This window comes from Gambusia affinis, linkage group LG04, assembly GCF_019740435.1.
Source record: "Gambusia affinis linkage group LG04, SWU_Gaff_1.0, whole genome shotgun sequence".
Classification (NCBI taxonomy): domain Eukaryota; kingdom Metazoa; phylum Chordata; class Actinopteri; order Cyprinodontiformes; family Poeciliidae; genus Gambusia; species Gambusia affinis.
The window spans coordinates 11554397-11695337 of NC_057871.1; the positions used below are offsets into that span (position 1 = coordinate 11554397).

The window sequence follows — 140941 nt, forward strand, 5'->3', positions numbered from 1 at the left end:
GCCCAGTTTGAGAGAAGTTAAGCGGTTCTTTAAAACCGTTTGCTGCATTTTAAACTTTAACAGACATATTTACTTTGCTTACATGCATTATCTTTGATTCACTGTTTCTTAGCTAATTTTATGCGTTCCTTAAAGGCAGAAATGTGGCAGCAATTTAGCATTATTGATGATTTATTTTACCTATATTTTAAGGCGAGCTTACACTAAAACTTGCATTAGCTTGAACTGATAGGGAATTGTCTCTACCTCCCACTCAGTCAAAATTATACACACAAGGTTATAAACGTTAAAGTTTGTAACCTTTGGATCAATGGGGGTAAAGATGTTAACCCCATTAATGTCTTTACTGCATAATTTGATTATCCATCAACAAGTTTCTGGCATAATTCTGGCTGGATATTTGATTTCTTTTCCAGACATAAATGGTAGTTTGTTTCATTTTTGTAGCATTTGGACTGTCAATAAATTTCAATAGAGCTCAGGTCAGAGACCATGGTAGTTTTAAATATGTGCCATTGAAGCAGATCAAAATAGATTAAAAGTACACAGATTTAGAGTTTTTCTCAGAGCTCCCTACTGCAGCTTTAAGTATGGCTACATTCACACAGTAGGCAAATACGACTCATCTGAATTTTTCATGGGAGTCTGTTTTACACAATTCCGATCTTTTCACCCCAAAAAAAATCAAATTTGTGCCACTTCCGTATGTGGTACTAAATCAAAACATCTACAGTCTGTACGGTCATGTTGCATTTTATTTGACTTTTGTGTCGTTCACGTGAGACATGCATCATAATCTTGTAGCAGAAGAAACTAGACACGGTAAATCTGGATGTAAACAATGGCTGAGCAGTGCCAACACTTTGAATGGAGCTAATAAGTGGAACGTTTCCTTCGTCTTTTTATAGTCTTGTGAGACATTATAAAAAGTGTCTCACTTTGCTAATTTAAAATTGATCCTTATGCGGCTCCATCCATTATTACTTACATAAACAGTGTGCTGCTGTGTGACATTAACAGTCTTCTTCTGCACATGTGGGTTGTTTTGAGAATGAAAACTGTTAACATAAAGTCTGATTGCAGTCACATATAATAAGTAGTATGACCGACCACACACAAAAAATCTGATTTCAGCAAAATATCAGAACTGATCATTAAGACCTGCTGTGTGAACGTAGCCAATTATGTGACAGTTTGGGGGGGTTTTTTCCCAAAGGATGAATGACCTCGCTGAGTGGACTCCATGTTACATTTATTTTGGGTGAACCCCTTTCAATCTAGGATTCAGTGACAGAATCAGCAGCATTCGTGTCATAGCTGTTGGGTCTGTCGGTTTTGTATTACTCTACTATACCTTCTATCAAATTATTAGCTCATCCATTCTTGAGAACAAAACTGCATATTAGGGATGCACTGATCCACTTTTTCCCTTACGACATTGATACCGATATCTCAGGTTTAGTATGAGAAGATACCAACCCAATACAGAAAAACAGTGCTGAATTGACTTCAGATCTTTCTTTTTTAAAACATAGACATAAATGTACTGAATTTTCAAATTTATTTGATAACTCTGCCCCCAGAATAGCACACTTAAATACACCAGTTGCTTCACAAGCTTAGTTAAACTAGTAAAAACCACACAACTTTAACTCAAGTTAGTGCAATAATGAGTATAACAGCCAATAAAAAATAAATAATAAAGAAACTGAAACTGACAAAAACAAGCACATAAAAGTTAACTGTAACAAACCTTCTTTCAAATCAATAAGGAAGTACAATTAAATTCCAAATATAATCTAAAATAAATAATAAAACATGACATAGCTCAGAACACAAAGCACAGAATTAGACTGAACAGACCTGCCATTACGGATTGGGCACATTGTCACAGATACCCAATCTAAAATATCTTCTCAATATCAGGACCGAAACAAATATTACCAATAATATCGCAACTGCAGATATATATATACATATATGTGTTGATTGAACAGCTCAGATGTGGGTTTCAATGTGGCTATGTCAGACCAGTCTTATTTGCACAAATACCTCTTTGAAGTATTTTTTTTTTTTTACCAATTAGACAGAACTCTTTAGTTTCCATGGAAACTTTATTTTCTTCTCTCTCACACACAAATCTGCTCTGTCTCTCCATGAAGTTTATTTTTAAAACCCCTTTCTATCTAGCAGCATGAAACAACAGGTGGGTGTTGTGTTGCGTTGGTGGGGTGTTGGACAGCAGCCATATTGGACCGAGAAGTGTGGGCATAGATCAGAGGTCAGGGGATTAATGAAGTCGGCACAAAGCCTGAGCAAGAAGGCTGAACAAACACTGCTTGCTTTATTTGCTGAGTCTGAAGACAACAAAAGTCGTTGCTTCTGTGTTTGCTACTTTTGTCCATTTGATGATTAATGTGAACAAAGTTTTACAATCAAACTCAGGGTCATTCTGACACTTGGGAAACAGTTTTTGGAGATAAAAGAGCTAATAAGTAAACTGAGGTGGTAAAAAAATAAGCATTAAAACATCAAGTGCTTCAAATGTCTCAATCTGCTATTAGAAAATTCTCAAAGCAGCAGCATCAAGATTGGAGGCTAAGTGGGGTTAGTGGAAGCTGTTCTTCCTGCCAATATAACCATCTGTGTATGGAAATAGCTCTGATCAAAATGGCAGTGAGGCAATCTTAGTAGCATATTTTGCTCCTCATTCTGCTTTTCTGTTTTTCCAAGATCCAAACACACTTTTGCTCCTTATACTCGCAGAAGCACTGACACATATTTCCACAAAAAGCTTCACCGAGTGGGTCAATGATGGAAAATCAGCACCAAAAGCCCTCAACAGAGTTATAATAACTCTTCCCTTTAGTCCTCTTTAAATTTGATGTGCAGCTGATGGGAGCTATTTTTTGTGGTGTTGGCCTTCCTCGTGGGCCTGTGTGATGACTCCCTTCAAATGCCATGAGAGCCAATTTACTTGGAAGCAGGCAGCTGGCTCATTTCTCACTTTCAGAGCTCATTCAGGTCAACACGTTTTTAGAAAAACAGGACGATGGAGATAGGAGGGGGCAAAATAACAGAAGCTCCTCTCAGGAGATTGCAGTGCAGTTCCAAATGTTTCTGATTCTGGTGTGCTGTTATCTAAAGCTCCTCATATATGCTGTAAAAACAGCAACAAAGTATGCTACTAGGAGATGGTTTGACATAATGACAGTCTAGTTAAGTAGCTACTGAGCTTTGCTGTTATGTCTGGCCTTTGCATGACTAGTGCTGTGTGAAAAGATATAGAATTTCATAAGTTGGCCATTTTTTCAGCAAATTTAAATGTTTCAAATTATCAAAGAAAAAGTTAATGTCAAACAAAGAATATTGTCAGGCAATTTGAAATAACTACTTAAATTATTAGGATTTATGAGCAAGAAGATGACCAGATGTGAATGTAGCTGGAGTGTTATTGCATGCTGCACCTGTAGGTTATCTGTGGAAACTGGTTCTTCCTCCGACCTAAAAACTCCATGTTGAAATAGCAACTGAGTGTATTTCTGAAATGGCCCATCTGTGACTGCAACCCTGAGCAGGGAAATTAAACGGGTACAGAAAATTTTGAAACTAATAGCTGACTCACTGAATGTTATACATTTCATCTGTTTCCTGTAGCTGCCTCATCCACATTCTGGTTAACCAGCCCAGCAGACCTGGCAGCAGCAGCAAAGAGTTATTGGGTTCAGAGAGCTGTAAACAAGAGTGCTGAACATGATCAATATTTCCTTTGAGCTGCATCAGGGTGCACAGAGCTTAAGCATTTACTTTCTTCTTTACTGAAGTGATTGTCTCTTGAGCTTTACTTAATCTTTAAAAGTGATAAAACACGTGTTTTCTTTGTGTTCTTCTTTTTTTTTTCCCGTTTGGATGTCCTTTCTGGACAGTTTTGTCCCAGTAAGCAAAGTGGTGGCGAGAGGAACAATCAATTACACGTGAAAGTATTTGTAACTGTGACGTAAAACCCTCCATTCTCAAAGCTGTGGACTCTAGAAGGCCATTGGGTTTTCTGTGAATGTAAGATCTATCATCTGTTCTGATTAACCAAAAACTAACTGGTACGTTTGCAAATTTTGCACTAAAAATGTTAAAAAGCTATAAACCTTTCTGAAAAGATATCAGCTCATGAAAATGACACACAAACAATGTTTACAGCTTAAAAAAAAAAAACGTTTGAATGTTATTTTGCTTAGTCTAAAAATGCACATCCCAAAGAATTACTTGCACTTTTTCTCTTTTGAGCATCACACAAGCTGAATAGTCTTGATTAAATATTACAAATTGAGTTAATGCACTGAACAGAGAGTCAAATAGATTTGTAATTCAGTACATTTATGACTGAGTTTAAAACAATAAAATGAGCTGCAACAATTTTACAATTTAGTTAAACAAACTTTCTAAATGGCTGGTTTAGAAAGTTACTGCATATGATCTTAATGAATATGGAATGTTAACTGGGATGAAAAAAACAGTAACAAGCTTCCACAGGTGGGATTGAAAACATCCTCCAGTTCTGACATGACCCATAAATCATTCATATATCCAACACTGGAGTTTAAAAAGAGAAATATGAACATACCACTCATCCTACTTATTGTGCGGAGGCTAGTGAAACAGTAAACATCTGATTTACTTCTAATCTTTGTGTCTGCGTGGGAGGAACAATTTAATTCTGAGTTGTTTATGAGGGGAAAAAAAGGATTAAGTAGCTTTAACAGTCATTAAATGGTCTGAATTACAGTTAGTTTTAAGGAGCATGAGTTTAACTTTTCTGACTGCATCTCCATGGATACCAGCTCCACTTTCTCATTACAGCAACTTCTGCCAGAGCGGCTGACTGTAGCAACAGAATGTGTCACACCGACGGCAGAGGACAAGAATATCTCTCCTTAATTGTCATTTCATGTGCCAGAATGTTTAATTATACTTCTGTGTCTTAGCTCTGCTTGACAAAATGTAGGCTTCTAAAACTGTAATTAAACACCACACACTGCTGCCACGCTCTAGAGATTAACCATGCAATGTGAAGTGGGACAAAGTGTTTACTTGATAGGACTTACACTAAAACAGATGCAGGCCAGATAGTCCACTTAACAATATATACATATACAATACACTGCAAAAGTATTCACACCCCACAAGCTTTTCCTAATGTTGCGCAACCTTTGAAGGTTTGTAAAGGATAAGCCAAACAAGTCATATATGGTTGAGAAATGAAAGGAAAAAGACGTGTATAAATCTAAAAAGTGTGGCGTGTATTTGTATTAAATCTGCTCCAGAAAAACTCATTTCTGTAAGTCCTTTGGGTAACATTTACCAGGTATAGAGACTGACAGTTCTTGGTTCTACAATTTTGATCAGCTCTGGACTTTGGCAGGGTCATTCCAACATGGGATTTATTTGATCTAAACCAGAGGTCTTCAACCCTGGTCTTCATGTTTCAACGTCCACCTGATATTTCTGTAACAATACTCATTATTCTGATAATAAGTGAATTACTTCTTCAAGATAGAAGTTATTGTTGGCATTATTCTTTATACCATTACTACAGTAAGACTGGTAAGTGGTGGACCTGTCTGTCCTCTTGTTTTGATGCATTCTGACCTGTCAGAGGACCATCTGTGGAGCAGCCCCGTCCGTAAGACACCTGCTCAAAAGAGCTGGTACCATGTTTCAGTTTTCTCAGGAGGAAGTCATCTGATATGCCACTGAGTTTTGAGCCCATGTGAGAAACAATGAAGGTTTGTGGGGGGTTTTCCATTAAAAGATCCAACCCCTGCAACACTTCCACAGTCAAACCAGGGCATTTTCCCGTTAGAGACCTCCCAAATAAGGATAGCTCTGTGGAAATATACCATGCTGAAGTTGTATTTTTAATCCTGGATCACTTGGCTCACCCTGCAGGTAACAATATTTGTTCTCATCAAATATTTTCATGTGCAATTAATTACTAAAAATAATTTATTTTAAGATCACCTTTGCTGTTTTGACAGGGGCAGTTTATTTTGACATTTTGCTGTGTTTTTGCAACCAATCATAGTTTTGTTTTTGTTTTTTTTACTCCATGTATTTATGTCTGACATAAATACATCTGAATAGTTATCTTTAAATCTCTTAAGCCTAATTGTAGATGATAAGGATTCAGCTGTTTTGATTACATTTGTTATTATATAATGGTAATGAACTGTGCTTACAGACTAAGAGTCTCCTGGGAAATAACACCACACCAGTTCTACTGAAACAAGTCAATCAGAAGCTATTTTAGTTCTGATGTCCCAGAGAATCGCTAGCAACATCAACATGGCGCCCCCTGCTGAAGACTATTACTGCCGCCAGTTCCTGCCCAACACCTTTGACCCCTCCCGCTGCAGGTCCTGCCTGCGACCCAATCACATGCACCTCAGTAAATCGACTGCAGAATATGCAGATGCTGCAGCTTTGGACATTCCACATGAGCTGGTACGTGCATTACAGTTGTGAAATCAGCTTAGTTTGCATTTTAGCAAACCAAGGTTAGGCATAAAAAAACAAAGAAATCACTTGAGGAAAAGTAAGAAATGACGACCATTTATCAAACCCAATTACTGTAAAGTGTAAATTTTGGGGGCAATTCTAAAGCTGTGAGAGAATTTACTGATTCCTTCCCTGCTGCATCACTATTGAGGTTTTCTTCTCATTTAGTACTTCATGAAAGTATTCACACCCCTTCCACAGTTTATTTTTCTACTACAAATATTTTATGCATTTTAATGTGATTTTATTTGATAGACAACACAATTTTATGGAAGGAAAACAGTACATGGGCTCTCAACAATTTGCATTTGTATTCAGCATGTCTCTTTTGGGGCATCACTCTTACCAGTTTGTGCCTTCTTCTTTGCAAAATACCTCAAGTCCAGCTAGATTGAATGGAAAGCCAGTGTGATGCTCAATTTTCAAGTCTTCCCCCCAGAAAAATCACACTTTGATCCAGGTGTGGGCCATTCAAGAACATGAACATACTTTGATCTACTCTAGCAACTCTTTAGGTCTCTTGTCCTTCCAGCTGAACCTCCACCTCAGTCTCAAGTGTTTTACAGCATTTAATAGGTTTTCTTCCAGGACTTTCCTATACTTAGCTTTATTTATGTTCTCATCCACTCTGAAGACCTTCCTCTTTCCTCATGTCATGATCCTTATGCACCACTATATTTTATGTAATTTATGACTTTCTTTCATCAGAGTCTTTCTACTTGCTTTCTACTTTCATAAAGACAAATTTTCCTAAGAGTTGAATACAAACGCATGCCAAACTTTTCAGATATGAAATTTTTAAAAAGGATGTATTATTTTATTTCCACTTCAGAATTATGTAACAGTTTGTATTAGTCTATCACAATAAATCCCATTAAGTTTCCAACTTTATTGCAAAAAAAATTTGAGCAAGTGAATGCAGAATGCTATTTTTGCAATGTACCATTAGTTTAAAATCTGAATAAGTCGACCAATGCAGGTGTCTTAGACTTTCTATTGGCTGGTTTCTCAGAAATGAACCTGACCTTAGACAGTTTCCTGTGGTTACTACTTTATCCATCTTTTATTAATTAGTACTGGGTACTTTTCAGTGACGTTACTTTTGTTATACATGCACATGTTCTTTGTAGCTGTGGTTTCTCAGTTCTCTGGGCGGTAGGAGGGCTTCGCTGTTTCTGAAAGTGTGAAAGCTCTTCTCTTCTCTTCTCCCTTTTCAATTTCTCTTCTCGTAAGTCCTTCTTTCCCTTTAAACTTTTTACCCCATCTCTCTACCTTTTTTTATTTTCCTATTTCTTTGCCATCTGCCGTCTATTGCATTCAAAGTGCACCCAAAGCATTTTCTAATAAAGTTTTTTAGATGTATTAAGATACATGACGCTGAAAGCCATTACACAACACTTGTGAAAATAAATCTGCTGGGTTTCCTTGGCACTCAGACAACAATTGTGAGTGCCACACTGCCAGACAGATCACATAAATAAAACATTTTTGTGGTTTTGGCTACGCTAAATATATATTACTTGGTTCTATTTGATATCAAATTCTATTTTAGAGTATAGATCCAATTTAACAAGCATTTTAAAGTAGTTTCAATATGCACTTGTTGGCAGGTCCGATACTTGCCCATTTGAGGCTTCAAGTTTTGTACAAAAATATTTTTGCAGCATCTATATGCTCCTGAGAAAATAAAGCATAATGCATATGCCTTGCTGGCAACTGTCAAAACTGCTGTCTCTTATAGCTGATGCTTTTGACCGTAATTCAACTGTTACAAGCTAAACTGTAAAATTATTCCATTGAACCAAACATTAACTTCCTCTTTAAGAACTGCCACTCACTGATCTTATAAACTTTATAAGAATCTTGGAGCTCTTTTAGAACTCTTGAGTTTTTTTTCTTTATTTTTTGCTCTATGTGATCTTACTGTTTACTGTAACTCGAGCTAATGCTAAAAATATGTTGACTTTGGTGTTGTGTTTTAATATGAATTTTTGAAATCGGAACATTGTAAGTGGTTGAAGCTTCTCAAAAAAAAAGTGTCAGGCATTCATTGTGATATACAATAAATATGTGCACAATTTGCATGTTTCAGAGTTAATATCAAGTAAAATCAAATAAATTCCAAGGAAATGTGAGACGCAATGTTCTATCATTTGTGTTGTAGTAAGATGATTATGCCAGTCAATGAAGTAAAACCTAACATGGAGGTGACAGGCAGACGGCACATCAATGTGGCATTTGATTCTTTTATCATTAATTAATGAAAGCTTGCTGCAGTCCTCGGGGAATGGGTGGAAATTTGATAGGCACTGTCACAAACACCCTGCAGTAGCACAACTCCACTGGTTGAAATAACCTGTAGAGTAGAACATGCCAAGGAATCCCATAGTGACAACATTTACATTAAATTAGGCTTTATTGTGTTTTAAGAAAGATAAGAGATTGGGTCTGACATTCATCCACCTGCATCTAATTTGGAGACCATCTAAAGGACAAATAAAGTGTATTATCTGTGTTAATGATGGGTAGAACTTATGATTGGGATCAAGAAAAAGCCAAAAGGTGTTCCAAATGGGTGGCGCTGGTAATGCAAAGGCACTAGAGCAATGAAATAATGATGAGCATGAACACAGACTAGCTTGAGTTACGTCCTGTAGCTATAGTGAATGAAGAGGTGAAGGTAGAAGGAGCTGAACAGCAGAATCTTGACAGCAGATTTCACAAAAGGATCTTTCCAGTCACGGTGAGTGAAAGATTTCTTGATAGACTTTACTTATAATTTCCTACAGAGATATGTGTGTTGAGTTTACTTTTAAGGGCTTGTTCTTTGAAGACGGCAGCTTTTTAATTTAGTCACATGGTGCAGGATTCATGTAAAATTGACAAAATAGCCAAATAAAAATATCATTTTTATTTCTAATTTTAAAAAGCCTACTTACATTACAGCTCACATTGTTTCAATCAGGTTATGTGTCTCACACTATTGGCGTAATCCAAGTCTTTGTTTGATTTAACCTTTGACTCAGTCATTTTGCAAATAATCCAGATGCTTAAATTTAATATTTTGTTCCTTTCGTCTACAAACCAGGACGTAGGTGACACTAATGATGATGATGAGGATGATTATGAGGATCTAGTGCTGTCTGAGGTGACGACATGTGCCAGCAGTGATGACGCCAGTGGTTGTTGGACATTTGAGTGGAATCTTGAACGCAGCCTGAGTCCTGAGTGGGAACTTGAGAATTGTGAAACTGACATTCAACCTAGGTGACCCAGATCATTCATTTTAATGCCCTATTTTTAAATATTCAACTGAAGAATATATCACTTCATGAAAAAAGGGGGGAAATCGATGAAATATCTAGTTGAATTAGTGTGCACACCTTGAAACTAATATGTCATAGAACCACTTTCTGGTTGAATTTTGGCATCCAGTCTCCTTCAGCCTGAATCTATTAGTGTCCAAAATCTTGGCTTGAAAACATTTTTCCTCTCTAACTTAAAAAAGTTAATCATACCTCTCAGATGGCATCTCTTGTGAATAGCCTTCTTTCGATAAACTCACACATTTTCAGTCTTACTTAGTCTTGGACTCTGGCTAAGCCATTTTAAAGCTTTACTCTTCCTTTCCTAATGCTACTCTCTAGTTTATATGATTGGACTAACCAAGGTGCTAAAGAAAAACGAAGGAGGTCAGTTTTACAGCAGACACTAAAAGTTTTGGGTCCATCCTGTATGGTTTTACATGGGATTTTAACCAGACCTGCATCTTTTTGTCGGAAGAAAAGGTATTCATCTTATAACCCTGCTCCTTAGTCCAGTCAAGAAAATGTTGTGTAATGTAAACCATAACCGTATGTCTTGGAAAGTCCTCCAGTGTTACTGTTTGCCTCTTGTCTTGATTCATTTGAGGAGAATATCCAATTTCTGTCCCTGTCTTATAGCTATTCAAATCAGTGGGAGTGTTCAGAGAGGAGCACATCCCTCAGCCCACAGAGCCCTCCTGCAGGCCAAACAGAAATGACCAGACTGGACCCATCTCCCCCAAAAGACACTGAAAACTCCTGGATGGATGAAAGGAGGGGAAGAGACATGTCCCGCCGGGCTTCAGGTCTGTCACACAGTACATCCCGTCATACAAAACATCTTTATCTTGAACTTAGTCACAATATTTTGACACACATTCATTTTTCTTGCTAAACTGTTCTTTGCTAATTAAATAATAAGACGGTGATGACAGGGACATATGACTTTCAGAGTCCAGAGGAGGCAGGGAGAAAGAAAGTGGCTACTTTTCCCCTGACAGAAGAGGTGACGGTATGCAGCAGATGGATGAGGACAACAAGCGTACCCATCGCTATTATGAGAGGGGACATCCCCTGCCAAGCAACTATGTGCCAGAGCCCAAAGCCTGTGTCCCCTACAGGAATGTCAGCCTTGGACTGCCATCCCAAAGAAGAAACCCAGAGACTTATATGCAGGCAACTTGGAGAAGTGAGTCCCCACAGAGGTACACATACCACTCAAACTTCAGAAGAGGTACAGACTCTGAGAGGAATTCCCCAACACGTCACAGCTCTTTGAGTCCAGATCGCTACAGGTTACCTGAGTCTGCCATGGGACCTCAGAGAGGGAGCTCCCTCTGTAGGAGTCAGGCTCGGTCTCATGCCTCATTGCAGGGCTCTCTCCAAATTCAGTCCAACGGTGCTTCACACCACACATCTGGCAGGTCCAGTCCTTCATGTAGAAGGGATTCCCCAGCTTCTCATAATGCCTTAGCACACAGACGGGGAGACTCATTTCCGTTACACAGTGCTGGCTATGAAGACCTTAAGATGTCCAGCCAAGAGTCAAGGAGTCCATCACAAGCTTCAAATAAACACAGTTTGGATTCAGAGAAACTCTACAGAAATCTTGAATCTATATCTCGACGTAGTCCTTCTGCAGTCAGGCAGAACTCATACGAAGCGTCTCCTCGAAGCAGAACAGCTATCAGCAGTTTGGCCAACACTTTGTCCCACAACAGCCGTGAAATGTCACCATCCAGGAATGGCTACAGTCCACAGAGTCACGCCTCATTAAGAGAGCCTGATTCAAGAGACAGCAGGATGAGTAGATCTCAAAGTTCCTGGCAGGGGTCTTCACACTCTTTACTCAATCTCCCACCATCACATGATTCCTCTTCATTGAGACAGGAAGGGGCAGGCTCCCAGATTCTAGTTGGGTCGCCCTCAAACATTGCAGTCACAGACGGTAATGATGGGGTTGCTTCTTGGCAGGGGTCTTCACACTCTTTACTCAGCCGCCCCCCATCACAAGCTTCCTCTTTATCGAGACAGAGAGCAGACTCTCGGGGTCTTGGAGGATCACCCTCACCATTTGCAGTCACACACTCTGATAAGGTTAATGAGGGATTCAGCTCCTCACATGGGTCTTCACCCTCTTTACTCAGTCGCCCTCCATCACAAGGCTCCAATTCATTGAGACAGGCAACAGACCTTCAGATTGGTGGATCACCTTTGCAAGCTGTGGCAACAGATGCTGCAAATGCTAATAATGGTGTAACTAAAGTAAGCTCTGACAGAAGTAAGAGCACTGTGAGGAGAGGAATGGATGCTCTGTTGCTTTCCGAACCCCAAAAAGCTGTCGTAGAACCCGAAGAGGTACATACATCAAGATTTTTTTCATCATTTTGGTAAAATCCTTGTCAACAAATGCTAAATCTGCACAAATGATTATGAATCCAAGGTTGGGATGACCATAGATGACTACATCATGCTGGCTGTTATACCCAAGATTCAGGTGGAATCAGAAGAAGATTTTCCAGGGCTGAGACGGAGAAATGAGAGTCCTAGTCCCTGCAGAAACCAGAGACAAAGATCATACAGGTGTGTGAGATAATTTTAGTTTTATTCAACCGTAGAAAGGGCTTAACACGACGAAAGTGTTTAACATGGAACAGCCAATGACTGTAGGGGTCATTTGATGGCTCATGACATAGAAACAGCAGAATAATGCTTCACAAGTTTTTGCAGAGTTGCAGTCATGGTGTGACTTTATGTGATAGACTGAAAAAACTTTGGTGAACATTTATATTCACCACCACCTTTCCCTGCTATTGCAGCCGCAAGTTAAATTGGGTATTCAACAGTTTTTAACCTCTTGAGTCTGAAAGTGTTAGTTCATTCATCATTACAAAATAGGTCAAGCTCAGGTAGATTGTACATAACGCATTGGTAAACACCTATTGTCAAATACCAAAGATTCAGCAACTTTGACTGTGTTTAGAATCATTGTCCTGCTGGAAGGTAACCCTTCACTCCAGACTTTTACATCCTCCAATTGGTTTTGCACCTTTATTTAGCTCTTTTCTTCTTCTCATCAACTCTGTACTTCTCTCTTAAGTTCTGTTTCTCATTTTAAAACTATAGGAGTTAGGTCCTTTAGAGCTTTAGCTCCTAGAATATGGAATGCATTACCTCCATCTTGGCACTGTCGGGACTGTTTATTCTTTTTTTCCTTGTCAGCTAATGACTTGTTTGTTCATATTGGCTTTTTGATAGCTTTATGCTACCTGATATTTTATGTGTTCGATTTTACTCTCCTTAAAATCTTTCCCCTTAAATTATTTCCAAAATGTTTTGTGGTTGCGTCACTGTGAAGCGCGTTGTGGTTTTATTCTATGAAAGGTGCTATATAAATAATTCTAGCATGAAAAAGTATGTATTAATCTTCTGAAGGTATCAAGATGAAACAGACACGTATAGTTCAAGGATAGAGCCAGACGAGAGGAAGAGGGGCAGAGAGAGAGGGAGAGACAGACGAGAAAAATGTCGGGACCTTGAAACTGGACGATTGTCTCGGAGACAATCTGCCATTTCTCTTCATACACAGGTAAGATCTCGCAACTGCCCAGGTCTTCATGAAAAATTTTGAAACAGCCAATGAAATCCCAGTTTGTTCTTCTTCCACTTAAGACATCAAATCTAAGTGAAAAACACAGATCTTTGAGAATGAAGGACCGAGCGCACCCTGAGCGCTCGCAGACACAGGTGAGCAGTTTCAGTACTTCCAGAAACTCTAAAGCACACGTGTTCAGAGGAAAATGGGTCATTTTTGCTTCTGTTTTCATGCATCATGTTGATGTTTATTCCATCTGTTTTATCTGAGTCTGCCGTCTCACTGAAACTCATTGTAGGAAAAAAAAAAAATTACTCAGCAGTCTGTTTTAAGGGAGCATGCTCATGTGATTAATCATCTTTATTAATGGATTCAAGAATAGTTTTGCAACAGGAGTTGTTTCTACAGGAGTTTTTCTTTCCCTAGAGAAGTGAAGTAAAAAGTTGTTGTTTTTTTTTGCACTTTTCAAAACTGCTGAATAAGTGTATAATTAATGGATATAAAATGCTGTGACCATATTTCTATTGTACTGCAGAGAATGTTAAATTGGGTCACAAGACTTCATTGTGGCAGTCTAAAATGCAAAGAGAAATGGCATGACCACACTTTTGTGGCTTCCGCTTCCTTCTGCATACCTTGCAGTACTTCTCTCTTAAGTCCTGTTTCTCTGTCATCACTTCATGCAACTTGGACCCAACATCTTGCTTGGTGAGTGTTTTAAGGTGTCCTAACTACCTTTGACAGCATCTGCTTGCCTTTTAGAGTGATTCTGAAAACGTTTTACAAGTTCCTCTTTCTCCTCCAACAGTACTGATCATGATTCACAGAAACTACAGATCTTCCTGTTTAATTTCCTCATTTTTCAAGATCGTTGTTACTTGTGAAGAGATAGCTGTCTTTGTCACCTTTTTTCAGACTACTGTAGCAATATCAACTGGACCGTTTTGTCTGCTTGACAGTTTCCGCTTCCTTTAGTTTCACAATCAAAAATGAGACACGAGCCACAGCAGACTGCTTTCCAACCATTTGGCTCTAATGCTTCAATTGCAGATGGTGTTTTCTAAAGGGCTGGATGTCCAGGCTGGATGAGCAAGGCAAAGTAAGTACCTGTTTTTACATTTGTTCATCAAGCTAGATTTTTGCTATAACCATCAGTAAAGAACCTGGCAGACAGTTTGAACCCAGAAAGTACAAGAGCCTGTTTCTAATGTACCTGACTCAACCAGCAGACTCTGATGATTGTCTGGGCTGTGTTAAGTGTGGTTTTGATATGATTTAAGCAGTGTTTAAAAATAAAATTCTGGTCTAAATGGAAACATTATCGGTGCACGTCACATTCATTTTGGGATTTTTATCATCCATTTCAACCATTTTTCTCTTAACCTGCTTAAAGATCAAACCATCTCAAAGTTTAAACCGTCTACTTTAGTAGCTGATTTAAAATACAGTTAAAAATATTATGCTGGCCCTCACTTTTTATTATCCCACAAACAGCTTACAGTTGTAAAGGCTTACTGTTATTAACACAACCACGCAATACCGAGCTGCTACCACCATGCTTAACCGTCCTGTTGTCCTTGGGTCCTTCACATGTCCTTTTTGTGACTGTGGTCAAATTAAACTTTGTCTTTTTTTACCATTAAAGCTGTACCTCAGAAGACCTCAGTCTGCACTGATGTTAAACAGGCTGAGCTGTAGAAAGTGACTGGTGTTCCACCACCTTCTACTTTTTGATTGTCTTAAGCATAATGATTCCTGAATTGGAAGAGCAAGCCAAGAGACAATTTGGATCAGATAGATGAAGTACAGATGTTACTGGATAATCCATCACAGTAAAAAGGGCATTTAACTAAATATTACTACAGTTGCATGTTTATATTATTTCATTTTGTATGTTTAATTTTGACCCTGTGACAAATTAAAACAAATTTCAAAAACTTTTTTTTTTTTAAAAACCTTAAGTGTGATGATAATGTTGCCAAGTAATATTTAGATGCCCTTATCTGTTAATTTCCAACAGTGGATGAAGCACTGGTTTGTTCTTGGTGACACTTCACTGAGGTACTACAGAGACTCGGAGGCTGAGGAGGTAGGAACAGATGTGTCTCAATGACACTTACAGTGCCTTGCAACATTTTATCCCATCAAAACCACAAAGTTTAAGGTTTTAGTGGTATGTTTTAATAAATAACACAAAGTAGAACATATTTGTGAAGAGGAAAGAAAAGATCAGTGGTTTATGAGCTTGTTATGAAAAAGTTATTGTTGGAGGAAAAGCCATAAGATGCTCTGTTTGCAGTTTTTTACCAGCCATAGAGAGGACACTGTAAACATGTGGAAGATGGTTTTCTAGTCTCATGAGTCCAAAATGGTTGAAAAACTAAGACTGCACATCACCCTGAACAAATTATAAATATTTATATTTATAATTCTAACAAATAAATTATATTTATTTGTTAGAATGTTAGAATGTAGGTAGTCCCAACCTACATTTATTTTAGAATCTGTGGCAAGACCTGGAAATTGATGTTTACAGATGCTTCTCATTCAATCTGACTGAAACTGAGTTATTTTGAAAAGAAGAGTGGGCAAAACATTCAGCCCTTACATGTTCAGTTCTGGAGTGGTGGCGTATAAGAACAGCAGCTGTAATCGCAATAAAAGCTAGTTCTGGAAAACATTTTTACAAGGGAGGTTTGAAACAGTTTAAGGCAAGTGTACAAAGTGTACCAAACTGTACAAATGTGGGTAAAATATTTCACAAGCACATAACTGACACTATGGATCATTGTACATCTATACCAGTTATGTCTTTAATGTGTTATGTGTTAAAAATCCAAACAAAATGAAGTTAATTAAACATAATCTCTTTTCTTATGAAGTCGGATGATTTGGATGGAGAGATTGATCTGACATCCTGTGTGAATGTGTCAGACTGTGATGTAGAGAAGAACTATGGACTTCAAATTCAGGTACGCAATTTTTAGTGCATCACTACTATCCTCATGTTTTAAAGCATTTTTCCAGGTCAGTGGACGGTCATTAAGATGCCCCACTTCTTGTGCGTTTCTCTCTTCTTCAGACAAAAAGAGCTGTGTTCACTCTCTCTGCTACAACATCCAGAATTCGTCGGAACTGGGTGAAGTTACTGACACAGGCCATCCAGAACAACTCACAGTGAGTTCCACGTTGTAATTGGTCTCATTATGGGATGAATTAAAGAGATTCTTTTCTAACCAAAGCAGAACCTCACTTTAAAGCTCCATAGCTGTCCTTTAAAAATATTTTTAGAAGAGGGAAATCTTAATGACATTTATCATGTTCTAAACAGACATCATATCAATTTTAATTCTTAATGTAAAAATGAAAAATGGGTAGGAATAAAATATTTATTTGACATAAATTGATATAATATAAATATAATGATATCACAAATTAATTAAATTAATAAACAATTTATTTTGAAGTGTATCATGTTGTTTTAATCTAAAATTGAAATTGTAATTTCATTAAAAAGTATTCAAGGGGCCAGAACCTTTTTGTGATTGGTTGGTCAGTCTCCAGTGAACCTGTTCTGTTGTCCGTAGTTGGATGTGTAACTCTACTCTTATGTATTCCCTCTTATTTTGACCTCAGCCAATCAGACTCCGGCAGTGAGAAAGCGAACACCCGCTCCCGCAGACTGTCGTCAAGCCAACGGCCCACTCAGTTCCCCTGCAAGTACTCCAGCTGTGAACCTGCCACTTCTATCTACAACACCGTAGACGCAAACGCCAACAAGGACCCAACGACAAAAGGCGACCCAGGCATAGACCTGTCTCCGGCCACTCAGAGGGAACAAGGAGAAGGTTGGGACCGTGAGCAAGCAAAGAGACTGGAAGAGAGGAACAAGTGGTTTGAGGAAGGGGTCCCTCTCAGTGAGATGAACAGCAGGTGGGACTCCATGGAACTGAAAAAGGGGAACCTTACAGTCCCTGTTATTGAAACCATAGACTCTGAAGTCAATAAGAAATGGACAGAATTTGAAACGTCATATAAGGACGTAAGCTCCCAGTCTCTCACTGGAGGCCAGGCCCATCAATCAAGTTCTCCTGATTTGTCAGGGTCTCTAATTTATTCTCAAATGTATCAACCAAGCCCAGATCAGGTCAATCAGACTTGCTTGTCCTCTTCGGGCAAGGCTCTTTCATCAATAAATAGTCAGATCCTTCCAACTAACAAAGCTGAGGCTCTTCAAAAGGAGGTAAGCCAGTAATTCGTTTAGGATGCAAAAGAAAAGCTTTGCACCTTCTAATACTTCCCAACCTCTGTCTTCAAAAGCAGGTTGAAAGCATCAGAAAGGAGCATCAAGCCATGGAGATAGATGTGGACAGTCCATGTGGCCCTGGAGCCCCCTGTAGAGCCAAACTGAAAGCCATGGAAGCAGCTCATCAAAAGCAACTGCAGGAGCTGCAGGAGAAGCATGCCAAGGAGAAGAAGAAGCTTGAGGAAGAGAGAGACCGCATGCTACAAGAGGAGAGCCAGTCAGCTGCTAAGGGTTAGCTGACTCACAATATCATGCAAAGGACGTCCCATTGAGACTTATATTCCAAATTCTGATCCAAGCCTCTTAAGAATAAGAATTACCAATACAGAGTCACAGTTTATTACATTGTTAAAATCTATGCAGTAAAAAAACACAGTTGTTTTCTTTTTCACAACATACTTTAGCATTGCGATCTTCCCTTCTCCCACTTCATTTATTCACCAGTAAACTTCTAGACGGAGACATTGAATTTGTCTCAACCAGAGTTTTTGGAGGTTAGTGTCAGTATGCTGCTCCAATATGAGTCAACTAGTTTACAGAACTATTGTAATGATCACTTGAAACAAGTATAATTTTATCCCTTGTTCCTACAGGTGTATCATGTGTATCACATACATGTCTATGTGGAGATGGTAGCTGAAGAAATCTAATCTTAGCATGTTTTTCTCCCCATTTTCATATTACTTGTTGATAATTAAAGCTCACCATTGTCTACTTCTAGTTCAGGAGACAACAGTGTCCTGCTTCATAAGCTTCGCTCATTTCTGTGGATGACATAAAATTTAATGACTAGTGTTAATTTTTACTAAGTTCTCTTAAAATCAATATCCTAAAAGACATCGAGATTGTACGATTTAAGGAATGATAAAAACGACAAAGCTATTTAAAAATTTGTCACAGTCTGTGGCCTGACACCTGGAATTTAATTGGGACATCCCTAAATAATACTTCTACTGTGATGATTCCGCTTTCTTCAAGGCTCTTCTCCCATAACTTTACAATTGGTTAGTTTTCTAACTGATTAATTTTCATTAAAGCTATGGAGGCACTCAAAGCAGCTCACAGGGAGGAGTTGGAGAGAGAAGTGGGGAAGGCCAGAGGGCAGGATGGAGGAGCAGCACACTTGGATTCCTCCTACAGAGATCATATGTAAGTTTATTCTCAGCTCTCTGTTCTGCTGCTGATAAGAGCAACTTCCTTCCAGGCTGTTGCTGCTAGACTGAGATGTTCCTAACTCCATAACGACCCTCACTGTGATGATGCTGTACAATTCAGTTCAGAACTTTGTGTGTTCGTCTACATCAGGCCTCAGGCGGATGTCTTGCACAGCGAGTTAAACGTGCTATCAGAACAATACTCTCAAAAGTGCCTGGAGTTGAAAAGCACTGAGCGCAACAGCAAGAGCCGAGAGACTGAGCTGGACTACAAGAAGAAAGAGATGGAGCAGCTCCAGAGAGAAAACCAGGTTGTGTTTTAATCTCCACTGTAGGGTCACATTATTGCATAATGTATGTATATTTAACTTTCCAACATATGTTTGGAACACAATTTTTCCTAACAAATTCTATTTTTCAGGAGCTTAAGGTGAAGCTTGCAGAAGAAATCAGTCGAATGAGATATTTCATTACAGGCCAGAGGTCTGAGGCGGCCTCACTTTGCAAAACCGAGGAAACTCCTTCCAATTTAGAGGTATTAAGAATAAAAACATAGTCTTTTGAAATTATTTTTATTACAATAAATAATCCAGTGTCTCAGTGCAATCGAGCCCCTGGAGCCCATAGCAATCAAATGGTCTTGATATACCATTGGAAACAACACAGTCCCACCATTTAAACACTGCAATTCTGAATCCATAAATAAATCGAAGTAGTTTGCTTTGTCTACATTAATACCTCCATGCACTGTTGCCCGGTCACTTCTGTTTTGAAATTCTTGACTTTGTGACGAATGTGTTGTCAGAAACATCCTACTGTGGTATATACTGCCGCCTCCTGGTAAATTTAATGTATTGCATTATGCTGATGGAGCAGCTGCGCAATATCTTTATTATATATTTCTCAATACAACAGCAAAAAAAACCTAACCAATTTCTGGTTTTCTGAAGCAACATTTGCCAATTTGTAATAATAGCTTGTGTAAATACCAGTTGTTTTAAACTTGAAAACTACATTAAACTCAGCTGAGAATTATGTCAGTACATTATTTGACGCATACAATCATCTTGTAGGCTGAAATAGTGAGAAGTTGCATGTTTTGTCTTTCAGACAATGTTGAGAGCAAAGGAAAATGAGGTGCAGTATCTTAAAAAAGAAATCAGCTGTCTACAAAATGAGGTCCAAATGCTTATGAAGGTATGCCTGAATTATCTTAATAAATATAAAATCTCTTGCAAAAGCCTCTTGTCTTTACAACCATAAACTTTAATGCATTTTCTTAAAATTTTATGTGACAGATCATCAGAAGGTAACTATTAGACATTAAATTGAGAAAAAACTTTAGTTTTTACAAGTAAAAATATGAAATGGATAGCAAGAATTTCTTTAAACAAATGTTCAAGTCATTAAAAAAGTCATTTTAAAAACCATTGATCTTTTTCCTTCCACATAAAATACATTAAAATTTGTGGTTGTAACAGAACAAAATGTGAAAATGTGAATATTTCTATATTGGAGTGTGCTTATTATTTCGTATTTCAAATATGCTTATGTTTGCTGCAGGAAAAAGATGCAGTCTATAAGAAGTATAAGGAGGCCTATGTTGAACTGAGTGATACAAGAGGTCGAAGCCAGTTGGAGCTGGACTCCCTTAATGAGCATTTAAAACTGGCCAATGCTGCACTCCAGGAGGAAGGCAGACACACCTGACCAATAAGGTCAACACATGAACTTTACATCAAAGGATGAACAGCAGCCAGCCAATTACTAAATATCAAGTAAAAACAATCTTATTGAATCACAACTGTTATGTACGAACCACTGACCGTTATGAAATAAAGAGAATGCGTTCCACGTGTGATCAAAGCTTTGTTTATTTAGTGGACACACTTGTAAACATGCAAACAAGAGTGAAGTCAGAGATAATAGTTCTGATAGCTTCACAAGACAAGAGATTTCTCAAAATCAGGGCCAATAGGTGCAGCGATATGAAGGAGATGGCTGGACGAAAAGGATGTCTGAAAGTGCTCTTTCCACGCTCATCTAGCCTGTGCTGCCTGGTATTCTTTCAGGCCATATTGCAAAGCACCCTGTGGACAAAGGTTTTTACAATGACATTCATTAGCAATTGAAAACTTCAACAAATAAAAAGGAGATAACAATTACATGCACAAAGTCTGTAATTGGTTAACATGCTTCTGACACAATTTACACAGATGAGACATGAAAGATTTGAGCTATAATCTTTAGCCAGCGTTTAAGGTGTGGCTCTGGGACACATACCGTTTACCTCTTATGTGGCAGACAAAAGTCAGTCATCATCGTCGTCATCCTCGGGGACAAAAATGTCATGCTCTTCCAGGAGAGCGGCAAAATTCTTGCTGATCAGAGTTCCAACATAAAGGAAAGGCACCACCACCACTGTCATGCGGATAAGGCCAAAGGGTGTCTGCAAAGTTACAAAAGAATTACAAAGGTGTGAACAGTGCAAGTCAAAGACTCCACCTCTGATTGCTATTAAGCACTGTGCTCTAGACTGAGAGAGCTTCACCCTAGTAAAATGACTTAATTACAATGATTGTTTAAAATAGTCTTTAACAAATTTAGAGCTACCGGTACATGTCTTAACTTTTATGTTGTATCAACTTTCAAAGGTTATGCACCTTTTTGTTGATGTCCAGGCTCAACATTTGAACTGTTTGATTTCATGTCAAGTGTTTTTGGGTTTGGAACAGCAAACTAAAGACAAAGCAGTGAAATTGGTCTTCATCGCTTAATACTGCATCGCTTTTTGGCCATCTTAATGTGAATTCACTGCAGCTATTTCTGAATAAATCAACCTTTAAATATAAAAGCCTGCAAAGACAATAGCCTTGTACATAGAAAGCGAGACTGATGTGGATGGTTGGATGGATGGATTAAACTCTGTAACTGTATCAGTGAATACAGCCTGGAAATACAAATTTTATACACTATTTTCTTTTGTTAGTTACAACCCACGCCAGGAAAATATTAAAAAAATCAAATTCCACACTTTTTCAGGCTGTGTAGGATGTGAGTTTGAAGCTGAATTAAACATGTTTACCAATGGTGAAAATGTCAAACCAGATTACAGACTTAGTTTTGACAATAATCTTTTTTTCTCTGATATGGTCTGCCAAACTGTCACACATAAGGTTAAAAAAGTGGATACTTACAGTGAGGAATTTAAATAGAATATGCCATCCCAGCTTTAGGAATCCGACAGTGATATTCTAATGTATTGTTAATTTTCCTTATCATTTCGAAATATTCTGGATAGATAAATCAAATAACATCTCATTTGTCCTTGAAACCTTAAAATAAAACATAAAATTTAAAGAACTACAAGATAAAAATTCTGTAAAATACTTCCTGTAGATGTGTAAACACTCTCACTGGCTAAATGAAGCTCCTTTGTAGACTTTCTGCCTTTCTATTGGCCCTTTCTGCTGTCAATACATATTTAACCCCGCCTACCCTGTGTCTTGTTGGTTTTCTCTACTTAGCGAAGATAAAAATGCTCACTTTTTCAGGTTTTGGAAGGAGTGCTCCCGAAGGTGTGGATACCACAGTTCTTCTTTGAGTCGTCCTGGAAATGGATGATGTTTTCAAGCTGGGGTTACGGGTCATTATGCCCGTGTTCCTGCTGAAAAGACGGAGAGGAAGCCGCAGAATTCTCGTCGCCATTTTTGTTCTTCACAGTGGGACGTTTGTGCTCGGACAGGGTTGGGTTGGGTGTGACTAGCAGTTTAGTGAAACACCACACCAACATACAAATATTAACAAATGTACCACAACTATTATTAAAAATATTAAAAACACATGGAAAATATGGCCATGTCTTGGGATTATGTCTATTAATTTAGAATCATGAGGGTCAAAACTAATGAAAACCATTTAATTAATATTTACTGTCAGTTGCAGTTTTGCTAAATTATGAAATGTGAGTAGAAATATTTCCAAAAATTAATCAAATTTTTGCTTTCAGAAAATCATATCACATCTGGTAAACTAAATAACACAATCATTCACAACCCAAACGCATGTGAGTAATTAACTCTGAGAATGTATATTATAAGGAATTCAAACAGACATAAAAAAAACTTTTTTAATTTTATCCCCTACTAATTTGAACTTTACTTTAGTTCAAGTTCAACACTTCAACCTCAAATTACCAGTAAGTGAAGTCTCATCACTTGACAAGTTAGTACAGGCACTAAAGCACCTAGCTATAGATTTACTTTCCTATCACATAATGAGTAACTGACATTTTTTTCCCGTATGGATTAGGCTTCAGGTGCCCCAAAAAAGGGGATCCTTGAAATTCTGCAATACTCAGATGTTAATCTTGATAAAAGGCTTAATGGCAATGTGTATGCTGTAAATATTAGCGGAAATAAACAGGGTACTTAAAAACAGATCAGATGAATATATACATGTTTGGGTTGTTATTGTGTACATGTTGAATCAATTTTGCAGAAATGTTTGTACTTGAGCAGAGCATGTCTAAAATCTCCTCCACTGTTATTCTTTTTTTTTTACACATATTCTTCACATATCCTGAAGTAAGTGAAAGATTGTAAACCTCAATATTTATGTTTATTAATATATACAAGTGTAACACGGGGGAAGAGTACACAAGAATAACGACTTCCTTCAGAGAGAAAAACTTAACCCAAGGCTCATCTATGATGCGGATAAACGGTTTTACTTTCTAATAAAATATTTTATCTTACTTTGATGTCTAAACACAAATAACATCCGGCCAATTTCAAGTCCTGTTTTATGTCACTTTTGCAATTTAAAGAAATAAGTGAATTTTTCAGTGACAGTTGGATTTCTTGACATGACTTTATGTTTTCACTAAACAAAGTTCCCAGAAGTACAAATCCACCCTCTAATGCAAATTTTGGAAGCTGTATAGAAAGCTATTCTATTTATAGCATAAATATAATTATTTTAAAAATATAATCCGTAAAAAGTGTCTGCTAAATTTTATGCCGTGTATTCTATTAAAATAATAGTAACAGAGATTAAAAATTCAATAATTTATCGAGCCTAGTTGACTGCAACACTTCATCTGAATCACGGAGCGCGCGCTTTCCGGTGGCGCGCACAAAGAGGAACTGAGAAGGCGGAAGAGAGAGGACGATGAACAAACTTGACAACTTCTAGCTGCCTGGCTAGAAATACGTTTAGATACTATGTTAACAGAACAAGTTGGTTTTCATTTCCATACATATTTGGTTAGCTAATCAAACCCACCGACTGCATTCACTCAGCTCGCCACACGTTTCAACCCGACTAATGGACTCCAGCAGTTTTTAAACAGCCGCTGCACTTGCTCCTTTCAGCGGTCCCGAAGCCATCCACCTTTACTAAGCCATATTCAGCTTCAGTAGAAGTACAGTGACATTCAGTAAACCGAAGAAGTTGTGGCTTTTGGGATTGAGCTTTTCTTGCTGGTGGGGAAAATTAACCGTGTTATTGTGTAGAAAAAAGCCAGAGGAGAGGCCTGCAGCTGGAGAGACTGGCCCGCGAGAGGAGCACTGCTGGCGGGGACGGACCCACTCCAACAACGTTAGGCCAACATGTCGGCCCAGGCGCAGATGCGAGCGATGCTGGACCAGCTCATGGGGACGGGCAGAGACGGTGAGCCGGACTTGTCTTGTTTCAGTCTTGATTAATAGCGTGACAGCGCTCGATGACTTGGGTTAGCATTAGCTGCAAGGCTAAGCTGTCAGTGAGGCGTGCTACTCAGCCTGGCTAACATGAGGGCAGCTAACTGCTTAGCAACCTGTTGTGGACAACATTACATGGCCACTTAAAACCTTAAGAGTTTAACGACAAAGTTAATTTGAATTAAGCCGTTCTCTATGTAGCTATTACAACTAGTTGTTTTAAGTTAATTCACTCCCCGTGTTGGTAACTTTGTTCGCCCTATTAAGAAATACTCAGCTAGAATGAAGTAACTGACTTTATGACTACTTCAGTTTAGATTTCCATTTATAGAATCACTCTTGTTTTAAGGGAGCAGAAATATTTTATAACATGTATTAACGCACAAAATAAAACTACAAATCTAACACCTGCTGCCTTGCTTTTCGTTTGTTTCAGGAGACACCATGAGGCAGAGAATTAAATTTACAGACGATCGAGTCTGTAAGAGCCACCTCTTAGATTCATGTCCTCATGACATTCTGTCAGGCACCGTAAGTATGAATAATCCAAGTAAACTTACTGGACAATAAAAAATAAGTGTTTACATCAGGATTTGATTAGGCTTGAGCAGAGTGATTACATTGATAAGAGAAGCAATATGTGGGCTGGAACCTGTGATTTAGGTTGTTCCTCATGATGCATTTTAGATGTTATGATTATTACATACACACCTTCTATGTAAAGACTGTGGTAAAACAAGTCCGGACTAACAATTATGTATAATATTTCTGTTTTTAATGATTTATATTAACAAGGAAGTGATATAGAAAGTGTATTATTGCATTTATTTTCTTTATTATTTTAGAGAATGGACCTGGGAGAATGTGCCAAAGTCCATGATTTGGCTCTGCGAGCAGATTACGAGATCGCTTCCAAGGAGAATGAGTATTTCTTTGAGCTTGATGTAAGTCACCTAACTGCTGAAGCTCAGTTCTGACATTTTGAATTAAAGAAATATAATCTTTGTCCCAGCTGAATCAGTCATTGCTTATAAGAGTCTAAAACAAAGCAACCGACTTTTTTTTGTCGTTGTTGTTGTTTCCCAAAAAATATGTTAAGTAATTTTAAACATTTTCTTTGGCTTAACATATCTTCTATGTTTTATTTATCTACTTGAATCAGGATCAGAATATGTGCATAGCTCAAAAGTATTATATGTTTGCATCTTAGGGGTTTAGATTGTTTGCACAGTTAAAACTTTTTCTTTTAATATTGTAAAAATTCACAATTTATTAGTGCTAAAACCCAGAAGTGTGTTCTGTGCTTTTATTTGGCTCCTTCTCTTGTGGGATTGTTTGCTGAATAATTACAGAGGGAGATGTAATTACTTTTAACAAGTAAACACTTCCATAAACTCAACATATCATTGCTTTGCCACACTTCAAAGTGGCATACAAGCTATTGTAGTCCACCAAGTAATCCTGTTCACACTTATTACATCCAAACACTGCCAGTAGTAGAATAAATGGTTCTACTTTCTAATAAACCGTTTTATGTCATTTTATAGGTCTAAGAATTACTGTTCCTGAACTGTCAAATATGTTGTTCCAGGCTGCGGAACACCTTCAGGCTTTCATTGCTGACTGCGATCGTAGAACAGAGTTGGCTAAGAAGAGACTAGCCGAGACTCAGGATGAGATCAGCGCCGAAGTGGCCGCAAAGGTGATGAGCGCTCTGTTTGTTTTAAGCGATGTACTCCCAAGAAAAGTAACAAAACTTTTTTTTTCTTCTATCTTTTTCTCTTTGTCTTCCCTACCATGAAAGGCCGAGCGTGTCCACGAGTTAAACGAAGAGATTGGGAAACTTCTGGCTAAGGCGGAGCAGCTGGGGGGCGAAGGGAACGTAGATGAAGCCCAGCAGGTGCTGGAGAAGGTGGAGAAAACACGGGCCTTGAAGAAAGAAGCAGAGGTCAGAAATGTTGCCTTTCTGTTGCTTTGTTTGGCTCTCCAGGTTTTAGGTGAGGCCGCGTTATGAACATGACCTTAATTCAAACGTTTGAGTTGTAGTTAAATGATATTCAGAATGCCAAAATAAATGTTTGGAGTAACGTTCTCTTCTTTCCTAACCTCAATTTTGCTTATTTGTTTTAAAAAGGATGTTTACAGAAACTCAATGCCAGCTTCCAGCTTTCAACAGCAGAAACTTCGGGTGTGTGAGGTGTGTTCAGCCTACTTGGGTCTCCATGATAATGACCGCCGCCTGGCAGACCACTTTGGGGGCAAACTTCACCTCGGTTTCATCGAAATCCGTGAGAAGCTGGAAAAGCTTAGGGTAAGTTTGCTTGTAGTCATGGATGCGGTATATTTACATTTTAACTTCTGATCTTTTAACTCCTCTTTCCATATTCAGAAAGCCGTCGTAGAAAAGCAAGAAAAATTGCGCATGAGAAGACGTGAGGACCGTGAAAGAGAGGAGGAAAGAGCGCGACAGTGGGAGTTGGAGCGGGAAAGAGAGAAGGAGCAACAACGAGAGTGGGAGAGAGAACGAGAAAGGGAGCGGAGAAGGTAAGAAATTCAACCGCACATTTAAAAAGTTTGCATTTATTCACAGATGTCATATGTATCTTTATGTGTCATTTTCTCAGGTCTAGATCCAGAAGTGGCGATCGATACAGGTATTCCTTCGCTGCCTTGACTCACATAGCATTTCTGGTTTTTTTTTTAAGATTTGAATCCTTTATAGAGAAATGGTGAGAAGATATAAAATGTGATGTTGCCGTTGTTAAAGGGAATTTATATTTACATGTTATATTTGTCACCCTCATCAAAGTGAAAATCACCCTGAAAATGGTGCTTCTTATACAGTCTTGCAATCTCCATAACAAACTGTTCTCACCATATGCCATGTTTACTATTACTATCATGTTTTACTTAATGATTCAATTATTGAAAAATTGTTTAAACAGAGATGGAGGCAGTTCATCGTCGCATCGTGCGAGACGACACCGCTCCTCTCATTCCAGAGAAGACGGACCTGACCGGGATCGTGAGCGAGAGAGGAAGCATCGACACAAAGACAGACACCGCTCACGCTCCCACTCTCACAGGCACAAAAAGAAGAGGTGTATATATTTATCACTTCAGTTAATTCTTATTTGAACAGAAATGAATATTTAAGCATATCTTGTCAAGTCAATCAGTAAAGTGGAGTGGCTTTGAACAGGAAAAATCTACCAACTTTTGAAATCTATCCTAAGATATTACTTCCTAATTCTTAGGTACACACAAAGAAGTATTCATGTACCAGATTTTTTTTTCCTTTGTCATATTGCATATTGTCATATGTGGTATGTCAACACAAAATGGTGCATAATTGGGAAGTAGAATTAAAATGAACACCACTATGTTTTGAAATATGGCAGTGAACGCATCATGTTGCTGGGATCACTTCTTTAGCAGTGACAGCAAAGATGAATGAAGCTGTATACATAGCTGTTGTTCAAGGACCAGTTTCTTCCATGTTTTAGATGTTCCTCTGGTCCAACACACTTGATTCAAAGGAACAGAATAATTACAAGTTCCCTTGGGAGCTAGATGACATGAATTATTCGAATCAGATATTTTAGAAACCAAAATGAATCTAAAACCAGCCATTATGGACTGGAATTGAACTGTTCTAGTAAGACAGCAGCACCAAACATACAACCACAGCTAAATGAGAGTGGTTCAGATCAAAACATAATCTTTTGTCAAAACGGTCCAGTGAAAGTTCAGAACTCAGTGTGGTAATTCTTGAAATTTACAGTTCACAAACCCTTCATCTGGTTGAGCAGAACTTCTGTACAAAGATGAAGCATCACAAAAGATTTGCAGCTATTAAAGATGTGAAAAGTGGTTGTGCAAAGTTGAATACAAGCAATAGAGGTCAGATTTTTACTTTAAAGAAAGAAAGCCATTCATGCTTTTCCTTTAACTTCAGAATTGTTACTCTTTCCCAATAAAACACACTGATGTGCTTTCTGTTGCAAAGGATGGTTTTCATTCTCTCCTTTTTTTTTGATCTTTTTTTCCTTCAGATCCTCTAGAGACAGATCATCCCACACACGTGACAGAGAGCCATCCCCGTCCCAGGAGAGGTGGCGGGAGCGTGCAGCGGAGGGATGGCGAAATGACAGACCGGAGGGGGCAGACTTGGAGGACAGGGAGCGCTCTGCTTCTCCTAACGTGGCCAGAGGAAGGGAAAGGGAGAGATCCGTGTCGTTTGAGCGAGACCGGCGCTCCAGCTCTGAGGAACGGGAGTCTGGCGAGATCTGAACAGTTACCCTGCTGGTTTGGATGTTAAGTACAAAAGAGGAAGGGGAAATGAGCTTGTTGGTGTCGGTGCATTTGATTTGACTACGCATGTTCAAAGTGGGACATGGGCTTTTGGATAGTGGGGATCAAAGAAACATGCAAACTGACTTTTAAGAGACTATTGAAGGCGGGACTTGTAAGAAGGATGTACAGTCATAATTTTTTGTCATCTTGCTGGCCTGAAGGTTATTCACACAGGTACAAGGGGAGAGAGGCTTGGCTTTATTTCTGTTTTACTGAAGTGCTGTTCTTTTCCTTTTTCACAGACTAGTTAGACCGTTAATGTTTCATACACATTAATGATATAGAAGGGTTGTGGATGACAAAATTCTTCTAACAATGTTTTATTCGCTGCCTTGCAGACAAGAGTCTCCCCATACACAACATTTAAGAGGCACCATACAACGTGCTCCCCTTGAAAACAGCCTCTGTTATCGTCCTTAATGACGTCATCTAAATATTTTTCATCTGTTCAGTTTACAGAATAATGGTCGGTGGATATTTATACACTGATGCTGTAATGTAGGATGAACTTACTGGAAGAGTTTGTGGGAGGAGTCCACATTACCACACCACAAGTGAATAAAATGTTCTTCTTTTGTTCAAATACTCCTAGTATGTTTTTTTTCCTTTTACTTATCACAATTTGAATATGTTTTGTGACACCATTACCCACTGAGTAGCAAGGCTGTACATTTTACATTTACAGTACATCTAGTTGTTGCAGCTGACAAAGTTTGAGGTTTGTTTTTAAATTTAACAAAGACTTTTGCAATGCAGACTGCAGGATATACAAGATCATTTCAATTCAGAGAGGAAAACTTGTAATATATGGATTACTCACACAATGATGTATGGACGTTTTTTTGTGTAAATTTTGTTAACTGAGGCCAGTTAAAACACAAAATACAGCTTCCGAGCTACATGGTGTACTCTCACTTGAGCTAAGAGAACAAGGTTGTTGTTTTTATTTTGTTCGTTTTTTCCAGATGAAACTTACTGCATTTCCTGTATGAATCAGGGTCTCAAAGTTTGTAGGAAGAGGGGAAGCACATAATCCAAGATGGTGAAGAATCAATCCAACATTTCCAGCCAGGAACTACTTGGGGAGCCATTTTATCTGTTGATGTCTAAAGTCTAAAACCATTTACCAGGTTGTTTGTGCTTGAGGAGATACTGTATACTGAGATGATTTAATTTTCCTGCAGTAACGCAGACTGATCATCTCCATACTACTATGTCAAAAAGATGTAGTATTTTGCTCCAAAGTAGTCCATGACCAAGTTAGGGCATATACCTCAGAGTACACAAATATACTTTAAAGAAATCTGGTGTCCAATAAATATGCTTTCTTTTTATTTGTATTATGTATTACTTATCCAAGAAAAAGATTGTGTGGGTTTTATTTGCTATAAACTACAATTGGTAATAACCTTAAATTTATCCCTAGTTTGTAAAACCTACATAGGTGTTGCCTTTTGTATTCAAATAGTTTCTGATGGTATTCTAATTTGAGATGCACCTCGGCATATTTCTTACATGACCCTTAAAATGAAAAATATGCTCTTTGAAAGTCCAGGCAAGACCACAAGACCTTTGTCAATACTAGGGTTTAAATGTTTAATTTTGATGTGCTAAATAATCTGATCTATACCAGATTCCAAAAGCTTTTGAATGTAACTGGAAGAGTGTCAAACTATGCACAGCAGATTCTACAGTATTACTTATCACATGATTTCTAAAAAAAAATTTAATATTACCTAAGAGACATTCTTACTTAAAGCTGTCACATTCATTTGTATGATGTTTAATAGAATGTTAATGGAAATGTTGCCTTATATTTGGAGCCATTGTTATAATTTGTATTTTGTATGTATTGTAGCTTGTAAAGTCTTATGAAAAGCTTCCTAAATTTGACTACAAGCCTAAGCAAAAAAAAACCAAAAACAAATACCGTACAACGTCTCTGTAAATATGTTTGCCAGAAAATTGTTTAATTTTGTTTAAATAAAATAATCATATCAATTTTACTTAACCTGACATTTACTAGTTTAACGAAACATATTTTTTTGCAATATTTGTTCATTTATTTTGCCATAAACTAAACGGGATCACTCCTGCCAGATCAAAACGTATAACTTGCAAGTCATGCCTGGCACCGCTAGATGGCGAACAGTGACTACGATTCAGACGTAATGACGTCAAATACACGTTCGAAAAAGAAGCGCGAGCAAAATAAATGAGCCGAGATATACACGAGATTGTTTTGCTAAATCTTCTGGGTTGATTCTGGTTATATCTTTTATCTCTGTCTCTGTTAAAATGTCTCTGTTAAAACCGTTCAGTAAACTTCCTGATCTGAATACGGCCAACATCCTGGTGAGCTTGTTATGTTTTTTATGTATGTAGCGCCGTGAAGCAGGACTGTGTGGACGTTAATCTATTTAACTTCTTCCAAGTTTTGACATATTCTGGTATTTTCACAAACTCAAACCAAATTTGGGTTTATACATACCTCAGTCTGATAAAATTATTGTTCCCAGTATAAATATGATCGATTCATAATGCCGATTATTTGTTTTACCAACTAGTATCCAAACTTCCAAACTGTTTTGACTTGTTCAGTTTAACCTAACCAAAAATATTTCTAGTTTATAGGTAACACCTGAAAAAATGTGGTGGGGAAGCAGGAATCAAACTATAATTTTCTTATTGACCGACCCCTTTACCTCAAATTAAATGTATTTAAGACATACGTTTTTAAAAAGTAATATACATTACTTAATAAATCACTCTTTTGTATGACGGGCATATCTGCTGTGCTCAAGGAAACAAATCAAAAATTTAATATACATTCACTCGAAGCAGTTAATTTTGAGGAGTTTTGACCTCTCAAATGGTTTGATTCTAAATAAAAAATTGAATAACCAGCAAGTTTTAATATTGACTCATATTGACTTTCCCCTCAGCTGGTGGAGAATGAGGAGCAGTTTCAACAGAATTTGGCAAATACCCTGGTGGAGGAGACGGCTGTAACTGTGAATGTGTGAGTGACCCTCTCCTCACCCTGCTAACGCTGCTGGTCAGCTGATACGGGCTAGTTCAGGAAGTGTAGCATTGTTGTGTTCATGTCAGTTTTATGTCAAAGTATTCCTATTGCTCTTAGAGCCAGTTTAAAATCAGCTAGTATGACCTTCTTCAACATCTCTGACTGATTACATGCCCCCTGACTGCAGGAGACTAGCCAAGAGTCTCCCGCTTCCCATGGAGAACGATGAGAGTCGACCGAGGATCGACCTGGTGGTGTTCATCATTAATCTGACCTCGGACAAGAGGTAATGTTTAATCTAAGTCACTTGAGAAAACAGGTAATCCATTCGAATCCAGCGGTTTTGTTTATTTACTTAGCATTGATTTGACCTCTGTCTGAAGGGTCTGGGCATGAAATCGGATCCAAATTGTACAATTATAGAGAAATATAGAGTCAAATCCATATTTTATCATTTGTTCATAACTTCCTGGAAGCCAAATTCAGATGAAATCAGAAAACATTCTCCTGTTGGGCAGAAAAGATTCTATGTTTTTTCTTTTATGTTTAATTGTATAAACAGAGACTCTATGCAGTATTTCATATTACTTTGTACTAGAGTATATGCTCAAACAAATAATCCTGTTCTGTGTTTCGTTATTGTTTTGTCATAGTTTTGAGTCGGCAAAAGCTTCTCTGAAATATTTGGATCCTGGATTTTTCCTTGGGAAAGTCTGCTTCATGGCTACTAATGGTATGACAAATCCTCCCTTGAGTCACACAAATGTACCACAAGTCAGGAAGAGTACTAATAAACCACTGTACCATAGCTTTCAACATAGAGGCTTCTGGAAAAAAAAGAAAAAAAATAAGCACCTTTTCTCTGTGAGTGGTTGATCTTTTTACTATTGTCTGCCCAGCTCGCCATGCCTCAGTCCGCACAGGGTGCCTGGATGCTCTGAGACAGCTGGCCGTCTTGCTCCACTGCCCTCTGTTGTTTGCTGAGGATCAGGTTTGTGCCACAATTACTGAGCATATTTTCCTTCTAAAGTTTGATCTACTAGCCAGAAAAAAGGTTAGGACAATAAAATGAAAGAACAAAGAAAATATTTAATAATAAAATTTTGTGGAGGTCATAATAGCTTTTTCTTTTAAATCATTCTTTAATGACAATGACAGTTTAGTGCCTGTTTGGAGGAGTCGAGCCAGTTTCTTATTGGGTTTGTTCTCAACCACATTGAGCCCAAAGAATAAAATGTTGCATATTCATAAGAAATACTAAAACTGTGCTACCTTTCACTGTAAGGCATTAACTTTTCATAGTGTTTTTTTTATTATTATTGTTTTACTGCTTCTAAATAGATTTTAAAAAAATTTCAATCATATCACTGAATCTCTGAAAAAAAGCCAAGCTTTCATTTGAGCTCAATTAGTGAGTAAAGAGAAACAATGCCATGTTTTAAGACAGATTACCAAAGATGTTCCAGTTGTTCCCCCTGCTGTGATTACCTTCAGAATTCCTATTCAGTCTTGAAAAGTCGGGAATTTGCTTTCATCATATTCCAGTTCTGGATCAGTTTGAGAAAAACAAGTACAGGTTATATTGCTTTTAGAAATATTTTTTTCTCATTCGTCCAATAAAAGTTTAATAATTCATATTAAATGCAGTGAGTTTACTTTTTTTTTTTTTTTTTACAAATCAAGATGTTACCAACAGATCACCCAGAATCCTCTCTCAGATTACACTGCAGGTTTTACATAGTGTTCATGACATCCATAAAGAAAGGTTGATTTTTTTTTTCTTTTTTCGTGAAAAAATTTCTGTGTTGATTTCACTATATAACTGCAATAAACTAAATTAAGGGCTTTATCTCATCTACAACATATTTGTGTTTTCCCAGTTATATGTCACTCAGTTCTTCATTTTTCTTCCTCCTCAGTCTCCTGAAGGAGCAACGAGTTCAGCTCGAAGGCTGCTCACCATCCTCAAAGTGGCGTCTGGTCTCGTTCCGAACACTACCGCTCTGTACCTGTCCAACCTGACCAGGTGCACCGTGCCGCCGGACATCGACCAGCCAAGTTTCGATTAGCTCTCCTCTGTCATTTGATTGAAGTAAAATCATTCTTGTGGTCTTTGTTCATATTTTTTTGAAATGGTTTATTTCATTTGTTTCATCTGTGTGTGTCTGTTGATGTATTGAGTTTTAAAGATGGTGTACCATAGTTGTTGTTTTTTTCCCCAATATTTGTACATAGTGCTGTGTGTTTAACCTAAATATGTGCTTTAAGACAAATCTTCTGTTAATATAAGGAGATGTATGTAATCAGGATTTATAACTTTGAATTCTGTTTGTCAAATAAAAATGTAATCTTAGCTCATAGACACAAGTCTTATGTCGTGTTAAGTAGACACAAGCTCATTTCTGTGATATCAAAGGAGGTCAGATGGGAGAAAAGGTGTGTCACCCGGAGCGTGTCCAGAGATCCCGTCCCTAGAGTCACGTCTGCATGCAAACATTAACACGCACGCTATTAATAGTTATCATTTTGGCAATTTTCCATCATACAGGATGTTAAACACATGACCTCCAACTGAAGACTACAATGAGTCAGTGAGACAAAGGAATTTCTGCAAAAACAATGATAGCTTTGTGTCTTCTTGCTTCTCAAAGCTGTTTTCTCGCCATGCTGTGCAGATTGAAGACCTATTTAGACACATCCCAGAAATGATCTGAGCACGAAATGTCCATCTGCACATTGTCTGCACTTTACCCTGTCAGCTCTGTAGTACAAAGATCACCTGATGACCTTTTGAGTCTGTTTATGACTTCATCTCTGGCAAGAAATCTGGAATAACACTCAAGAGGATGTTCATTCAGCTGTTTCAGAAAGATGCTCTCAAATAAGAGTTCACAAAATACAAATACAAGCTAAAGGCGAAGTCAAAGCTGTTGTCACTTTTCTGATTAAAGTTGATTTGTTGGAGAATGTTGCACAAATCTAAGCATAAGGAAATGATGCAGATTTCGTGGAACATCAACTCCTGTCACGTCTTTAGGGTGTGTTTGCTGTTTTAGATACAATCACGGTTTGGAAAGTGTGTTTTAAGTTACAACCCAAGTTTTTGTATTCTTTTCCCCGTGCGTCTTTCTACCTCACATATTCCATGATTTGTGGCTTAAGCTTTTCTTTTCCACATATTTTCTTGTCGTACCTCAGGAGCAGCCTGGCCTTGCATAAAAACCGTGTCTTTTAAAATTCCGCTTTTTATTGGTCTTGTGTTATTCTAATTTTCAGTAGGTAATGATTTCATGTTTTTACTATCTGTAAGTCATAAACATCAATATATAAAAAATTAGGAACTTCAAATATGTCACTAATATAATATGTATTTCTCACTTTGTGAACTGAATTGCTGAAATTATTCAACTTTCTTACGCTATTCTTATTCTGTGAGATGCTCATGAGGAGTGACATGAAGCTGGCAAGCGCTTTTGTTCATAGCAAAATGAAAATGAGTTTGTGGGATGTGCAGTTATTTTTTTTAAAAAACTTCTTTGCATTGAGTTCATATGCATTTGATCACTCTCCACTGTGAACTAAAATCACTGCCAACTGTCAAAGAAAAGATGGGCTAGCAATCTTGCAGAGTATACAATTTGTTTCCCTGCCAAAACGTTGGGCCATGATCGTGTGAATGTCCGCAGAGTCCAAATTAACTTGAGTACGCAGATGGAGCCATCAAGTCATTTTGAGATATCAGACAATTTCCTGTCTCTGCTGTTTTTTGTTTGATATGACCAAGACTGTTTATTGATGTTGAATATTTTTGTAGGCATTTCATTACACGCACTGCTGTTTTACAGAGTGGGCTTTATTGAATGTAATTTTTGTACTCAATATTATCAAAGCCCAAGGAAAAATTTAGTAAAATTGTAGTGTCTAGTTGTGCAAGTATGACACCCATCTATGCAGACTCTGTGATATTTCAGCATAAAGTTCATCTACTAAATAATAATTTGAAGGGGGTGAATATTTATGCAGTGGTTTATTTTATACCTAATTTTTATTTAATTGTCATTTTTATTTTAAGAAATTTGTTTTCAATCTGACATTGAAGTTTTTTGTGAATTGATTTGTCAAAAAAAAAATTGTTGATCTTGATTGATTTGTAAAAGCAATAAAAAGTGTAGAACATCCAAGGGGCTGCATGTGGTGTTAACCATAACAATCTTTTTATCAGAACATTAAACTTAGACAGGCATTTCTAACAAAGAGGTATTACTTTGCAAAATTGTGTAGCAGGATTTTAGATATACAGCTTCAACCTTCTCTTTAGCCTCCCAGACTCCCACCAAGCTCTCAGATGAATAAAGAAAATCTTCTAATCATCAGTTACAGCGATTGCAATAATTTCCTGGAATGCTGATTTTTTTAATTGCGTGTGTTAACTCAGAAAAAAAAAAACCTTTACCATGAAGACCAACTCTGAAAAAAAATGTAACTAAGAAAATCCTGTGAATTTCTCAAGCATACACCTGATTGCCTCTCATTCATAAAGCGTATCGTGTAATGCAGGTCGGCTAATCCGCTGAAAAGCTCTGACCTCAGCTGAGCTGTCAGCTGTTTGAACTTCAGAGGACAAGGTTGAGGAGAAGTGGAGGCAGAGGTGTGTCTCCCTAGAGGGGTTGTGCTTTGTGTCACGTCTACAATGTGTGCACGCACACACACCCACACGCATTCACACACGCACTGTTAAGAGGTTATCATCAAGGCAATTATCCGTCACCAAGTGAGGACCTGGAAGGACAACAGGATGTCAGTGGGATGGAGGAATGTCCATGATAGCGCTGATAGCCTCGAATCTCTTGGCTCTTTCGCGCACGTCTTTGCTAAAACGGACAGAAGCACTTGACCATTCAAGCTGAAAGAGAAGGCCATGACTTTCCACTCATGGAGACTCACACCGTTGAGACTTTGATGAAATGTGATAAAGGTATTTTATTTAAAGAGGTCCAAGAAAAAAAAACAAGAGAAACTAGGTTTGAGCACCTCTGTGTTTGAGTAGTTTTATATCTGACATCATGACAAGCTACTATCAGTTTTAATTAATCTAAAACTAAGCAAGTTCTCTGATGCTGCATGTTTTTATGCTAACACTATAATCAGTTTTTGAGTTATAATAATTATTGGCATTTTTTTTTTTTCAAAAAAAAGATGCAGAGAATGTTACATTTAAAATGTCTTTAAGTGTAGCCGGGTTACATTTAAAGATATTCTTAAAATTTTTATAAAGTTAGTTTGCAGAAAGAAGAAGAAGTCCTCAGAATAGTGGAAGGCTACCACAACTTTTAGCTTATTTTAGCAATTCAAAACAACATAAATGGAAAAAACGGATTAGAAGATTTTCTTGGATATAGTATACCTATAATTGTAGCTAACAAATATATTAATTTTCTCAAGAAATATATGTTTTGATTACCAGAAATGTGTCTCACAGTTTTCGTGCCATGTGTCTGAGAATGCAAGCATAAGCATGACAACAGTGTTCTATGACATTTAATATAAGCTAAGTTAGTGTTTTATTCTTTGCGTATGAGCGTCTTTTGTGTGAGCTGTTTTAAATATCTAAAACCAGCTAAAACAGTTAACTTAGGTGTTAGCTTTTCAACACTGTTGAGTTTGTCCCCTTTCCACAAGATTTTAAAATGGTAATCTTACAGTTAACCTCCCATAGTGTTTTCATTTAGCATAGCTCCAGATTATTAAAGCTAACAGCTAGTCTAATGGGGCCAAAACCAAAGCAGATATCTTCAATTCTTAAGCAACTCCATACTCAACAATGCAATAGAGGCCCAAGTGAATACATTTTAATGAACCTTTAAACCATTGTCACATCTGATGTTTACAAAGTAACCAATTCATCATTTACAGAAAATAATGAAGACTGGAGATCAGCACCCCTAATGATCATCAAGAATCAAACACATACTGACCGCAGTCAGCAAAACTATTTAATTGGTCTGTAATTTTATGAAATACACTTCCTCTACTATTATGTTTGAGTTTTACCTTGCTTTACTTTTCTGTCATAGTTATTTTGTGTCGAAATGCTCTACATGTTCTGTTCTCAACAGTGTTTCACACAGGAAGTTTGTTACTAGAGCTCCCTTTCAGGGTAAACAATACAAACACACAAAAAGGTCACCAAAAGAAATGAGCAGTAAGAAGAAGCAGAACATTCTTTATTGGTAAAATGAGATTTACAGTACATTAAAACCGTTTTCAAGAATTTAGATGTGCATCAAGCGAATAAGCAGTCAGTTACTATGAAAGCAAGTCTCTTGAGGTTATTAAAAATTTTTAAGGATAAGGTTAATATTATGATCAGTCTTATTACTCATTGGATGTCAAGGTGTGAAAGTGCTTGCAAGTGGAAGATTTTCTGATTGCTGAAATCCAAGACGGTCTTGTGTGGCCACATTGTTCAACCAGAAAAGCCCAGCTCTTTGTAGGTGGTGTCGATGTCAGCGATGACAACCGCCATCACGTTCCTCAGGGCCTGCTGGCCGGCAGCGTCCAAGCCGGCCTTCTCCCCCATGACTTTAGCGATCACCTCAGTAATCAGCTGAACAGAAGGAAACATCGAGAAAGTCAGGGAGACTACTTCCAGAGAAGTGTTTTAAAGGGGAAGCATTGTTATGAAGGCAGCATCCTCACCCTGAAGTTATTGATTGGGATCTTATGCTTGGTGGCGTGAGTATTGGCCAGGGGTTTGAGGATGGCGGCGTGGTTGCCTTTGGCCTTTAGGAGCTCACCGAGCTTCTTCAGCACAGTGGCGCCGTGGGCAGAAACAGCTGCGTTGCCGGCCAGGTCTCCCTTGGCAATGCCAGCAAACTTCGGGAACAGCTTCTGGGTTTCTGGGTGCTCATGGAATAAGCTGCGGGGAAACAAATGAAGAATCAAAGAGTGATGAATTATTGCACCAAAAAACTTAGTGACAAACTATTTAGATAAACAACTTAGATTTTCATGAGAAGGGATAGGCTGGTTACCGGTTTTAAAAACTTTGGAATTCAAATCTGCATACATTTTTTTAATCCCAGAAATTCCTCTGAATGAAGTACTAGGGGAAGTTTCTGAGCAACTGAAGTTTTCTCAGACTGTCTGGAACTTTGAGTAACTCGGTGCTGCACACTGCTGGCCAGCTTACTGAAATTGGATATCTAACATTTCAACATGCATACAACAAACCAAAAAATCAGCAGCATGACTGTTAGGCATGAATGATAGCCTGACCAGCTAACATCAACTTGTTTGACAGAACAGAACACAGAATGATACTCTGAAATAACCACTTAAAACCAACATTAAATTTGATGTCTGATTTGTATTTCTGTAAACCATGACAATAAATAACCATGAGGCCTTGTCTTCATTCATAGTAGAGGACGTGTTGTTATTGAAACACTAATTATTGCTGTGAAAACAATCTCTCACGCAATGATGGAAACAGTGTTATCTTTTCAGAACCACTGACCGAGTCAGAACCAGATTCCCATGGGTGTTGTAATCCGCTTCCACCGGACCCCAGTGCTTCAGAACCATATCAAAATCCGCCATGATCAGGGAAGACAAAAGTCTGACAAGAAACAGACATATAAAATAGTTTAGAAAAAACCCCACTTAGTTAGGGATTGAGTCTCTTTCCAAAAAGGAAAGGTGGCAGAAAAAAACCCTCCAGTTTTAGGAGGATTGTAAAAGCTCCACAAACAGTGTTATCTTGTTGTGTGGCATTGCATTTCTCCTATTTGGTTTGGTGGCCTCAGGCCAAAACCCACTCCATTCAAGGGCATCTCATTGCCAGAAAGAGTTGAATCTATTACCTCATTTGCCCTTAGTGACTGTGTAATAAAGCCTCAGCACAGTTTTGTATAGTTTAAATTGATATTAGATGCACAGTAGATGCATCTAATATCATCAAAGATTATTATAGCTGTAAAATGCATGCATGCATTTCTCTTTGAACTATTGATATTTTTCTTTTTAAAGCCAATGCTTCTCTAAAATTTGCTTGTGCTTGTCAACTCTTTATGAAAAATGACCTAAAGTTATCTTTTTGAGGAAGAATTTCTATGCATTTTGAACATATCTGTTATAAACCAGGACCAATTATCTCAGTTAAATATTTTAACAGTTTTTGCAAAGAAACTGCTCCTCAGTCTATTGATTGAGATTTAAATCATATTAAACTTTTGACATTAATTTAAATGTTCCAGTGTTTGCCAGAGATTCTGATGCAAAATCAATAGTAAAGATATTTACTGACCTGCAAGCTCAAAAATGATCCTGTGTGGTTATCCAAGTTTCTCCTTGGCCTGACTCCCCCCCCTCAAACTGTCCTTTTATACTCCCTCCCTCTGTCCTGCCACCCAATTTTTTTCCAGCACTCCTCTCAGTCTACCGCTCATCCTGCACGTCTCTTAAAAACACTCAGCACCACCAACCTCTGATGCCCAACAAACATCAGCTCAGCCACCTTTCAATGCAAACTCTTTTACTGTAGCTCTTCTTGGAAGTAAAGTGTCGTTGTCCTCAATCTCAAATCTTTTACAGCCTCCATAGAGTTTTCTTGTTGGAGGCTCTATCCATTTTCTCAGAAACTCTGACCAGCTTCTTGTCCTTGTTGAAGAAAACAACTCCAGATCATGATGCTGCCACCACTATGTTTTACCAAAGGTTTTCTGTTAAACATATTGTTTTACAAGAACACCAAAGTTTGGACGTTTCAGGCCAGAGCAACTTCTTCCACATGTCTGTTGCATCTTGTAAATGGCATTTTTAAAGATTTTTACAGAAATGTCATCTACATAGGGAAATAAAGATAACAACAAAAGTATAAAGCAGGAGACAGAAAAGCTTTTTACAGAGTGAAATGTGTACAAACATGCACACAATAGAAGGAAATTGGTTACTATATAGCTAAAAGCAGGCTTTTTTATTCTTTCAGTATATTTTCTATGATCAAAGTTAGGGACCAGATTGTAACACAACAATTTAGGAATAAATGCCTATGATTGCATAAAGTTACATGTGTACAAATTAAGTCTTCATAGACAATATCTTTCCCAGATTAATTCTTCGACATTGTAAAAGCCACAACTCACATGACTGTTAAAGAACAGTCATGTTCTTCAATTAAATCAAACCAACAGCTTTGCTGTCATTTTTTAATTTTAGCTAGTTATAGCCTCTACTTCAGGTATTTTTTTTTATCTCAACACTAACAATAACAATGTGTTTCATCCTATTTGTTGATTTCCAGGATTCTAAAATCTGCACAATTAGACTTGTGAGTTATTGTTTCCATAAATGCTCCCCGCTGAGCGTTGCTCAGGGGATACTTCCCTCCTTTATCCTGCTCTCGGATTTCAGCCAGATTGGATGTTAGAAAAAAAAATCTTTTGTTTTGGCTTTGAAGAAATAGAGCCAGTAAGTATACAAAGGACATCATCTTAAAAGGATGTGCAGCTCAAGCAAAGAAGGTCTATTGTGATCCCAAACTGACCTTCAGAGACAGTTTTCTGTCACAACAACCTGTGATTCCCTAGACAATAAAACTTTAAAGTCATACGCTGGCCCACACAATCTTGATTAAACATTTTCATTCAAGAAGAGAAATAAAAAAGTTGGGTATTTTTTAAGCCTTGTCCAAGCCAACAATAATGCACTCAAGCAAAACTTGAGATTATTATTATTATTATTATTAATCTTAATATTTAATTAATAATAATAATAATTTTAAGATTATTTAAGCCCTTTTTTCATGCTTACACCTGCAGCTTAGTTGTTATGTTTAAACCAGCTGCAATATTTTCTCTAAAACCCAAATTTCTCTGGATCATTAACCATGCATGTAAAATAAGTCCAAATGACGTAAAACAACCCTCATGAACAAACAAATAAGTGGACTTCAATACATCTACAAATCATCAAACCTACTGTTTGTGTCCCATATGTGAAAAAGGAATGCTCCAACAATTTCACTTCAGTTTCAAGTGTTTGTTTACTCTTTGATAAAGCATTCCATGATGGCATTTTTATTATTTCATTTGTAGATACATCAGTTCACTGCTGTTGGACCTAAAAATTTCAAGAAGATTTGCATAAGTAAGGGTCTCATATCCATACATGGTCTACAGGCAAACAATATGGATGTACATGCTTAAATACTGACCACAGTTTCTTAACATACATTTAGTCACACAATTTGCAAACTATAAGCTCAATTATCAGCTTATCAGTGTAACTACATGATAAACAAATGTACAGTACTTGATCAAATGTCATAACATTAAATATAATAATTATTTAATCAGAATCACTTTATTGCTGTTGCCACAAGTTCTCAGGTTAGAAAACTGCTTTGGTACAAGAATGAGAAAATGAATAAATAGAAATAAGAATAAGAATAAAATAATAACAATAATAAAATTAGAAGATCAATATGAAGAGGAAAAAATATACAATTTCATTTGTAATTTCTTAGGATATCTTTGCCTGAATTGAAAATTTGCGTGATGATCCGAAATAGGGGAGGACTAAAAGGGAGGGAAGGAAAAATAAGTAGGCATCAGAGTGTCTGTGGTTGTTATCAAGTGACAAACCTGCCCTCTGCTGGTTAATGTTTAATACTGCACTGGGTGAAAAGTACGCCCCTCCCCAACTGAACGCTGATTGGATCAAACTTCTCAGTCGAATGCCAGTTTATCCAATAGCAGCGTCCACTGTTATTCAGCAACCGGAAAACATCGGCGAGGTTCAGAAAGAATTTAAATGTTTGGTTCAAAGTTGACAGCAAGTTTTTCTTATTTTATTTGACTTTGAATTCATAGATTTTTTTAACTTGGGGAATTGTCCGAGATGATACAGGCTTTAAAAGGTGTCAGACACGTAACGTCCGGTACAATGAAGCAAGCAGGTAGCTATTGCTATCATGTCTACAGAGGATTTCATAGTAGTTGATTGGCAGGGCCACATAAGGATTAAGTAACTAAAAAAATGAGTTTGAATTTATTTACCCAGCTTGAATTTAGGGGAGAAATTCAAATTTGCTACTTTTTTCCTTTTGCTAATTATGTGAAAACAAATCTAAAACAAAATCTGCCTGTGTGACTTTAGTCAGACATATAAGATCTGGAGTGGTGGAAAACATTCCTGAACATGAGCAGTAACATTAACATGTTCTCGCTCTTATGATGTTTCCAAGAAATAGTGTATATGCAGACAGTGGTCCACCACCATTTCAGATGAGGTCAGTTCCTCAGTTTTTTTCTGTTATCCTGGTCTGTAGCTTACTGGTGTGAAATCTGATTCATGATATGAATGACTTTGATAAGACAAAAATCTTAGCGTTGGTTCATTATTTTGAGTTTGGGGGTAGAGCTGATTTCTGATGTTTTAAAATAAAGCTGCATGACCTAACTAAACCAAAAGGTATCTTTTTAGATACATTCAGTTTTTCAGATCTCTTCAATAACAAACACACATCAGGAGAATGAGGGACGATTGTGCCCTACTCAAGAAATTTACAACTCTATTCAAAACTCTATCTGTCCCGTCTTGAATAACTGGGTGTTCCCATCTTGAAACTTGGAAATTTTTACTTCAAACCTTCAGGTTAAATGGATAATAACGTATGTACAACTTTTGTTGTGCTCTTGTTTTTAAATTTCTTGACATGTTGGTACTGCTCATCAGAAAATGTTTGGAAACCTCCTGCTTAAAAACTTTCAGTGTATAAAAAATGATTTATGTCTTTCTTTGATGGGCTAAAATTATCTTGAGAGACCACATTTCTCATCATAATTATTAACAGTATGTATCTGATCACCTCATCACTGCATGTCCAGTTACAGAGCTCTGCGTACCAGTCCCATGGGGGGAGATCAGAGGTAAAGTCTGGGGTCCTGATCACGGTCACCCAGTTTTGTGCCTGCATGGCTGGGCAGACAACTGTGGGACGTTCAACACGCTGCTCCCTCTTCTACCTAAAGGTGAAGTTTTTTGTTGTTGTTGTTTTTGCATTAAATGTGAAACATGTTTTCTAATTGCACTGAATGTTTAATCAAACCCCAGCCCTTATTGTACCATGGGGTCGATGATAGTAGCTCTCAATTTTATTTAACAGTGGACATGTGTTGCTTTTCCACATAGTTATTATTTGTATTACAGTTCAAATTAAAGTGCTATCAGCATTCAGTTAACTCCATGTTTATGGTTTCTTTGAGTACTGTTACACCAAGATGCTAACAGTGACCTTTAAAGAGTTTTATATAGAAGAAATCAGAAGAAAATCTCAGCTTCTCATCCAGCTTAGTTTGTCACAGTTTCAGTTGTTTCCCATTTTAAAATTGTATGTTTTTTTTGGGTTACAAGTGCAAGATTATTGTTGAGTAGCTTTTTTGTTGCAGCTACTTCCGGACTCATTTTTTTAAATGGCAGGACCTCTTGTCTTTCTGATTTAGAATAGTCTTTTTGAATTACCTTGGTGTCACACCATATATATATATATACCCAAGGCAACAAAAACTATTAAATCTAAAAATCAAAAGCACTTTAAATACAGCACTGATGATTTTTTTTTCCCCTGGACGTTTTTCCCACTGATTAAATTTACTTAAATTAATTGTTTTTTCAGTGTTAGATTGTGTATTTAGATGACAAACATATGCGTTTCAAAGCTACTTACGAGTGGTGCCAATAATTGTGACCATAACTCTTAAAGGAGGACAGGTTCTCCTCCTCATTCTTCATTGTTTTTTTCAGACTTCAGATATGTTGCAATGGACCTGGCAGGTCACGGCTGCTCATCCCACCGTCCTCCTGGAGTTCTGTATGCCTTCCCCTCTTACGTGATGGACGTGCGCAGAGTTGTTGATGGTACGTGACGACCAGAACTGACAAACTCCCATTTTGGCAATTAAATCAAATCAAATTTCACTATACTATCTAGCTGCATGTATTTCCAGTTTACCTGAAAGCAGTGATGTATTACTTAAGACCAGGAGTTTAAGACTCCTTTTATGGTTCAAAATGGAGTTGATGATGTGGAAAATTACACCCACAGCTCTACAGTGGAGCAAATTCTCCATCATTGGCCACAGCATGGGTGAGTGAAGATACAGAAAAGAACTAGAGCCCTAAAGTATTCTTGTATTTTAATAACGTTCCTGTTTTTGCTTCAGGTGGTAACATAGCTGGAATGGTGAGTGAGCCTCCATACAAAAGAATACAAACATATAACTCACAAAAATTGTGATATGTGGTGGCAGCATCATGCTCTGACAAAGGCTTTTATTCAGTAAGGACAGGAAATATGTCCTTACTGAAGAGAATGGAGCTACATGCAGGTTAATAAATATTGACATGGTGCAAAACAGTTGAGACTGAGCTTTAGCTGTTGCTTCCTGGACAGTAAACACAAAACCAGAGCCAGAACCGGTGGGTTTAAAACAGCAAAAATGTTTTGCAAAGAAAAATTGTGAAAAATGTCAGCTTGTAGATGTGTAAAAATGATAGAGATTCAGCCTAAAAGATGATACTACAGCAAAAATAGTTCTTAATTTGTAGAGCCACTATTAAAGGAAATTCGTGTATAATTTTCAGATGTTTTAAATGTTGAAAAGCATGTATAATTTTACTTTCAATTCGCAGTTCTGCAATACTGGTATTTGTTGAAACAAAACTCAGAGTTTAAGGTGATGTATAAATGATGTGCGTCTATGTGGTGTTGTCCACAGTTCTGCGCTCTCTATCCAGAAATGGTGGATGCCTTGGTGCTGCTGGATTCCTACGGATTCTTACCTACAGATCCGGTATTTTTACCAACACTGCAGCACTTTTCTCAGTTAAATTCTTATGCAAATTAAAAATTAAAGATGTTTGCATTCAATAAAAAATAAAAAATAAAAAATTAGGAAATGTTGAATGTTATCTCTTAGAATTCTAATATGTGGACCTGCTGGATTCAAAATGATCCATTTGTTGCATACTTTTATCCTGTTCTGGAATGCTGGAGGCAAGAGCCCAGAAAAATGAATAGTGTGAAAAATGGATTATTTAAAATACTTTCTAACACCACTGGATGTCAATTTATTTGCAGAAAGAAATGCCCAAAGTATTACGAGAGGGGCTGGATGAGATGATAGAGTTTGAAAAGAAGATGGGAGAAAAGAAGACGAGACTTTACACTTACGAAAAAGCCGTTGAGAGGTACCACATCTTCTTATATCTGCTGTTCTCAAGACTTATTATATGTCACACTTGTTCGGTTTCGTACTGTGTGTTCAACATTTAGGCTATTGGCTGGAAACCCAAGTTTGTCTGAGGAGTCTGCAAAGATCCTCCTAGAGCGAGGTCTAGTTAAAGTTGAAGGAGGTACATGAGTATCCTTCTCACTTCTGATCTGCTGTATTTTGTCCTCATAAATGATTTGCAAGCATGACTGATGCTGACCCCGACTTCTCTGTTGCAGGAGTTCTGTTCTCCAGAGACTTTCGGATCAACCTGGTAGGCGACTGTTGCGCCGTTTGATTCCATGTAGCCACGCGATGCGACTTGTGAATGTTTCTTTTGTGTTTTTAGAGGAACGTAGCACGGATCAGTCTGGAGCAGAGTCTGGAGCTGCAGTCAAGAATAGAAGCCCCTGTCCTTGTTGTTCTGTAAAGATCTTCTTCTGCTTCACTTTTTTTATTTTTTCCGATTCCACTTTGATTTCATCATACTGAATACGTGTGCTCATGTTTGTTTTAACAGAGCAGAAAGTGGCTTTGAGAAAATGTTTACCGAGCCTGATCAGAAGAAATATACTTCAGCTCTTCTTCAGGCCTTCAGGGACCGACGTGTGAGTTATTTCTTCTTGTCTGCTTTAGTCAAGAGAGTTGTGTCAATCAATATCCAAGTTCAAAAGGTCCGCTGTTCTTCATCAATACATGTCAACACAGGGCTGTTTGCAGTTCACTTTTCAGCAGGAGTTGACAGAGATCAACACTGATATTTGACTAATTTTAAGGATAATATTTCACCTGATTTTTAAGTTTTACAGGACTGTTTTTGATGAGCCATTGAACACTGACAGTAATGGCTGTGGGATGACCTCAACATTTAAAAACCCTCCAGTGTGACTGATTTAAAATAATTCTGTAAGGAAGAGTGGGGCACGTTTCTCAACAGTGTTGCAAAAGTCTCATTCCCAGTTATAAAGGCCTGATAGGAATTATTGCCACCAGTAGTATAACAAGTTACACTTAGAAGATGATTACTTTTTCAGACAGTACCCGTTTGATACAGTAGCTTTCCCCCTTAATGAAATCATTGGTTGTAAACTGTATTTTGTATTTACTCTTATCGTCTTTCTTGATGATCTAAAGCATAAAGTGTAATAAAGAAGCAAAACCACAAGAAATTTGTGCTTTAATCCTAATATATAAGTTATTGTGGTATTGAATTTATTTTAGAATCACAAAAACATAACTTTTTTTTGCTTTCGCTAGTCTAAACTTGTTGCATTTATCAGCATCCCCCATTGAAAGTGCTAAATTCAAAAGACATGATTTATAAATTTTCGTTGCCATGTTAACATCAACGTTTTCTCCTACACACTGGTGAGAAGACAGCCAGTTCAAGTTTAATTTATTTTTTTTTCTTTTCATGCATGTTTCTGTGTTTCAGAACACGGTGGTGCAGGTTCCAGGCAATCATCACGTCCACCTGAATGACCCTGAAGTGGTCGCACCGCTTGTGTCAGAGTTCCTGCAGAACAAAGCACTCTCAGCGTCAACAGGGTCAGACGTTGTTCATCCTCCTAAGTTATAGTGAACACACTATAGAACAAACTTTCATCTTTCAAATTTGATCAATTTTTGCGATTCAAGGTTGTGAATTCTGCATTAATCCAGCTCTGTTTACTCTCGCTGCGGGGCTCAGAAGTAAAACCTCAAGATGTTTTACTTGTGATTAACTATTGCATTAAATACACATAAGTATTTAACCTGTTTTAACATGATTTTCATTTACTCAACTAGAATCTGTGATGACAGCTTCTGCCTTATGAGCAAGTGAACAAACCATGAGTGAGAACCATGGTTCTCAAAGGAATAATTAGATTGTGTGTCTTGCTCTGTATCAAGGGCAGTCAGAGTATAAAATTAAAGATCAAAATGTAGATTAAATAAAGAAACACATACATTAAAATTGTAAATATTGGTCTGATAACATTTTTATTGTCAGGCCAATAGTGTTTCCATTACTTTTTTTAATAATGGAGTTAACTAGAAATGAACTTGAAATTATTTTTGCTTTTGAGAGTATTTAAAGTAGGGGTTGAACCAATTAGTCGACTAGTCGACTAGTCGACTCTAGGACGTCTCGCGAGTTTTTACATTTCATGTCGACTAGTCGCAGTCATGTGATTGCCGGTGGTGACAGCCTGTGCTGGTCTGACAGCACAGTATTCTAAGACACAAGAAAAATAAGTTAATACATTAGTTTAAATGATATGTAGATGGATGCATATTTGTGGTTTTACAGTGTTTTTAAAAGGAGATGGAGTTGCAGCTGCAGTCAACTACAAAACACAAGCCGTCTAAAACTCGCCCCCTTCCCGCTAAGGATGTCACTTAGCCGGCTCGCGAGTGTCTTTGTCACGACGATCTAACTAATACATTATGATGTTATGTTGCTGATTAAATAAAGATCTGTGGTAATGCCATCTAAAAGATGTGCGTTTCCTTTTGAATGTTGGTTTCCCAGCAACTTATTATTTATCATAAACTATCCCGATGTTTTGTTGTTTCACTTGTTGCTGTTCTGTGTAAATGCCGTATTTTTCCGTGAAAACGGGTAATAAAGCCTGTACGTTACTCCAAAGCTTTGCGTCTTGCGTTGCTATGACGTCACTGGCGACTAGTCAACTCGACATCGACTCGACTTTTATCATGTTGGCGTTGACTAGAAAATATCTTAAATCGTTCAATCTGCTGAGTCAGCAGAGCTTCCTGCAGCGCATCGGGCGGAGGAGAAGCAGGTGGTTTCGTTGAATTCAGCTGTAACCAAAGCGGGATCTCATAACAAGTTTGGCTTGTGATGTTCCAAAAGCACCATGTAGTCAGTGTGATAATTTGACTCCTATAGTAACTATCCAGAGATCATCAGCATCAGCCGGTGTTTAGAAAAAAAAGTCAGACCCGACTTTGTGCAACAAACTTTTCCCCGCTGCTCACGAAGAATGATCTGTTTATTGCTCTTTTAATTCTCCATAATAGACTTAGTAAAAGCAGGAGAAGGGGAGTGTGTGTGTGTGTGTGTGTGTGTGTGTGTGTCAATATTTGCCGTGAAAATAGCTAATAAAGCCTCCAAGTAGTTGTGAAGGGTTTTTGCGCTTACGTCACTATGACGTCACCGCGACTAGTCGACATCGACTCGACTATTATCATGATGTAGTCGACCTTAAAAAATATGTAGTCGTTCAACCCCTAATTTAAAGTTGTGGCAAAAGACTCTTCAGAGGAAACAAATCAAACAAATTTAGGCTTTCAGTGAATTCACTGTGACCATTACAAAGTGATCAACTGCAGGATGAAACTGGTGAAAATCCACCACTGTCCTCATAGCAAAATGTAATTTCAACTTCAGGGATTAAAGAGTGTGTTCTTTATTGTTGTTTTCACACCTGTTGTATCATCTGGAAGGTGTCAAAGGTGATTGATCTTTTAACTCATTTTAATTTTTTCTTTCTGTTGTAGATAATAATATAAACTTATTGCCATTAAGTGAAAGACCCTGCTGTTTTATTTTTTTCCTGGTCTTTATGTAGTAGACATGTTTACTATAGTCTGTTTAAATCATTAGTCTCTTATTAAAAACAATGTGCCATTCCTCCCACAATACCTATGTAAATGGTGGAGTTCTTCAAGGTTCAGTTTTTGGCCCATTATTATTTTCATTACTTTTTTCCATTTACTAGTTGTTTCAGACTATGTTGATTGGCTTTTTAATGTTCTAATTATCTGCTTGCATAGTTCTTTATGTCTCTGAAAAGTTCTTTCTCAATAAATTGTACTTGGATTTCAATTTTATTTCTTTACAAAAAGCATTTGATTGTTAATTAATTTAATAATTTAAATAACCGCTTTCTGTTTGGCTGGCAAAATTGAGTTGATTCATTTGTTTCATGTACCTTTTTCCTCTTTTTTCCCCCCAAAAAATTAAACAAGTCCCAAAATGAGAAAAGAGAACTTCAGTTTTACAGGTACTCACAGTGTCCATTAATTAAATATAAGTAGATCAACTTCAGGGGAAATAAAATAAAAAGAGGAACAATGTGTACATCTATTTTTTCATGTAGATATACAAAAAAAAATTGTGACAGTGCAGAAAGGCTTATTTTGATTCACAGCAATGACAACATGTCTATGAAATTGAAAATCTTTTGCTTGAAAGATTTAAAACCCGATAACCTAAAGACTCCATCTAACGTGAATATCGAGTTGTAAAGAACAATGGACAAATATTTATGTGTTATGGAAGTTTAAAGCTGATAAACTTACTATAAAAGAATTGCAGGAACAGTGGTTCAAAAAGTATCTAGTGACAGGAAATGAATGCAAATTGGACTACAGATTTCTATTTAAATAATGCAATGTATTATTTGTTTTTTCTTCACCAATGATTGTCTCAGTTAAAGACAGTGAAGTCAGTTGCTATAAGGTTACAAAATGTGAACCTCCAAGAAGTAAGAGCGCTTCGCAAAGGAACTGTAGTCCTGAAAGCGTCTTTCTGAATAGACGATCTCTGGTTGCGTCACGCTTAAAGTGTCCCCCCGTTGTGTTAGCGTTAATACAATTTAAAATAACATATTAACTTAGAGGTAAACAGTGTTAGGTAGTGTCTTGGTTTCACTTTTACACAAGGCATTAACGGATCTGGAGAGACGAGAGGCGTCATTTCCCACGTCGCAGTACCCATGTTAGCAGCAGTCAGCTACGTCGCATAATTTGACGTCGGTGTCGTGTCTCGAATCATAACTGAGCGCCAAATACAAAACAGCTGCGGACCGGAAAGTTTGATGATGTTCAGATGAAGCGAAACAAACTCAAGCGCAATAAAACCAAGCAAAACAAGGATGGACATCATCGCCATGTGCGAACTGCAGTTATCGTGTTATCAGACGGCAGCTGCTCTGACGGTGAAACTTCGCAGGAAAAGCTCTCAGCAGCTGACAGCGAGGAGAGGAAGAGCTCACTCTGCAAAGGACTTAAAATAGCTCCGATTTTCTTGCATACGAATCAGCACGTGAAAGGACGTTCAGATGGAGGGTCTTATCAGACTGAACACAAATCAATGTCCCCTTCTCAGAGTGATGAGGTGCAAAGCCAACATCCAGAATCTCATCTGACAGGCAGACATGGACCTGTCAGCTGCAGGGAACAGCTCCCTGCTTCACATCTGGAAAACTGCCTGAGAACAATCCAAAAGTCAAATCCAGCTTTTCCAGTTTCAACAGTTTTCAACACTTTGCTGAAGAAAGCAAGCCAGAGGCTACATGAGTCAGGGCCTGCAGGTGAGGTTTCCCTGCGTTTTCTACCAGAATCTGCACTTATTTCTATTATTATATTATTGTATTTTTTTTTTTCATTTGAGAGCATTCCCTCCATCCAGATTCAATGGAAAAGGAGAAAATGAGAAGAGGACCTGAAGTTTCTCAAAGGCTACCAAAACGTTTGCGGTCTGACCCCTCAGCAGAGGGACACTGTCCTGACAGGGGACAGAATGAGAAGATGAGGCCCAAGGGACACAAGCTGAGCCCTGTAGGTCTGGGAAACGTCTGTCATGCAAACCCTGGATGGATGAACCTCACCACACTAGCGACTGAGCTAATAAAGAGCTCTGGAGAGGTTCAAGGAGGTAAACCCTGCTTTATTCTGATCGGTTTTCACAATAGATCAGTGAACAGAAAGTACACTTTCTGTCAATTCTTGGATTTTACAAATCAGGGCATGATGACATTGATATGCTCTTTATTATGCAACAGATTTCACGCTCAACTATTAAATGAACCCTCTTTTTTTCTTTTTTTAATTAGTTTATTGATATTTTGCCTAGGGCTGCACAGTGGCGCAGTTGGTAGAGCTGTTGCCTTGCAGCAAGAAGGTCCTGGGTTCGATTCCCGGCCGGGGGTCTTTCTGCATGGAGTTTGCATGTTCTCCCTGTGCATGCGTGGGTTCTCTCCGGGTTCTCCGGCTTCCTCCCACAGTCCAAAAACATGACTGTCAGGTTAATTGGTTTCTCTAAAATTCTCCCTAGGTGTGAGTGTGTGTGCGCATGGTTGTTTGTCTTGTATGTCTTTGTGTTGCCCTGCGACAGACTGGCGACCTGTCCAGGGTGTACCCCGCCTCTCGCCCGGAACGCAGCTGGAGATAGGCACCAGCAACCCTCCCGACCCCATTAGGGAAGAAGGGTGTAAGAAAATGGATGGATGGATGGATGGATATTTTGCCTATGCTTTTTAATTGGCCCAAGGTGTGTTACTGTGGCTGAGTCACTGCAATGCCTTTTTTATGTTTGGGACACCTTGGATCTCCATGTCACTTAGAAAATATCACAGCCATACTTACTCTTCAGACTTGGCAGCAAAGGTTTTAAATGAAGTTGTGCCTAATGTTCCCACAAACTCACTGATTCAGAGACTGGACAAAACTTTGCTAAAGACTGTATAGAGCTCTTTATAATAAATGCAGAACAATTTGAACACATTTTCTTTTATTTACTTATTCTGTTTTAGATTCTTGCTTTGTCTGCCAAAACAGTGGGGTTGGAGTTTGCTGATATTTCTACTTATAAAAGATCGTCTACTGTTAAAAATATTTACCATTTGTAAATAATCCCTCTCTCTATGCTGAATGATGAACTTCAGAGTGTTTGAAGATCACCTTTTAACCATTTTCTTGGTTAATGGGCTGTAATAATGGCTATTCTATTATTATTGCTGCTGTCTTTTCTTCTTAGCATTGTGTTAGCATAGCATCTGTTTGGAGTACAGAGGTACCTACAATTGCTGATCAATCAAGTAATAAAGCACCTACATCCTACTTTACCTCTGAAATCATGCATATAAGCAAGGGTGCACTCAGTTTATTGTTTACTGACAGTGAAATCTAGTGTGACTTATTGTTCAACTGTAGTTGGATTTGAATTTGAATCCTTTAAAAGTCCTGATATTCAAAACCCCAGTAAACAGAAGGTCTACTTTTACTTTGTACAATAATCTTGTGTCATACAGGATAGTTTCCCTCCCTTTTTTTTTCTAGATTCCTGTTTCGAAGATGTTCTCTGGACCGACAAGTATGTTCCTCAACATTCTAGTGAAATCATCGGTAATTCTGCCTCGGTGAATAAGCTGCACAGGTAAGGTTAAGTCTGTCCTGACCCCTGCCATCAAGTAAAGTTCTTATGGTATATACTTCATGAGAAAAACAGCTTTTTTCCCTTTTTCTTTCTGTTTTTGATCAGTTGGCTGAAGAACTGGAAACAAAGAGCTGACAGTGACGAGCGGAGACAAATGGCAGAAAGGAAACAAGATGAAAACAGTGGTGGTCTTTCTTTCTACCTTTATTTCAAAGTTTAGGTTGATTTGATGTAATTTCTCGTTTTTGTGTTTTAGAAACATTCTGACGACATTTTCCTAATACCACTGAGCAGATTCGTGGGACTGTGGAGACTTCCAGGGTGAGGCTGGGTTGGAGGAAGGCGGAGCGGAGCCGCTGGGTAAAGCCATGCTGCTGTCAGGACCCCCAGGTGTGGGCAAGACGGCTGCTGTGTACGCCTGCGCCCAGGAGCTCGGCTTCAAGGTGGGGATTTACCATCAATTATTTATTAGGCTCAAAGCTGACTGTTGCAAACCACTGTGGACTCATTTTGTAAGTCTTTTCACAGAGGAATTATTGCGTCATTTTAAGAAGACATTGTGTAACTTTACTGTCCCCCTTTTAAACGACAGGTGTTTGAGGTGAACTGCTCCTCGCGGCGCAGTGGCCGCCATGTTCTGTCTCAGCTGAAGGAAACCACACAGTCTCACCTCGTGGAGATTCCAGGGGAAGATCCACTGAAGCCTGCATACTTCAACAACTACAGTGCAAACAGCTGCACTCCTAAATCTGAGGCCTTTCCAGGTAGGCTGTTGGTTGCAATCAGGTACAACCAGAACTGTTGCTACACTGCAGTGAAAACAGAAATATCTGGGGGGGTTTTTCCCCCGTTTTAGTTTGTTTATTATGATATGAAATTGAAAGAAAAATCAAGAAGTTGATGGCAGCCATACCTTAAAGAAAAGAATCAGTTAGTTTGAAGGTGAATAATGCTCTAAGAGTTTATTTAAAACGCAGCTGATCTACTAGACTTTGCAGTCAGCAGCAACAGTAATTCTTTTTCTGTTCTTAATGCTTTTGTTTTCCAGGAAAATTACAACTCCCTAAAAATATCGTCTCCACGTCCAAAAAACGTGCAGCGCGAAACTCATCTAGTCGTAAATTTAAAGCTAAGCCAGCCGCTGTCACTTTGGCTCGCTACTTTAAGATGAAAACTGGAAAACCAAAGACAGAAGAAGTGGAGAACTCCTCAGCAGGATGCGATCAGGAGGTGCCACATAACAAGAAGACAGCCACGTCACTTATTCTATTCGAGGAGGTAAAACCTTTCTTTATAAATTATTAAATGCCTGGCTTTAGTTGATTTTTATTTTTTATTTGCAACATTCTGCTCTAACAGGTTGATGTGGTATTTGAGGACGATGTTGGCTTCCTGACAGCCATAAAGGTCTTCATGACCACCACAAAACGACCTGTTGTCCTGACCACTAATGGTAAGTTTTATTTTTAATCTCTTTATTTTAAATAAAAGTCTTGAAATAATGTGATTGCTCATTTAGAGGATAGTTTCATCGAAAAACGTTCTGTAATTCTCAACATGGATGTGATGTAATCTAAATTTAGGGGTTTTAACTTTTTCCGCGGCGGTGTGATCAAACATCAAAACAATTTCAAATTTCAAAGCCAAAGTTGGGTGCAAAAGGTTGCATTTATTGCACCTTTTTGACCACACAGGGTCAAAATTATACATACAGCTGTTTTAAAATGTTGCTAAGTGTGTCTCTCAGAACATCTTGTAACCAAACAAACTTTCTGCAAATTGGTTGTTTTTACAGTGATGTGCAAACTTTCAGGCACAGTTCAAGAGTTTTTATACGTTTAGCTAGCAAACAAAAGTTTGTTACGAAACTAAATATTTAGTTTATAAACTAAATATTTAGTTTGAAACGACATCTATAGATGTATGAATAACATTATAAAAATATGACTTTGAAAAATGAACACCCATGTTTTCTCTAAACCAAAAAACTTGCTGTAAAAAATTAACATGGGGTGCCTAATTAGACAATTATTGACACATTATATTATCAGTTAGGATTGAACACTGAACAGTACAGAATCATGTTCTCTAAGTGTGTGTGATTCACATGAGTTGTTTAAGCCTCTGCTGTGTGTGGTATCTGCTAAACGACCTCGCTGTCTTTACTGCTGCCTCAGCATATTCAGCTGCACTCTGTCTTTGTGTTTGGAAAAGTCATTAAAGTTTTTGCTGACTCTAGTCTGGAAAAAGATTAATTTAAAGCTGTGAGTGAATGACACTCTTGTCCATAATGGACGGATCAAAACTTCTGATCAAAAATATTGCGTTTATTCGAATGCATGTCTGTATGTTTTCCTTAGATCCCTCATTCAAAGAGAGATTTGGCTGCAACCTGGATGAAATAGCTTTCAAAACTCCACCATCAGTAAGTTACATTGACACAGCATCATGCACGTCTGCAACTGCACTGGACTTCAAAAATACATAAAAAGCTCACCTATCTCTTCAATTCTTGCACAGTTAAGTAATGAGGCTCCATCAGCGAAGCAAAATCTTTAAAAAACACTCTTTTTCTTCCTTCTGAAGGCGAATGTCTGTAGCTATCTGCAGCTGGTGTGTCTGGCTGAAAACTTCCAGCTGCCTCCAGACGACGCCAGCAGCCTCTTCAGACTCGCATGCGGCGACGTGAGGCGCAGCCTGCTGCAGCTGCAGCTCTGGGTTAACAGCAGCAGCGGGTCGCAGGGCGGAGCGCTGGCTGAAGAACCAATCAGCTCACACCGTAAGTTTAATTTTGTGAATACGTCTTCTGTTGTTTAAAATCCTGACAACAACAAACCTGGCAGCAGTTTTGTTTGCAGACTGCAGAGCAACAGAAGGACGCGGTCTTGAGTCAAAAGTTCCTCCCTGGCAAGCAGGCTGCTCCGTACACATGCTGGGTCTCCATCATGTGACCCCAAATTACCTTCTTAATTCTTTAAAGGCAAGTACTTCATGCAAAGATTAGATTACACAATGGAAGGCTCTATTTACTGATACTGAACACCTTTTAGGGCTGCTTAGATTTTTTATTTAACCATTTAAGCCTTTTCTATACCATGTTAGAAACAAGTAAAATATGCAAATAAACCAGCAATTTATTTCATTTTTTGAAAAAGAAAAACATTTTCTTGCCTAAAATGCAATAACAATAGCATTAACACTTGATCATTGGTAGCAAAGGATGAATCTGCATCTGAAAAATCATCATGATGTGAAAAGCTCAAACATTACTGTTCTATGTTCTTTCTTCAAATGGCCTCTTTCTGAGCCTGTGTTCAATTAATCAGTTACTAAATTAGTTGACTATTATTTCAATAGTGAATTCATCACGATTGATCTGATCATTTCAGCCCGAATATCTTTGCAGACTTCTTGTTTTTTGTTCCTTTTGTTCTTCAGCGTGGGTCCCTCTCTGAAGAGAACATGTTGAAGTTTCTCAAAATCCTGTCCGAGAGCTGGAGAAGAGGTGTGCCTCTTCTCTACTCCAACCTGGAGCTCCTTCTCTCTATCGGAGCCCCTGAATCCGATTCCCAGCAGCAGACTGAGCCAAGGCGCTCCAATCCTCACATCCTGCGACTGAGTCACACCTTCGGTTCAGAGGTGTCGCCGACCCGCAACAAATCTTCCCGGCTGAGCCGAAGGAGATTCACTGCTTCCAAATCATCGTCACATTTTACCAGCAGACCTCAAAGAGCGCCATCATTCACCGAGACCTGGGACAAACCTGAAAAACGTGCAGCCAAAGCGGTCACTGACTCCTTGGGCGGCCTGGCAGATTTCTTTGACCTCATGTCAAACATTGACTCAACGCTACCTCACTACGTTTCAGGCCCGCACACGGCCGAAGTGTATGTTTGGACCGGAGCAGATTTAAAGGACGGATTGTTGGATGAGCCGGGGGAGGAGGACAGCTGGAGTCTGAAGCAGGGCAGGCTTGAGGAAATGAAGGCAGCAGCTGAAGGTTTGGGTTGTCGGCAGTGCTGGTGGAGAGTTACTGAGGCGTGGACTGAAGCCTACAGATGTAAACAGAAACTGGACGATAAGCAGTGGAACAGACTGCAGGAGAGGCTGCTGTTAACTAGCTGCTGTAAAAGACAGAGTCTCATCTTTACTGCTCAACCTCGATGTGCATCAAGGTGAGTCTGCTCCACTTGTAATACTCCACACCAGCCAGCTTCTTATGCAAAACAGTTTTCAGTTCAACATTCTAGAAGTTCTTAATATAGAAGATTTAATGGTATGTAAAGATATGTAAAAAAAATTAAACATACAGTGCAATAGTATAACCACACTCTGGAAAACATAACTTTATTTAGAGTACATTCTTGCATTTCAAAAACTTCAGGAGCTTCCCAGGGCATTTGGAATAGAAACCGGCCCACAGCATCACAAATCCTCCTTGGCTAACGATGGGCATAAACGTTACAATAGTGTTCATAAAATAAAAACATGGGCAAAACATTAGAGGTAGCAGTTTTAAACGCAACAGAAAATATAGGAATTGCATTGCTGTTCCATTTTAAGTAGATCAACATCTCTTGTATTTGTCCTATTTTTACTAAAAATCAAAGAACATGCTTTTGGTGTGTTTACAGGCTGAAAAAGGTGGGAGTTTGTGATGCCCTTGATGGACAAAGGAAAAAAAAAAAAAACCTGCCAATTCACCTTCATTCACTCTGTTAGATTTTCTGCTGTGTTTGTGATCCGGGTTGTTTTGAGCTGAGATTTCCCTGAAACTCGTGTTTGATTCCAGAATACTTTCATATACAGAGCTCAGTTAACAAATCATTATTCCTCCACCACTATGTTTAACACTTGGTGTTCAGTGTTTGTCCTGATAAGCTGTTTGTTTTCAAAGAGCTATACTGCTGTGTATTATGGTCAAACATCTCGACTTTTGGTCTCATCTGCCCAAAGGACTTTGTTCCAGAACTCAGATGCACATCTGCAAACCTTCACCATGCTTCCATAGTCTTTTTACAGAAACAGGTTTCCTGGCAACCTTTCCAAACATGCAGTATTTAAGTCATTTTGAAATTCCCAGACCGTGATCTTCAACATGCTAACTGAGGTGTGGATCGTTTGAGTTGGAGATCTTTTGTTTTCTAAGATCTGAACTTGCCCGACGTCCTTCCAGTCTGAGACGTCTTCCTGTTCCAGACTTGACTTTGACACACCAGTTGTACAGTATCTGACTCAGGAATGGAAACTGCAGCATTTTGAAACACAAAATTAATCAGGAGCTAAAAGGCTGGGATAGATCACCTATTTATTTGACAGACTTAAGTCTCTGGTAAAATATGTGATTGATTAGCATCTGGCTGCTACTTTGCCTTTACAAATCAAAATGGTGCAAATACTTTTTTGCTGTTTGGCTTTTTGTTTCATTTAATCTGCAAGGCATTTGTTGTTTTTCTACACGAGGTTAAATTTTAACTTTTACAAGCTAGTAAAAGAAAAATGATTGCAGGGTGAAGGACCTTTTTTTTTTTTTCCTCCAATGACTGTATAAAGTAAAGTTTATGCTGAGTCCTAACATCTATTTTTTCAGGAGTATGAAAGAAGACTCCAACTGTTGCAGTTGCTGACTTTGCATAACTTATCCGTCTTTCTAGGGTGTCCCAAAGGAGGTCCAGAGTGAGTCGGCTGCTGCTCAGCTGCGAGCCCTTCAGCCTGCTGGGGAACAGACGGGCTGTCTGCGTCGACTACCTGCCGGTTCTCCGCCTCATCTGTCACACTGTCAGTGCACAGCAGCACAGAGGAGAGCTGGGCAGGTGGGTCACTGATGCTGTGCTAAACTTTAGAATTTCTACTTTTTAAGCAAATATTGTTCAGAAAGTTTAATCTTCTTACACAGTTGTTTTTTTGTTTTGTTTTTTTAATGCAACCAAATAGTCTTTAAAATATGTTTCTCTTTCTGTTCTCACAGGTGTTGGAACTTCCTGGGCCGTTCACAACTAGGCCTCTCAAAATCTGCCATCCAACTCCTGGCTGAGGATTTCCCGCTAACGAAAGTTCAGACAGACTCCTGAGCTCGACAGGTTTCACCATATTTATTTGACCTAAACTCTGACTGATGGATTCACTGCATTAGAGATGAATAATCATGTTTTATTTTCATGAAAGTGCAAATAGGAAATATAAATAAAAGTATTTTTATATAAGATTTGTTAAACTATTCATTAGGTGCGCTTTAAATCCATTCTGACATATTTTACACACCAGAGGGAGTGAAGATGCTCTAAAAAGAGGAAAATAAATAGCTCACTGTATGACAAACACAAAATACCAAATTCTATATTAATCCCATTTAAACACCCTATGGATGATGCAGTTCAGGAGTCTGCAGTGAGGTCTGTTCATGGTGAATCAACATATCCAGCTAACAGGAAGAATCACTGAGGAGCTCGTAAAAAGCCACAGCCTGCAGCAGAGCGTCACACAGCTCCTCCCCTCCTCTCTTGCTGCCCATCTGGAAGTAGTTCCTGTACTTGGCCAGCAGTTCCTGAGGGACGTTTATCCTGGGAAACTTCTGCGTTACTGACTCAGTCATCAGTTGGCGCACTACCTGAGCCCCGCTAGTCCGAGACTCCCCCACAATCAGGTCAAAGTGGCGTCCCACGGCGGTCCTCATCATGTTAAGAACCCTGATGAGGAAACGAGGACTCGTTATTTCTGCGTTTAATGCTACTGAAGACGAGGAAACGTCAAACAGTTTCACTGAATGTAGATTGTGGTAAAACCTTTAGCGGATGACAAGGTGCTAAACCTCAAATCTGGTTGACTTAATCGTTATAAAAGTAAATTTGATACGAGACATGTGGTAATGATAGAAAATACACGTCGGAAGATATTTTAAAATAAAATGCATGCCGTACTTAACAACCTAGACCTATGCAGCATTTGTAGCTGAAAAGGTACATTTCGTTTCATGTGACCAAAGAGACTTTTCCTGAGATCCCTCAGGAAAAGTCCCAGTGAGGTTCAGCAATTTCTACATGTTTACATTTGTGATGGTAGGGAAGAAAAAAATATTTTACAGATATCGCTCCCAAACACTCTGTTAGCATCTAATGGCATGTTTTGTGCCTGCCACAAAACATGTGGCAGGCACCGTTCATTTTAAGCTGCATCTCAAATTTTAGCAATTTTGAGGACAATGGTGTATCCCAGGATTGATCTGAAAAACCACCAGCTTCACAAGCATTAAGTTTAGACTCATAGCTCTGAAGTTTACTGGCTTTGTGGATCATTTCTAACCACAAACATGTGTGAAGCTAAACATCTTACAAATAACAGGTGCGTTGCTGTATTTCCAGAACTGACTGTTGGTAGGCCTGTCGCGATAAACGAGAAATCGATTAATCGTACGATAAATTAAAACTATCTACGTCATTTTAATTATCGCCTTTATCGTCTCTTCCAGCCTTTTTCTCTTTCTGTTGATGACGCTAAATGAAAAAAGGCTCAACTCCGGTGCTCTCCACTGACCCTCCCTTCCTCATTTCCTTAGTGTAATGCCCAGCGCACACTACACCATCTTAGTGCTGTCAGTCGATTGTCGGCCCATTTTCAAAATCTGAGCTCACACATTAGCCGACAGAAATCCTAGGTATAACGGTTCCATCGGGTTCGATGTGCCGTGTGGTGTCCAACAGTGGGCACAACATAATGGCTACAAGTCCAGCTAACTAATTTTAAAACCAGGCATTAATCAATGCTTTACTACAATCTACCTGCAACGCATGTGGCTCTAGTGTCAGCGTAACGTCCTGACTGAATGAAAATCATTAGAACCTATTTATGTCACATTAACGAAGAACAGCTGAAAAGTTACCGGGTTCATCAACGTAGCGATTTTGCTCCAACTCCTCCCCTCATCATTTCTATATTCTTTGCACCAAATGTTTTATAAACATTACTGTTGTTTCCACATATCATCTCCAATGTCCGCTGGACTTCGGGTTGCGCCGTGTCAGCTGTTTGGGATTCCCCTCGGTAATTTCCCCTCAGAAACCGCGGAGCAGAATCCGGCTTTCTGATTGGCTACCTGTCACATTCAACAGGCTGCATTTACAATCCCAGTGGGGAAAACCCCTGATTTAGATCGGAGGGGCCACAACGATCTAGCGTAACACACCACACACTACAGGATGATAACAAGAGACAATCTTAGTACGATCAAAGTTCTAAGATTGTCATAAGGGGAAAATGTAGGTGTGAACTAACGTGTAGTGTGAACTATTGCATCAGGTAGTCGATGTGCCCATCTTCTCTATTTAAATCTAATGATTACTGAAGGGCAATATGGTAAACAGACTTCATAATCTGCACTCTTTTGGTTGAATGCAGTATTTATTTACACTTTGGCTTTATGTTATTTCGTTTTTATTCAAGTACATTTTTGTTAATGGAGACTGAGAATCAATTTTATTTTTATTTTTGGTTGTTTTGTTTATTTTGTTTATCAGTTCCAGTGTTGGGTGTTCTTTTTAAAATAAAGTGTATCTATCTTTGGCAGGAAATCACATGCATTATTACGTCATTTCCATTAAATCAGTGTAAAAAGGTTTTCAAACAATACTATCGTCTATCGCAATAGTTTTTTGAGACAATTAATCGTTCAGCAAAATTTGCTATCGTGACAGGCCTAACTGTTGGTAAATTTTAGCAGTAAAAGAAGTCCATGAGGTTTTGTTAAAACCACTGGAGTATCACACCAAATGAGATATGCCTATTTTACTTGTTACTCTGCTGTTCTACAGCATGAAGAATCAATAATAACCGTAAAAGTATCACAGTTGTGACAATACATTTCAAAACAAAGGACTTGCATACCCAACTATGGTTGTTTAAATTAGCGTCTTTTCTGACCTGGGAGGAATATTAGGCTCCGGTGGGGAGATTTTGGGCTCCAGCAGAGAAAACAACATGGCCTCCACAGTCCTCAGGTGGGCCATGATAGGAAACAGAGCTGTATTCTGCACAGAGATGGCGGGCTTCTCTATCAGATAGAAATCTGCCGATGGCAAGACGGACACAACTGTGGACACCTGAGGGCAGAAAAGGAAATACCTTTGTATTCAGCTAGATGTGAGGATTCAGATAACACCGTTTGAAAAGCTGTGATGAGCGTACTCACATCATTCAGGTACGAAGAAGCCATGTACGCCCCTTTCAAGAAATTAGGACACTCCTTCTGTTTCCACTCCAATACTGTCATCCCCCGGTCCACATGGGCCCAAGCGATTTTATTAGTTCCACATACTAGTGACACTATGGATGTAGCATCCTGTGTACACAAAGAACAATGACTTGGGAACAGTGCTTTATGCTCCCTTTGACTTTTACTTTCTATATATAGGGTGATCATAAAAAGCATTTCATGACCCTGAAAATGTTCCACATTTCATTACGTTGCAACTATCATCTTCAATGTATTTTAATGGGATTTTTGTGATGTTCTCTGTAGGTGTGGAACATAAAATGCATTGAGGTTTGTTGTAGGGGTGGGAAATATTGATTATAAATAAAATCTCAGATTTTTTGAACGAATCAAATAAGTTTTCCAATTTTAACCACAGTCCTCATGTGATTTTTTTCCCCTTCCCCTCATTTTTTACCTTAAGAAGTGCAATTTTATTTATTTAAATTTTTCTTTTCAACAAAAAAATGGCTTTATTTCAACCATTCATTATGTGAGTTGACTTAAATTTAATGTCAAAATAAACTGAAGCTGCAAAATTTGCTTGGCAAACAAGATGGTAATTTTTGGGTGGACTGACCTCCCTGCAAACTATGGAAACCCAAGGAGTGCAATATCCACATTTTCCAAAATGCGATCATAAATTTTGATTAATTGATCAAATCGATTTATCGCCCAGCCCTAGTTTTGGTACTTAGTGAGACAAAATGTGGAGGTTCATTGGCCATGAGCACTTCTGCAAGTCACAGTATAAACATAAACCCACAGCTAGAGAGCTCTGTTTACTTCTCACATAATTTGAGAAGATGTTTGTCATAATCAGACACATGAGGACTCTGAACCAGCATCTCACCTCCAACCAGGACCTGTCCACCTCCGGTCTGATGAACTTGGCCAGCTGTATCCGAACCTTCCTCTCCTTCTTCACCGGATTCACGATGGAGTTGAACACTATGACAGCGCTCTTGTGCTTAAGCAGCGGAACGTTCACCACGCTCTCCAGAGTTTTAAACGGTCCGTGTTTGGTCCTGTACTCCACGATGTTGAGCGACTTGCGGCCTCTCAGCAGCTTGACGTCGGCCAGCTCCGCCGAGGTGGCGTTGTTGAGGAGCTGGAGGATGGTGTCCCGCTGCTCGGAGGTGTAGCAGGCGTCCAGTGTAGTCCTGCCGTCCTCCTTACATGATTCAGGCGACAGGGACGAGGAGGAGGAAGTGAGAGCGGCGTTTAAGGTCTCAAAACCCGCCACGGGAACCCGGCTCCTCCAACAACAGGTGCACTGGAGGTAGCGCAGCTCCAGGTCCGCCGGAAGGGAGCCGTACCGAGGTCGGAGCAGGAGTCCGGACTGCCCGGCATAGTGACCTGCAGCGGACAGAGATATAAGCGGAAAACACAGCAGACATCATAAGCCTGCCTTTAAATATTCTGGCCTAGAATAATTTAAACAGAGCGGGTTAAATGGTGATTTTATCCAGGTTTCCCGATTGAAGTTTTAAACACTTGCAAGCAGCTGAACTACACCACGTAATTTAATAAAATAAAAAAACACACAATATCACCATATATACGAACCCCTGTAAACCACCGACGAGAGAAATCTTCTCATAAACCACATCATCTTTATTTTAAAAGCAATATTTGCTCAGCTGCGTTGTGCCATTTCGTATTATGCAAAAGCACAAGCTGCAAACCCCTGGCAAACCTCTACCGGAAATACGTCACCTTCAGTTTTGAGGTCAGTCGGAAATACATAGTTTGCAACGTCGGTAGATCTTCAAAATAAAATTCCAAATAATAAACGGAAGACCTTTTCTTCACCTGAGTAGAAAATATGTATTATTGTTGGCCAATTTCTACCCATTGTTAATCGGAAAAATCTGCATTAAAAGGAGTAAATATACACATAGGCAGCACATTGCATACTTTGCATACATTGCATACATTGCATACTTTGCATACATAAGCATATTTTTGCATAATGGAATCCCAAAGTCCAGAAGCTCACAGACGGCCCTGAAAACTAAGACAAAAAGGTGCTCATTGATTTTCGGAAGACAGTCCCATCTGTTGTAAATAAATGTGAAAAAGATGAGAGAATATCACCGTTCAACTTTCTGGGAAAACACATTTCCTACCTTCAGTGACTGTCCTTCTTGAGAACTCTGAGAGAGAGATTAAATTGCCACAACACTTCCTGCTGTCCTACCACTGCTCTGCACATCAAAACTTGGTTCAGCAGCAGTTCTTCATCTGACAGGGAGACCCTACAGAGAATCATTAGAGTTACAATAAACGCATAACTACCTGATGTAGTCACATTTACCACACAGGTTTCTGTTTCGGTCATATTTCCAACTTTAAATCTCATATTTCTAACTATAAAACTCATCATTAAGATAGGACGTGACAGAAATGGGCTTCCATGACAGGCTTGTCTCTTAAATGTCTTTCAATGAAAGAGAGAACATTTTTTGTTGTTGTAGTAAATTATATCATGTTGCAAAGAGTCCAACTTCTTCATTGGGGGTAACTGACATATCTGCTTTTGTTACTGATGTTTGCTGCATTAGTGAAACATGATAAAGCCATCTCTGACTACAGGGTATTAAACAAGCTTTTGGAAGCTTCCTTATTCTGTATAGGCAATTGTTCAGGTCACTCAGTGTGTCCAAACCTTTCCTCCCTTCGTCTTTATGGACAATCCCTTACTCGCTTGTGTTCAACTTGATTGGCACGTCTGTGTCCCTTAAAAGTCCTGCTCTGATACCAGCATGGTTCTCCAGATAATCTACAAAGCATCTCATGCCTTCTTTCTGCTGTTGAAGTGTTCAAAAAAAGTAAGTGGATTGTTTAACAAATTACATATCTAATCAAGTGAAACATTTTAACAGAGGAAAGAAAAACTAGTGCCTATTCTCCCTTTAGTTAGTAGCTTATAAAATACTGTAAACTGAAGGAAATAGTTTTACAGAGTTATAGTGTAACTCCACCAAGATAAAATCTCCTCCTTGCCAGTCAAACTCCAACTTTTTTTTATGAGCTGCAAGCGAATAAGCTGATACGGTAAGTCAATCGCTGTGCAGCAAAGTGGCGTTTGTTTCACTTCCTTTCTAAGTTATTCCTGGACCTCTGTGTTTTGTATGCAGAACAATAAACTTCAAAATGCTGCCCTGTTAAGAGGAAATACTGGCCCAGTGAGAAGAAACTCTGTTTTTATCTGCCCCAGAGCAGAACAGCTCAGACTGGAGTCAGAATGGAGTTGATGCCTAGTAGCTGTTTCCTCTGGCTTTAGCTGTCTGGGTGACGGCAAACTTTCCTCTATGGCCAGTCAGAGCAGAAACGACAAAATCCTGCTGGATCTGGTGCAGCAGCCGGGAAACAACCAATGTGCTGACTGTGCAGCTCCTGGTGAGTATGCTCTCTCAGATTTATGATATCTGGACATTTTGTACTGCATACTAGAGCTTTCAAAACATTTTTTTAATCCATTCCTGATTATATTGTAATGATCTTATTTAACAAAGTAAAAGCAGTAAATAGTCACTTGGATACATGTGACATTTTGATTAACAGAGCATTTAAAGTTGCGTTCTATTGCTTTGGTCACGTTTCAGTAAAAATTTGTATTAACGGAAGCTCTTACTCCTGTATAATTGTGTTATGACCCAATTGTTCCTTTTATAACTCCCAGCATTTGCTGCCATGAGGACAGTTTAGACAGTATTTCCCTGTGTGACAGGAAGACATAGACAGAACACTAACTTTTTCATCTGCTTTGGTCAATCTCACAAAGTAAAAATTGTGGTCTTTCACACTCACAGAGCCTGACTGGGCCTCATACACTCTTGGTGTGTTTGTGTGCCTAAACTGTTCGGGCATGCACCGCAACCTGTCCGGTGTCAGCAAAGTGAAATCCATACGCCTGGATTACTGGGAAGATTCATTAGTGCAGGTAATGATTTGTAATATTTTTTTTTTTTTTCCAGTTTGCATGCGAGATCATGTTTCTTTCAGTGTCTGATCAGATTTTCCTCAAATGCACAGTTCTGTGAAAGAGACAGTGGACAGTGTTTCAGTTCCTATGGGGTTTTTTTTCTTGTAAAAGAAGAATAATGGCTTATATAACATGTTATTACTCATTTTATCAGAAGAAAACTAAAATATAGAAAGTGTTTCAAACTAAGTCCACTCTACAAATCTTGACGCTGTTTGAAGTTAGTGCTGGTCTTGAAGGAATAATGGCAAAGGAAAAGGAAAAACTCAGAAGATAAGTTTGTCCTGTAGCTGGTATCCCACCAGCTATAGGACAAACTCTAGCCTGTAAGGGGTTTGAATTGCTCCGTTCATCTTAGTTGTTGTGTCCTTGGGCAATATACTTTAACTCTGTGCTGTTCATCTGTGGACTTTAGTATTTGTTTAGTAGTAAGCCACATCACTTCTTTGATGGTTTTAGTGCATCATTTGTTCAGAACATTGAGTTCCCATCACTCTGGGAGAGGTTGAAAGTTTTTTTCAAAAATAATTATTCTACCATCATTATCAGCATTAAAGATTTTTCACAAGAGAAAAACAGCTGATATTTCCTCTAGGATTGTACTTTCCACTTGGTTCATTTAGGTTGAGTTAAGTCCTTGGATATCTTGAAGAAATAGTAAGACTCCACAGACATCACTTAGCAAGTAAATGACAATTACTATTACAAATGACAGTGATAAAATAGGGGTTGCTTAAAAATTATTCCAGCTTTTAAACACTGATAAACAGCAAAACCCTTAGGGAAAACCAAAATCAAGATACCAGTACAAACAGTCCATACCAGCTGCACAGAGGTGGAAGACTGATAATCTGGGGCAAGACAAAAACTGGGCGCCTCTTATTCAGTTAGTTATTTATTATTAACTGTGTGTCTGCTGAATTTTGGCCAAGACTTGGTGAGACAACAGGACAATGGGCTTAAGAACTGCAGGAAACTTACACCAGAGCATCTAAAAATGTAGAAGGACAAAGGCGTTTTGATTATTCAAAATCTGTACATAAAGAGTTGGGCTGGGACTTCAGTAAGAGATTACCAGGGTCCCTGTTCAAGTCCTTACAGTTTTAGGGGGGCAAAAAATATTTAGATGTCATTAATATTTGTGTATGTTTTAGCAAATACGATATTTTCTGGATTTTGAAATAAAACTGTTTGCCTACCAGTCAGAGGAGATGTTCTGCTGGATAGATAATAATAACAACAAGCCTATTATGCAAATGTTCCATAAAGTCTTTGTTTTTGGTGTGTTTAAGTGAGTTTGTAACATTGAGGGCCTAGCATGGTTGCTAGAAGACATTTATAGAAATCTCCTTGTTTGTAAGGATTTTTTTTAATAGGTCAGTGAGCCAAGCCAAAGGTAAGTGAGTCAAACGTCATGAAAAAGAGGATGACTTCCAGTTATTAGTGGTGAATGGGGTTATACAAACTAAATCATGACTTCTGCTTTTTGACTGATGTTTTGACAAAAAAAGACATGATGTAATTTTTTCAACGGTTATTCATGTCAGTTGTTGTTGTACGTCATGATTTATAATAAAAAAAGGTTTGCTTCATGTATCCAGTTAAGCTTAAAACATTTGAAGGAAACTGAATAAACATGTACTGTCCTTTTGTAGCATTTTAATACCCATCATGCTGTGATTTCAGTTCATGCAAGAGCGGGGGAATTCTGTTGCTAAAGCCTTTTTCGAGAAATGTGTCCCTGCCTTCTACTACAGGCCACAGCAACACGACTGCATGTGAGTGACCTTTGTCACATTTGACACTTATTCACCTCATCAGCTTAGCATAGATCGATAGCTAATACTAAACTGTCTCAATAGGACACAGATATGGAGCAAAAGCTTCAGTAAATAAAAAAAACAACTTCTGCCACCCAAAGCAACGTGTGTTTATGCTTTGTTTCAGTGTTCTTAAGGAACAATGGATCCATGCAAAGTATGAAAGACGGGAATTCACGGGAGAAAACAATAAGTTTCTGCAGACTTACAACTTTGGTAATCCACTTGAACTTTTCAAGAACATGTCCCACTTAAAAGTTAAATGGTGCTGTTGTCACACTGTTCCATGTGTGTGTGTGTGTGTGTGTGTGTTGTTTTTTAAACTTTATAAAGGTCTAATCAAGTGGAAATAAATCAAGTGTTGTCACATCTTTGAAGATTGTACATTTCTTTTGATGCACTCTTCCTTAAAGTGCATGTGTACTGGGATCAAGAATGTGTGATCCATAGAGTTCTACTGCATCAGAACATTAAATTAGTCATCTCATTTTTTTAATATTTAAGAATCAAATGATCATTTCAGGATGAAAGTTCAATTTCCATGAATGCTCTCAGATGATCACTTGATTATTAAAAAATGATTCATATACCAGGCCATGCTGTCAGTTTCACCTTCAAACATTCAGCATACCAAGCAGAATGAATGTTCACCAGCGCAGACAAAGTGGCTGCAAAGGATATCATGAGCTTAAGTAATGATATTACTAGGTGATTGCTGTGATAGATTGGAGTATCATTTGAGTGATTCTGTAGGAGGGTGCAAGTGTGATACATAAAACTTGTGAGAGCAGCATCATCTGGGAGCAAAATTTGTTGTCTTAAAGCCTGCCTTCGCATGTGACAAAATTGTGTATGCGACACTGTTAAATGACTATTAATGTGATGCTGGATTCTTCTTTATCTATGGAAAGGATAGCTTTACTGGGGCTTTTGAAATGGGAACTTGATTTTAATCTATGTAATGTACCCACTTTAGATTTATTTGAATCAACACTATGGAAAAAGGGCAGAGACAACAAACAGTTTCTCAAGAGAATCTTTGTGCTGTCGCAGAAGGATTTCACCCTCAGATACTTCACTAAGGAGGATGTAAGTTCTTTTCAATTTAAAAGCATGATTACATTAACTTCTTGAGATTTTTTCTCTGTACTAATTACATTTTCTCATGAAAATCAAGTCCAAGGTTCCCAAGGCAATTATCAGCATGAAGGATCTTAATGCACATTTCCAGCCAGAGAAAATTGGTCATCCTCATGGGCTGCAGATTTCCTATCTGGAGGATGAGCGTACAAGGAACCTGTTTGTTTACCATGAGAATGGGCAGGTAAAGCAACTTGTCTTATATATCTGGCATCAGAGCAAATCCAAATATATGGAAATCATATAAATTCTTCCATTTATACTAACTAAATAAATAGAGCTGGCAGAAAGTCCACTTTTACAAAATCTTCTCATCTATCTTAATTTGTTGTATCTCTTACTCCTTTCAGATCATCGTATCATTCTTCAATGCTATTCGTGCCACACGCTTGGCGTATCTCTTGAAGAAACACCCCACTCTGCAACACAGTGATGTGAGACAACTTTTACTCTACTTTACCAAACACTGATGTGATCCAAGTTTGTCATCTTCATTGGTTCACAACAAAATGAACATTAACCATGTTGAGTCAGAATGTGGATGTGTGACTGACACTCATAGGTCAATATTCCAAGACAGTGTTACTTTCGATACAAAGAGTTTAATTTAACCCCTGCTCTAGCTCGCCTACAGATATTGTTGTTCCTACTAGACCCACTACCAAACCTCATGACACAATTTATAGGCTTAGGTTACATTTGCTTTACTCTTACTTCTTTTGGCTATTTATGAGTCACTATAGTGAATTTTCTAACTCACTCCACCCACAGGATCTTCCACTGTAGCATTAATTCTCTGCATACTTTGCCTCATTACCTTTATTTACCTTTTCTGTGATATTACTCTTTTCCTCCTTGGTGGCAGCTCCATCTTTACCACCTTCACTGACTTTGCCGTGGAGCAGATTATAAACAATCTTATTCATATTTGGTCACAAAACAGTCACTGCTCAGTATATTGTGAGAGATTTTCTTGGTAGGGCAAAAACAGAAGTGAATATTTGTCAAGTGGAAGAAAAATGGCAAATGTTTTTTGTTGACTGTTAATTGGCTACTCTAGATTACCCTTAGGTGTGAATGTATGGTTGTGTCTGTTTACCTGTGAAGGACTGGCAACTTGTCCAGAGTATATCCTGCCTTTTGCCCAATGACCGCTGAAGATGTGCGTCAGTGCAGTCGTTTATCCTTTGTAAGGATAAATGATTATAGAAAACTGATGGGTGGCTTGAAAATCCAATCTGACTGAGCTTGAGGTGTTTTGCAAAGATGCATGTGCAGCAAATTCTCTAAACATGCAAAGCTGGGAAAGAGATGCTCCAAAAGATTTGCTTCAAAGGGATTTAAGACAAAGGTACTTTTTTAAAATATAGGTTTTCTAAATGACAGAATCAGAATCAGAATCATTTCCTTTTTCTTTACAAATATGGGATACTTGACCAAATGTGAAAGAGCTTCAGGGTTATTGATACTTTTACAAAGAATTGTTGTAATTTCTGACATTGTCCATGTCGGTTCCTTCCAATGGAAGTCTTAACATCTCCAGCTTTGTCTTTTTGCCACTACCATCATCTTCAAACCATACCTCATAGTATGTGTTTCATACCTTGAAGTTATCCATCTGTTACTGCCCTGCCACTCCACTTCATACCATTCTCCTTTCCTTGACTCTTGTGTACTACCCGTGTTTCTGTTGAACTCATCCATCTACACCACAGCAGTGTACAGCATCTACACTAATCTAGTTCATGTTTATAGGAAGACATTTTTCCTACAGTACATAAAAATCATTAGAATTGAGCTCATCTGAGCTGCTGACTATTTAAACCACTATAAATTTTAATTTAGCAATTTTACCTGTATTGTTTTTGTTTCTTTTGAACAGCTAATACCTCAGATAACAACTCATTGCCTGAAAGAGGGCTATATGGAGAAAACCGGCCCAACGGTTTGTTGTTCTAGCATAATTTATGTATTTATCTGGCCTAGTCCATCTGCCGTCCTTATCAAAATGCTGCATTTGTGTTTTTCAGCAACGTGAGCCATTCAAAAAGAGGTGGTTCACTCTGTGCTCAGTGAACAGGAAACTCCTGTACTGTAAATCTCCACTGGTAATAAGCTGATATTTTCTAATAAATGCACATGAATGTTTCTGTTGAAGTGTATTTATAGCTTAAAAATTTTTTTTATTATCATGCAAACTAAATATTTCCTTCTGGTTGCATTCAAAACTCTTTTCTCTGCACCAAATTGTTAGGATGCCACAGATCTAGGCGCCGTCTTTATCGGGTCCCAAGACCACGGCTACTCTGTGTCAGAGAGCAGCGGCCGGTGCACGAGGTCAGGCCGGTGGCACTGTGGGATCGCAATGGAAACTCCAAGCAGGCAGTTTGTGTTCATGTGTGAGCAGGAGCAGGAGAGAAGAGAGTGGATGGAGGCCTTCAGAAAGGTCATCTCACAGCCCATGACCCCAGAGGATTACGCCAGTACGATGACGTTGTTCCATCAGACCCCAAGCAGAGCATTTCAGATCAAAGAGGCTCCCTCACTACCAATTCTCTTTCTTGCTTCCCTACAGATGAAGCCACTTTGAGGAGAGGGAAATGACTGGGATGTTTTGACAAAGGGACTCTGGAGCAGTTACTCCTACAGCTGAACTGCTGTGGCTTCCTGGGGCCGATGTAGATCAGAGGCAGCATCTTCTTAGTAATAGTTATTGTTTTAGTGGATGTAGAAAAGCATTTTTTTCAGCATGCCTTATGAATTTAATGAAACTCTATACTGTATTTATTGAAATTCTTACTTCAGATTTTTAAAAAAAAAACAACTGGAATAATCACTCCAAAGTTCAAACAGCACATTAACCATGTTTGGTGTATATTTTTTATGTAACTGAATTTGCACATTTTAAAATCTTTTTTACTGTCTGTGACTCTAACCAAACAGTAATAAATATTAGATTCCTTTACTACATCTATTGTTTTTCCTGAGCTATCAATTCATCCATACATGTCTCTTCATCCATTGTGCCACTGAGCAAAGATTCTTCAAACATTTCTCTAGAAATGCAGATCAACTCAATAGCATGGCCTAATCTACATCTAGCTGAGAACAAACAAAAACAACAACACGCATTACAGTATTACTACAGTATAACTATAAACGACCTACATATCTGTGAACATAATCATAAAAATGTTGGAACTGAACTTGAGTTTGACTATTTTTTTATTCAGGATCTCTTACTGGAACATAAATCTAACAGTAGAAGAGGTGCCGTACACAATATTTACCCACTGGCTAATATTACATTTGTTAAAGTAAATCATCTTTCATCTGCTTTCCACCTCCTCTTCTCCACGTTTGTCTATGGCGTTTTTCATTTATTGCCACACGTTGGCGCAAGTTGACTAACCTTTATATAAAGATGTCAAAATATTCAGATGACACACTCGGATGCAGTTTTCGTGTACCAGAGAAAGCCAACTAAGACAAATGACCGACAACACAAATGCATTTTTCTATTTTAAAGCTACTCAAAAAGTGTTTATTTCAATATTGCAAAAGTGACGAGTACTTTGTACGTATATCTGAAATATTTGACATGTTTAATCCTGTGTTAGCAGAAGTGAGGAGGCGTGGCGGAGCTCTGTCCGCTGATGAAGCAGTGTCGCGGGCGCAGAAACGTCCTCTGATTCGCTGCCTCGTCACGGCTGGGAGCTGAAAGTCTGTCCGGCTGAGACTGGCGGCCAGGCGGAGTATTAGTTTATAACACACCCTGCTGTCACCCCGGATGTTAAAACTGGCTGTGCAGTGCCGACGTGTAGGGATGCGTCGCTCACTGGGAATCAGCGCGCAGCGGAATTGAAATGCGGACATAGCCGTTAGCGAGCGGGCCAGGCCGCGGTGAGCTGGCTGGCTGTCGCCCCTCCTCTGCACCGGGGCAGGAGCATGAATGTTGAGCGCAGACCTCTGCATCAACTCTGTTGAAGACGTTGGAGAAGATGCGCAAGGACGTGAGGATATTGCTTGTGGGGGAACGTGAGTGACGCTTTGGTTTAGCTGTCGATGTGTTTGCAGAGTCAGCCTCTGTTCACTTTAAATGACACAGATGCTCCCACCAGAGCATGTGATGCTGAGTGTCTTCATGATGATGATGATGATGATGATGATGATGGAGGCTCAGTGGATGTCTCTCATCTTACTCTGAAATTATCTAACTGGTCTTTTGTAATTATTCCACACACTATAATAATAATAATTATTATTATTATTATTATTATTATTATTATTATTATTATTATTATTATTATTACTATTAAAAGTATGTACTTACCCTTGTATTATTCCTTGTGAGCATTTTTCCTGCATGCTTTTCTTAATGCAAGTGATTAGCTGCAGCTTTTGGAGATGACAGGATGAAGGGCACTATGCACATATTTTATTTCTGTAAGACAGTTTCATAAATTCAAAAAGTGTGGGTCAGTGACCTCATGTTTAATCAATTAAGTGATGCCCTCTAATCCTAGCAAATGCACTGTAATGAGTTTAATCTATTTGTGAATTATTTTTAATGAGGATTTTCAGCTCAAATGCAATATTTATCTCTAACCTCCCTCCCCAGCCAAGGTGGGGAAGACGTCCCTCATCATGTCCCTGGTCAGCGAAGAATTTCCTGAAGTGGTATGAGCTGTTTACTTTTACACTACTGCTTTCTACTGACCAGTTTAACATGCAGTAATGAGTGTTTTCTGTTCAGGTTCCCTATCGCGTCGAGGAGATCACCATACCAGCAGATGTGACACCAGAAAGAGTCCCCACACACATTGTGGACTATTCAGGTACAAAGAGGCCAGATCCATCCGTCTCATCTGTGTTTTATCCTCCCCATACAGTGACTTAAAACATTCATACCTCTTGAAGTTTTTTTTTTTATTATTATTTTGTTACTTTGCAACTTTGCAACTATGTTATTCTGTTAGGATTTGTCCTGATAGACCAGAGGTCTGCAACTTGCTTTGACAAAAATGCATGCAAATTTATGTCTTATTTTTTATTGTAGAACCTAATAATAGAAATTAAATTGTGGATAGCTGAAAATGACCAATTTTAGTTTGCAGATGTTTATCAAAAAAATATAAATGGTCTTTTTTATGCATATATTTTATATAAATAAGTTTTATCTAGCTGGACTTAGTGAAAAAATAGCTATTTGCATAGTAAAGGCTCCAGACTGCTTTGATAGACCAACATAAATATGCGTAATTGTAAAGTTATGCATGATTTATAGTTTTTTTTAGACATTGTCTCTTAACTATAGTATGGATATGTATTCACCTTTTCAGAATCAACAATTTCTTAAACTGTGTTTTAATTTTGTTTCCACCATTTCTTTCACTACAGACTCACATCTTTGTTTTGTCTTCTTAGCAAAACAGCTCAAGTTTGGTTGGATGGAAAGCATCTGGGTTTAACAGTTTTCCTTCCAAAATTACCCTGTATTTACCTCCATGCATCTTCCCAAAAACTTTTACCAACTACCATGTCCCTGCTTAAAGAAATGCATTTCCACACCATTATACTGCCACCATTATCTTTCATAATTTACTGAGAAATGTCTTGTGATGATGAGAATATGTCTATATCATGAGTGAATACTCCAAATATCCTATATTCTCAGGAGTTTAAGTTTAAGTTGCTATTTTGTCCACCATTTGGTTCATGAGAATATTAATACATTTGAAAATATGATTATTGTGTGCAGTTTAATGATACAAGTCTCACTTTTTTATGTAAAAATAAGAAGGCAATTTCAAATGGCATGTTTTTAGGAGCCGTATTTTTGTTTGTGGGATTTTTACTGCAGTCACTGCCATATAGTCACCTAAAAAAGACTGCAATAAAGTAGGTAGTTATTTATCGCCACTTATTATTGTCCAAAAAATATCACAAAATATTGTGGTACATTTTTACACCACATTGTTCGCCCCTCCTGCGGGCCTCTGAACTGCTTCTCTTTGTTCGGTGTGTCGGTTTAAGTGGAAAACTATTTTTTGGGGTTTGCAGTTGTGTCAAACTGTTTATGGCTCTTAATTTTTGAAGAATTTTTTTGAGCATCTTTCTCCCTGACCTGTCTGCTATGTTCTACATGTCTTCATGTTGTAGTTTGTTCACTAATGTTCTCTAACAAACTAAGCAGGTCTTCAAAGAACAACTGGATTTATACTGCGATGAAATTACAAATGGTGGACTCTATTTGCTAATTCAAAGAGTTTATTAGGTGACTTTATTTTGGGGTATTAGGAATTTCAGCTTGTATCTATCAGATTTGTTATGTTAAATATAAATAAAGTGTCCCTTTTCTTTTTTGCTGACCATTTGGCTCTACTTTGTGTTGATCTAATACATAAAACTTTAATAAAATACAGCAAGGTCTGTGGTTACAGCATGACAAAATGTGAAAGGTACGACTACGTTTGTAAGATGCTTTACCTGTGCTCCTTCCACAGAGGCAGAGCAGACAGACGAGCAGTTGTTTCAGGAGATCTCTAAGGTCAGTCAGTGAATTATGCTTAGCTCAGCCAGCTCAAAGTGTTTAACTCCAGGCGAAAGCCTAATGGCCGACTCTGCTGATCTCTCCTGTAGGCAAATGTGATTTGCATCGTCTACGCTGTCAACAACAAGACATCCATCGAGAAGGCGAGCCTCTTCTGCTGCTGGCATTTCCATAATTTGCTTACATATCAGTTAAACTTTTCAGCACATGACACCGTCAGTGTGATTGTTGGAAGACTAAAAATTTGAGAAATAATATATTCTGTCCTAAATATCTTTATAGGTGACAAGTCACTGGATTCCTCTCATCACCGAGAACACAGACAAGGATAGCAGGTGTGCACATTTAAACCATGCAGCGGAGAGCAGATTGTGAAATTAGCTACTGCTCCTCTAAGACTTTAAAAAAATGATATAGAAAGAGAAGCCCTCTTCAAAATTCCATGTTTTTTTACTGCTTGTTTTGGTTTTTGACATGTTTGTTTTAATGTGCCCAGAGTTCCTCTTATCCTGGTGGGGAACAAGTCAGACCTGGTGGAACACAGCAGCATGGAGACCATTCTTCCCATTATGAACCAGTACAGTGATATAGAGACATGTGTTGAGGTGAGAGAGTGTAACGTTTGCAAGAATAATATCATGCAGTTTGTTCAATGAAAAATACATAATCAAATTATATACACAACATCCTCTAAATTCATTGGCATTCCTGGTACAAAAGCGTAAAAGGCATTGAAATAAATTCATCCTTTAATGCAGTTGTATAATCTCATACTGAAAAAACCCCCCTGAAAATCCAATAATGCCAGATTTTTATTTATTTTCATTTCCTTCTGGTATTTCAAAGATTTCAGAGTAGCATGAATTCTAACAAGAGCGCCACTACTTGTACAGGAGAAACAGGCCAACATTACTAGGACAGATCCTCCACCATACTTTAAGTCAACGCTTTGTTTCAAATAAACCTGCAGTGTTTGTTTCTGAAAACGCTCAGTCTTTGCTTCATCTGATCAAAGTGCTTTAGTTCCTGTTAAAGTCCCAGTAGAGTTCAACAAACTCCTCACCATTATGCTTTTTCTGGCATCACTCCCAAGCAACAAGTTGGCAGGTAGATAGCATCTATTGGTTGTTATCACCTCCCAAAACACACATCAGTCTCATTTAGTCAGCATATTCTCTCTATATAATCTGATTGCTCTATATAAGTCTTTACATAAATCTTTCAACATTTAAATTGTTGCTTTTCAGCCCAAAGGGAACTGCGATCTTATCATGTTAGTACATTAGAGCTCATTGTGATTTTTTTTACATTTTTCTTAAAATCACTCTGTGTCTTCTATTGAGATAAAAAAAACAAACAATCAAATAAATTTTCTACTTTTCCTCAGTTTGTCTTGAACTCCCGACAGGAAGTTCTTACATGTCGATGATCTCTAAACAAAGCTCCACCTGCGGCTGCTTTTTCAGACGCACCAATTAGTCTGAAGCGTTGCTTAGACGGATCGCGTGTCTTAATACCCTGTCTGACTGCTACTTAGAGCAGCTCTTTAAGCAGTGCTTCTTTTTATCAGGGCTTCAAACCTGCATGTGAACATAGGAAAAACACGCATATATAAGTTTTGTTTTATTCTTCTGTTCATAGTGTTCGGCAAAGAACCTGAAGAACATCTCTGAGCTGTTCTACTATGCCCAAAAGGCAGTCCTCCATCCCACAGGTCCCCTCTACTGTCCTGAGAAAAAAGACGTAAGCGCCAAAAAGAACAAATTATGCACCTCTCTTACTTTGCATCAAGACCTGTGGTGAATATAGATGCACCAATCAGAGTTTTAGTGGCAAATTTCTGGTCACTGATTTAATTTTTTTTTTCAGTTCAGGTCTTTCTTTTATGAACTCTTAACAAACACAGTAGTACTTAACCCTGTCTTCTGGATATTAAACATCTGATTACTAGTAATTAGCATCACAAATGAAGTTTGAGATACTAACAGTGTACAGTATGCTGTGCGTATTTTGTGTAGAATAAGTAGATGTGACAGACAGAACTGGACTTTTCTGAGAGTTAAAGGTTTTTTCCACGTTCCTTTAGCTGCTGAAGCACAGGATTCTGTTTAGAGCTCTGTGTGAATAAACACCTGATTATCCTCCGTTGGAAATAGATTCCTTTTAGAAGCTTTTTTGGGATTTATAAGACTTTATTTTTGAAATCTGTGATGCAGCAGATTGCTAACCTACACACCAAAGAGTGGTGTAAACTGCCACTACTTAGATACACTAGTCATAAAAGATATAAAAGGACTTAGTTTCTGGCTGACTAAGTGTTTTTTTTTTTTTTCTTTTATTAATTTTGAATTTGTTACTTGAATCTGTCCTTCCAGATGAAGCCTCTTTGTGTAAAAGCGCTGACCCGAATCTTCAAAGTGTCGGATTTGGACAATGATGGAATCCTCAATGATAATGAGCTCAACTTCTTCCAGGTGAATCGGCTGTTTGTTTGTTTGTTTTTTTCAACCAGATGCAAAATTCTGCAAGTTAACTTTCAGTGTCTTTAGTCTTAACAAATATAATTTAGTCTTAACAAATATTCTCCTGTGTCAGCGAGTGTGCTTCAACAGCCCGTTGGAGCCTCAGGCCTTGGAGGACGTGAAAAACGTGGTCAGGAAGAATTTGATTGATGGAGTGCAGCATAATGGACTCACTCTAAAAGGTTGGAACCTTTAATTACGTTTTCATGCATGCATGTGCCAGTCTTGCTTTATTCCTGACTGTATTTGGCCTCTTCGCACCTTTATGCCCCCTCTGCAGGCTTCCTGTTTCTGCACACGCTGTTTATTCAGCGCGGTCGTCATGAAACGACCTGGACAGTTCTTAGGAGGTTCGGATACGATGACGACTTGGAGTTAAATCAGGACTATCTCTTCCCCCCGTGAGTCTCACTTGATGTATCATAGATATTATACAGTGCAACTTTTACCTCTGTGTTTAAATATGAGCAAACGCTTTGCTCTTTTTAGGCTGAAAATTCCTCCTGACTGCACCACAGAGCTCAATCACAATGCCTACCTCTTCCTGCAGAGCGTCTTTGACAAACACGACAAGGTACGACCCTGTGCAGCTTGTTTTCTGTTTGCTTTAGCCTCTGTCCTGACAAGACACTCGCAGGAAGCTGCTCAGTACCAGAAATACAAACCAACATACTTCTCCTCCTGCCAATACCACCCCCACCCGTGAGGAGCTGAGGAGCGATTTAACCTGCTTGCACGGAAGCGGGATTTACCTGAGAATAAGCCGGTGGTTAAAGGGAAAGTCAAAGGTTGAAAGTGGCATATCGTGTCGTCTATATGTTGTAGTGATTAGTCTCCATCTAGAAATGTTTAGCTACATCCAGTCAGGTTTGTTCTCTTAGGATGGATTCATCTCAGGTTTTTGATTTTCTTTATGGTGGTTTTGAGATTAATATTTTTTTTCCCAGGCCTGGGTTAGTATGGAAAACAAAACTGAATTGAACAAACTATCTATATTTCTCAACTTTTTTCCTGTCCATAGTTTAGCTGTATTCATCCGTCCTGGTTTGAACTTATTTGAACACTTTGCATACGTCTGTCATGGATTAATAGTGAAGTCCTCTATTTATATGTTGGTTGATTAGGTTAAAAACCATGGACTTTTAATTCTAGCAAAAGTTTAGCATTTAAACTAAACGTTTGCTAGCAAAAGCAGCCTGGGAGTCATAGACTTTATCTAATACAACACAACGTTGCAGATCAAGGGTAAACCAGTAGGTTGGGTTATAACTGCAAGAATATTTACATACCGATTAAATAAATTGAAATTATATTAAAAAGCCCATTTAAGTGAAACTTATTATATAGTTTAATTACAAACAGATGGATTTTTGAAAGCCTTTATTTCTGTTAATTATGATAGTATCCCACTTACAGCTAATGAAAACATGACATTTAACATCATAATATTATAGCAGACCAATAAAAAAAAACAACTTGAAAAACAGGAAAATTTTTTCCATAGCACTAGAGATCTGGACAACCGTATTTATAAAAAACCTTTAATGACTAACAGGATCGTGACTGTGCCTTGTCGCCGGATGAGCTGAGGGATTTGTTTGACGTTTTCCCCTACATGCCCTGGGGTCCAGATGTCAACAACACTGTTTGCACCAATGACCAAGGCTGGATCACCTACCAGGGCTACCTCTCCCAGTGGACGTAAGTACTGCAGATGGGAGGAGAACACTGCAAAAACACATAACTTTCTACTGCCTAATATCTTAGTACACTTGAAATAAGACAAAACTAACATGCAAGTAACTTTTTAGCAAGATATAGAATTTTGTTTTAAAACAACAATTCCTTAAAAACTATGGAGTACTTATTACTTTAGACCAACATTTAGCTTGGCCTGATAGCATCATGTACTGTAGGGTTAGTCTGTGTATGTCTATGTTAGGGCTCTGAATCAGAGTACAGGAAGTGGCAGTGAAGGCGTTTCAGTTGTGCTTTAATTAAAAATAATACAGCTTTAATGGCCAAAATGAACAGAATCAGTCATTAATCCCATGTAAAAAATTTTTTATAACAAACAAGTAGGAACAAAGTGAGTGACGACAGCAGAAAGGAAGTGATAGAGCTTCTCTCTAAGCCGCAGCAGGTCAGACGTCAGAAGCTGGGAGGTCTGTAAGGATCCAACTGGACCAGTTCTTAGCCAAACAAGCGGTTGGTAGCCGCAGCTCAGCCTTAGTGATTACTTTGTTGATAACGATATTTAAAGCAACAGAACTGGCATTCTGCACCATTCTGATATTTGTTCCTCCTCTGCTTTACAGTAACTCTCCTGTTTCAATTTGCAGCCACATTACTATGTTATTAGGGCCATAGCAGGAAGAAATGCACGTGTTGTCACCTGCCAGAGCTTATTGGAGCTTAATAGATTTAGGTTTACTGAACAGGAAAAGGAAATGTTAAGCATGCTCAAGCCATTTTACACTCAGGAGAGGGTTATTATGTTAGACTCATAGAGCTGTAAGAATCACAGGAAGATCAGAAGTTTTTCCTTAACTGGTTTCCTCCTTTTATTGAGCTCATTCTGACAGATTTTAACTCAGTAATGTTGGACAAGAGAGGGGTTTTTTTTCTTAAAAAAAAAAAACAGGGTACAGACTGGGGTTAAAGTATTTTTTTAGTTCTTGATAGTCATGAAAATATAAAATAAAGAATGGGAAAATGTTTCTATTTAGAGACTTTACCTCATTATTGCCATTATGGTGGCCTCCCTATCTCATTTTCTTTCTTACATCCAACCTTTATTCCTTTCCTTTTGCCTTCTGTAGTTGTCCTTCCTTTCCTTAATCATATCCTATCTCTCTTTCTTCTTTGTGTCTTTCCTTCTTTTCTTCAGTCCTTCATTGTATCTTTTGTTTCTCCTTCGCTGTCATGTTAATTTCTTTCCTCTTCTATTCTTCCTGTTTTCCTTGTTCTGTCATTTTCTTCCTTTCCTTCCAACCTCTACATTCTTTGATTATATTCATCTTGCGTTTTTGCAGGTTAACGACTTATTTGGATGTCCAGCGATGTCTGGAGTATTTAGGCTATCTTGGCTACTCAATAATTGCTGAGCAGGAGTCTCAAGCAGCAGGAATTACAGGTGAATTTTACCAGTGCAGTGTTTTTCCCTTAATTAAACAGAATACAGGAAAGTTGTAATTTTGCAAAATAATGCATAAACTCGCAGGTGTGGTGTTGGAAAACAACGGCAGCAGTTCAACAATAATGTTTCTGTTGTCACTAGCTGCTTTGTGTCCGGCAGCAGCCTGATCTGATCCGCTGATACCTGTATGTGTGCTTTGGCCCCCTACAGCGACCAGAGCTAAGAAGATTGACCTGCAGAAAAAACAGACTCAGCGCAACGTCTTCCGCTGCAACGTGTTTGGAGACATGAGCAGCGGGAAGAGCGGCTTCCTGCAGGCCTTCTTGGGTAGAAACCTCATGGTAGGCGCCGGAAACAATGTTAACGTAGAGAGAATATACAGACCAGCTACAGCATATTAAGACTGGTGACGTGATTAGCAGGATTCAGCCTTGTTGTAGCTTCACAGATGTTTTTTTTTCACTGTTCTCCCTTTAAACACAGAAAGTTATATTGTGACAGATTTTGTAGTTGTATATTACTTATTCACATGACCTATTTTTATTTCATGCAGTAGGGTTTGTAGATATGTTTATGTAACATTCCACTTCTTTCTAGCGACAGAAGATGATTAAAGAGGAGCATAGATCTTACTACGCCATCAGCACAACATATGTTTACGGTCAGGAAAAATACCTTCTGGTGAGTATTTGAAATTCTATATATTTTCCATTGTGTGGGTTTTAATGATATTCAGTAATCCATATGTTATATTGATTTACGCCATAAAAGTCCTGACACTAAAATTCATATTTTCATTCTAAGACTCCATGTGTACATATAAGGTGGTGAAGTTCAAAGCTTGAAAATTAAAATCATGTTACTCCACAACAACATTTAAGCTAGCCTTATAAATTTATAGATGTTGTGCATGATGCTTATATACTTGTACTAGGCCACCAGGAAGTGATTGGAGCCAGTTATATTAGCTTCTTATCTTGTTCACGTGATGTTATTGTATTGCATACTCTTTTCAGTTTGACAAAAGCATTAAGATTGTTTTTTAAAAAAATTGGAGGCATAGTTGGTTTTCCACAAGAACAATTTAATCCAAATTAATCTCCTGGTAAAGTAAAATCATGAATTTGGGGCAGCTTCACAAGTCACAGACGGTGAATAGAGTCAGTGTTTCAAGGGCCGCAACATACAGATCTATGGTTTTTATTGACTTTAACCACCTGTATATATACGGATCACACTACTTAGCAATTAACCAGTAGTAGAAATGATCTGCAAGTAATAGAACACGTTATATTATAGAAGAGCATAATTAATCTGAACTTTTATGAACAGGAAAAGTAGCAAAAATACTATTTTCCAATTTTTTTACAGTTAAAGTCATGAACACTATTTTAGCAGAAATTATCTACATAAGAAACATTGCTATACCAAAGAATTGTTTTTAATTTTTTTGTTTTGTGGCACTTGTAGAATGATAGGCATAGCACTTAAGGCATGGAGTATATTCAGACTGAGACTGTTTAGCCAAATTTAAGCAATGCCTGTTTAATATGCAAAATCAACAATCAGGTAAAATTAACTCCTCCTATGTCAAAGCCAGTTTTTAAGCAAAAGGCAAAGGAGAAAAATATATCGATGCGCTGATGTGAGAGCATAACAATGAGACTTAACAGATTAAGTTTATATTAACTTAATGCTTAAATTTACCCAGGTTACATTTGTGTATTTTAAGTTATATTTTTTTCCAAATTCCATGTTTTAAAAATAGAGCGAAAAATTACGTATTGTTTTTCTTGCGGCTGCACAACAAGAATGTTATGCTAATGAAACTCTCTTCATACACCAAACATTGTAAGTTAAACATAGACTTTTTTGATAACTAGACTCATAGCAACATGCTGCTCTGTGTTGTGTTTTGCCCCACACAGCGGTTCCAAACAGTGCAGAATCTTACCTGACCCAGTCACAGCATATAGACAGGAAACTGCAACAACAAACACAGTCACTCTTTTCTTGCTTTTTCACTGTGAACATTATTGAAAGCAATTACTTTGCTATTTTGTTCCTGTTTTCAATAATTTAGAAATCATACGGGCCTAACAACAGAGCATATAAACCATGGTCGGCTTTTTCCTTTGCAGCTTCATGAGGTATTCCCAGACTTCGACTACCTGACTGATGCTGATATGGCCTGCGACATTGTCTGTCTGGTGTATGACGTCAGCAACCCCTACTCATTTGAATACTGCGCCAATGTGTTTAAGGTGGATTGCTGTTCATTGTTCACATATCAATAGAATTCCATCCAAAACTCAGAATTTTAAGATCTCTCCGTCTCGTCTCGTCTCTTCCACAGCAATACTTCATGGACAGCAAGACTCCGTGCATGATGATCGCAGCCAAGTCAGACTTACCCGAGGTTAAGCAGATGTACGCCTGCAGCCCTCTGGAGTTCTGCAGGAGGCACAAGATGCCGCCTCCGCAGTCCTTCACCTGTAACACGGCAGCTGAACCAAACAGAGAAATCTACACCAAGCTAACCACGATGGCCATGTACCCGTATGTATGCCGGCATTTCATTTGTATTAAGGCTTGTAGGCTACACTGTCTTCTGTGTCTGGAATTGAGGAAAATGTAAAGTAATAGAAGTAGCAAAATAGAAACAAGGCAACAAAAAACACAGCAGAAGGTTGTGAAAGGGAAGGGAAGGTAAAAATAATCTGGTATGCTTATCAAACGAGGCAGGCTCTAGTTCCAGATGATGCATCATTGCCCATATATGGTAGTGGATATATTGGAGCTGTAAATTACATTTGCTTGTCAAAAAAGTTCATTTTAAAATGACTTATCTGGTTTAAAGAATGATAGACTGGCTGACAGTGATTTATTTATTTACATTTTTTTCAAGATTTATAGGTTGTCTGACGTATTAATATTTTTGCCCTTTTAAATGTAATAATTTGTAATGTGAAGTTATGAGTATATGCTCCCAGAGTATTTTTTTTTTCAGCTTTGACCTACCTGCAGAAATTAACTGTTAGAAACAGAGAGAGAAAGAAAATGGGGAATGCTTTTATTTTTATGATCACAGTTTACCGGTTAACTAGGAAAGTCTGTGTAATAGTCTGTATGATGTAACAGCTGTAGGTGGCACTCGTTTTCATCATGCACTGTATTCTTCATGCATTCACAATGCTGGGTTTGGGATGTTACTTTTGGGCCAGTCAAGCTGTTCTTAACTAGAAACACAAACCACCTTTCATCCTGTAGTTAAGAGTGAAACTAAGTATAATATAACTCCCTTTTCCCAGCCTGTGTTAGTGAATGGGAATTAGTTGTTTCATGTATTTCTGTTTCATATGTTCTGTTATATCGACATATTTTCCTTTGGGTAGTTTTACAGTGGTCTTTCAGACGCTTCTCTCTGTGTCCTGTAATTTTTTATAGGGACATTAACAACAATGGCTTGTTTTTCTAAATGGAGCTCACCTCAGAAATACTTCTGTATTTGTTAAGTACCTGATGACCTCATTTAAACACTGAACTTTTTTCTTCTATGTTTGTCCTGTTCTTGTTTGTCTGTTACGCCCCCTGTACGTCGGTGTGTTTGTGCCGGTGTGTGTCCTCCCTGCGTCTCTCCTCAGCCACGCCCGGCTGCGCTGCATGTGCACCTGCAACCGGTGCACGTTCTGCTTGTGTCAGAACCTCCTGAACTCTGAGCTGCTGCAGACCGTCAGGGCCAAACTCTACGCTGTCGTGCTCAGAAGGTCTCTAATGGAAACTTCTTCTTTTTTCTCCTTCTTTTATGTGTTGACCTCGCCAGCGCATGCTTGTCTTCCCGTTTCCCTACTTTGTTTCCTTCATTTGTCATTCTTAATCAGACTGTTAGGTGATATTGATAGTAATTCATCATTTTTAGACAAGTTTTGTTTTTAAATTATACACAAAATGCTTTTGTGTGTGTGTTAGATAGTCCTGTTTTTCCCTCCTGACAGGTTATGTTTATCTTTATTTTACCTGTAAAGGCCTATAAATGTCATCTTTTAAGCGTTATTGTTGACAAGGATTGTAAGCTGCTCAAACTGTTCATTATCTGCATTACATCTAACAAAGTTCTTATTTCTAGTCCCGCTTTCTCGTGTCCTAACTCTTAATCCTCTCATCTCTCTGCCTGCCTGTTTCTTCAGTGTCTTCACATTTCAAAGCTTCTGTCATATTTTGTTGTTCACCTTCAGTTGTTTCTTCTGATTCTTTTCTTTTTACTATTATCATTGCTTAGACTTTTATCTGCCAACTTGATGTGTACTGCAAAGAGGCAGTAGGTAAAGTGAAAGAAGTGAATATTTGTTTAAATTGCAAATAGTCAGTGAATCAGAATTTGGTTTTTGTGGCCGATTTCTGGTTTTGAAAAGCTTTTACCTAGCATTACTAACTCTGCCCAATCCCAGTTTCTCTTTAAAAGAAATAAAAAAAACAGCATTTAAAACATATTCTCTATCCATCCAGCTCTGGCTTTTCATACCTTTGCTGTTTTGCGACTTTGTAGATTTTAGTCTTTTTGTGCTTCTTTTGCTGGATGCAATAGATTCCTCCTGGCAAGGGGGAGGTTTCAGTCTTAGTTTAAAGAAACTTGCAGGTTAGAGAAATAAAATTGGCTTTTACTTGGTTATTTGTCTACCGGTAGTTGATAGTTTAGTTATTTTAGTTTGAAGAGGGGCATACATTCTTACGCAGTCTTTTATGAGTAAACTGATCCAAAGAGGTCATGGACATGCAATGTTTCAAGAAAAGAAAGTTTCATGAGGTTTTATATTTTTTCTGAAAACACTAGCCAACAAGAAAAATCTATGAATTTGCAATAGTTAAAGTTGATGGGTAAGAGTAGCAGAGACGTCACATGGTGTGAGTGAAAGAAGTTTCTGTAGCGTGGCTAGCATGAATAAAACCAGTATCTATTTGTATATTGCCCGGAGGATGTAGAACCTTTCTTCAACTCTTGAGATTTCTGAAATGCTTCCATTATTTCCATGATAGGAAACTGACAATATTAAAAACAAATCCACTTTATTGCAATACACTCTGGTAAATGAAATCTTTGATCTCCAGGAGTCCTGTTTGAACAAAAGTTAAAGCAGAAGAAGAAGAATGCACTCGGCCTTCCTGTTTTCTGAACCAGATAACAGGAAGACCAGAGACAAAATATGGTTTCCTGTTTGAAAGTTACTTCCACCTTTTACTGATCAGGTTCAAGATGAAAATTGACAGATTCCAGTCATCATCGGATCTCTTGATGGATCTAACATCGTTTTGACAAATCTAATGGGCATAAACTCTATCTTGACCCTTCTGGTGCTTTCACTGTTCACATCTCTTTTATGTCTTTCTTTGTTTCCTTCTATCTGTGTATTTATTTTTGCCTCTTTGCTCAACAGACATATAATTCAAGAAGACCTGACAAGCTCCACCTTCTGGCTGAGAGCAAGTGTCGGGGCCACCGTGTTTGCAGTACTTGGCTTCGCCGTATACAGATTACTGCTGAAGACACGGTGATCACCTGGCAAAGTGATCCAACATTTGTTACCATGGTATGCAAAAGGGCCAATCTTGACCGATCGACACATTTGGACAATCTTTTATGCATTTAGAATATAATGATTTTTGAAGAATCTCATTAAAACCTATAGATTATTGTTACAAGTCCCTTTTAATTGATGGAGAAAATATGTGTTCACATATAAACCTCTTACTTTTTCCTGATTCGTTCCACTTGTGTTTCTCATTTTGTGGATAAAATATTTATTTTGTATCAATACGATAATTTGCTTAATCTGAATAAAAATAACTAAAGCTATTTATATTTCTATAAAGATCTAGATAAACTGCTGCTATGCCATGAGTTAGATAAAGGTATTTTTGGTTGCATGCTGATGTGATAGAGGTTAATTACATTATAATGGTTTTTGGGCTGTCTGAGGTCTGTAAATAGTGTATATAATATAAAATGGCTTTTCTGCTCATGCTTATGGACAAAAAACAACAATAATAATAAGAGACAAATGGCCAAATCTTTCCACACATTTCTGTCTTGTTTGCACAGCCCAGTTGATCATCATTGGGTGAGTGTGTAAAAGAAATACTTTGCTGCTCTTTTATGTTTTCCTGCATAGGTCAGTTTTCACTTCAAATGTATGCATGTGTTTCTGTACGAAGAAACTGGCCGCACTTGTGTTTAGGCATGCCAGGTTTTTGTGACCTGCAAAAAACAGCTTATTCCAGTTTTTGTTTTTGTTTTGTTTTTTAAACAATCTAATTTGAGTGCTGGATAGTGCAGAGTTTGAGAAGAATAACTGAGTGTTGCAAGAATCAGCTCTTGTTTCTGAAAATGCAATAATGTGGCCACAAAACACTCATTTTCACAAATGTCGCCACAGTATTTATGTATTTCTTCTGCCCAATCTTTCTGAACGTTTACAATAAATGAATGCCTATAAAATGTGGTGGAATAAAATCTGTTCTTTTCTGTCTGTCAGGTTGTATCTAGTGAACATAATGGAACTTGCTAATATATCTTTATCTTTCATTATTGTTTTTATTACCTTTTGGTTTTCCTGAATATTATTAAAACAATTTTTTCTGATGCACAAGGGGGCAGCATTGGATGAAAAAAATTTTTTAACTATCTGATTGATATATCGCACACAGTCATGATCAATAAAGAGGAAGATAATTGAAAAGTTTATTTCAGTTGCTCAATTCATTATGTGAAACGGACTTACTGATCTCCTGTAATGTACTGGTTCTTGGGCCTTTAGTTGTTAGTCAGGCTTGGAATGTGAACATTTGCAAACCAATTAAAAAACCCAAGTGCTTAACTGGATATGAAACACCACAATGTTTATCAAATCACATAGAATTCCATATTAGGAAGACTCTTCATCACTCTGCAACGTAGTTGATCCATTTTATATCACAAATTGTTTACTCAACTAGAAGGTGGATATACAGAAGGGTGATCTCTGAACATCTGATAAACTTTACAACATAGTGTAAAGTGACTGACTGTGTTCATGAAAAAGTCGTTTAACTCTGGCTGTGGTTAGAACATGATAAACGCCCTGTATTATTTTTATATGAGCTAGGTTTTTCCACTTAGTGGGTGTTTTTCCTGCTGCACACCTTGTCGACCTCCTTTTTTTTGTTCACACCCTCTTCCCTCTTCACCTCTGCCTCTCATCACAGCTCTGCTGTTGGTGTTGGATCAGGACCTGCAAAAACAAGTTGAGTCAACTCTTATGTCCAATTAGTTGGATAATTTTTGAGCTTTGCCCTTGAAAGAGAATGCAAAGTGCCTGGATCATCTTTGCTTAGCTCTTTTTCTTCTAATAAAATTGTCCATTTAGTTGCACGGCTTTTGTTATTATTGAAAGAAACTCTCTAAAGAGTAGATGTGTATACCTTAACTCTATTGTTTCCATGGCAATGCAATCACACTGAAGCACAGCGTTTTACCACAGGATACTGACAGACCACACATCCTGTCTTCTCATAACGTGGCTTCCACCCATCTATTAAGTGCGTTTGAAGTCTCTCCAGGTAATAAGTGGGTGCTTGTCTTTAATGGTGCATTGTTACAGCAAAGATGGAAGGTTCTGTTTCAAACCTGGAATGATCAGGAACTTCACCTGCATCCCTTGACACTCCCTACTTTGTGCCTTTCAATGTGCATGCTTTGTGTTATTGGTAGGCAGAAGTAGGAAACGTTAACTGGACGTCAAGTGTGAATGAAGAGGCTTTTAAGTTAAAAATCTTAAACTGATCAAGTTATTGAACTACACTGGCTTGCAAAAGTGTTCGAACACCTCAAAACATTTTCACACTGTCACATTACAACCACAAAATAATTTTGTTGAGCAACAATAGGTTTGGTTTGGCTACTAAGAACTAAATGTTGAGGCAATTAATAAAAAAAAATGGTAATTCAGATAAGAATTAACAAGTTGGGGCAGCAGCTTATTATGAGGCAAATAATTGCCAAATACTGTAGTTCAGTCTCAGTTATTGCTTATACATATCTTCCTAATATGGCTTAGGTATTAAAATAACTACAGATGAAAGGACAAGTCCAACACTGACGTTTTCAAACTGCAGCACAGCACATAGTGTTACAAAGACTGTTGGCCCCTAGTACAATTTAAAATATTGTGTACAAATACAGTTTGCAATGATTGAACTGTTTCTTTTCTTCAATTGATGAACGAAATAGTGGTGTTTAAAACACTGAATGTTATTTTATTACCTTTTATAAGCGGCTTTAAACTTCATCCCTTTCTCCCTGACCTGTCTGCTGTGTTTGGTTGAGAGCTTCAGAGAACAGTTGGATTGAGAGCCAAAATCTATTAAAGTTGGCTGTAACGTGACACAATGTGAAAAAGTTTAGGGTTGTGGATGCTTTAGCAAGATTCTGTATATATCATACTGCCAGTGAGCTACAGTCAGATGCTGAGGTAGACACCCGGAGTCCCTCAGCAGAAGCCCCTCATCAGGAATCGCTGGTAATCCCTCGATCTCTTCCTCCTTTCTTTTCTTCACCGCCGCCCCCCACCGCACCCCCCCGTTCTCTCCATCCCTCTGCGTTCCTGCGAGGACGTATGCGCAACTGAGCGGAGCCGCTTCATCTCCCGAAGCCGAACCCAGGCAGCGTCTCCGACTCGATCGGAGTGTGGCTCCCTGCCTCCCGGAGAGCTTCGTCTTCTCCGTCCCTCTCTCTGAAAAGCAGACCGCGCGCCAGGTGTCATGACGCACCAAAAAAACTGGCGCGTGTCCGAACTTCTCACCGCAAGTCTGCCGCGTGCGCACATCGCTTGAAGTCGGGCCCTCGCTCCCTCTCTTGCGCGGATCAATACAAATGAGAGCGTGTACGTCAGCCCCGGGCCCGTTTGTCATCTCCGTCCCGCTGTCACAGCTGATGATGTAATTGTTTCCCCCCCAGTTGGATCCGCGCTCCGCTGCTCCTCCTGCGTCGCTTTTCTCTCGGAGTGAAAAGAGTCACTGCAGAATGTGCCTCTGAAACTTGAACCGCTGACAGAAAACCACCACATGAGGACATTTTACGCTTCAACTCCTGCTAAACTTGATCAACTTTCCTTAACAGGAGCGCGCGTTCGTTTGATGCATTGTGTTCTCGAGGAGAGAGATGGGGAGAAACCATCTGTATCTGGGGTCATTTGGTACGATCTAGTGGATGTATGGAGGAGAGCAGCCCGAGGATGACCGGCGGAACCCGGGAGGCTCCGGTGAACATCTCCCCGGCGGTGGCTGCCCACGCAGAGGGCGAGGAGATTGAGGTTTTGGAGAGTACCGACGTCCTTCCCGTAGCTCCAGAAGAAGTAGTAAGTCTGCATAGTAGTGTTATACTCTCATCTGTAATGTCAGAAACCCGGGTGTCCGTTAATTGGCTTATAGAGTGCAAATTAAACTTTAAAGGACGTTCTTATGCCATGACTGAACTGTTGAAACATTGTTTCTTGGCATAGGCTTATAAGAATTTATTCATTTTCAAACTAGACTTGCTGTAAAACTACTGTATTCATTTTAATACTAAGACCATTACATAATGTAGGGGTTTTTTTGTGGCGGTGTACATCATTTTCAAACAGGTGCGCCAGCCATCTTTGGCATCTGAGTTTTTCTTCCTTCCTTCTCACTTTCACCTTCACTTGCTCTTCTTTTGTTTTTGCTTTTCCTGTCTCAGCAATGGAAATCTCTGTTTGACCAGGTAAGGAATGCAAAGTTTAAGTGATATGCATGCTTGTCTCTGGTGTGTTTTTGTGTGTAACCTCTAACCTACAAGCAAAAGTACCCTTTGAACCTTGCAACTACAAGCTTAAATGTATTTCATTACATAATATGCATTTCAAAATGTCTCACACCACACTTTTCAGATTTTATTTGTATCTCTGATACCCGATATAAAATTCTGACCAACAAACTGCCTTCAGAAGCCATCTAATTCATTGCTGGAGTCCTAACGTGTTCTCCACATAAATCCAACTGTTCTGTGAAGACCTCAGAAATTTGACCATTAGTGAACAAACAGCATCATGAAGACGAAGGAGCAGCAAACAGGCCCTGGATAAAGTTGTAGAAGTTTAAAGCAGGGTTAGATTGGAGGACAACAACCTTAAAAATACATCCATAATTGTAATGAAATGGTTTCGATCAAACATTTACAGGTTTTACAATGGTCCAGTCAAAGCCCAGAACCTAAATTCAGCCGACAATTTCAACCTGACTGGGAGTAAGCTAGACACAAGTGAATAGAAATTTCAGGTTTTAGAAATGGAAAGCTGGAATTAACATACCAGTGGAGCTGAAGTGAAAGATTTTTCAGCAAATTATTGACTCTTAGGTATGAATACAAGTCCACATAATATTTTTCAAAATTTTGTTGGCAACTATTTAGAAAAACAATTCTTTTTGTTCAGTAGATTGTATGCTAGCTACTTTGTGTTGGTCTTTTACATAAAATCCAAATAAAACAGGCAATGTTTGGTTTATAATGTCTTAATATGAAGGGTTCAAGAAGTACGACCTCTATTGCACTGTAATAGAAAATGTTGCTTGAGAAAAGTTATATCTACCTGTCTAAAGAACAAAAACAATGTTAAGAGTTTTTTATGTACATTTCTGGGCATTATAGGAGACAAGAACACAAGATAGGAGAAACTCTTTATGTTACATGAGCTTTAACTTCAACATAAACATGAAATGGAAAGATTTTAACACAAGAACTAAAAACTTAATGTATTCATACATTCCATAAACCATTCCACAGAAGCTTCTTTGTATCTATAATATGGAAGTGCCAGTTTCTCATTTAGGCTGATTAATCGATTGTATTTTTAGACTGAAATGTTGCCAAGGCCAGCTCCAAATCCCTCGCCTGCTGGGTAGCAGTCATGGCACAACATGTAACAAGGCCACATTTCTGTCAAAGCCAGGAGGATCAGAGTGGGAGGACGCTGGGGGCCGAGGGTGTGTCGCTCGCTCGCAGTGACCCCATAATACCATTAGGACGACACATAATACTGGATGCATTGATCTATGAGTCAGGCCTGCCTTGTAGAGACACATGACAGCATGCAGATGCACGCAAACAGCCAAGAAACCCCAGGAGAAGAGAAACAGAGACCGAATGATCACACAAGCAGCCGGCTGAACTGACAGACGGCAAACGAGCCCCCCACTGTCACACACACACACACACTTATTTATGCACAGCTATCACTGTGTGGGCCTGCTGCAGCACCTGCCTGGTCTGGGATGGGCCCCCCTACTTTCTGCTGAGGGTAATTATATGTATTAATGTGTGTGTGTGTGTGTGTTGGGGTGTGTGTGTCTGTGTGTGCACAGGTTGGGTGGGATGTTCTGAGTTGCATCTGAGGCTCGTGTCAGGCTCACTCTTCCAGGGGTATACGGAGGTCCCCCTGGGATTATATTGTGACTGTGTGTGTGCGTTGGTAAGGGAGAGCTTTCTATGGGCGGCCATTGAATGGGCCCCTCAAACCGCCATCTTTATGCGTGCCAAACGGCTTTGAGTTTCCTCAAGTGGGCGTCGGCCCAAAACAAAACGCGGGTTTGTCCAAATGGCGAGGTCGCTGGCCGGTCCGGCAGCTACAAATGTCCTTTCTCTTCTTTTGCTCTCTGTTCCTCCTCCTCACTCACAATGAGTTGCTCCATTTGTCAAGGGGCCGACCTTGGAGACACCCTGCTGCTGTGAATTGACAGGAGGAATGATCACCAGGATCTTTCAGTTCCTGAATATTAGGAAAAGCAAGTTTGTTTGTTTTGTTTTTCATTCATCCCGGAAACTTGTGTTTGTGCAAAAAAGATGGATGAATCTAAAATAAAGAGCCATGCTAGATTTAAGATGATGTATGAACACTGAAAAGATTATTCATTTATGTACCTTAAGTTTTTTCTGATTGGATAGATTTCTTTATTTGGCAATATAATTAGATTTCAGTAAGACAGACAGTACCTCTGCTTCTCTTACATTTTATTTCCATTTGATTATTTGAGTTTGGATAAAGATGTGAACCAAGAAGGTTAGGTGTCCAGTGTTTATCTGTTTTTTTTCTTTTTCATGACTTTTAATTACTGAAATTAGAAATAGCAGAAAGTATGAGCACATTCAATGAAAATGTCAGTGTCTCTTAAGAACAAGTGACATTAATTCTTCCTTTCAGTTTTTTGGTATCTGATACAGAAACTATTTCAAGGTACCTTCTTTCAGTCAGATTTCCTGCACTGAACAGCAACATGTGGGGTATCAGTGTATTTTATGCTCTTTGCATCCTGAGAACAACTCTACCCTACTCTTTGCATCTCATTTAAAGGACTTATATTTGTTTTAATATTATGATGGAAAATGTTAGTGGTTTTGAAACCATAATATTTCGTATCAATGACTGTTACCCTGCTCATGGAAATATCCCAGTAAAGCACTGAATATACTCTTGCAAAGAACCTTTTACTGGCAATCTCAGGTGCCAACAATAAATGTTATGGACCTATATTTTCCGTTCAGATTCACAACACTCCTATTTTTACGATTTTTACAAAATCATAAAAAGCAACGGTCAGGACATGAAATACGACATAGAGAGAGAGAGAGATAGATGAGAGAAACATTTGCCTCAAACATCTTGAGGTCAGGAGCTGAACCCAAGAAGGTTGCATCAAGGACAAAAAGCCTCTTTATGTGGGGTGCGCCGCCCTAATGTTACCCCAAGCAGTTCTGCTTTTTAGCAGTAGATCACTACATAGATGTTTGCTAATAGTTATCAAGAGGGAGCAGCAGAAGAAGAGTCTAGAGCAAAGTCTTTAAAGGTGAGGCCTGTGGAGAGTGTCCTCAGAAAGTTGAATGGAATATATATTTTATTCATCCTATTTTTTTGTCACTGGCAGCCAATTTTTCTGATTGGTTGACAGTGAAATAAATCAATCTGCTCTGCTCTTCAAGCAAGTGCTAAATGGACAATATTTTAACAAAAAAAACCATCCAGCAGCTCTGCTGTGAAGGACTGTTTTAAATTCAGAAGGTATTTATAAGCTAAATGAGTGTAGTAATGACTGACTATTGAATAAAAGTGAGAAAAACATTCTAAAATTTGATATTTTTTTTGAACACTAATACTGTTTGGGAGGCCATGGCAAGGAAAAGCTTGAGAGCCCTGAGTCTAGAGCAAGTTCATTCCTCATATATGATCCCAGCAACATCAGCAGAATTCTGGCATTTTGACAAGAGATTAATTTAGCACAATAAAATGTGGAAAAAGTGTTGCGCTGTGAATACTTTCTGGATGCACTGAATGTGCTCTACAAACAAAACCCCTCTTAATTGGCAAATATTCTGCAAATAATTTGGGCTTACGATCCACAGAAAAATCTGCGATTATTTGTTCTTTGAGTACAGAACTGGATATAGGCAGAGATCCAGCGTATTATGTTAAAATATAATAATAAAGATGCTTATTGCTTAGCAACACATTGTGTGAAAACCACCAGCTGTTCTGCACCTTGATGCTGTAAGTATGTAGCCAGTTCATGTGACTCAGCTGGCGGTTTGATCTGTATACAAAACCTTTGCCTTCATATCGTTTTCACTGACTCCCGTGTGGCTGAATTTTATTTGAGTTTCAAAGCATCCCAGGCTGAAATGGAAATGCTGTGTCGCTGTGTTCTGTCTCCCCCTTCTCTCCTCTCTCCTGTCCCTGGAGAGGATTTTATTGCTGTGTAAGAGCTTCCCTCCTCTGAGGAGCGCAAACCTCAATGCTTCGATTCATGTTCCCCATCTCCTGAAACAAACAAGAAGAGTAAGCACAGAAACAGACAACATCTAATGAAGCTGGGGAGATGTAGTCAATGAGCGAGCTGATGTCTGTCCTCCACACAGGCACACACACACACAAACACCCCCACACACTAATCTGGAAAGGCTTGAGATGTTGTGAGCTTGTTCAAAGATAATGGTATTATCACAAACAAGGAACAGGTTCTTTTTTAGATTCTACTTTCTCTGTCGGCTTACTCACTACATCACTCTTGTGACACAACGTTCACCCAATTTCTAGACGCTATCACACTTTTTTTTTCATGATCTCTATTCAGCAAGTTTATACCAGAATGTAAAATGAGTAAACGGCCTTATGTTTTGCTCACTGGGAGGCAACATCTGATGAGTTTCCCTGCCTGACTGTGACTAAGACTGGTAATTAAAGAATGTTTGACAAGATGTCTTTGTCCCATCTGCTTCTCATGTTTACGGGTGAAGGGTTTTGTCAAAACCACATCTTGCTGTTAGCAATCTGCGGTAGGTGTTATTTAGGAAAGCATTTAAGCATCACTTGGAGAACTCAGCTGCCTCAGAGTTTGAATTGGTTTTATTTTAGTCTAGAGCTGCATTGAGATGCAGCGGTGACTCCAACCAACTGATCTCAGCTTGATTAGATCTGGCCGATAATCAGGAAAGACAAATGTCCAATCTTTTTCTGACCACTTGGCATACCATACCAGAACTATGGTTACTGCTAACCGGTGCACTCTTCAGTGTGGAAATTGATACTGAAGGAAGACAACTTAATACTCATTTCCAGTTTTTCTTATTATTATTAATAAGAATGAAGACTGGATTTTTTTATTTGGATATCATTTAACACTTTGACTTTGAAGCCATTTGACTTGGTTGGAGATTTGTATGTAATTCTGCAATAGTATCTTGTCCAAATTGTTCTTTTAAAAAAAAATTTTGGGGTTTGATAACTGTTGTTTTAAAGCCTGGGGAAAAAATATCTGATAAGAGGGATGCCTTCAAAGGCAAAACTTTCTTAAGGAAAGTTGTTAAGCTGTTAAGACAACAGATAGCAGCTGTTAGCAGATAACAGGGAGCTCCTCTGTTTATCTCTTCACTGTTTCAGTCTTTGTGATAGGAAGGAATGCTGGCAGCCTCTTGGATATCTCATTGCTAGATAAGAATCTAGACTATTGTTTACAAATACTGCTGCTAACCACACTGTCCATAATCTCTTTAAGTAACACAGTAGGCTTTTGTCTTTGCTTTACTTCTGGAGAAAACCCTGTTTTTCCACAACACACACAGTGTGACATTGCCGCTGCTTCTAAGATAAATATTTGATGACAGCTCAAGACAGGAAGGCAAGCAGGAATACTTTGAACGTTGTTAATTATATTCTTAAAGAAAACTTCAATTCAGTTTTGGCAGGTTTACAAAATCTCAGTTTTGTGCCAAGATTTTTATTTTTTCTTCTTTGGTAATTCTTAAAAGCTATCAACTACTAGCCTATCTGATTGTGGGCTCAGTCGCCATCTGTGTGTTTGCATCTCTATGTGCCCCCAGCTGCCTTTCTGTTGACAGCCTGCTCCCAACGCCACCTTGAAATCCCCTCAGACATTTGCCCCCAGGAGCTTAGAGATTAAACACTTTCACATGGCTGCATACTTTCAATGAAAGTGTTTCCCTTTTCATTTCTTGGTCGGTGGCATAAAAAAAAAAAGCATTGCATGCCACAGTCATCCTAGAATGACCCTTTAGGCCACACATATAAATGTTTTGCTGCCGTTTTACTAATGATGTCTGGAAGAGCATACTCTGTATGATTTACAGTCATCACTCCATGACTTCTGTAGGTACAACGATTGTAAACTGTATTTTATTTGTGCTCAACCTCTTAGTCTAGCTGGTAGAGCCTTACTGTCTTCAATTTGCTCGAAAGGGAGGATTCACCTCCCAGGTAGCGGCTATTTGATGGGTAAGTGGGAAGCTGCAGCTGCGTTTAGTGGTGCGTGCAGGGAGAGGATGTCTCGCTGCGCCCTGTCAGTTTTACCCATGCTGCAGACAAAGCCATGCAGAAAGTGAGATCATGGAGAGCAGCCCGGGACGCTGATTGTAGTTTCCTTTTGACTCTGTAAGGGATGTCTTTTCCTTTGCCTTCAGGTCCAGACAACCTTGAACTGAAGGCTTTAAATTTCAGTGGAGCGGAAAAGAAAAGGAGAAAAAGTGTGCATTAATGTTTTGGGGTGAAAACAAAGTTTATTTATTTATTTATAAGAATGTAAGAGATAAAACCCACCAAAAGCACTAACTTAATGTTTCTCCTTAGCTTGATGGTTAGCAGTTTCCTCGCAGCCCCTGGGTTCAAATTTGTGTGGTATTTGTGTGGAATTTGCCTGTTCTGTCTGTGAATAGTGTTTTGATTCTCTCCAGTTTCTCCAATTGCCTCCCAAAGTCCTAAAACATTTACATTAGATTTATTGGCAAATCTAAATTTCCCCTGAGTTTGAGGATGAATACTTGCCTGTCCTTTGTGTCTCTGTTGTCCTGTATTGGACAGCAATGTCCTGATACTAAAATTTCAAACTTTTTTAATGATACAAAGGAAAATATGTGATACTGTAGTAAATTTTGCTGAATCTCCCTCCCCCCAAACATTTATAACAGTCTATTAATGAAGATAAAAACAAAATAACACTGTTTACAATCAGTTGAGATTTGTAATATTTTCTCCTTTGAACTTAAGATAATCAAATAGGGCCCAGATTCCTTTTAAAAAACATTGGCAAAATACCTCTTAAACAATTAAATTAAGAATCTGAAATCAAATACCAACATCAACATCATTGGGCATAGAGCTTTATTACAATCAGTATCGAGAAACTGAAAACAGAAAACCAGTTTGGGCCTAGTTGATGATTTATTTATTTATTTTTCTTTCTGATTGCATTTGTCGCCCTCTGGCAGAATTGCTCCCTTACCTATGAGCGTTATTGCCCTTATGATATCAAAAATATCCCCTTTAATTTAGAAATGATATTTGTGTGTTTGTGAATGCTTTTTAAGCTGCCAAATTACCAACATAGAGTTCTACCCTCCAGTTCTTTAGTCTTTTCCAGCTCAGAGTTGGTGCCAGGACAGAACCAGTTTTTCCAGGGCTGGTGCCGGTGCTTTAACGGTGTAAACAGTACAACAGGTGCTAAAGAACCACTTCAGGTCTGGACCTGGTTTTGTGGAAAGCCTCTGTTGAGTACGATGTTTGCCACTATTGTATTTTTGTTGGCACTACTTTGTGAAGCGGAAGGTTATGTGCTTATAAAAGTAATAAAGGCGGAGCCTCCTTTTTTTTTTCTTCTCTGTGTGTTCGGCCAGAGAGCGGGGCAGTGTGGCTACCAGTTAAATTGATGATGTCTCCTGTCTCCTATGTATTTTATAAGTAAGTTAATACTTCTGCAAAGATGTATTCAGGAGGTACAGATGATGAGGAAGAATCCAGAGATTCTCGAGTAAATAGTAGGAGATCCGCTGCAGAAGAACCAACAGCCTCCGTAAAATAAGAAGCTTGAAACTTCTGTGATGAAGTCAAAATACCAGATGAAATAGTGCTCAAGTTTGATAAAACTTTTTTTTTTATTGTAAACAAACTATCAGGCAAATTTGCATTAAAATAGTTTAAATATCACTTACAAAGCAACAAGGTAGGTAACCTCTTGGGTTTTTCATTGGGCACAAAGTGTTTTCTTTTAATTCATTTACTTTACAACGTATAAATTCTACAGAAACATCTGGTCAAATGGTAAGGAGAATTATTTACATTTCATCGGAGCATTATGTTTCAAATTAGCAAATCAGTGAGGTGCTTTATATTTCAGCTGTAAATTGAGCACTCTTTCTTTTATCTACATTATTTTAATACACCGATGTACTTATCAGCCTAATTGCCACTGACACACACACAGATGGTGAGTTCACTGTTTGCTGACCTGCTCTTCCAGAGCTCCGTCAGCGACTGACACCAGCTGAGCCTTGGCGATGACTCAACAATAAACACTTTGAGGCATCACTGAGCTGTGTATTATTAATTTAGGATGGAATAGTATTTATGAGTTTGGAATTACACCATGCCTCATTCTGTCCTGAACTACCTGGGCTGCGCTGTGATGGAATAACAACCAGAACCTTAAAGATTTTCTTGGAAAGATATAATCAGAGCTCATCTTCCCTCCCCTCCTGCATCTCCCCTCCCCGGCTCTAAATAGATTCTCTTAATGAAAGGCGCAGTTCCAGTTGGCAGAGTGTGAAAACCGTCTCTGCTGAAGTAAAAATAGCTGCTGGATCTGTTGATCTGTAAATGGCAGAGAGAAGATGTGGTCGTTTATCTCTAATTGGTTGCAGAATGCATAACGCATATAGCAGCCATAGCATGAAATCTGAATGACTCTGCGGTGTGGTAACACCCATATGTGCATGCATGCGAGTGTGCGTTTGTATGTGTGCGTGTTCACAAGCGACGTAATGAGGATATTTAAGGTAGTTTGGTTAAGACTGTATCCCTTTATAAAATAATTCTGGTTTAAATGTTAATGGCCTCGTTTCATTCTCCAATTCTTCAAAGTTTGTTTTCCTTCAGGTTTGAATATATGAATGTATGTATGTATGTTTGTGTAAACATATTGCTTTTATGCTGGCTGTGACCTCTTTTCCCTGTGTTCATCATTCACCCAAGCCAAACTGATTGAAGCTTGTTTGGTTTTAGTTTATCCTAAGAGCCAGTGTGCAGTGTTTCTTTGGGTATGTCTACATTTAATAAGCTAAACCAAAAGAAAAACAGAAACATATTTTCTGCTTGTTATTTTCCAGAATGTTACTGTTAGTTCCTTTTGCTCCATGCTTATTTTTAATGTTATAACAAACCAAGAATTATATTGCACAATCAATAATTCAGAAGGTTTGTGTCCACAGTTCAGTGTAATTATATTTGATTGCTTCTGCGTTAGTGTGATGTGTTTGATGTACAATGTACTGGAATGGGTTGCAAAGGTATTTATGAGGCATTAGGACTCAAGAGAACCACCATGGCATTTATTGTCCATCCATCCATCCATCCATCCATTTTCTATACACCCTTTGTCCCTTAGTGGGGTCGGGAGGGTTGCTGGTTCCTATCTCCAGCTGCGTCCCGGGCGAGAGGCGGGGTTCACCCTGGACAGGTCGCCAGTCTGTTGCAGGGCAACACAGAGACACACAAGACAAACAACCATTCACACACACAGGGAGAATTAGGGAGAATTTAAAGAAACCAATTAACCTGACATTCATGTTTTTGGACTGTGGGAGGAAGCCCGAGAACCCGGGGAGAACCCATGCATGCACAGGGAGAACATGCAAACTCCATGCAGAAAGACCCGGGCCGGGAATCGAACCCAGGGCCTTCTTGCTGCAAGGCAACAGCTCTACCAACTGCGCCACTGTGTAGCCCCATTTATTGTCCATTCTTCAAGAATACATTGATATGATTCAGAAAGTAACAAAAGAACTGATAACTACATAAAAAGCACTACAGGCCTCACTTGCCTCAGTTAAGGTCTGTGTTTGTGATTCAATGAATATGAGAGAACAAGGCAAAAACTTCATCAATCAGAGAGTTTCAAGCCAAAACCACTGCTGATTGAAAAGTAAGACTGGGCGATATGAACTTATATGGAATTTTATCACAATATTTATTGGTACAATTGTGACATTAATTTTAAAAAATTACATTTCTTCTTTTTTTTTTGTCTGGTTGTGACTGCATGGTGCGGCATTATGGTGCCACAAGCACAAATACCAATGTTGAAAAACATTCCCAGTTGAAATGGGTGTCTTCTGGACACCACTTACTGAAAGGAGTGTGATTTATATCGCTAAACTGCACACAGTAGCTGCATCTAATAATATTTTTCAATTTACTGATATTTATTGAAGCTCTTGTGGAACAAGCCGTGGAGAAAATAGTAAAAAATATTTCTGATAATACTGAAGGTTTTGGGACATGTTGCATTCAGTGTAGAAGTTACACAGTATCTGGGCATCATACCTATAGTCAAAGATGGAGATGGTGTGATGGTCTGACTCCTTTGTTGCTTCAGAACCTGATGCCATAATTTTCAAAATGATTAATCATCATAAATCCTGATGGGAAATGCCCTGGAATCAATTTGAATCTCACTTGGGTTATGCAGAACGACAATGATCCTAGGCTCACAAGTAATTTCGCTTCTAAATGGCTGAAAAATTGAAGGTTTTTCAGTGGCCTAGTCTGAATATATTGCTTTGCTTTTCCATGACCTTTAACAGGGTGTTTATGGTGAAAAACCTGTAGCGTTACTAAATTACATAATTCTGTTCTGTTTTCCCTCCAGAATAACTGAAGTCTTTATGAAACAGACGGGATGGTGACAACCAAAACATGGAAAACTTCCAGGGCATATTTCCCCAGTGCTAGACATACTTTGGAACATATTTTACTGGATTCATGTTTTAAGTCATTTGCCTGTTTGCAGCTCAGCGTCTCATTTTGTGCTCAGCTGTTGGTGAAGCATTATTTTAAACAAACTGTTCCTCTAGTGTCTCCTTGTTTACTTCTCCACCTTCTTATCTCCCTTGAGTAGCTGTGGCAGGCAGTTTTGTAGACAAGCAAATGGCAGAAATGCATAATTCAAAGGTAACGGCATTTGTCATTGCTTCCTATACACCCACTCCAAAGCTGAATGGAGTTTGCTTTTTATGGATGCCTTTTTTTACACTTTGACATCTTTATTTGTTTTGGAGAGAATGTTACATCTGTAAAATCTATTCACAGTGTTTAATGATATCACAGCTGCTTATCGGGTGTGTCTTTTAGATATTTAGTCATTCTCCAGTCCCCTGACTGTTTTGCTGTTGTGATGGCAACCTTTGCAGGGTCTACCCGACAGGCTCAAGGTGAGCGACAGTGCTTAGCTTTCACCCAGATCCCAGCTCCCTATCTGTGCCCTCTGTGTCATCTTACAGGGCGCTGCAGCCAAAGCCAGCAAGCTGGGCCAAAGTGCTGAAGTGGCCAGCTGCAAGAAGGACAAAGCCACATTACACAATGTGCACAAAGAAAAGCAGTGAAAATGAATGTCACTTTGGGTCTTTGCTTCTCTGCTGGGATTTTTTATCAACTTCTGCTGCAGTGCTCTTCTTGATGTACTTTCATAAAGGGCTAAATTAAATACACTGCAGTGGCATGCTGCTCTTTGGACACATTAAGTGCATGAAAGCAAGACCAGATGTTATATTTAGGATTATTTAATGAAGTGTTTGAACGTTAAATTCCAACTTGTGGATTTTATAAAGCTTTGACCTGTTCATACCAATTTAGGTGGTTCCAATTTTTCTTTAGATGCAATCAATGATTAACAGCATAAAAAATATAATATTCAGAGCCTGTTATCGTCTTAGCTTTCAGTATTTCATTAGTGTTAGTGCCGTTAACATTTCCTTTAGTCTGGCAGGTTCTGTTCTGGTGTTCAGATAGATCTTTTCCCTTGACGATTAAAATCAGAATTTAATAATTACCTTCTGTATTTTTTATGACATGAACAAGTTTTGATGATGTGAAACATTTAAGTATAAGAAGCAAAAACAGTAGAACATGTTTTTCCACAGCACTGTACCTAAGGAGGTCCTTGGTTTTTAACCCTAATATATTGTGGCATTTCTGGTATGTATCACAGCAAAAGTAGATTTGACTTGTCAGTTTTGAAAGGGACACTTTCTTGCTTGCTTTAAAATTCAGTACCTCAGTTTAGAGTTAATTCCAGCACTAAATCCTTCAGCATCTCTTGCTCCCAAATTGAAACTCACTCTGGGAAACTCACTCATTTTGACCTTTTCCATTTGAGTCCACTGAGGACAAGGATTGCTGCTACACAAGGCTCCGAAAAAGGTTTTGACTGTATGTAGGGTAACTGTAAAGTCAGAAATGATTCATTTTCAGACTTTGTCTTGTTGTCTTAATACAGCCATGTTAGATTTGTTCTGGCACAGAATCATAACAACATAATTGTTCTGTGCAATTGTTTAATACTTCATGGATAGGGCGTAGGAGGGCAAAGAGTTGTTTCTAGAAAAATGAAATATTTGAAAGAGCAATTACTTTTGGTGTCTAATCTAAAATGGCATATCACATAGCTGTTAATGAAACTGGATTATCTCCAGATATTATTCCAAAACATCTTGGAATAATTTGAAAACATTAACAGAAAGGCTGCAGTTAAAGTGTGTTTATTTTTCTCTCTCTTTATTTGATTTTCTTGTTTCTTGAAGTCTACTTTGCATGTTTTTTTTAAATATATATTTTTAAATTTCAGAAGATATGTGACGTTCCTGTCAGTGTTGATGGCAATGCCTTTCAAGCATACAAGTCTGCCCAGCACCTTGGAGTCCTGTTTGCTGCAGGGTTGTAAAAGGTTTATTTATTGCAGCAATTTGGTGAAAAAAGAAAACTGGACTTCTGGTGCTCTCAGATTTTACCAGTAGTGGGTAGAACAGCCAAAAATTGTACCCTTCCTACTAAGTGCTACCATTACTAAAGAGTAGCACTAAAATTACCAGTATAAGTGTACCATTATTTTAAATTAATATTGCTCAAGTTCAACTTAAAAGTATGGTGGAGTAAAACTGTATCTAGAAGTAAATTCCCGTTAAAATGTTTTCTAAGTAAATTTGAACGAGTAAATGTAACTCGCTACCTCTGGATTCTACGGTTCTGTTATAATGTTGTGGTTCAGCTCAGTTTAGATAAAGGTCATTTACAGTCCACTGAATCACAATTACGTTTAATATTCTGCCAAAAAGAAAATTTGAGCTAATACTTAAAAACTCAAGCACAGTGTGACAAAAGCATTTTGTTAATGTCCCTCATGAAATATTTTTGTTTCCACCTTTAATCAGTACACAAGAATCCTTAAGTGTTGCTAAAAACATAAAAATTTTGTTTGCCTTTCCTGTGCTGTAAAATTGTAGAAAAACACATGATGTGCTGCAAATTTTATTAGTGTCGCAAAAGGGATTTGGCCTCCAGTAAATAAATTTATTTATATCTTTCTGCTTTAGGTTCATAATCAACATAGAACAGCCAGATAATGAGTCATCTGTTCAGCTACTGGAAAATTATTTACAATATTTAATATTTCCATATCACCAACAAAATTTTATCAAAGAAGGTCTTCTCTCTGGCTGACCTATACTCTTTTTGTATTGAAGCAACTTAGAGTTTCTTGACCTTTTATGCGGCAATAAACAGAAAGTTTTACCAAAGGCATTACAGGTATAGAAATGCATGCTACTTAAATAATCAGCTATTATGATTTTTATTGCAGTGCAGGCAGTTCTTTGAGAAATACACATTGTGTAATGTGATTTTGCAATAACAATAAATTTGTCGTATATTTTGCAACCAAAGGTGCTTTTTCCACCAAACGAGTTCAAATTTTTTGCTTAGCTACAGTTCTTTCCCTGAATGCAGGCCAGTTCATTCAGTAACTGAATTTATAAACAATAGGTTTTATAACCCCCAGTTAGTGTTTCTAAATCCTGACTCAAGCAATATGTAGGGGTGGCTGTTCTTGTTGGAAACAGCTGTCACCTTCAATCAGAAGGTTGTGGATCCTGTTACATCTTAAGAGTTAGTGAGCAAAACAGAATAATGGTGTATAAGTACATTAGGAACTATGTGGGTGTTAATGGGCACATATACTGTTGATCTGTGGTTTAAGCACACTGTGAGACCTCTGAGAACCAAATATGAAATGTAGTTGAACTTTTATTTGGACCTTACAAACATGCAAAGAAGGCTTCAACTTGCATCAAGCAAATTAAAGCCACTAGCGGCAGCATCTCTGCATCAGCATCCACACAGCGGTGAGAATGCTGGTTCATTGTGTATTCAGACTGCAGGGTATAACCTCTCTCTGACACTCTCACACACTTTACTGTTACTGCCTTATTTAGATTATTGTGTTGAAGTCTGGTGTAACACAAACCAAATAAATATGCACAATGCAAAAACCAGCAATAAGGGTGGAACAAAATGTTTGGTCCCTTGACATCACAACTTATGACATTTATGGGTTTTGTGGAGTTTAAAACTGCACAGGTGATGTTCAAAGCTAAGAACAAGATGCTTCCAAAAATATAAAAATTTATTTAAGAATAGGGAGGGAAGGTATGACCTGAGATGAAAATGTAATTTAAAGCAACCATGTGTTTTCAGCATGCTTAAAAGTATTTGCATCTCAGGTTGTGGAATGATTTTTGTAATATGAAATTTTGTTGAGGAATCGTGATCAAATGTAAATAAATAAATAAAAAAATCATGAAATATTTTCATCATATTGCCCATCTATAGGTTCAGTCCATTTAACTGTCACTGATATCCATTACGCTTAACCTCAGAAAATCCAGACTAACCTTTTTATTTTAGCCATTTCTTCTGGAAGTTAACCTAAATACAAAGTCCAAATAAATGCAAACTTTAAAGCTTGCATGTAGAGAAAAAAAAATCTAAACTTTCCCCAAAATTAAATCTTTATAAACGGCAAATTTGATTAATCGATAAAATCAATTTATGTCCCAGTCTTAATTGAAACCATTAAAAGTAATGGTTTGTAATTCAGTGGACATACCACACTTCTTTAGCTTCCTGAACTGTCTTTTCTGGATGTAAATTTTTTCTCAGCTGCAAAAATGCTGTATGAAACTACTCCCCTCTCCCCTTACTTTAAAAGGAAATAGGCGCTGATCTTAAAGAGCAAGGATTGTTTATTTCTTGCCGCTCTCTGAGGATTATGGAAACAGGATTATAAAGTAGAAGCTGCCCTGGTGGGAGTTTTCAACACTGAAAAGGGATCATTGGACAGCTGACTGGCTCACTGCCTGATTAAAATGATTACGAAAACACCCAGCATGCTATATTGTCTCAAAGGAGCACAGATTTGGAAATATTAATAAGATCTACATTGCTTTTTGTAGGGGACACTAAAACAGATGGCAACTTTAAAAATGTTTTTTAGTAGCATATAAGCTCCCCCATTCTCAGCCTAGCCTTTTGTACTGCCCCTTTTCCTTTTTCCCTTTCTTTTGGAGATTTTAAGTCTGCAGCCTCCCCTCAGGGCAGCCCAACCTCTAGTCCATTTCCCAACTATTACAGATCATAAATCTCTGTGGTGAATGGAGCTGTGGCCATCGGTGGAGCCGGGGTTTTATGGTGTTGTTAGGGGAGCTGACCTGAGGGCAAGCCTATGGCAGAAGAAGAGACTGAATGGGAGAAGGGAAAAAATAGACAGCATGAGGATGGCTCATTAAACAAATGTCTCTTTCTGTGTTTTGTTCCCTGTCGTTCTCTAAGAAGAGCTGCTGCATGTGCGAAACAGCTAAGAGATGTTTGACCGAGGGTCTGTCCTGTTGTTAATGGGAGGTTTTCACCTCGATGTAAAGGGGAGGTTCTGGCGAGAAAAAGGTCACAGACGTCTTTCTTTGTCTCTGTTCTGACCTGCGGTTGCCCTGTGCGCTGGGCCCTCAGCTTTATGTCTGCTTTTACGACAAGTTTGACTTCTTCTGTTTGTTTCTTGTGACTTTTTTACCCATTGTTCTTGGGAAAAGGACTCAAGCATAGTCAGACTGGATGCAAAGTGTTCGTGAACATACATTTTCTTGCCTTGGAACTTTTGGATTTAGGTTTGGCCTTTGGGCCATTTCTAACGTAATGTGTGTCAATCAGAATCATCCCACTGTAGATCTATCTGTAAGTTAAAGGTTGCTGTCGTGCAGGAAGTGCCACTGTTGATATTCCACTTTACTCCTAAAATAGTCCGGTCTGTTAATTCACCATAACTTAGGGTCACACTTTGTGCTCCAGTGGCTCACTTATCTGCAGGGATGGACTCAGAGACTTCTCTGCTGTTTGAGATTAAAATATGTAGATGCACTCTCTCTCTGCAGCACACAGTTTGTCCATTCCTGATCATTTTGATGACCTTCTCTGCAGACTGTACACAGATGAGACTGCCATCCATGTAGACATTACTATTTATCAATCTGGCAGATTCAGGAAATTCATTTTCATATTGGGCAACAAAGTACTTCATTCAGATTTCACATAGCCCGGGGATAATTCAAAAGACAATTACTCCAAAAAGATCAACCTTATTGCGGTAATCGGTAGGCTCTGTGCTTATATCGCTGCTCCTCCACCACAAAATATGTGAGTAGTTTCTATCTTCTTTGTTTATATGGAACGTCTGGAACATTTTCTCAACATCACAGGTAACAGCGACTGTGTTTCTGTGAAATCTGCAGAATATTCTGGCCAACCCATTTGTGAAATTAGATCAAGCTACTAAGCAATGACTGAGATTTGTGTCAGATTGGCAGAGCATCAATCACAACTCTAATTTTGTCTGGCTTTTTTGGGCTTTCTTTTTAACCATCTCTGCTTCACCATCCTGAAAGACACCTTAATTAAATTTAATGTAATTGCTCTTAAATTTGGGATTTTGTCAAATGTCTCTTTCATGTGCCTGTTTTCAAGGCATGTTTTAAAGGGAAATTTCCTCTTTTATTCTGAACAATTTTATCTTTCTGCATCATACTGGTGAGTTTTATCAAAACCTCTCACACACCTCTCCACTAGGTCTATGTTTCAGAATTGTTGTTTGCATATCCATACAGTAACATGGATGTGCTTCCATAATTTTCTCTGTCAATACTGCAAGAAAGTGAAGATGTGATTTCTTTTACTTACACTTCTTGAGGTGGGCTTGACTGTAGAACTCTCTTCATGCAGGGGCGTTTGACAGTTTTTCTTACATTTTTCACATTTAGCTTGTTATCCCAGCTTCTTCGATAGTGTGCCCACAAAACACAGGCAAAGCACAGATTGTTGTCAATCACAACTCCTCTTGGGCCTTGTTGGAAAGAATATGGCATTTGTGGCATTAGTGCTTTCTACAATAATACATGCTGTGTTCATTGTTACTGGTCTTCAATGTTTATTTTGTTTGTTTGGTTTTTTTCTTTCCAGTTGGGCATTAAAGGAAATATCAACCATTTTGCTGTCAGCAGTTATGCTGTCAGCAACAGAATTTAACTTCTGCGTTTAAATCCACAAATAAGGTTCCCCCGTTTTGTCTATTTAAATTTACTTACTACAAATGTACAATAATGTTTGTGGAGCAAAATCAAACCTGCTACTATCTGTATAATCATAACAATGCAACTGCTTTTAAAGGAAAAGAGGAGGGAGGAACCACAAGTTAGTATCAAAAGAGCATTTATGCATTCATGTTGCTTTATACTTCCACTTACAGATATACTGTATATTACTTCATGTTAGTCCCTCATGTTCCAATGAAATACATTGAAGTTTATGGAGTATTTTGACAAAAGCTAGAAAAGGTTTAGCCTGTTTTTCATTTGGACTTCGACTTGTTTTCTTCAGTGCGTCTTAGAGCTGAGTCCCGCTTGTAGCCATTTGTGTGTCTGTTTTTGCGTGCACAGTTTCTCTGCTATAAATGCATTCACAAGCAGCGACAGGGGGTAAAGTGTTTATTTGAACACATGCTAGAGACCCTGCTGAGGGCCTTTCAACTGTCTACTGCAATCCCCTCTGCCCCTGGAGACCCCCTGGGGACACCGCAGCTCCCTGTCTGTGTTCTGACCCACTCTCAGACTATCAGCCAATCTGTCCTCTTCCACTTTTTCTCTGTCAGACACGATCAATCCAGGTCAACTTTAAAAGTCACCACATAACTTTTGGGTTCTTTAACATTCACTTTTTCAATGTTCTGTTTTCAAAGGTTTTTCAACCTGACTGTGGTGCTCAAGAAGAATAAATTAACTCCATATTTATCATATGAAAACATCTGGGGGAGGGTGTCTGGTCCCAGGATAGGAGCAATACATCATTTGGGGGCTTCATGGTGTTATTGTTTTGATTGTCATAATCTTAATTCCTTAAGATTTTGGTACATAAAGATATATAAAATGGATATGTGATGGTATGCACCCATCACATATCCCCATCAATATGTGATGATGGGTAGAGACCCAAACACAGGTTCAATTGCTCAGTTGTTTTAAGTTGGAGCTTAAATATTATTGGAGGCAGTGAGAATGAGGAGGCCAGGTGGTCTGTGAGAAGAAACTGAACACTTTTCCCTCCTTTGTCTCTGAGAGTTAGAAAGAAATCAGAAAAAGAATGGGAGGGGGTTTTTGAGAATGTGATAAGATCCAGGAATGTGACATACTGAATAGGGAACCAGGAGTTAAAAGGAGCTAAAGCATGCTGACCAGGGGAAACAAATGAACACAATCACCCAAGGTAAGCACAGTTCATAGGAAAAATACCTAAACAGAATAGGAGCCATCTCTATATTAACCCCAAAGCTTGTGTTGTTGGGTAAGACGCGTCACCCACTTCGTCTGCTGGTGATCAGAGGACCCTGTGGCCTCACTTCTGTTCTGTCTGCTCCAGGACAGCTGTGGGTACAATGTAGCTTACCACCAACAGTGTGTGTGTGAAAGGGTGAATGGTTGAATATATTGTAAAGCACTTTGGAGTCCTCCGGACTTAATGCAGTGCAGACTGTTTACCATTTTAATTTTTATATGTGACTTCTTTTAAAAAAATGTCATTTTAACTACAACTGGTGTGGGTTAACTTCCAACTAGCAACACAGGACTTGTAGGCAACAACACCCAGGGCCTAGACAAAGCATGTTCTTATCTTGATGCTCTATTGAGAAACCCCTATTCCTTTCTGTCTGGTAATCATTAAGCCAAAGAAGGAACAGGGCAGTAAACCTGAACTTGAGGAGAGGAAATAGGCTGTGTGCAAAAACAGTGCATAGAGTGTGTGACTGGATTTAATGATAGTGTCAGGAACGTAGAGTGGGTGTGGATTCCCAGGTGGTGCTGGGTAGCAGATCTCAGCCGTCTGTGGACCTAGCTGCTGTGATATGGTGGGAATTACTAGAGATCCTGATTGAGCAGAGGCAGAAAGAGCCAGCGCTTGATCAAGTGTGTTGATACTGCGTTGCCTAGAAACATTTAATTTGAATTAGGTTGCTCCTAGGTGCCTATTAGTTAGATAAGTTTTCTTATTAAGATTATGTGCCTATGAGGCTGAATAGCTGTGTGTATCAACCCTTCGTAAGACAAACGGGGGGGAAAAAAGAGATGTGAGTATTAATTACTGCAGACGGTGGGATCCTTGCACAGGTTGCACATTTCACACTTTCAGCAGAAAGTATAGTTGGGTCATATTTGCCCAGACCAAGAAAAGCAAAGGTTGCAGAGCATATCAACTGTAAGAATACAATTACTAAAGTACCTATCAGGTATTTTTGAGTCCTGAAAGTAAATCAAGAGAATCCAATTAAATGAAGGAAATGGTTCTCTCACAGAACCATATGTGATCCTATAAGAAAGCCTTTTCCACTTTTAGTCTCTCATCCACTAACCAGCACTTCTCAGTCCTCATCTTTTCAATTCCAACTTCCCCTGTCTCTAACTGCTGAAAGCAACCTGGAGTGGGTCTGCTCTCTGTCCCACAGTAATCATCTTTTCATGCAAAAACAAGGAAATAACAAGTTCCATAGCGCTGACTGTCAAGCACTTGCACAGCCGTCTTTCACTAGACTTTCCCAGAGGGAAAAAACACTCTGCTCGTATTCAAACATGGGTAACAAGGGGATGAAAGCAAAGTGTGTGAGAAAATGTTGGAGGAGGTGCTGTTTGATAGAAATGGGTCACAACAGCTTTCCTGATCTCTCAGCTTTGTGATTTTTCTGATCTATGCTTTGTAGCACTGTGGCTTAATTAACTTTATTTGTACTCAACTATTATCAATGCTATGAAGTTTAATAATCCTACCACCCAGTTGACAGCCTGATATTTTTTGACCCCTTAGCTAAAAGAGTGGGAGTTTTTTATGATATTACTTCATACAAAGGACAAATGTCATCAGACAACCAAACCAAGCAACTCTAAGTTGTATATAATTCCAATATTAAATATTATCCCAATATTTGATCAGACTATCTTGAAGTGATTTTGATTGGCTTTGGACTAAAATTACTCTAAAATTGTTCTAAACAGGATGCATCTGCAAGTGGGTCTTTAACTTGTTCTCAGCCTGGTGAGAAAATCAATGAAAGGAAATGAAATTTGCAAACATTAAGCAGATACGCTACAGCAGATCAACAGTTATTAGCAGCTATGAATGTTATTATATTATTGTGATAATGTGAGGCAGTATCTCATTCACTGTAAAACAGGGGTTTTATCACAGAGATCAATCTCATTGCAGAAATATCAAGGCACTGATAATCCTGTGAATTTAAAATAAACAGTTTGGCATAAGTCATGAGGGTTTAGTCATCTTTTCATGGGCAATAAATAAACCAAAATGCACAAAGAACAGAAGATAAGAATATTCTGAAAAGTTAAACACAAACCACTCAGCTGGTAAGGCAACACTTTTCTAGGAATAATGAATACAGAGAAATGAACTGAATATGAAAACCAAAACCCAGACATGATTAGAGAGTAGCACAACAGAAACAAAAAGTAGAAGACACACCTGTGTATATGACACCCATCACTTGCACCCTGGCTTTTGCTATTCTATTTGGACCTGTTGAATACCATCCATTTAGGTTGTTTCTATTTGTTTCATTTACAGTAATAATTCAGTTGTTGTTTTTTCAAAAATCTTGATTCTGTTACTCAGCTCACAAAATAGCCTCCCACATAAGTTAGGGAAAACATTTACGCGGTTATTTCAATTGCACTTTTGTACAATCGTCGAGGTTTGAAGTGACAGATAAGGCTGCTTTTTTATTCACACTATTTATTGTGTAACATTTACATATATATATATAATTACAGTTATTTTACATTTCACACTTTTTATACATTTTTTAAAGTGATCCTTGCAGACAGCAAAGTAAGCTTTTCCATTATGATACATAATCAATAATTATTAATAATTCTGTTCATGTCTGTTGTGCTTACATCCAATCTTCTTCCTTACAGCAGATACACACAAAGTCACGCCAGTACCTGAGTGCAGAATTATTATTTTTTTGTTTCCATGGTTAGAACATTAGCCTTGCATTATTTTAAGCTTAAAGCAAATGAGATGTGTGCATAGACCTATATATGTGGGGAACCTTGTAAACCTCCTTGTTCTGAATTTTTCCTTGTAAGATTTTGCAGCCATTATTCACTCCCATATAAAAAGTAACTAAATGTTATCATTTAGTTAATATTTAACTATATGGTTAAGGGGCTGCATGTGATTCAGTTGTGTTATTTAAAAGATATCTTTAAGGTCCAAGTTATCCATAGAAGCACTAATGAACTTGCTCTTGTTCCTTTAAAAACTCGCCTTTTCTTTTCACTCCTGTTTCTTATCTTTTCTTCCTTTTACCTCCTTCTACCACTCTGTGGCCTTTGCCTCAGCCTTTGCGCTTAAGTGGTCTTTATAGTCACATTAACAGACATTGCTGTGGCATTTTAGTGGCTGTTAGGAATCTGTTGAGGCATTAGTCATGTCTCTGAAGTGTGGCGACGTAGACAGAGCTCTGGCTGGGCCGGCGGAGGCCGTGACATGCCTGGTGAGCTGGTTTTACGTGAGCCAGACAGGTGACCTTTTCCTGCAGAATGCTCAACGACAGCAGAGGTGATGTCTGAGTAATTAATGGTCTGAAACCGCATCGTGGCTCACCACATCCTTCCCTTCTGCAATCTGCTGTCGCTGTGTCACTCAGCTGTCGAGTGATGTCTGATCTCTCTGGGAGAACCACAGACGAATCACGTTTGCCTACCTGTGTTTATCCCATGAGGAATTATGTTTCTAGAAAATTGCATTCAATGCTGTTTTTTTTTTTAAGCTTTTGTTAAAATGAAACCGAGAAGAGGAATAATAATCTCACAGAGAGCAAAATTGAGTAAGGCGCTTTGGTTCTGTGTCAAAAATCCTCTGTGGCTGTTTTGTTGTTCTGTTGGTGTGGAGAATACAGGCTGCCATCCAAAGTAACATAAAGTTTAATTAGACAATTTAGTCTTTTTTTTTAAATTATATTAAGATATTTAGCCAGGAAGATTTAATGGCTCTTCTGGTAAACAAGCTTAAAATTAATTAACATTTTATTACAGCAGCATAATCTCACACTTAAAGATCTCCAGGTTTGAATTTAAGCACTTAGTCTTTTCCAGTAACATTTCACAAGGTTTGAGTTGGAGCATTAGGGGCAAATTTTACAATTTCATAATTTCTCTGGATTGTCCACAGTCATGTGTGCTCTCTTATGCTTTCTTTTCTTTAGCTTTCTTGGCAAATTGTCTGTAAAATGCAGGCTAATGGCCAAAAACGGCCATGAAAAAAGGTTGATTTTTTCCATCTGTCTGTGTTTATTTATATTATCTCATTTAATAATGCCCTGTTTTCATCTCACTGGTAGAGAATGCAACAGGTTTTTATAAAACATTTCCTAGTATTTGTGAGAGTTCATAACTCTTTAATATGCTGCTACACTGGATGCTGAAATTACTAAGTTGACCAGAAGTCTACATCACTCTCTAGCTTCCTGATCCCCTGTTTTCCTGTTTTCTCTTCCTTTTTTTTTTTTTTTGCGTAATAACCAGTGACATGCATACCTCATCTTATGCAGCAGAGTAACACATAAAGCTTATCAAAACTGGTTACTGACCTGCTGAAACAGAACGATTTTTTTAATTTTCCACCTTTAGTGAGAATGTTTTCAGCCTCATTTTAATTTCATGATCACAGTTTAACACATCACATCTCCACAGATGTCAGTGACTCTACTTCTTGACTTTGATCTTTGGAGTGATGTCAGCTGCCGGTCTGTGTGTTTCACACACCATTTCTGGCTCCCCGCCCCTCCAATTCAGGGCCTCTGCCTGCTGACAAACTGCCAGCTCCACTCAACCTGAACTAGTCCCATAAATGAAGCCAAATCTGGGCTCCGGCAGAGGAGCAGATGATGAATCTCTTAACCACGGAGCTTCGTCCGGCTTACAGTGGCCAGTAGCGCTGATAATGTACTCCTTCAGCTGTGTCAGATGATGTGACAAAAGAACGTGGATGTGTGTGAGGGAAGAAAAGGAAACTGTCATGGTTACCTGGCTCATTAACATGAGAAGCTGTGAGTCTGTGTGAGTGTTTTTCCATTATGACATGTTTGAATGATGACCAGAGAATGAGGTGCCCCTGGTTTTGCCGGTCCTCCCTGGTGCTTCAGTGTAATTAGCAGGGAGACTAATGAGCTTTAACAAGGCAGGCTTTTTATTAGAGCTGCTAATTGCACCATGCCGGGGCTGTACTTGAGAAGCAGAGCAATGTAGACGGTATTAATTTTCTTGTAGATGATTTCTTCACACGAGCAAGCCATAACACTGAATACAGTGTAGGTTTTTCTTTTGCTGCTGAAAGTCTGACCGTTTCCCCCATTCTGGCACGGTGGTTGTTTTCCTCAGTCCTCCTGGATTCTCTCTTGCTGTATTTCAATGGTTCTTGCTCGTCTCCGCTTCTCTGGATTTGGATCCTTTGAGTTGGTGCCCAGTCCAGTTGTTTCTGAGCAGCTTTTGCATGTCTGGTGGGGTGAGGCTGCATTTCCATCAGGATGTTGGTTTAATCTGTTTAGACCTAAAAACAACCTGACAGCCATACCCACAAGCATAAAAGCATTTAGGAGAAGCAATAATCCAGTCAAATGAAACGAGTCCTTGCATGTATGAGTGGATCTAGTAGGGATCTGTAGGCTTTTTTGGTGATATGTGAACTGAGTGAAATAAGGTGATTATGATTACTTTATATCAATATAGCAGTATTTACATGTAGTGTCTTAAAACAAAGCACAGGTGGTTCAGATCTTTAAAGGGGCCATATTAGTATTTTCCAGGAACATGTTCCATTTTATAGCACAATCAAGTAACTATGTTATCTTCAGTTGTTATGAAAATGCTGTATATGTCAAATATGTAGTGAATTCTTTTTTTAAAAATGGCTTGAAATTGGCCTGTCTCTTTAAGAAGTGGCTTCTCTTTCTGTTACTCTGCCTTCAGCACGTCATCACAACAACGTTTCTCCATTATGCTGTTTACAGTTGTTCTCGGAAGCATTGGTAGGTAGTTTGTATGATAAGCTCAGCAGACTCTCAGATCCACCAGGTGTTTGCTAATTGCTGCTGCCGCTAGTCTGAAGGAGCTGAGTGGAGAAGGTAACGGGGAGGGCTGCTCTGAGAGGCAGAAGCCTGGCTGGGGACTGTAGGTTCAAAGAGGAGCTTTGTGGAAGCGAGCGCTAAGGCGACTCCGAGTGACTGGCATGGGAGATTAAAAGATTTCTCAAAACATTCATGAAAGGAGCTCTGTCATCCAGGGGAAGCTTGGAGTAGAGCTCCTCCCGAATGCAGAAACAGTGGTTTTAGCATATGATAACCAGGGAAACATCTCTTTGGAGTTTTTAGAATTGTATTGCTGGAAGGAGACACTGGGGCAGACCCAGAACTCAGTGGAGAGCCCATTTCCTGTTAGGGATAAGTAGAGAACAGTAGAGGGATGGAAACATGTTTGAAATAATCTAAATCATGATTTAATTTGTTTTTACTTGACACAAGGATGTAGCTATTTTAATGCTGTTGCTAAAAGCATATTATGATAGAAAACTTGTGTCATTTTGAAAGCTACATTTTAAACATGAAAACTACATCTGTGTGGATCTTTGATGGTGACTTCTATGACCAAAATCTATAACCTCCTTATCAGAAACTGCCTGATCAGTTTCTCTTTGCACTGTGTTTGCTGAGCAAATTCTTGTGGCATTTCAACTTGTTATTTCTGTTCGAGATATTAAATTTGACCTCCCACTCAGTTTATTTATTTATTTTTTTGTATAGTACTATTTCACAGTACAACAACAAGGGGATAATAAACAGAGAATCAAAGATGTCGAACAACTGGAGCGAGTGTGCAAAGGCTTTAAAAAAGCTCATAAAACTTTTCCGTTAATGACCTTAAATCTGCTCGCACAAATGCTGCAGCTGCCTTTTTCACCACAACAAGTGAGGACATTTTGGCTGAAGGAGTTTGCCTGACCACAGATTAACAGCACAGAGGAGCGATGTGTGTAAGTACATGTGACTCCTGGCCTCCTCCTGTGCAGAGTGCATGCCTGGACCTCACAACTCTACAGGAGCCGATATTGACTGATTAATTGGTCATCCTGCTTGCTCCTAATTGCCTGCTGGTGTTTCCCTTCACAGCACCAAACAAGCCAGTACAAAGAGCCTGCTGGACAAGTTTTGTTCCTCTATGAAAGGCTGGATTTTCATTTTTGATGTCCTAATTAGACAGTTTCTTTTCATATGAATGTAAGAAAAAAACTTTTCCCCAGCAGCTTGGTGTTAAGTTTAGAGCCACTTTATAACTATGGAGAAAAAGGGAAATAATTAGCAGAGCAAACAACACGCAACGTTTTGAACTAAGCTTTTATGATTCGATCAAAAACATCTCATTATGGTTTCTGTTCTTGTTGACTCCATGACTCTGTTGCCTAGAACCCAACCCACCTGTGTGACTTAAAATCACACAAGTTTATGCTTTTTTATTTGTTTTTAGCAGGATACTTCAATATTGTGAAACATAATTATTTGGGAAGACTTTGCCTGCAAATGTTTACAGGGATTGGTTTGAAAATTGCTGTTTGCTAATATTCTCACCTAAGCAACTTTGCAAAGGAGAATAGGCAACATATTTCAGCCTCCAGGTGCACAAAGCCAGCAGAAGCCACATGACGTCACCATGAAACTTTTTGAGGTTGGTGGTTGTAACCTGATAGTGTTACTAATTAAAGGGATGTACTTCTGCAGTTCATTGTTACATGAAAATTCAATATGTATAATTTTCATGTTGGTGAATAAATATTTAATAAGATCACTCCTTTACAGAATTACATTTAGAGCGTGTCATTTGGTATTAAGTGTGTATTTGTGGGAGCAAATACTGCAAAGTGTGTACAGTGTGTCTCCTTGCGCTGATTAGCCACAGTTCCAGTATAGCTCCAGCCTGCAGGTAGAAATTAAGAAATTAAGAAATAAGAAATTATTATTGACTCCACAGGCAACATCCTAGTTTATTTATGCAGTGCTGTGCAGCTTTTTGTACCTTTTCAGTTTTCAGATAGCAGAGACATGGCAGCAGCAGGCTAAAGCTCTTGTGTGCGACTGTTTCTCCATGACCTAGGTCACGTGTGCTGCTGAATGACTGCTTCATGCCTGTTACTGCATGAACCCCAGGGACTGCATCATTTCTGACTGTGAAATTAGATGACCCGATCGGAATAAAACTTCAATTTCCTGCCACGTCAGTTTGTTTCACACTATTTCATCTTTATTAAATACAAGAGAGAGTGACTCTCCGGGTGACTTTCAGAACACATCAAATAATAGTAAAAATGTTATTGTTGGATTATTATTTTTGGGGTTTTTTTACAAAGCCCATCCTTGTGACTAGACATTTTTTTGTTTAAAATTAAATTATTTAATCAAAAGGTGATGCTCTTTGGGTCCATCGACCCAAAGAGTCAATTTTGCAAATCCAATAACCAAAGTGCTACATAAAGCCATTAAGTACTATATCATAAAATTGTCAGTGTAAGTATGGGAAGCCTAGTGGCTACAGAACTAAATGTAGTAGTGTCTCTGCAACATAAGCTGAGTTTGAACAGAGTTTTTATGAAATGCAAAAATGAAGTGGATCTGAAGTTAGAAGTTTCATTACATCACTCTAAAATGTGGACATTCACCACATACAATAGGCATGTTTTTGGGATGTATTTGCTTAATTAATGCAATTTACAAAAGTGAAAACATAACATTGGTAGTTTTTATTGTCATGAGATGAATGCAAATGATGTGGTGGTTACCGGTTTTGTTGCCAATAAAAGATTCTTGTATCACTCAGAAAACTTAGTTTCATTGGGAAATCATTAGCATTTTGCCAAAATAAAACATCTTCTAGCACTGAGAGCTATTAGGGGCTGATGTTTGACATGACATTGAAGATATTGATTGAATATGTTTCATGAACCGGATGCCCTGATTACACAAGGAAACAATAGTTGTGCTATTGTCTCACAGAAAAAAAGCCTGTGACTGAGTGAGAGTAAAAAGAGGAGTTTAGAGATGATCTACGATGTTTTTATTCTCAAATTTGGTAGGAAATTCTAAAAACAGCCTAAATACTTAAAAAATATGTCTCTATCCTCGTGTTATAGTATTCAACTAATACTATAACATTCCTCCTTTACGTTGTGTTCTAGAGAGAAAAAATTATGTTTCTATCATTAAAGCAATTCCTTCTGAAACAACAAAACAAGAGTAGGTCATCACACAATCACCATCATGCTACTGATGCTCCGTTTCTGAAATGGTGTTAGTTAATGCTAGATGTACTTGGTATGAGGGACTCCTTCCAAAAAGTTATTTTGTCTCTCTAGTCTTTGAGATTTTAAAACTTTTGTTTTCAATTGTGAGATGTTCTGTTTGTTTAGGGTTAGGGATACAACCCTCCTGGATGAGCTGTATCTCTACTTACTTTGTCTTTCCAGAATAATAAATAACAAAGACTTTTTCTCATCTGTTCGTTTGCATTGGGAGATCATTTAGCCTACTTCATGTTGTCTGACTGGTCCAATTTAAGTGATTTCCTAATTCTACAGGTCTGGCAGTCTTCAGGTCTGGTTGTTGCATGATGAAATTGAACTCAAATCTTCAAAAAAAAAAATTTCTTTTTGATTTTTCATAATGTCAGACTGGATGCCTTTTTTTATCTCTTTTTTTTTAATTAATAAATCATTGTTTGAAAACTCCACTTACTCAGCTTATCTTTGTTTAACATTAACATTAGTTTGATGATGTTCAATAAAAAAATAAGGGGCCAGATACTTTTTACTGCGCTTGTATCTTGCCTTGATAGCAGTCATGCTGTGTTGTATAGTCGCTGTATCCTTTAACTCATATTTTTCTCACACGGGTCTAAACTCCTATTTTGCTCTGACCGTCTCCCTTCTGCTCCTTAGTGCAGCTCACTGGAGCAGGGTTGGACCTGGATGGTGACCCGTATCACTCCAGGTCAATGAGATCCTGGAGTCAGACTGGTCTGACACTCTGTGAACTTAATCAAATTGTTTTTAATGACCTCCTGTCAAGCATGTCTCTTCGTCTTAAGGTTTAATGGATATAACAGGTTGATATGCTCAGTCCTATAATTACACCCAGTGCAGTGTAAGAGTACAGTCATGCACCTGATAAGATCCAAGACTTCATTTTCCTTGAAGTTGTTTTTTAGCATATTCCCCAGTGTGCATCAGGGCTGCTGCATTACTCCAGGCTCTCTGTGCAAATGTAAACTCTCCAAAAAATCTCCCTGACCCTTGCAATCTGCCCCCCTCTTCTTCCACAATATTCAGCTTTTTGAAAATGAGGCTGAAGGGAAAAAGCCCTGCATTGTTACCAGTCTGCCAACCCTCCACCCCCAGACTCCCTCTCCATGCAAAGCAACCTCGCTGTATATCTTTATTCCTCCTTCTGCTGTTGTTCTCTTCAGCACCAACAGCCTGTTTGGAAACCCTTAATGTCGCTGCATGTTAATGTTTTGAGTTATTAACGTCTGTGTCAGGATCTGTGTATGTGTGTGTGAATGCTTATTTCAATCTTAAGGGTTTTTAATCACTCCCCTTCAGCTTTTTGAAGACATACTGCATAGAAGTTCTTGGGACAGCATGCACAGTATGTTGTAATTTTTTTGTTATCCTAACATTATTTACTGCACAATAACAATATCTAAAAACAACTGATTGGCCTGCAATGATGATTAGATATTATATAATGAGTGAAAAGGCTTTATAACACTGAAATATTTGCGATTTTTGATTGAGATTCTTTTTTTAGCACAGCAGAAAATGTTTTAAGAAGGTGTTTTGATGCTCTGATAAAGTCAGTTGGAAGGAACAAATACATTTTTTCTCTGGTTAAACAGTAGGTGTAGTTAAACCCTGCTAAACATGTAATATAGGAAAAACAAACAATTTAATGGTTAGTTTGGATTTTTTTTATTTTTTTTATTTGAGGTTCTGTGAAATCACTTTGAGGTTGTTGAAAATAAATTCCCAGTGGTGGAAGCTAACTAGCTAGTCAGACATACTCATCTTTTTAGCTGACTTAGACAATTTAAAACAACTTAAACTGAAAATGTTCATTTAAGTTCACATATCCTAACATTATTAACCACACAGAAACAAAGGAGGCAGATGATAGAAGACAATTTGCGTCAACTATGCAGCCATGATATTTTGTACCCAAAAAACAGTCACACAAGTTGCATAGTCAATACAAATTACCTTCTGTCCTTTGTCCTGTTTGTCGAATTAATCCAACATTTGAACAGTGGAAGGAAGCCAGCTTACCCAGACAGAATCCGTGCATGCAGAACATGCAAACTCCATGCTGAAAAACACCAAACTGGGATTCAGAACCTTCTTGATGCAAAGCAACAGTGCTACCAACTGCGTGCAACCTATCTATACAAATATGTCAACTTTAAACAGTAATAAGTATCTTTTTCCTATAAAATTAGTAACACAACATATAATGTTATTTTAATCTAAACTTTAATTGAGATCCCCTCAGCTTGATTGTGAACACTGTTTAATCTTTCAGGAGTCAGTTTTAATTCTAAGCTAATGAAGAAGTCTAAGTAATCATGGGCTGAGAGTATGCGTCTGTGCACCACACAATCTGGACCTGCGTGCAAGGGAAATAATCACTGGCTTTAGAGAAGGGACTGGGTAATGCTTGCATGAAATTGCCTTCAGAGGCCTATTGTGCGACGACCCACTTCAGTCCCTCACCCCCCCCCCCCAGCAGCCAGCCTGTTGACTTCAAGGATTGTTCCTTCAGCTATGAAGCCTGTGGTGTGGCAAAGTGGGGCGAGGGGTGTGTGTGTTTGTGTGTGTGTTTGTGGTTTTTGGTGGGGGGATAATGGATGGTTGTCTGCATCTGAGTGTCATGAAGAGAGATAACAGGATCGTTTGCTGAAATCTTTTTCCAATCAGGGACCTCACATGTTAGCACTGCAGAGAAAGTTGAGGGAGAAAGTGAGAGATGAAGTTGGGTGAGGGGGTGTGATGTGTTGTTGGGTGGTGAGTGACAAGGGAGGGGAGGTGCGTGGTGTGGGACTTAGATTGGACTGTAATCCCTTAGTCCTGTAGAGAAATAAGGCCGCACTGTCTGGGACAAACAATGAGACACTCACTGAACATACTGGCTGCCTCTCACTGTAGCTAGTGATGTGGTTTCATCATGTCAAAATCTGTTTGGCAGAAATTACCTGATCTGCTGGAGGAAAAGGTTGGTTCTTTGTTTTAAGTGTTGAGAAGAGTTTGTGTTTTATGTGTAAGATGTGTTTTATGTGTAAGTAATGACAATACCTTATTTTTTTGGACTATGTGAAAAGCTACTGAAAATGTTCAAATTTCTTACTTTACATGTGTGTGCTAGTTTGGCTCAATCTTTTTGAGCGACTTGTGATCAATATTTTAAAGCTTTGGCTTTTGACCTGTTGATACAAATTTTTACTGATTCTGGTTTCTCTTTAGGAGCTAAGAATAACTCTTTCTTTCTAAACTTTCTTCAAGAATGCTCATTATTTATTTTTATTAGGAACCGAGACAATATCACATGGGGTGTGTGAAAGAGTGAAACAGGATCTTGGTCATTTCAAAAAACTAAAGTTGGCATAAAATGGCCTGCACTTGTAGTGGCCTTTATTGTCCAGAGAACTAGAGGGACCTCCAGATGTGAGGCTGCCATAGCAGATCCTCTGAGCATCACCTGCAGGCGAAGATGTGAACAGATCGGCAGTTGGAAACCAACTCATACCTCCTGAGCCACTGTCGCCCCAATCCACCTCATCAGCTGATTTTACAAACCCTTAGCTGATCCTGAACCTGAAAAATGGCTTTGTAACCCTGTTCGAGATTCAATACCTTTTTTGTTTTGTGCTATTTTTGAGTCTCTATAGGTGAGAGAATTGTGTGTTTTTTTTTTGTTTTTTTATGTTTCAGCCATCAGAGATGTTCTGGTCAAAATATTTACTATATCTGTAGGTCACTAAACAATCATAGTTTAACTACAGTTAATTTTTTATCTCTTTTTCAGGTTTTCTCTTTTAGTGAACGAAATCATCATTTGAAAACTGGTTTTCCAGCTGTATTTACTCATGTTATCTTTATGCAATATTAAAACTAGTTTGATGAAGTGAAATATTTCAACGTCAGAGCCTCCATCCCACCAAAACAACAAACAAAACAAGTTTTTGGTGCAGGAGAGTTAGCATCTGGCAGGCAGCTGATAGTGTCTGTGTTTCATCTAAACATCTTTTGCAGCTTTAATCACGCGGCCTTACCTCTGTCTTCCTCTGCAGTACGACCCAGAGAATTCAGGCTTCATCAGCACAGAGCGCTTTAGGGACCTGCTGGCGACCCACGGCTCTGAACTTGACCCCCACAAACTGGAAGTGTTGCTGGCTCTCGCTGATGGCAACTCTGATGGAAAAATCTGCTACCAGGACTTTGTCAACTTGGTGAGAAGTTTGTAGAGCTAATGCAACGAAAATATGGCTAGCAAAGCCCTATTTTACATAAAGCTGGACTGGTTGGAATAGTTGTTTTAACATGTATAAATGGATAATAATTTGAGAACTGTCTGTCTACGACTGCGGTTTACAATTATTTTAGTAATCGATTTTTCTACTGATTATTCTGACAATTAAACGATTAATTGGTTAAAAAAAGACACTGTCTAAATTAAATTAGTTGACGATTGTTATGGTAACCAATTCATCATGATTAATTGTTTCAGCCCTACTTCTGATTTTAACACTTTCTAAATTATTCTAAACGTACAAGTTTGAGAAAAACAGAAAAATCAGATTAATCAGAACACATCATGTTTCACAGCACTGGTCATGTCCCTGCATAAATTAAAGATAGTTGGATTTGGACTTGACCTTACAGCTAATGTGCTCTGACCTAATGTGGTTATTCACACTGAGCCATGCAATCTTTACACTGATCCTCAAAATCCATATTTCAAGATCACCTCGGCCGCAGAGTGAAGTTTTCTTCCCTACAGGAAATAACACTCACTTAGGTCAGAAACTCCCTTTTTAACGCTCACCTTGCCCCACTTGCAGTTTCACCTTCAAAACACAGCTACTTATAGTCCTACATCTCACTCAAGTAGCTCCATCTGGGCTTACCTGCTCAGTCAGGCTGCACTTTCATGCAAGACGCTGAACCCAGGACAGTGTGGAGTGCTCTTGGAGCGAGATTCATCTCGTGGAAACCAATAACTACTGGATTATTGTAGGATTGGGAGGGGCCGTGCGCTTCTGCTAAAAACTGCAAGGAATTTATTGCCTGCCTCTCCCTGTGTTCTTTAAGTCGGTTTATTGCCTGATACAGTGGGTGAGGAATGAAGCCTGTAGGAATCTGGGGAAAATGTCAAAAGGAGTTTTTGTTGTGCTCTTTCCAGCTCAGGTCATGTGGGAGTCTGATGGTTTCAGTGTGCTACGGGTAGGCCAGGAAGAAACATGGATCATCTTTCTTCAAAGTCTCCATAAGAGCACAGGAATTGTGAAATGTTTCTTTGTAAGCATATAAACTATGGAAAAGAAATTCTTTGTTACATTAAATAAGCTGATTTCTGTTGTTCAAAGCAACTAGCCGACTTTCAGATGGAAACATGCACAGCAGAGCAGGTTGTACCTGAAAGTCCAACCAAAAACTCTGATGGATGTAATTGGGATTTTATGTGATGCATAACACAAAGTAGTGCATAATTGTGAGGTGGGAGAAAAATTATTAATCAATACTTTCTAGAGAATAATTTTATTTCTGTGTACACAAATATGAATGTTTGCCACTTGTGTGTATGTACAGTCATCAACAGGGAGTTGGCACTTCCTGCTTGCTGCTGAGAATAAGGAGATTATTTTGTGTGCTTTTTGTGGCACTGCACTACATTTTATCCAATCTGGTAATTTAGATGATTTCTTGCATTTTCACAGATTTTTGGAAAACCATTTCTGCAAGAACATCCTGGTCAAACTGTGATGTTTTTAGCAGTTTATGTGTACAACTACTTCTTGGTTGGTTTGCGGCTGTTTACATTCATGTATCATGTAAACCTTTATATTTTATTTCACAAAAATGTTTAACATTATGTTGATCTGAAAATATTTCACGAGGACCTAAAAGAGTGGATGACATAATACCATAAAATCACATACTCTCTGAGAAGCTGAAGTGAAAATGTAAACTTCAGAAAGGAAAACAATACCGCATCTTTGCTGCCAGCGGCTGGTCTCTTGTACATTTTTATTGCTACAAATGTAAAGGTAGTCGGCAGGTAAAATGTGGTTAGAGGGGGTTTGAGGTGTAATGGATAGGAGCCAGGACAGCCAGAGACAGACTGTGAGGGATTTATTTGGCACACTATTTCGTCTTTGCACTGCAGCTTTTCCATCAGTGTGATTGTCAGTAATTGCCTCCTTGCTGCTGCATCACTGGCAGCATTTAAATTGCTGGTCCCTATTCCCTCTCTCCTTATACACTCTTCACCTTTACCTTTGTCTTTGCTTTTTCCTTCGCATACCTTTTCAGTTTGTCTTTCCTTTCTTTTGTTTGTCGCCTCTTTTGTCTTGCCTATTTGTCTTCTCATGTTTAACTCTGCGTCATCCATCACTCTGAAGTATTGCCTTTGCGTAGACTGGCAAGGGAAGAAACTAGTCCATAATAGCTTTACCTTTCCCCAAATATCTACACTTTTAGTCTGTGTGATTTTGTTTTGTCCCTAAGGATGATTACACACATTTTTGAAACTGGACAGCATATTATATCCTGTTGCACATTTTGGTTACTGCAAATGTCGTCTTTAGGTTTTCAGGTATTCTTATGTTGCCTCAGTGTTCTGTTAAATGTCTCCATTCTATGATTTTTGTTTAAAGTTATTGTTTTAGTTTGACATTTTAGTAGATCATTTGATGCTTTACCGTAATCACTGCCTTGACTTAAATACCGCTCAGATGAGTTTTGCCAGATCCACCGGCCTGACATGTTCTGTTCACTTATTGCCAACCTTTCCTATTGTTTCCTTGTGTCCTGTGACTTTGCCTGTTTAACTCTGTTAAACTCAACATTTACTACAATTCTGCCTATATCCTGCTTCCATTTGGGCCATACATCACCATTTGCTATAGCAAAACATAATGTCATGTTAGTCACTAGAAGTGATTTTGTTCAGTAACAAAATATGTGAACATCTTGGCTCTTCAGGAGAGCAATAATAAGTTCATAATTCTGTTTTTACTATGTTTCAGATCAGTAAACAAGTGTTAATGTCAGACATCCGCATGAGTAAATGCAAAACGCAGGAGCTTAGGTCCATCAGGGTGTTGTTCACAAATAAGGGAAAATGGACGGAGTTAAATAGAGGGCAGAAATATCATTGCAGAAAAATACAGGACCTTCCTCAAACACTTGCAGCTTTAAATAAAGCAAAAGGCATTTTCAGACTTATATTTGGAAAACATGTAAAAACTATCATTTTTCTTTTATTTCACAATTAAACAGTTCTTTGTTTTGAACCATCACACAAAGCTTGAAAATACACTAAAGTTTATAGTGGTAACAAAATGTTAAAATGTGTAGGACTAATTTTGTTCAGAGTTTACGGTGTTGTAAAATAAGGTTTAAACTTGACTTATGCTTGCTGACAGAAGCTGGACAGGCTCTAAGTTTATGCTGATCTGTGCTCCTGAGTCATTTCCTGGTTTCAGCCCATGAGCACAGTGATTCATTAGGCCTTGAGTTTGTGGCGCAGAACAGCAAGGCTATCCATCTGCAACTGAAAGATTTCAACTAACACCCACTACTGAGAGCAAGAGGTTTGCTTGCTCCAAAGAAATATCCACTATTTGTTTTTGGCAAGACTATGCATGCATAAAAAAGGGGGATTTCTCTCAGCAATGGCACAGAAGCCATTGGTAACAACAACCACACATATTCATGTTGCATAATTATTAGCTGGATTAAAATATTGTGTTGAAACTTGAGGTAAAGACTTAAATCCTTCCTTGATATTGTATTAAAAACTAGAAAACCTTCTGAATTATAAACTCACACTGTTGTGGCACAAGCCTGTCAATATTCCTGACAAAGGTTCCTCTACATTTTGCCCTGATGAGTGTGTGAGACAGTTCCTTTATTGTAACACTGTAACAATTAAGTACAGAATGACCTTAATTACTGGACATGATAAATATTATTGCTCAAATTAAATATGGACCTTTATACTTAACTATTGGCTGCTGTTTCTTTTTTTATATACTTTTTGATCAACTTGGATAGTTTTTATAAATATCTTCTGAATATCCTCTTATCCTCTAAATATTTTATCTATGTAATATTTAGTGTACATACACAGAAATGTGCTTTGTGCACTTTTTCTTTTGATTTTTGCTTGTTTATTGACCTAACCAATTGTAACTCCAACGGTTCTCTGTTCTTCTCAAGGTTTTTGATTTTATTGGGAATGAAATTGGGAATGAAAAATGTTTCCTTTCTGCTGGTGATAACTTCAATAAATTTTCTGTCTACGTTTCGAAATAAGAGTACAATTAAAGCATTGTTAAGAAAGCATTGCGAAAAGTTCAGTTTGACAGATGTGTATATTCAAAAGTTTTTCCCAAAGATTGGGTTCAGGACCACTCTCTTTTTTTTATATCATAGAAAATCTCCTGAATTATCCGTTTTCTGCAATGTGCTACAAAATCTTTCCAGAATTTTCTATTCAAAGCAAGAGTGCACAGAAAAAGGAAATTTGAAATTATGATTTATAGTAAAGCAGCAAAACAAATAATACTAAAAAAATAACAGACCGTTAGTCTTTTGTACAGGGTACAAGATTTCAGTTAGTTATTATCAAAACTAACTATTTTGATAATAGTTAAACTAACTATTTGTTAGTTTTGATGATATCTTTGTCTTCTGCCAGTTTGTCCAAGGTCTATTTATTTAGTTGTCTGCAAATGAGATTCTATCTTTAAACTGTAACCTGAGCAGAGATGTAATGTCAGCAATATTTCTGCTTTTGAGGTCACTATTTTGACTTCAAATGTTCACATGACCCTGACCCTTAACCCTTAAATGCTGGAATAACTCATTCTGTAAATGCTGCATGGACTGTATTCCATACCTTTCTCCTAGATTAAGCTAAAAAAACATCCTTATCCTTTTTATGTATTTCTCGCCTTGCTCTACTTTCTCTTTAAACAGTTATTTTCTCCGTTCTTAGTCTATTTCTGCTCCTGTTTTTTCTCACAGATGTCTCTGTCTCCTACAATGTGTTTTGTGCTGATCAAACGATGAAGTTGTCCCCTGCTGGATGTATACCCATTTGTCTTCGCCTCGTCTGTCCCTTCTCCTCTTGGCACTGGGTCAACACAGAATGCCATTCTTTCTTTTGTGTCTTGTAAAAAAAGGAGAGGAATTACAATCACTTCACCAGAAGAACTGACTGTCTTTATGCAACCAGGCTGCCAGGGGGCGGTCTGTGTGTGCACTTGCCTTTGTGTGGTCCAGAAGTGGCCATGGTAACCTGTAATCATTTTCCCACAGTTTTTTGAATCTGTTATTAAGACAAAAATAATTGGATTTTTCTGAATATTTGCCCTCCAAAGACCCAAGAAGAACAATCTGCCAACTTAACTACCCGTAATGTTACATTCCTTCTTACTGTATTTTCTAATTGAAAAGCCTTTTTAAACATATGTTTTCAAAGATAAATGAACAGAATAAAGTTAAAAAAGAAGCACTCATTTAGATGAGAGCAGAAGCAAGGGGGAGGAAATCCGACCAATTGATTCTCATTGTCCGACTTTAGTAAAGAACACAACACTAGCTATAAAAATACCAAACTTTGAGAACACATTAATACGCTAATGCACAATGCTGACTTGTGCAAATTTCTGTTAGTCAAAATTTTAGGTTTCTCTTCAAGAACCTTAAGAGCACTTAGATTCAAACCTCAAATGAATAACAATAAGCACCACTGCCATGGCCTGTTAATCCTTCCTTTTGTCTGCTGAAGCCTGATCAATTTGTCTTTAACATCTCAGAATTGACTCCCTTTTGCTACCTTAAAAAGGCTGGTGCTCATTTTTTAACAAACCTCTGTAAGAAAATATGCAGGATTAACATCTACCTGAAGACATGTGATGTATAATCTCTATTTTAGGGTATATGGTGGCATTCCAGTCAATTTTTACTTTGTATTGTTACTATTTTATATTAAGGACACAACAAAACTGAAACTTTACCATAATCCAAAGCATATCTCCAATCAAACCAACACTTATAAGGGCTGGTTCTGTTAGAAATCAGCATACCAGCATCACAGCTTCATCTGATCTGAACACGAAGCAGCAAAGTTTCTGGCAGAATATCCAAAGATGTTCTTGCAAGTGCAGAGAAGGTGGTAATATGTTGTCATAACCTCAGTGAATCAAAGGATTTCCATCAAATACATTTGGTCCTTCATTTTCTTCTGCTGAGTTAACCATCCAGGCTTCTTTCTCCCATTGAAGTCTGATTAACTTAAAAACTGTTAAACGAAACAAAACTGAAATCATCTTCTTATTTTTGCAAAAATGAGATTTTGCCACAGCCATGCTGGCTTTTGTGTCCCTTATTAAATGACATCACACTTAAAAATAGCTTTATTAGGCCACTTTCCAATCAAATCAGTCATTGCCATTCATGCACACATTCACAGGCAGATGCTGGCCATCTCTGCCCTGGGGCAACCTGACAGAAGAGCGGTCAGGCAATAAGCAGAGTCTGTCTGGAGATGTTTCCTGCAGCATGGCTCCCATTCTGCCTCAGTGGTTAGCCTTCGATTTTTTTTCACCTTTCGCACCTTTTCCTTTATTAGTCCAGGTGTTGCTTTTTACTTCCTACCACATTCTCAGAGATTTCTCACAATGTGGAACATCTTGTATTGTCTAAACAACACTTTGTAACTTGAAGACATGTAAATATGTCCTTCTAGCCCTGTCCTGAGTAGTGAGCAGCCACAATGCACTTTTGTGCTAGTCTTGCCTTACCACACACTAAGAGCTGCTGTTTTTCACATGTCAATCTGGTGAATACAGCTGTTCCAAATTACTCAGAAGAACTACGAGGCTTTACAGCTTGGATTATTTGGACTAATGTAGGACCTTAAATTCTCCTAAAGACTCTCACAATGTGCAACGGGTGTGAACAAAGTTGTCCTCTTCTACATAAAACGCAAGTCAAACAGAAATAGTTCCCTGTTTTGTTGAAATCATATTTTGAAGCACATCGGCACATGTTGTCCAAGTTTTAAGACACATAAATCTAAAGCTGCCGGAGCAGGGTTAAGGATTATTATGGACCAATTGAAAATATAATTGAGGACCATATGGAGATCAGTGTTATGACCATTATTATTTCTCTTTGCTCTTATAGTCACTTGTACCTTTCTTCCATTTCTTTAAGAAGGTAGTTTCTCTCTTGGCTCTTGCCACATTGTGTTCTTTCAATCAATGTGAAGATTGATTTATTGTGAATAGTCATTGTTAGCAAGGCTTGAAGTCCTGACCATAAATACAGCCAGCCTCCCACACTGACAGCTGAAATCCTGCTTAATATTCTCAGCATAATATCCTGCCTGTTGCTCTGTTACTGACTTATAGAGAGCAGAAAGGAAGCAGATTTAATGCAGTTACCTGGATGGTACATTTGGATTGTGTGTAATTTTGCTGTTTGACTGAAAAGCATTTCAAAGTCCTCTGGGATAAAAGTGTTTCTAAAACTTCTTTCTGAACTCCACTTAATCTTTGGCTCTTTAATTCCTTTAATTATTTTATGATGGTTTTTAGTAATGAAAAGCTTTCAGGCATTAGAAATGTGTTGCGAAATGGCTGATCAGTTTGATCAGATTGTTCTTTGTTGGCGTCAATGCATGAAAAATTCTTATTTTATGTCAATGACAAGACTGTACAACAGTCTGTTAACCTGTCTTAATCCACTGAAAACAAGTGGATAAAAACAGGTTAAAGAATGTATTTAAAATATCTGAATATGGGATAACAATTTGAGCTGCTGGACCTCTCACTGAATTTTTTTTCTTTCTAACTGTGAATTTATTCTTCAGTGGGGTTACATCTGTTTATGACACTGATAAATTTAATTCAATTTAGTGAACAAAAAATCTTAATACTGCTTCATCAGTTTCAAATTTGCATGTTTTTTGTTTTTGAAAAAAATGAATATAAAATATCTACTGCTGTCAATTATTTAGTTTCGCTGTGTTCTAAATATTTGTCAATTAATTTAAGAAGCCACTACATGCTTTTAGTAAATTTTTTCAGTCAAATGTTGAATCCAAGAATGACATCAGTATCAAGTCCAATATAAATAGTAGCTTTACTTCCAGTAGATTGCATTTGTTGTTAGGACTATAATATGTTTGCATCACATCCTGCCGGCTTAGTCTAATTATTTGCTTCCCACTACAGTCCATCCTATAGTAAATCATCTCGGTACTTCAGCTTATAAATAGTTAATCTCTAACACCTTTACTGAATACCACAACAAAGAGCCTGTATATTATAGGTTTAGTTTGTAATATATTAGGAAACTGAAATAAGTAAAATAAAACCAAGCCCTTGATGTGGCTGGAGCCACGAAACAGAAACACATTCATCTGGGCGTGGTGTTAGCACACATGCTTCAGCACATTAATTTATTAGGTAACATAAAATGTGAACGTTTGAAAGATTAATGAATACATTGCTGTGATCAATGTTTTTAAAGTGATTTATACAGCTACAGAGTGATACGATGTTGCCACTCATATCAATATGATGAGTTCAGAGACACAATGAAGTAGTGGGTGTACTGGTGACTGGGTAATAGCGCAGCTTATGTGATAATAATGTCCGATGACGCCACTTAAAGTATCTTGATAATAAGCCTCTCTAATCTTTAACATCTCATTAACCTCTCTGCCCTTTAAAACAATCTCCTAATCCTCTCTACTTCTCTCGATTCTCTTGGGCAGATGAGCAACAAGCGCTCCAACAGTTTCCGGAGGGCCATTCTGCAGGGCAGCAGGCAGCTGAAGGGCTGCAGTCTCAGAGATGAGGTGGGCTTGGGGCTGTCCCAGCGGCTGGTTCGCCATGTTGCCTATGAAACGTTACCCCGCGAGGTTGACCGCAAGTGGTACTTTGACAGCTACACATACTGCCCCCCTCCTTGGTTCATCCTGGCTATCACCATCGCAGAGGTAAATTGGTTAAGAAGGAACTAAACCGCCTAACATGATTCAGACCTTGGCCAGATGGAGATTTTTTAAATTTTACAAATGTTTAATTTGACTGAAAGTAATATTAACATTTTGGAAATACCAGTGGAAAAATTATAAAAGCTCTTCAGCAAATACAAGAAGATTAAAAGTTTGATTGCTTTATAGCAAATAAAAAATAAGATTTATTCTCCATTTAGACACTTTGTTCTTTTTTAGTCTCTCTCTCATTTCCTGTTAACAATAAACGTCTTCTTTCTTGTCCACCAGGGTTATGAATACTTTTAGGATTTAATGTAAAGTTAATGTGTTTTTACAGTTTAGCCCTGCTTTGCAGTAAGATTTTGACTAAACAAAATGACTTATTAGAGGATTAAGATTTGTTTTAAAATGCTGCTGGTGAATTTTTTGGAGCAAAGCAAAACTTTACTGCAAATCTGAAATTTTGAGGATTTCATTGAGCAATATGGTGCAAAAGGCCCATCGTATCCTCAATGATCCATGACTTGGGTGTGAAACTTTTTTTTGACTGGACTCTATTAGTCATGCACCTCTCAAATCTGACTTTTTTCAAAAGTAGCAAAAACTGGGTAAAATAAAACCTCAAAAAGCCTTGTTTACAAATTGCAACTAGCCATACAGGGTCGCAGGAAACATGTGGAAGGATGTGTTCTTTCAGATTTAACCAAAACTGAACTTTTGGACTTGGTCTATCACAATGAACACACAAGCCCCAAACATAGAGGTGTAAGTATAATGCTGTGGGATACAGTTTTTTTCCTAATCTGAAAGCAGAGAAGCAGACTCAATGGGAAGATGGAAGGCGGTAAATATAGGGCAATACTTAAGAAAATCCTTGAGAAGCCGCATAAGACGTGAGACAATGGTGTCTTAAAATACCACAAAAAGCTATTCTATTTTCTATTTTCCTTTCTATGCTTACGATAATTATGACTTTGATCCCCTTTGTTTCCCTGTGATCTGTTAGGTTGCAGTGTTCATGTATTATGGAATCCAGTTGGATCGTTTGGTCCTGCAAGTATCCAGTTCGTCCTTCCTAAAAAGCCCCCTACCCTACCATCCCCAGCTCCGAGCCCAAGCCTGGAGGTACTTCAGCTACGTCTTTATGCATACTGGGTGAGTCTTATCTGGTAGACTGACAACTATTTGTGATGAGGTACTGCTGATATACAACATGTTATACCCTTATAAACACATGAAACATTTTATGTGTTATCAATAACTAGATAAAATATCAAATTTATTGTTCTGGTTGGGATGCCAGCCTTCATGAGCACACATTAGTACACATTTCCTATTCACTTGCACCAGTGGTGCCTAAACATTTGACCTGACATGTATTTGTGTATATATGAAATGTTATTGGTGAAAAATTACATTTCCAAAATACACCGCAGTTTGTTTGTTTGTTTGTTTTGTGTTTTTTTAAGAGAACAAAATGTATATGGGCAAAGCTGAGATGCAGCTGGTAATTGTCACCATGTGAGAAATTAAAATCAAATCAAGAACAAGGGTAAAATCCTCTTTTACTACAGCTAATGTCATGGCAACAGAGAAGGGATCATCTTTGTGGTTTTATTGGTCTAATGTGTTTACACTTTGATAGTGCTACCATGAAAACTAATAATTCATAATGTAATAATCAGATAAATCTGTGGGGAGTGGATAGTGGTTTTCATCAGCTCAACTACAGCCATCCAGATTTAATTACTCCTAGGGGTAACATAGACTTAGCCATAAAGAGAGATAATAAAATGGTAATTTACTGGGGATACATGGTAGCTGGGGTGACAGTGGTGAACAGACAAGCTTAAAAGTGCTGAATAGAAAAGAAAGGTGTGATGAACTGTAATTTTTACAGGTTATTTAAAATTTATTTGTTCCTATTTTGTACTTGATAATGGCAACAGAATGCATAAAAATACAGTGGTTGATTCCTTGACAATTTCTCAGTTTAACAGAGCAAATCAAAACAAGTTTGTTATAAGGGAAATGCAAAGTTTTCAATGTCTAAAGACTGACATCTATTTTCTATTTGAACTAAAAAATAAATAGAAAATTTCAAACTTCCAGGCCAACTAGAGTGGGTCTGTAAGGTTTATACGACAACAGATTTTTGGGTATTTTGGTGATATGGAAGCTAACAAGATCTTGGAAATGTTCTTCAGGTAGTAGAAGGCTGACTTTGTAATTGTCTTTATGTGTCTCTGAATGTTCAGGTGAGAGTCTATCACTACACCCAGATTTCGGGGCTGATCACTAGTTTCTATCTGTAATAACTGAAGCTACGTGCTCATCCTTGATTCTTCTCCTTAATGTCGAAAGATAATAACTTCAGTTTTGTTTGAGATGAAGAAAGAGTTATGGCACATCCACAGATTGATTTGTTCTATGCACTTACTCATCACTGGAGTGGGTTAGAGGTCACCTGGTAACATTGTAATGCAATGTGTAGTTATGGTAATTAATCTTGTTATAATCATAGATTATTTCACATGGATATTAAATAAGAGGGGTCCCAGGATGGAACCTTGGGGTACCCCCTAATAATATGTCATTGATTAGGGTAATTTTAGTACTGTGTTGGACATGAAAAACAGACTGAAAGATTGGAAAATTGGAGATTGGCCTGTAATTCTACGACAGCAACTTGCAACAGCAACTTCCCCAGATTTTTCATTTTTAGCAGTGGTTTGATAACTGCTATTAATTTGTGTGGGGGCGGGGGCGTGCGTGTGTGTGTGTGTGTGTGTGTGTGCATTACAGGATTGAACATCTGAGCCTGAACATGGCCATGCAGCTGCTGGTGGGAGTGCCTCTTGAAATGGTCCATGGTGCCCTGAGGATCGGACTGATCTACGTGTGTGGTGTGCTGGCAGGTGGGGCCACTTTCTAAACTTCATCCTGAACACACTTTCCTGTTACGCCATCTGCTTGTTGTCTGTGTTCATGCATTTTACAACATATTAGAATCAGCCCTGTGTACATACTAGTCGACAAGAAGTCTGTTCTTGTGGGACTTGAGGACAGATGGTTTTGTCTGTCTTCCCAGCAGACGTGATGGGATGTAGGGGGTTTTCAGTCCCCCATCAAGAGGCCCGCAATATTCTTTTATGACAGGGGACAACAAAAAGAGGAAATTCAGTCAAAGAAGCCCTCTCAGTAATAATAAAATATAATGAGAGGGAAGAAAGACAGGAGAGCCAATTTTTTGTGGTAATAAATCAGAAAGGCTTCGAAGAGAGAGGCCATGATATTAAATATGGAAGATGAGAGGAAGCGTACGAGAGTTGGAAAATAATCAAAGTCAAGTGTATCCGATATGAAAGAAAAAGTCGATGCAGCTTTTGGAAACAAAATGTCAACACCCCACTTCTACTTCCCTGTAAACCTCAGATTGAAGCATTTCACTTTTCTTCTCCATTCAGCTGACTTAAAAGATTGTTGAGTGTGTGTGTTCTGTTTATATTTACCAAATCTGTAATGACTAAGTCCTCGGATCCTGCTGAGCTGTGTCCGTAAGTGCTGTGTGTTAAAAAAGGAAAGAACAGAGTTTTGCAAAGAGCTCACATTGAAACACTCATTACTTATTCTGTGTTTGTATTTCTGTGTTTCTCCATGAATCCATTTGTATGTGTGGCGTGTTGAAGGGTCACCGACACAGACCCTCGGGATACCAGCCAAGGTGACCTATAGTTTTAACTTCACTCTTAAAATGAGGAGGAAGCTGAACTATAAATCACACATCGTCAATGCAGACACTAAAACACACACACACACGCATACACACACACCGACATGTCTGCTGTTTTAATTAGATATCGACCACCAACAGAAGAGCAGATGCACAGAGTGGTCGAGTTGGCTGCACTGTTAGGGTTAGTGTCACATCGGACGGTTTGGGTAATTGGCAGTAAAGTTCTGCCAGAAACGCACAATTTCACAACAAGTGGAAATTTGCACATCATTGTGCTCTCTCTATATATATTTATACTGTATGTAAAGATGTATGCGACTGTTTATTTTTATCAAACTCTGCTTCCAGCTGTTTGTTTCATATAGTATTAATATTCTTAGGAGTGTGATAATTGCAGTTTCATTTAAACACACAGGAGGTAGAGCAAAATGTGCATTAGGCTGCTCTGTTCATAACACCTCAGGAAAGGTAGATGGGGTTTCAGTAAATTAGTGTGATGTTGACACTTTCATAACTTTTAACAAAAAGGGGTTTTATGGAGGTTTTGAAAGGCACGCAGGTAAAAAAGATGATATTTTTTCTAAGTGCTTCTTACACTTTTTTCTGACACTGGAGGGTTTGTCTTTCCAAAAAAAAAAAAAAAAAACAGAACAACAAAATTAAGTTACAAATCAAATAACCTTTCTTGCTTCCCTTTAAGAGTTTCTCAAATTTTATTGTACTTCATGTAATATTTTTGTGACAGGCAAACTCAAAATAATGAATACTTGTGGTGTGAAAAGAGAAGACTAAAAAGGTTTCAAAGGTTGTTTTTTTTAATGAAAATCTGAAAAGTGTGGTGTGCCTTTGTAATTAAATCCCAAATTCAATACAGTGTAAAACCATTCTTATCATCCTCTTGTTGTAGGTGTTTAGTAGAAATGTTTGCTTGTGATCAGCCAGACTGGATGAAGAGCAATTTTTAGGTTTTGTCTCAGATTCTTAATTTGATTTACTATGACTAGGCCAGTCTAATTCATAAATATACTTTTATCTAAGTCATTCCACTGTAGGTCTTGCTTTAGTTTTTCAATTGTGGTCCTGCTAGAAGACCAACTTCCACCCCGTCTTACATGCTTTTCAGCCTTTTCTTCCAGGATTTCTCTGTGCTCTGATACATCTATCTTCCTATAAACCATCACCAGCTCCTTGCTACTGGATGATGAAAAACATTCCCGCAGGATGATAATGCTATTGTCATGTTCCACAGTGGACACAGTGTATTCAGATAGATGGTTCAAAGTTTTATCTGAACAGTAAGATATTATTTTTATAACCTAACTTTGAGATCAACCTTGTCCCTGACCTGTTTGGTCTGTTCCTTTGTCTTCATGATGCTGTTTGTTCTCTTGTATTCTCTAAAAAATACCTCTGAGATATTTGAGATTTAATTGCACAACAAATATATAACTTCTGAAGACATTGCTTGCTCTGTATTTTACTTAGTGGTATCATATTAAAGAAAATCTGAGATGAAATACATGCCATTTTTTTTGTAGACTCTTATTTGTAAAACAACATAAACATGCACAACCATACACTAATTTGTGTCTGCCAAACATAAAATACCATAAAATGACATATAAAAATAAACTGAAAGGGTGTTAATTATTTCTTACACAACACAGAACGTCATTGTAACTTTGCTGGTTCATTTGTTTAATTTTTCAACTTCATAAAATATATTTGCTTCATTGTTAACTTTATGAAAGTCATAATTTTAAACTATAAACTGTTTGTACACAAATAAAGTGAAATAGTTTAGCCTCTATCCTTATGTAAACAAAATTGGGCTCAGCTGGTACCTACAAGAGGTCAAAGTTTGGTTCAGAGATCAAGTAATGATCCAGAGAAAGGTCACTGACCTTTTACACACAATTCACACTCTGACATCATCCTGGAAGTAGTAGACATGAATATAAAATCTCAATATGTTCTCTTTGGGACTGCCGGTGTGAACACAGCTGCCTGTCCGTGTGATAATATATTCACACAAAGCCAAAGAGTCAGCTACTGTGGGCATTGAGGAGGTTCTGATGAAGGCTGGATTTGTAAAACCCTGCTGAATGAAACCTAGCAGCTGATTTTGATCACTAGGAGTACAGCTATACAATTTATTTAGAGAGAAACGCAGTGGTGGATTTAAATAATGCTTATATCAACTTCTGTTTGATGTCTTTTAAAATGGTGTGGACGATAAATATATATATGTATGTATGTATGTATGTATGTATGTATGTATGTATGTATGTATGTATGTATGTATGTATGTATGTATGTATGTATGTATGTATGTATGTATGTATGTATGTATGTATGTATGTATGTATGTATGTATGTATGTATGTATGTATGTATGTATGTATGTATGTATGTATGTATGTATGTATGTATGTATGTATGTATGTATGTATGTATGTATGTATGTATATAAATATATCAAGACACAAATAAGAAAAGAGGTAGAATATGAAACTTATACTAATTACTTAGTTGAAGTCATGGAAAGAAGGAGTTCAGGTAACATTGATCTATGAAATATAAACTCCAACTTCCTGTTTCTGGAGCCGCTTGCTCAGTAAAAAACAAAATAGGCAAGCAGTATTTTGTGCTTGTCTTCTTAGAAACAAGGGAACACAGCAGGAAATGTGGCCAAAATGTACAATACAATGAATGATGCAGCTAAATATTGTTACACACAGAGCTGGACAGATTTATTGACAGTCTGTGATGAAAAGGCAGTGTTATGAGATGCTCTGTAAAGAGGCCGTAAAGTCATTTAATCTGTCTTTGCTGCAGCATAATCTCACAATGATTTTTTTTTTAGGAAAGTCAAGCTTCAATTTGAGAACATTTATTCAGTGGGGAAAGAAAATTGCATTTTATAAAATAGCTGTTTTTAACAAAATATCCGGTTCCACTTTTATTATTATTATTATTTATTTATTTATTTTTTTTTTCCCTAGGGTTGGGGCTAGAGAAACATTTCTGACCATTCCTGTTTGCGCAATTTCAGGAGTCCCTCACTCCATGCCATCTTAGCTACTCCCCTGCAAACTTTTGATGCATCCAACCAATAGACCAGTGTTTACATTTTTAATAGTAGGAAAGGCTTCTTTCTTCTTATAAACAAGGGAACATAGGTCCCACCCTTTTCTGCGATTCTCTGACAGAACTTTTTCTTTCCTTATCGTCCCGCTCACTTTGCTTGGCAGTAGAGCAACTTGACAAGACACATCCTGCAGTTACATTTATTTGAAAAGGACTGGATGTTTTAATTTTGCACGGTGTAATGGGGAATATGTGTATACACAGAGTTGTTACTTAAAGAATATTAATATTAATAATATGTGTGGCATCGTAGATGAAAAGAGAAAAATATGACATCACTCAACAATTTGTTCTTCTGCCCCATTTTGTGTTGACCTAATGCTTGATCAGTAATGTGCAAAATTTCAAAGCAATCAGAGGAGGAAAACTTATAAACTGAATAAGAATGTACTTCTAAACACAGTTAAAGATTGATTATCCCAATTGCTGTTTCTTTCTGTTCTTTTCTTTGCAGTTTCTTTTGATTACTGTAACTTTTCAGGGCTTGATTGGATCTTTTATGCGTGAAATAAATGGGTATGAAGGAAAGCAGCAGCTCTCTTTAACTCTGGCACTCTGCAGGAGTTACACCAGTGTGAATTTATTTTTTATTCGTTTTTATTTTTCTACAAAGCATTGCACTTTGCACTGGTACAGCAAGAGAAAGCTTTTGTTTGTCAGGATACAGTACGCCTACATTCCCTAGTTAGCTCCCTTCATTCCATTCAATGTTGACATATCCATTAGACTAGAGGCCAAAGCTTTGCAAATTATTCAGTTAGTCATACTTTCTGTCAGTATGACTTTCTGAACTGGGAGACCCTAGAGTTGAGGTTGGCATTGCAACGCCTACAGTTTTGTGGAAAAGGGCAAAATACTTGCTTTCACTTGATATTTTTATGTGTAGAGATATAAAGGAACATATATCTCTACATATATCTATACATGTATAGATGTGTGTATATCTATACATATATGGGTGTCCCCAACAATGAGTATCCCCAAACATTAACCTTATTTGCTTACAAATAAGGTTAATAAAATGTCAGCTTGAAAACAACAGATGGCATTTGATGTGCAAGACCTTTAGATGGATGCAAACAAATTAAGTTTGCAAACCTTGATGAATAAAAGTCAACTAAGTCATGGGAAAACTAAAGTTCACACCAAGATTTGGTAGCTTGCAAAAACTGTTGTAGCCACAATAATCTGAGTTATCACTTTCTGGACAAATTCTGGAGGAATTTCTTTTCCTTTCAAGATTTAGCTTGTTGGGGATTGCCGGCAAGGCCTCCAGTCACAGCCACCATAATATCTTAAAAGGGAATACACTTTCTTCAAACAAGACATACATATTTAGACTTTTTATTATTGTACATTAACCTTATGATTTAGCATGCTAACTGATGGTTGCAGATTTTTGATATTAGCTCAACTGCTTTTTTTGCTATTTCTCTGAACATTGCCCATCTTGATTTGGGCAACCCTATCTAACCAACAATTGCTTCTCTTAGATCTTTGTTGAGGCATTTCCTCATTGGCATTGTGTTTCTACTCACCTGTAAACACCAAAGCAGCAAATTGTCAAAGCTTTGGTTCCTATAGAGGAGATCATACTGGCAGTCATCAGTTAATCATGTGCATTTGCTACTTTCCTTCCTAAATCCAATGTAAACATTAAGGAAATTCTTTAATAGTTGTACTTTTCACTCCATCTGACTTAACATTATTATTTAAGGTCATCTAAATACAAGATGTTGCTTTCATTTTGAGAAAAAGGGAAGGATATCCTTGAGCATTTCTAATTTTAGCAGAAGGCCTTTGACAGATTTGTGCCCTTTGTCTTCAC

The 140941-nt window shown here is 38.2% G+C and overlaps 11 protein-coding genes across 25 annotated transcripts in view; 8 read left to right on the forward strand and 3 right to left on the reverse strand.

The window, feature by feature from the left end:
• Positions 1-14087: 14087 nt before the first annotated feature.
• Positions 14088-20678, forward strand: LOC122829459 (TRIO and F-actin-binding protein-like). 3 transcript variants are annotated; one of them, XM_044114034.1, is made up of 12 exons: positions 14088-14160; positions 14503-14551; positions 15473-15541; positions 16335-16424; positions 16535-16629; positions 17089-17695; positions 17773-17989; positions 18796-18907; positions 19064-19223; positions 19334-19447; positions 20023-20109; positions 20476-20678. In XM_044114034.1, exons 2-12 carry the CDS (start codon positions 14525-14527, stop codon positions 20620-20622), a joined length of 1725 nt encoding a protein of 574 aa, XP_043969969.1. In that variant the 5' UTR covers positions 14088-14160; positions 14503-14524; the 3' UTR covers positions 20623-20678. The 3 variants fall into 3 exon arrangements, with proteins under 3 accessions (XP_043969969.1, XP_043969970.1, XP_043969967.1); XM_044114035.1 differs by having other exon boundaries at positions 14125-14160; positions 17776-17989; XM_044114032.1 differs by lacking the exon at positions 14088-14160 and having other exon boundaries at positions 14261-14551.
• A 90-nt stretch (positions 20679-20768) lies between these two features.
• On the reverse strand, positions 20769-22660 carry LOC122829460 (essential MCU regulator, mitochondrial-like). 2 transcript variants are annotated; one of them, XM_044114037.1, is made up of 3 exons: positions 22459-22660; positions 21203-21361; positions 20769-21002 (listed from the first exon to the last, which is right to left on the reverse strand). In XM_044114037.1, the coding sequence occupies exons 1-2, from the start codon at positions 22618-22620 to the stop codon at positions 21224-21226; spliced, it is 300 nt and encodes a 99-aa protein (XP_043969972.1). In that variant the 5' UTR covers positions 22621-22660; the 3' UTR covers positions 20769-21002; positions 21203-21223. The 2 variants fall into 2 exon arrangements, with proteins under 2 accessions (XP_043969972.1, XP_043969971.1); XM_044114036.1 differs by having other exon boundaries at positions 21196-21361; positions 22459-22659.
• A 1351-nt stretch (positions 22661-24011) lies between these two features.
• zgc:158803 (LUC7 domain-containing protein) lies at positions 24012-29555 on the forward strand. 2 transcript variants are annotated; one of them, XM_044114101.1, is made up of 11 exons: positions 24012-24337; positions 24429-24585; positions 25051-25145; positions 25460-25558; positions 26206-26316; positions 26419-26562; positions 26749-26925; positions 27004-27158; positions 27239-27268; positions 27560-27715; positions 28670-29555. In XM_044114101.1, the coding sequence occupies exons 2-11, from the start codon at positions 24525-24527 to the stop codon at positions 28905-28907; spliced, it is 1266 nt and encodes a 421-aa protein (XP_043970036.1). In that variant the 5' UTR covers positions 24012-24337; positions 24429-24524; the 3' UTR covers positions 28908-29555. The 2 variants fall into 2 exon arrangements, with proteins under 2 accessions (XP_043970036.1, XP_043970035.1); XM_044114100.1 differs by having other exon boundaries at positions 24021-24585.
• A 1592-nt stretch (positions 29556-31147) lies between these two features.
• Positions 31148-34348, forward strand: pane1 (proliferation associated nuclear element). Its single transcript, XM_044114102.1, has 6 exons — positions 31148-31325; positions 31916-31992; positions 32183-32281; positions 32649-32728; positions 32895-32986; positions 33915-34348. The coding sequence occupies exons 1-6, from the start codon at positions 31269-31271 to the stop codon at positions 34062-34064; spliced, it is 555 nt and encodes a 184-aa protein (XP_043970037.1). The 5' UTR covers positions 31148-31268; the 3' UTR covers positions 34065-34348.
• Positions 34349-38202: 3854 nt separating this feature from the next.
• mb (myoglobin) lies at positions 38203-40429 on the reverse strand. Its single transcript, XM_044114103.1, has 4 exons — positions 40304-40429; positions 39515-39616; positions 38695-38914; positions 38203-38602 (listed from the first exon to the last, which is right to left on the reverse strand). Exons 2-4 carry the CDS (start codon positions 39595-39597, stop codon positions 38462-38464), a joined length of 444 nt encoding a protein of 147 aa, XP_043970038.1. The 5' UTR covers positions 39598-39616; positions 40304-40429; the 3' UTR covers positions 38203-38461.
• A 2338-nt stretch (positions 40430-42767) lies between these two features.
• Positions 42768-48302, forward strand: serhl (serine hydrolase like). Its single transcript, XM_044114105.1, has 12 exons — positions 42768-42955; positions 43887-44030; positions 44803-44916; positions 45104-45145; positions 45222-45241; positions 45777-45851; positions 46139-46248; positions 46334-46413; positions 46511-46545; positions 46621-46697; positions 46792-46879; positions 47707-48302. The coding sequence occupies exons 1-12, from the start codon at positions 42898-42900 to the stop codon at positions 47848-47850; spliced, it is 987 nt and encodes a 328-aa protein (XP_043970040.1). The 5' UTR covers positions 42768-42897; the 3' UTR covers positions 47851-48302.
• Positions 48303-50817: 2515 nt separating this feature from the next.
• On the forward strand, positions 50818-59546 carry atad5b (ATPase family AAA domain containing 5b). 6 transcript variants are annotated; one of them, XM_044114106.1, is made up of 14 exons: positions 50818-51595; positions 51676-51939; positions 53343-53439; positions 53545-53624; positions 53734-53882; positions 54032-54203; positions 54488-54717; positions 54799-54892; positions 55800-55864; positions 56026-56218; positions 56286-56419; positions 56878-57614; positions 59094-59252; positions 59408-59546. In XM_044114106.1, exons 1-14 carry the CDS (start codon positions 51112-51114, stop codon positions 59508-59510), a joined length of 2961 nt encoding a protein of 986 aa, XP_043970041.1. In that variant the 5' UTR covers positions 50818-51111; the 3' UTR covers positions 59511-59546. The 6 variants fall into 6 exon arrangements, with proteins under 6 accessions (XP_043970041.1, XP_043970042.1, XP_043970045.1 ...); XM_044114107.1 differs by having other exon boundaries at positions 53545-53621; XM_044114110.1 differs by having other exon boundaries at positions 50819-51595; positions 51694-51939.
• On the reverse strand, positions 57770-64410 carry tefm (transcription elongation factor, mitochondrial). The gene is made up of 5 exons (XM_044114112.1): positions 64253-64410; positions 63537-64042; positions 62621-62770; positions 62353-62531; positions 57770-60125 (listed from the first exon to the last, which is right to left on the reverse strand). The coding sequence occupies exons 1-5, from the start codon at positions 64296-64298 to the stop codon at positions 59861-59863; spliced, it is 1146 nt and encodes a 381-aa protein (XP_043970047.1). The 5' UTR covers positions 64299-64410; the 3' UTR covers positions 57770-59860.
• Positions 64411-65819: 1409 nt separating this feature from the next.
• On the forward strand, positions 65820-72599 carry LOC122829514 (arf-GAP with dual PH domain-containing protein 2-like). 2 transcript variants are annotated; one of them, XM_044114115.1, is made up of 11 exons: positions 65827-66088; positions 66502-66632; positions 68361-68452; positions 68622-68710; positions 69471-69583; positions 69672-69818; positions 69985-70068; positions 71517-71579; positions 71665-71742; positions 71889-72117; positions 72210-72599. In XM_044114115.1, exons 1-11 carry the CDS (start codon positions 66001-66003, stop codon positions 72236-72238), a joined length of 1143 nt encoding a protein of 380 aa, XP_043970050.1. In that variant the 5' UTR covers positions 65827-66000; the 3' UTR covers positions 72239-72599. The 2 variants fall into 2 exon arrangements, with proteins under 2 accessions (XP_043970048.1, XP_043970050.1); XM_044114113.1 differs by having other exon boundaries at positions 65820-66088; positions 71889-72599.
• A 717-nt stretch (positions 72600-73316) lies between these two features.
• LOC122829515 (mitochondrial Rho GTPase 1-A-like) lies at positions 73317-88345 on the forward strand. Of its 2 annotated transcripts, XM_044114116.1 has the most exons (20): positions 73317-73672; positions 74256-74314; positions 74391-74472; positions 76141-76184; positions 76277-76330; positions 76470-76522; positions 76684-76792; positions 77829-77930; positions 78563-78661; positions 78783-78891; positions 78990-79110; positions 79199-79283; positions 80265-80410; positions 81745-81845; positions 82059-82189; positions 82446-82529; positions 83990-84112; positions 84205-84407; positions 85493-85615; positions 87281-88345. In XM_044114116.1, exons 1-20 carry the CDS (start codon positions 73636-73638, stop codon positions 87396-87398), a joined length of 1983 nt encoding a protein of 660 aa, XP_043970051.1. In that variant the 5' UTR covers positions 73317-73635; the 3' UTR covers positions 87399-88345. The 2 variants fall into 2 exon arrangements, with proteins under 2 accessions (XP_043970051.1, XP_043970052.1); XM_044114117.1 differs by lacking the exon at positions 85493-85615.
• A 2181-nt stretch (positions 88346-90526) lies between these two features.
• rhbdl3 (rhomboid, veinlet-like 3 (Drosophila)) overlaps positions 90527-140941 on the forward strand; it is a 54132-nt gene continuing 3717 nt past the window's right edge. Inside the window, exons 1-6 of one of the 4 annotated variants that reach the window (XM_044114118.1) lie at positions 90527-91237; positions 91600-91623; positions 123277-123435; positions 132003-132227; positions 133234-133382; positions 135033-135145. In XM_044114118.1, coding sequence (XP_043970053.1) covers positions 91094-91237; positions 91600-91623; positions 123277-123435; positions 132003-132227; positions 133234-133382; positions 135033-135145 — 814 coding nt within the window. In that variant the 5' untranslated portion in view covers positions 90527-91093. Of the gene's footprint in view, positions 91238-91599; positions 91624-122080; positions 122202-123276; positions 123436-132002; positions 132228-133233; positions 133383-135032; positions 135146-140941 lie in introns of those variants that run through there. The other 3 variants (XM_044114119.1, XM_044114120.1, XM_044114121.1) reach the window with 3 other exon arrangements.

Coding starts and splice junctions, on each gene's coding strand:
- LOC122829459 (XM_044114034.1), top strand. CDS start 14,525: ATGTCCAGGCTGGATGAGCAAGGCAAA. Junction 16,425..16,534: donor ACTATGGACTTCAAATTCAG/GTACGCAATTTT, acceptor TCTCTTCTTCAG/ACAAAAAGAGCTGTGTTCAC. Junction 19,224..19,333: donor AGCTCCAGAGAGAAAACCAG/GTTGTGTTTTAA, acceptor TCTATTTTTCAG/GAGCTTAAGGTGAAGCTTGC.
- LOC122829460 (XM_044114037.1), bottom strand. CDS start 22,620: ATGGCGACGAGAATTCTGCGGCTTCCTCTCCGTCTTTTCAGCAGGAAC. Junction 21,362..22,458: donor TCCTTCCAAAACCTGAAAAA/GTGAGCATTTTT, acceptor GTAACTTTGCAG/ACACCCTTTGGCCTTATCCG.
- zgc:158803 (XM_044114101.1), top strand. CDS start 24,525: ATGTCGGCCCAGGCGCAGATGCGAGCGATGCTGGACCAGCTCATGGGG. Junction 25,559..26,205: donor AGTATTTCTTTGAGCTTGAT/GTAAGTCACCTA, acceptor ATGTTGTTCCAG/GCTGCGGAACACCTTCAGGC. Junction 27,269..27,559: donor AGAAGTGGCGATCGATACAG/GTATTCCTTCGC, acceptor TTGTTTAAACAG/AGATGGAGGCAGTTCATCGT.
- pane1 (XM_044114102.1), top strand. CDS start 31,269: ATGTCTCTGTTAAAACCGTTCAGTAAACTTCCTGATCTGAATACGGCC. Junction 32,282..32,648: donor AATCTGACCTCGGACAAGAG/GTAATGTTTAAT, acceptor GTTTTGTCATAG/TTTTGAGTCGGCAAAAGCTT. Junction 32,729..32,894: donor CTGCTTCATGGCTACTAATG/GTATGACAAATC, acceptor TTGTCTGCCCAG/CTCGCCATGCCTCAGTCCGC.
- mb (XM_044114103.1), bottom strand. CDS start 39,597: ATGGCGGATTTTGATATGGTTCTGAAGCACTGGGGTCCGGTGGAAGCG. Junction 38,915..39,514: donor GGGAATCTGGTTCTGACTCG/GTCAGTGGTTCT, acceptor GTTTCCCCGCAG/CTTATTCCATGAGCACCCAG. Junction 38,603..38,694: donor TCCCAATCAATAACTTCAGG/GTGAGGATGCTG, acceptor CCTTCTGTTCAG/CTGATTACTGAGGTGATCGC.
- serhl (XM_044114105.1), top strand. CDS start 42,898: ATGATACAGGCTTTAAAAGGTGTCAGACACGTAACGTCCGGTACAATG. Junction 44,917..45,103: donor CGTGCGCAGAGTTGTTGATG/GTACGTGACGAC, acceptor TTACACCCACAG/CTCTACAGTGGAGCAAATTC. Junction 46,880..47,706: donor AGGCCTTCAGGGACCGACGT/GTGAGTTATTTC, acceptor TCTGTGTTTCAG/AACACGGTGGTGCAGGTTCC.
- atad5b (XM_044114106.1), top strand. CDS start 51,112: ATGAAGCGAAACAAACTCAAGCGCAATAAAACCAAGCAAAACAAGGAT. Junction 51,596..51,675: donor ACATGAGTCAGGGCCTGCAG/GTGAGGTTTCCC, acceptor TTTTCATTTGAG/AGCATTCCCTCCATCCAGAT. Junction 57,615..59,093: donor CAACCTCGATGTGCATCAAG/GTGAGTCTGCTC, acceptor CCGTCTTTCTAG/GGTGTCCCAAAGGAGGTCCA.
- tefm (XM_044114112.1), bottom strand. CDS start 64,298: ATGATGTGGTTTATGAGAAGATTTCTCTCGTCGGTGGTTTACAGGG. Junction 62,532..62,620: donor CTTCTTCGTACCTGAATGAT/GTGAGTACGCTC, acceptor TTCTGCCCTCAG/GTGTCCACAGTTGTGTCCGT. Junction 60,126..62,352: donor GAGCCTAATATTCCTCCCAG/GTCAGAAAAGAC, acceptor TTTCCTCATCAG/GGTTCTTAACATGATGAGGA.
- LOC122829514 (XM_044114113.1), top strand. CDS start 66,001: ATGGCCAGTCAGAGCAGAAACGACAAAATCCTGCTGGATCTGGTGCAG. Junction 68,453..68,621: donor CCACAGCAACACGACTGCAT/GTGAGTGACCTT, acceptor GCTTTGTTTCAG/TGTTCTTAAGGAACAATGGA. Junction 70,069..71,516: donor CCACTCTGCAACACAGTGAT/GTGAGACAACTT, acceptor TCTTTTGAACAG/CTAATACCTCAGATAACAAC.
- LOC122829515 (XM_044114116.1), top strand. CDS start 73,636: ATGCGCAAGGACGTGAGGATATTGCTTGTGGGGGAAC. Junction 73,673..74,255: donor GATATTGCTTGTGGGGGAAC/GTGAGTGACGCT, acceptor CTCCCTCCCCAG/CCAAGGTGGGGAAGACGTCC. Junction 78,662..78,782: donor ATGAGCTCAACTTCTTCCAG/GTGAATCGGCTG, acceptor CTCCTGTGTCAG/CGAGTGTGCTTCAACAGCCC.